A 135,184-nucleotide genomic window follows, 5' to 3' on the forward strand; every position below is an offset into this window, starting at 1 on the left:
TCCCGTCCCCCTGCGCATCCCGAAAGGAAATTCTCCTCGGGAAACGGAAAGGACCGTGTCGGCTGGTGCTTCTCCCGCGGCCTCCGGGTAGCTGTGCTCTCGGCGACTGGAAGGCCAAGGAAGCGGCTGTGACCCGTGTTCCTGGCTTGTTTCACGTCGCCCAAGACTGTTCTGGACGGACACCGTTTGGAGCCGTTTGCTAGTGTGCATGAAGGCTCAGAATGGGGCCTGCTCACCAAGGATGCTGTCCCGCGGTTAGCGTGTCCTCGGTGTGAGCCAGCCCCGCTGGACCACCGAACCTTCGGGCCCCGCGAGGTCCCCGGGAAAGCCAGCCCCGTGGGCACCGACCCACTCCCCGAGCCCAGCTGCCAGCGCCAGGTTACAAAGCTGGTCTCCCCGTCTAACTCCTTCCCTCACCAAAGCGATCTCCCCAGGACAGTTACTTTTCTCCATTTACCCCAGGCTCCGAAGAGCTCAAGGGGGCTCCTCAGCTCCCAGCGGAGACCTCAGGAAGCTCGTGGCAGCTGTGGCCAGCTAACAAGTGACCTGCTCCAGCCGGTGACCTTTGGAGGGCTGAGGGCGGGTGCACACGGCTGACATGAAGGGGGCTGCTGGGGCGCTGCCTGCACCCCCACAGGGGCCCAGAGCTCAGGCGGCGGCGCTGCAAGGTTCCCCTCTGGGACGCACTGAATGCCTGCGGTCTGCCCACCTGGGCTCGCTCCCGCTTGCCCTCCAGACAAGCACACGGCTTGGCTGTGTGATCCCGGAAACCTGTGTCACCCCGACTGGTCACGCCAAGCGTTAGTGTTCAGAAGTCAAGACAAAAGGACAGTCAGAGCCAGACGTGTACTGGTCACCACCGCTCGGTGGCTACTGGATACGTTTATTACTAAACTGCTCCAGCCGGCCACACCACCATGGGACAATGCACGTGCCGTAAAAGTTCTCTGTTCTGAGTACTTTGGCTCATTTTAAATAGCAGGATTTAAAAAATAAAAATGTACACAACGCTGGCTGTCAGATGTTGGGTCACCGTGGAAATCAGCTGAGCTGAAGGCTTAGAAACATAAAAGTACAGAAAATACTTCTCCTTCCTCCTTTCGGGCGTTGACTTGGTGGCTGTGGATGCGGGATGGGGCCGCGGCTGCCTTTGCCTAAAACAGCTGGATCATCGAGTCTCTTGATTTGCCGACACCAACCCATTTCACTGGAAGGGAAAGGGAGGCTCAGCCCCGGGTGTGGGGGCCGAGGGCAGGGTGGTGGCGGGGGCACGGGCACCCACCTGCCACTCCGATGTGATTCTCCACGAACCGGATGTAGTTCTGGGCCTGCGGGGGGAGGTCCTCCCACTTCCTGGCGCCCGTGGTGTCCGCCTTCCACCCAGGCAGTGTTTCATATTCGACTTCGACCTTCTGTAGTATCTCCTGGTTCGCTGGGGAGACAGAGGGGGGCGGGGGGGACCCATGTCCTGAAGACCTGGTGCCCATTCGGCAGGGGTGGGGGTAGCTGCTCGCCCTATTTGGCCAAGTGGCCCTGTTTGGTCTTCAGGGGGGTGGGTGAGGTGGTTCTGGGACATTGGCGTACCCCTTCCAGACCAGGGGACTCATCCACCCCGGACACGGATCTGCCAAGTGCTGGCTCAGCTGCGGAATTCCATGGACCCCACTGGGAAATTTTTTTTTTTTAACATTTAATTTATCCATTTATTTAGAGATCTCTCTCTCATGAGCATACGGAGCAAGGAGCAGAGAGAGAGAATCTCCTGCAGACCCTGCCCTGAGCACCGAGCCCGAGGCAGGGCACGATCTGCGGACCCGAGAGCATGACCCAAGCCAAAATCAAGAGTTGGACGCTTAACGGGCTGAGCCACCCAGGTCCACCCCCCTGGGAAATTCTGAAGGTCCTGAAGCGTGAAGGGATCTGTGTGTCCTGTTCCCAGGGCAAGGACCCTGCTGCAGCCGGGACTCCGTGGCTCCCAGTGGACGCCACCCATCCCTCACTGATGGAAGGCGCTGGGACAAGCGGTCCTACTGCCAGCGTCCTCACTGCGTGCTCCCTGGGCCCCGGATCCCGGGGGTCACACCACCCCCCTGCTGTGCCTTCTCAAAGGTCAGGGGTCAGCAGGGCCGGGGACACGGGTCGACAGGACACATGCAGGTCCTGCAGCCAAGCGGCACTGGTGGTTCTACGTGTGCACTCGGGGAGCATGAGCGCGGCCGCCCCATGGCCGTGGGTAGGAAGTGGCTGGGGCGGGCGTCGAGGTGCGTAAGGAACTGGGCCATCCAAGGAAACATGACCTGCGTGCTTTTAAAGAGGGGACGTGCGGTAGCCCACACCTGTCCAGGGAGCTTCCAGCGTGCCCCGGAGGTGGGCCTTGGTAGCACATAAGCGTCCCTGGGGCCTGGGGTTAGCAGGGGGCTGGCCTCCACCTGCCACCCCAGGTGTGTCTGTCCCTCTGAGCCCCTTCCCTGGGCTGCCCCACAGCCAGCCGGTCCCCACTCCACCCCCATGGGAGGGAAGAAGGGGGCTCCCCACAAGCACTCACTCTGCATACTTCCCGTGCAGACCGGTCCCTTCTCAGAAAAGCCACCGTACCCCGTACCCCGTACCTGGGAAATAGGGGATCCTCTTCCCGTTCAGCTTGTATGAGACGCCGACCTTCACCTCGTCCAGGGCATCCAGGATGTCCAGTTTCGTTAAGGCCAGCCTGTCCCCAACCAGCAGACGGCCACCCACTGGAGAAGCTGGGGGCGGGCTGGCCTTCTACCCTTGCGTCCCCCCTGCTGTTTACGGCCACCGGGAAATGCAGACAGCAGCCCCAGTGACAGGCAGGTGGAGGGGGCCCTCACCTCGGGTGCCCCCATGGGACCCTGCTCCCACCCCCCTGGCCCTGTGGGCCCTGCGATGGGGCTGCATTCAGCTCCTCTGTGGCCAGCACCCCCAGGGACACGCAGGGACTGTGTCCAGCCCCCGGTGGCAGCGACAGCGGCCGCCTCCGCCAGTTCTTCCTGGCACGGGCTCTGAGCCCAGGGCCTCATCCTGTCCTTCCTCCCGTCCAGGCCAGGCCTGAAAAGCCTCGCAGGTGGGTCTCTGTGCTGCCTGAGCCCGTGGGGGCGATGCCACCCTGTCCTCCGCTTTGCCGTGGCCTCCGCGCTCAGAGCGCAGCCTCTCTGGCACCTGCTCACGGTGTGGGGACAGTGTCTCCCTCCGGCCGCCCAGCGCCCAACCTGGGCAGACCTAAGGGAGGTCTTGGCAGTCGGGTCCGGCCAAGCCCAGCGACGTCCCACTTAGAGGGCGTCGTGTCCATGAGGACAGCTGCGCTGCGTAGGCCGTCACGCCAGGTTCCTCTCCCTCCCGCGATGGCCGGCGTTAACCTCCTGCAGGTGCCAGGACGCCCTCTGGCCGCCTGCTGTCGCCCTCCCCACAGGTGCTCAGGAGCAGATGGCAGGCCAGCTCCGATGTCACCCCCGTCGGCCCCACCGTGGCCCCCCCGCCACAGCCCGTGCTGGGAGGGCTGCTTACGCGGTAAAGCCGTTGACCATGTGAGCGTATCTGAGAATCATCAGGTCCAACCAGCCGCAGCGCCTCTTCCTGCCCGTGGTCACCCCCCACTCGTGGCCGCGGCTCTGCAGCAGGTCCCCGATTTCCTGCGTGACGGCGGCAGAGCAGCGAGGTCCACCGCGGCATGAGGGGGGGCCTGAGCCTGGCGTTTCTCTCTGTGCCTCCCCCTCCCCTCCTCCCCTCCTCCTCCTCCCTCCCCCCTCCCCCTTCCCTCCCCCTCTCCCTTCTCCTCTCTCCTCTCCTCCTCCTGCTGTCTAACCCTCTTCCCCCCCTTCCCTCTCCCTCTCCCCCCTGGGGACTGTTGGATGCTGTACCCCCTGACAAATCCTTCCTCGTGCCTGGCCTCCCCCGTCCCCACGTCCCTGGCAGGTGTGCCCTCAGCCGAGGCTCCCACTGGTGAGGCCGTGCTGACCAGCGGGGTCCCGTGTCCTTGAGCGCCTCCTCCTGGACACGTGGAGGACCCGGCCCTGGGGACTGCCGCCTCCTGCCTCCCGGCTATGGCCCATAGCCCGTGCAGGTACGTGAGGATGGGGGGGCCGGCCCCGTAGCTCAGCTTCAGGGGCAGGTGTGTGCTTGTTTCTGGGTGAGGCCCCGTCCCTGCCCCTGCTGCCCCTGCCCCGACAGCCACGGGGTGTTCTGGATGCGGCGCCCTTCCCTCCCCACGCCGGCCTCACAGTCCCCGCTCAGGACATGACCTTGGGCCCTTGCTGAGGAAAGGCGGCCAGCGGCACCCTGAGGGCTCCCCGAGCTGCCCGCATGGGGTGCTCTGAAGGGCTGGTCCCCGGGGCTTCCCGGGAGCTTCTGTGGCACGCGACCCGGCGGATGCCCGCCTCTGCCCTTGCCTGTGTCCCTGCTCTGCCCAGCACGGGGCCGGGCTCTGCCTCTGTGGCCCCTGCTGTGGCCCCGCCGGCGCTGGGGACTCACGTTGATCTGCTCGGTGGGGAAGGCGCCAATGCCCACGCGTGTGGTGTAGGCCTTCACCACGCCGTACACCTCGCCTATGTTCTGGGGGGGGATGCCCAGGCCCGTGCACACGCCGCCCACGGTGCAGTTGGATGACGTCACAAAGGGGTAGGTCCCTGCAAGACAGAGCCGTCAGGGGCGCCTGCCACCCCTGCAGAGCAGCCCGGCCCAGGGCTCCGGCTTGGCAGAGGGCAGCGTCTGGGTCGGCCTCCTGCACGTCCCCTCGGCGGGTCTCCAGGGCGAGTGACCCAAGGGACCCTCCCGGGGGAGTGACCTGTGTGGGCACCGTGCGTCGGGCCGCGGTGGCCCACGTAGGAGTCTGCAGGGGAATAGAGACAGAGGGTTGCCCCCGGCTCGGAGGGTGGGCGCTTCCCCTGCCTGTACGAGGTGGCCTTGGGGCTGGTGTGGCCGTGGGGTCAGGACGGGACGTGCTGAGGGCCCACAGCTCTGGCCGCTCCCCTCCCGTCTAGGCCAGCTCTGTCGCCTGCCCCCTCCCAGCTGAAGCATGAGGACGACGGGCAGCAGCGTGGCCCCGGAAGGCAGCCCCGGCAGGCAGCAGAGGGGGGATCGCGGGAGCAGCCGGGCCGGGCACCTACCGAAGTCAATATCAAGGAGGGCCGCGTTGGCACCTTCCACCAGGATTTTTTTTGGGGTGCCGTGGAGCGCCTCATACATAAAGTAGACACCGTCTCGGACCATGGGTCGGATCCGCTCTGCAAAGCCCTGTGGGGAGGCAGAGGAGGCTGCGGTGGGGCCAGGCCACGGCCCCCCACTCTGGGCCCTCCTGACGGCCGGACGCCCGGCACATTCCCTTCCCGCAAGGGGCCTGGCCTGCAAGCCTGTCCCGAGACCTGAGCCACCCCGGCCCCTCTGGGCGTCGTCTGTGACGCTCGCACCGGCCCCTCCTGCGGCCAAGGGCTGAGCTGCATCCCCCCGCCCCGATCTGTAGAAGTCCTGACCGCCCCCCCACCCCCCTGCACCTCAGAACGTGACTGTTTGGAGACAGGCCTTTATAACAAGGGGGTTACACTGAGGTCACTACGTGGGCCCCCATCCAGTGGCTGGCATCTTCACTGGCCTTGTTCACAGCGCCCGAGAGCCAGGAGCCCAGCTTTGGAAACTTCCGGAAGGGCTCTGAGCTCTCCTATCGTGGCCCTGACCCAGTGCTGCCCCTGTGTGAGTCAGCCAGGCCCCAGCCTCTTTCCCCAGCACATCCTGGGAAACATCCCCTGTGGGAAAGTGGGGGGCCTGAGGGTCCCCTGCCCCTGGGGAGGCACCCTCCTGCCCTCACTGGCATGAGCTTGCACAGGGGGCCTGTGGTTGCCAAGAGGGCCGGCCGCTCCATAGCAGTGCCCAGGACAGTGCACCCCCCGAGTGTTCCCTGGGCTGCTGTGCCCCCGCCATGCCCCCCGACACCATGCCATGCCCTCCTCCACCACGCCCCCTGCCTCCCCCCACATCCCTCCCTCCCCCACCACGCCAGCACCCCTATCTACCTTGAGCTTTTTGAGTTGCCCCTCGACGTCCACTTCCAGGCTGGGGAACATGGACTGGTGCTGGCGGGCCAGGTTCTTGAATCTGCGGGGGCGACAGTGACTGCGACCCCTCACCCCGCCTGGGTGACTGCGCCCTCAGCACTAGCCACGGTCCCCCCTGGGGCTGCGGCCGGCTCAGGTACCTGGTGGAAAATTCATCAAAGTCCGACAGGAGGTCGCAGACGCGGAGGCCCGTGCGGGCAGCTTTGGAGGAGTAGGCGGGTCCGATCCCCTTCCTGGTGGTGCCGATACTGCAAGACGGGGCGGCCGTGAGCCTGGGGGGGGTCTGGGGGGGCTGATATGCAAGACGGGGCTGGGAAGGAGCCGGTCGCTCAGGGCCCTGGGCTAGCACCCCACTGCCTGTTTGCACCCCTCGAAAATGAGGTTGAGCTGGAGGGGCCCTCCCGGGCAGTACCCCGGCAGTCTGGGGGTGCTGAGAGCCCACTGGCCCTTCCAGTGGCTGGCTGTCAGGGATCGGGGCCTGGGGCCCCCACAGGTGGTTGTGGGCCAGCCCTAACCCTGCCGTCATTTGGGACCTGGGGCTCTGAGACCTCCGGTCTGCGTCAGGCCCCCCTGCCCCTGGCCGGGCGGTGACGATGCTCTCTGCCCGCTGCTGCCTCCCGGGGGCTGGGTGTGCTGGCCATGCCCACCGTACCCACTGCCCGCCACCGCCCTGGCCCCGGGCTCAGGGAGTGGCCGCTCGGGACTGCCCCCGGCCGTCCTGTGGACGAGTGTGTGCGTACCTGTGTGCACAGGGTGTGAGTGCGTGCACACATGCGGCCAGTGAGAGTGTCACTTGATGGGGCAGGACGGCCACAGCCTCTCCCTGCCCTGGCGTGGAGAACCAGTCCCACGCACGTTCTCATGCATATCTTTGGAGGACAAAGGAATGGGCGTGGGTGCTGGTGGGGCCCTGGTGGCGCTGTGGCCCGTGTGTGTGCGTGTGTGTGTGTGTGTGTGTGTGTGTGGTCAGGCTGGGCTGGGATGCCCGCGGTCGTGCTGGCTTCGGGTGGACCCCGCTCCCCTCTGGGCACACCCCAGAGCTCCCAGACTGGAAAGCCACCGAGATACTCACTTCTTCCCCTCCTGGGCTTGCCGCTGCACTTCCTGCAGCCCGTCCACCGCCTGGTGAAAGTCAAACACTGCGCGGCCAGGCGAGGGGCCCCAGCGGGAGACAGACACAGGGTTACGGGGCTCCCCTGCGCTCGCCCGGGCCGCCCGGCCAAGTGGCCCCATTTGGAAGGGGACTAGAACCGCCTGTGCCCAGCGCAGTCTCACAGGGGACCGTGAGCCCTTGGGCCTGTTCTCCCTCTGCCGAGGGGACCGTGATCCCAACCCCCTGCCCGCTCTGAAGGTTCTGAGAAGGCCCCGTGGAGCTGCGTGGGCTCCGCAGGTGGCGGGCCACGGTGGGGGGGTCGCGCGGCAGGTGGTGGCACCCGGCCTGCACCCGGCCCGGGCGTGCTTACCGAGGTGGGCGCGGTCCGAGATGACCAGCCTCTTCTCCCAGTCCTTCAGACCTGCGGGCACGCGGCACGCGGTCAGCCGTCACGGCCAGAGGGCCAGGCTGGCCCCGCTCCCCGCCACCCCCGGGCAAGAGGTCGCCCCGGCTATCTCCCCCTGCAGAGGGCCCGGAGTCTCCCCCAGGCCGCCCCACCTCTCCCCGCGGGGCCTCTGTCCTGGCACGTCCCGGGCTCGTGTCCAGGCTCAGGCTCCCCATGGCTCCTCTCGCTCCTGCCCTGAGCGCTCGGGCCCCGAGGCCGAGGCCCGCTTCCCCCTCGGACCCCGTCAGGGCGTCAGGGCGGCTGCCTCTGCCTCTCAACGCCCTGGCCCGTGGCCTCGGCCACTGCCTGTCCCCAGGAGCCCCCAGGAGCCGCATCCTTCCCTGGAGGCGGGGCCGGCCCAGCGGTCCCCAGTCCTGGCCGGACATCAGGGTTTCCTGGGGAGCTTCATCAAATTCCAGGGCTTGCTGACTGTGAACCGCCTGGTGCCACACCTGTCCTGCGAGCTCCCGCAAACACTGAGCCCCACGGCCAGGGTCCGGGGCCTTGGGCTGCCCTGCTCTCCGCATCCTGGGCCAAGACCAGCTTTCTGCACAGCCAAAGCCCGCGGGAGGCGGGCGGGGCTTGGAGAGCTGGGGAAGGTGACCCCGCCCCTGCCTCCCAGGACCCACCCCAGGGGGGGCTCCCCAACACGCTGCTGGGGCCTCGCCCGGGCCAGGGAGCATGGGTGGGGACTCGGACCTACCTTTCTTCTCATTCTTTTCTGCTTCTTCGAACAAGCCTGGTAAGTGGACGACCACCCCGTTGCCTGCAACACAGCACAGGGGGGGCTGGAGCATATGGTGGCCGCCGGCCGCTTAGCTTCAAGGCCGCACGAAGCATGTGCCCCTCGCTCACAGCAGCCCTGTCCCCAGGCTGTGGGCGACCCAGGCCTCCAACCCGCGCGGGGACAGGTGAAGCACGGGGGCTCCAGCACACACTGGAACCCTGCTCAGCCTAAAAAGGAAGGAAATTCTGGCACCTGCCATGGCACGGATGGGCCTTGAGGACACGGTGCCGAGTGACAAGGCAGGTCACTGAAGGACACAGCCCTGTGTGACTCCACTCACAGGAGGTCCCTGGGGGAGTCGATGCACAGGGACAGGAAGCCGAGGATGCACCAGGGGGGTTAGTGTATAAAGGGGACGGAGCCTCAGGTTGGCGAGATGGAAGGTTCTGGAGACGACAGTGGTGGTGGGTGCAAAACAGTGTGAACCTGCTTCACGCCAGCGAGCTCTGTGCCCAGCAATGGCTAAGATGGCAAGTTTGTTGTGTGCTGTGTGTATTCATCACAACAGAGAGGGGGCCTGGTGAAGCATCTGCAGAGCCCGAGGCTGGAGGAGCGGGTGCGGACGCTGCGGTGGGAGGGCCTCGGGGCCTCCAGCAAACGGCTCGGGGGCACTTCCTGCAGTGGCCACAAGGCTCCAAGGCTGGATTGTGTTGCGTCCCATGGCACAGAGATTGTACGTTGGTGGGGCTGGTGCAGTTTACTTGCACAGCACGAAGATGGGAAGGCAGGAGAAACGCAGCCCCCAGCCCTTCCCGGGAGCCAGCCAGGGGCTCTGGGGAGCCGCGTCTTCTCTATCCACATTCACCAGAAGTGGGGTCCACGTACGTGCTTCACGCGGGCAGAGCCTGAGGCCCGAGAAGGACGGGGACGATAGCGTGGGGTCCAGGCCAGAGCGAAATGCTAGCCCTCTTCTCTTAGAGCGAAGGCAACCGGGCCGGGCCACCTGCTGCCTTCCCAGGAGGAGCCCCCGGCCCCCACCCCCGGCCCCGCCAAGCCTGCCGGTGGCACTGCCTGGGCCCGAGGAGACCAGACATGGGTCCAGGTGGGAGTGGCGCAGGCTGCAAGCCACACCGAGTACAAAAGGTCACCTAAATGCCACGGTGTCCTGAGATGACAGCGGGGCAGGCCCAGCGAATGTCGCAAGCGGAGCGTGAGTGCCAGCACGTTCGCCCCCTGCAGAGCACGCCGGTGGCCAAGCCGAGCCCCCTCGACGCTCCCTAGTGACCACCCAGCCTGGGCTCCGACACCGGGCGCAGCACCTCTCATCAAGCACGGCCTCTGGCCTCGTTTCCCACCACGTGGCCCTGGAGAAGGCTGGGTCAGAGTCCCCCCCGAGCCCCCCGCCCCCCCAGGGCACCGGCTGGGCCCCGAGGTGAACTCGCCCACGGCAGTGGGCCCGAGTCTGCACCCGGGTGGGGGAGGCTCTGGGCGCCCCCTCAGCTCGGCCTGTCCACACGCAGCTCCTCGGCCAACACTTGCCCCAAGTCCTCACCGGGCCCACACCCGCAGCTGCGGCCCCCACTTCCCCACCGGGGCGGGGCAGGGGCACAGGAGTCCCCAGCGTGGCCTTGCTGCGTCGTGGACGGGGCCAGAGGAAAGGTCCGGGACGCGGTGGGAGGCCAAACCAGCGGCCTGGCCGGGGTCGGGCGGTACTGGGGGCCGCCTGGGGGGGAGGCTCAGGCTAAGAGCTGACCTCAGGACAGGCGGTCAGGCCTGGTGGCCAGAGGGGGGTGGGGGGAGACAGAGCAAGAGACCCCACAGTCCTAGAGGCTGGGGGTGCTAGCCGGCCGGGCCTCCGCCCCTGCAGCAGGGGTCTGGCCACTGCTCGCACACACGCACCTGCTTGCTGCACCCCTGCGCGTACCCCTCCGCACGGCACACTTGCTCACGTCCTCACACCCACACCCCCGCACAGGTGTGCAGCCCTCGCGGTCACTCGCACGCCGCTCAGTGGGGCCTCCTGCCCTCTTTCCCTCTGGCCAGGCTGGAGGGCACCCAGGCCCACCCCGCCGACACACTCGGGACCCCGGGCTGGGGGGACTCACCGATGAAGGACACGGCCTTGGTGTTGATGATGCCGCTGGGCAACAGGTGGAAGTCGTACTCCCTGCCGTCCACCACTACGGTGTGGCCAGCGTTGTTGCCCCCCTGGGAACAGAAACCTGGCTGAGTGTGCAGGCACCTGCGGGCGTGGACCTCCTCTGGGCGGGCCTGCCCAGCCTCACCCTGGGCCAGCTCCAATCACGTCAGGAGCCACGTCGGGAGGCTTAGGGCAGTGGGTCTGTCCCCCGGGGCCCCAGGATGCTGTCCACGCGGTGGTTGGCTCTGACGGATGTCTGGGTACGCCAGGTTAGTGACCCCATCCACGGATGAGGAGTAGGGGCCTGACCGGGGGACTGGCTTGGAGGGGACCTGGCCTGGGCTGGTCCCACCGTCCCCACCCTGTACCCTGCCCGGGACCATCTCCTGGGCACACGCTGACGCCCCAAGGAGGCGGGCTGGGTACAGGTGGCACCTGCGAGCCGCTCCGGAGCTCCCTCCTCTGATGCAGGAATGAGGGCCAACCCTTCCAGGAAGCACAAGCCCAGGCCCCCCCCACCCGAGCTCCGTGGTGGCAGACAGTGGGTGAGGTGGCACCGTCGTCTGGGGTGGGGTGGGGTGAGGGACGGGGGCAGGCACTGGCCAGCAGGGCCCGCACCCCCAGTCCCCATAGCAGGGGCCGCTCCCTTGGGGCCCATGCCTCCCATCTAAAAATAGAAAGGAAAACACGGCTCTGAGTCCACCTGTGTTCTGGGGGACACCCTCCTGCTGCTGACGGCGGCTGGGCTGGGCTGGGGGCGGTGAGGGGAGCCCAGAAGGTCCAGCCGGGAGGGAGGCCCATCCCTCCACCCAGACAGCCCAGGTAGGGGGCTGGCCCGGCGCCTGGGGACAGTGAGACGCAGACGCCACAGACCCCAGGCCACGGGCTTTCCCTCCTGGGCCTCACATCACGCATCCGTAAATGAAGGCGAGGAGCTGGGGCCCTAACGCCCCACCCGGGCTCGCCCCGCGCTGTGCCAGCTGCCCAGACGGCCCTGCCAGGAGCCACTCCCGGGGGGGCCCACACACCCCGGCAGCCCGTGTTTGAGGTGCACGTGGACGGTGTGTGCGGCGTGGAGGGCCTCTCCCACGGACTCCCGGGGTCACTGCAGCGCGGGTGTGCCGCCCGACGGCCCCGCGGCACGACCGGGCCACCTCCCCCGGCGCCCCGTGGCCAGCAGGGCCGGGTTCCCTGGCACCTCCAGTGTTGCTGTCGGAAGTGACCACAGGCTCTGGGGGAAGGAATGACGGTGGACACGATGGACGCCCTGTGGGGGGCAGACGGGAAGGATGAAGGGGGCGGGGGGGCCTGGGAGCCAGGGGTTGGACTCGGGACTCAGGATGGAGGTGGCGCTGGGGGTGAGCCAGGTGGGCTGCTGCGGAGGGGGGCGGCTGGAGGGGAGCGAGAGGAAGACAGCAGGAGCTGATGGGGTGAGGCCACGGGGCGGGGGCAGCGGGCCCAGCCTCAGGCAGATGCCCCCCACGCTCCGCCCTGGTGCTGACGCCCCTCGCACGGGCATCCTACACGGCCACTGCCACCACCGTGGTGGTGGCGGGGGGCTGGGGCCGTGGTCTCCATCGGCTCACCCAGGACCTGGGTCCCTTCCCAGAGAAGGGAGGTGGCAGCGGGATCCGGGCCGGTGGGGACGCAGGCCCTCTGCCTCTGCAGACGCTCCCCCCACGGCCACTCCCCGCCTGCCGCAGCCCGGGCCAGCACCCCCCGCCCCGCGCTCTCCCCACGCCCAGTGCCAACGTCAGCTGGCCCGAGGGCACACACAGACGAGCACTGTCGGGCACAGCCGCACCTTTGTTGGGGGTAAACACGGGCACCTAGGAACAGGCAGGGGCCATCGTGGGCCAGTGGGCGTCAGATGACCCCGGGCAGCCCCAGGGTCCAGACGTCAGACCACGATCCACTCCCAGGGCCACGGGCCCGCCCCAGGATGCCGAGCCCGGGGCCTGCTGACCGCCAGGAGGGCTGTCCCAGCAGCTCTGCAGAGGCCCTGGGGGACCGTCCCAGAGAGACCCCGGTCTGCCCTCCCCCGGGTGGCAAGTTTGGGGCAGGAACACCCCCCTGCTGTCCTTAGGCTTTAGCCTGATTGCTAAGGGTCGTCTGCAGGCCCAAGGAGAGCCGGGCCAGGGGCTGGGGCTGGGGCTGGGGCTGGGGTCGCCGCTCGGCCAGCTCCCGCCCGGTGGGGAAAACCAGCTGGAGGGAGGAGCTTGTCCAGGGTCCCGGGGAGAGACGGGTGAGGACGTGTGGCTCAGCTCCAGACCCACTGCCCCTGCCCGACCCGCCCAGTCACTCATAGTCCCCCGTGGACGCCCCTGCCTGATGCCTCCCAGGACACAGGGTTCTGAGAAGGGGAACCTGGCCGGCTCTGACCCTTCCTGCCCCTGCAGGAGTCCAGTGGGCCCCCCTCCTTGGCACCAGGGGGTCGGCACCAGGCCTGGCAGGGAGCCCCCAGACACCCACAGGGCCTGTCACCAGAGTGGTGCCCATAGGCCGTTCAGTGCAGACACCCCCCAGCCCACCCCCCACATCTAGAGAGTGTGGCCTCTGCTGCCCTCCTTGGTACCTCGTCCCCACCAGGCCCCAAAACCTGGAGAACAGAGAGCCCCGAGAGCATCCTCCCTGCACCCCTTCTCTGCGCCCCTCAGCCCCACCCCACCGGGCCCCTGAGTCTCGTGCAGCGCATCTCCCGGGGCCACTCCCAGGCCCGAGGGACCAGCTCCTGCAGCCCCGCTGGGAGGCAGCAGCGCCCCGTGAAGGCCAGAGCTTCGGGCCCCACGTCTGCTCTGGCTCCGCAGGTGCAGGCCCTGGGAGCGGGAACAGGGTGGGCTCAGCTGGCTCAGAGAGGCTCCCACCTCCTGGGAGGCAACGGTGTGTGTGGGGCTGTGAGTGTGCACCGGGTGGGGGCGCTGCGAAGGGGCTCGGGGCTGCCCCTGGGGTGCCCACTCCCCCTCTGCACACCCGCGGCTCCGTGAGGCTCCCCCGTGAGCACATCCTGCATACACATACCCCTGCTCCCCAGCATCTGTCCCGTTCCGGCCCTCGTCCTGAGCACCCTGTCGTCTTGGATGGCCTTCTGCTGACCTCCGACCTGCCCCCACCCTCACTCAGCCAGCACCGCCGCCCTCCTGTTCTCTCTGAACCCCCCACGACACGGGTCTCCATGCTGCTCTGGACGGCTCCGTTGGCCACAGTGCCCCCTTAGCCTTGGTCCCCGGGGACGCACCAGCCTGGCTGGCTGTCCCGTGATGCAGCCCCCTGCCCCCCACCCCCATCCTGTCAGCTTTGAGGGGCCCAGACCTCTGAGCTCCAGACTCCCCGTCTCTCCAACATTGCTGATCTTGTGTCCCTGACAGCCCTGGCCCCATCCCTGCCAGCCTCCCCAGCCCAGCTCACTGGAGAGGGACCAGCTCGTCCACCTGTGTCCCATCATCCATCCCCAGCTCTGCTCCGACTGCCAGACAAGTGGACAAAGGGAGCAAGGAGGTGAGGAGGGGAGTGGGGAGCTTCCCTGAGGCCCTGGAGCCGCTCCCGGCCAGCCCTGCATGACGTTGGGGTCCAGCTGAGTCTGGGTCCTGGGCCTCAGGAGCAGCCGGTTTTATCAGGATCCTGTACGGCACACAGCAAGGAGCCGGCTCCCAGGGTGGAGACACCGGTGACCAACCCCTGGCCTCCTGCCCGTCAGGGTAAACCTGAAGTCCACCCACCTATGCAGCGCTTGACCTCGTCTCACTCACGCATCCAACCCAAACACAAAGTTGCCCTCTGCACAGTGAGGCACTGGGGCAGGTCGGGGGAGCCAGAGGTCGCGGGCTCCCGTGGGTATGTGGGTCTCACCTGCCCGGGGCGGATGTGCCCAAGGCCACAAGGGGCTGTGTAAGCCGGGAGACCCTCCCTCTAGACCCCCTGCTGCGTGACCAGTGCCATCACAGGGTGCAGACACGCAGGGCAGGCCTGCTTCTGGCAGCGACACCAGGCACTCCCGGCCCCGCTCCCCATGGAGGGCCCTGAGCAGTCTGGGGTTCAAGGTGATCCCCACCTGGGGAAAGAGTTCCCAGGACACCAACAAGCAGCAGGACGTGGAGGGGTGACCTGGCTGGCCCCCGCCCCTTCAGGATGGGGTGGTGGCATAGACTGCGGTGGAAACCGGGAGAAACCCACCACCGCACCCTGCATGGTGCCCGGTCACGCGTGAAGCCCCAGTGCCACTTACAGGCAGCTGGGACGGAGGGAATTTTAAACCTCTACCCTGGTGGTCCTGGGCAAAGTAACTTTGGAAACGGAGGAAGAGCTGGGCGTGAGCAGCTGGCCGCGGGGGCCTGGGGCCGACTCCAGGCCGGGGAGAGGGCCGAGCAGGGGAAGGACACCGGCCGACATGGAGAGTGAGCCCGGTGGAGGTGTGGGGACCCCACGGGGCACCCAATGCCATGCAAAGACAGTGCAGAGAACAGGGGGTGCCAGAGCCACTGGAGGCCAGCAGTGGTCCCCAGGGAGCCTGCACCCCAATCAGCAAAGGGAGGCCTTCACGGTCGTGCCCTGACCCCAGCGCCCCAGGGCAGCCCCACAGACCCAGGATACTCGGGGTGCACGAGGGGCTGCCAGGGTGCCACGGGGACGGCATCAGCCGTGGGACATGTGGGATCTGTGCAGTGAGAAGGGGAGGCTGTCCCAGCACCTGAAGAAGGAAACAGCAGGAGGGACCCAAGCCCGAGGCCAGGACGGTAGTGCTGACCACAGGCCCCACGTGATGGGCAGCAAAGAAGCCGGGACGGCTGTGGGGGTGCAGGTGGGTCTGGCCCCAGACCACGGACGTGTGCCGAGTCGGAGAAGGGGAGACACAGGCCCGCAGGCGGCGAGGGTCAGCAGAGGCAGAGGCGGAGTGGAGCCGGGCAGCTGTGGGGGATGGAGCTGCCACTCGGGACGGCCCCAGGCCCAACGACAGGCCAGGTGACCCTCTGGTCACTGGGGCTGGCCGGCTTCAGCCCTTCCAGGCAGCCACCCAGACGGGACTCGTGCCCACCGCAGGTGCCCTGCCGCCTGCTTCCCGGGGCCCCTTGCTCCCACGTGCCGCCCGGCTCCCAGGGTCAGGGCGGGTTTGGCTCCGTGCACCTGTGGCCATGACTGTGGGCGTCCTGCGCACACGCCTAGGTAAGAGGCAGCTGCAGCCTTCCCCAGGGCGAGGGCTGGGCCTCGTCTGCGGCCCGACGGCCCCAGGTCTCCGAGGACCCACACGCGCCGCCTCGTTCTCACTCCTCAACTGTTCCCTGCCTCAGCAGCGGGTCGGGCGGCCGGGGAGGGGGCCAAGGCGCTGCGGGCTCCTGGGGCGGCCCCCAGCTACCCCCTGTGAGTCAGCCGGGGCCCTGCAGGGGGACACGCATCTAATCTCGGTCTGAGTCAGGGGGGGTGAGGGGGCGCTGCCCCCCCGGCCCCCAGGTCAGCTGACGGCGCTCCAGCCTGCTCTGCGGCTGAGCAAGACTGCCCAGTGACAGATGGGGGACGGCGGGGCCTGGCCTGCTGGCCCAGGTGGCAGCGCAGGGAGGCCCCACTCCATGGGCAGGAGGGCCTGCAAAGCACCCCAGTCTCTTCAGGACGGAGACGGGCCACCGGTAGACTTGAGAGGCTCCCGGAGCCAGCAGGTCCCAGGGCGGGCGCTGGTACCACGTGCCCGGCCGCGGAGGGACAAGGGCCACCGGCCCACGCAGCAGGGCACCCCGAGGCCTCCCTGGAACCCGGAGGCTCTCCGGGGCCGGGGTGGGCATGCTGGCCTGGCCCGGGCGGAGGGGGTGTGTGGGGGTCTGTCCTGGTCCCAGGAAGCACCTTCCAGGAATGTGCTGTCTGCCTGGGGCAGGCGAGGCCAGACGGCAGCTGAGGCGTTCCCTGCGCCAAGCGCTGGGCCCAGGTCCTTCCCCGGGGGGTGTGCCCCAGCCCCAGCCCTCCTGGCAGGAGCTCGGGAATGAGGCCACAGACCGTGAGCAGCCAGGGGCGGGGGGGGGGGGGGGCCTTCCCCTTGGGGCAGCCCTCCTGGGCCTGGCTCTGAACCCCAGCCCGGCCGAAGCCTGCACCCACGCTGGCCCCTCTGTGCCCAGCTCTAAGTCTGCCCAGGCAGCAAGTGTGGCTCTGGGCCCTGGCGCGGGGGCAGGGGCCCCAAGGGAGCCCCGTGAGAGTGGCCTGCAGCTGGCAGGGGCCACCCTGGGCTCCTGGGGACACAGCCTGCGTCTGGCCTCCCCCGCGGTCACCCTGGCCAGCCGTCCCCGGCCCCTCCCGCTCCCCCGAGGCTGGCCAGGACCCTCCTGTCTGGGTCCCGGCCCACTGTCCTGCCCTTGCCTCTGCCTCCTCTTGGGCGGGCCCCGGGGGCCACCCCGTGGTCAGACCCAGACAGAGCGGGGAGGGAGGGCGTCTCAAACCAGCCAGGAGCTGGGGGGCACCCCGCCCCCAACCTTGGGCCGGTGTCACACCCCGGGCGCACCCCACCCCACCCCCTGAAGATCGGGTGTCCCCAGCTCAGCACAGGTATTTATAGCTCCTCCCTGGCCGCGGCCCGAGGGGTGGGGCTGGCGGGGAAGGCGGTCCGGGACCAGGGCGGGGGAGGGGAGCGTGTGCGGGCGGACGGAGGGTCGGCGTCCGGGCAGGGCGTCCAGGAAGGGGAGGCATCCAAGAGGCGTGTCCAGGTCGGGGCGGGAGGACAGGGAGGACAGGGTCCCCGGGCCGGGGGAGGAGGGGGCTCACGGGGGGCCCGCACCTGGCAGCGGCTGACGATGTCGGCGTCCGTGGCCAGCAGGTCCACCACCTTGCCTTTGCCCTCGTCCCCCCACTGCGCGCCCAGCACCACGGTCACCCGGGAGCCCGTCGCCGCCGCCTCCTGCTGCAGCCGCCCCCGCTTGACGCCGCCCGTGCCGGGGGGCCGGTCGTTGGAGGCGCGGGTCCCCGACATGTCGGTCTGGCTCCTCTGCTGCGCTGGGCCACAGGACGGCCCCGCAGCCACCACTAAAAGGAGCCGGCCCGGGGCAGGGGGCGGGCCGGGGGCGGGCCTGGCGGGCGCACTGGCGCCTCTCGGTGACCTCCAGGCCGCTGGGTCCCGCCCCCGCCCGCCCAGCCACCACGGGGCGCCGTGTGGGGCTGCGGGCACCTCCTTCTGGAGCTGGGGGCCCAAGGACAGACCGTGGGCCCCCAGACCCAGGCTTCTCCTGCGTGAGCGCTAACGGGGCACCTGTGCTGCCCTGCTCCCAGACCTGGGTCCCCACTCCACCGCGTCCCCATCAGGCCTAGGACCTCAGGGTTTTAGAAACTTGGGGGGGGGGCTCTCTCCAGGTCAGGAGTGCCACTTGTAAAAGGGGAGCGTGTCCTCACGCTCCACCTGGAGAGTCTGCATCCTTGGGCGCTCGGGGCCCGCACCTGCCCTGAGGTGACCCTGGGTCCCCTGGACTGATGCATGTGCTCTGGCCTCCAAGGAGAGAGGACAGCGTGTCCCCTCCCCCAACACACCACCCATTCTCTCAGGGGCTCAGCGTCCAGCACAGGCGTGCGGTGGCGGCAGCAACAGGAGCAGCCGGCAGGCTCCACCAGGCGGCGCAGCCTCTGGTCTGCAGGACCCAGAGCCCAGGGAGACGGGACGCGTGATGGCAGGGCCACCTGGCCCGGAGAGAGACAGCCAGGGATGCTCCCAGCCCCACGCGCCGGGGTCTCCAAGAGGCCCCACACCAGACCCCTTTCCTGGCCCGCCTACCAAGGGACTGGGCTTCCAGAGACCATTTGCGACAGTCTGCTGGGCGCCCGTGTTCCCACCATCTGCTCCACCCTCTGGCCCACCTGGAGCCCCGACACCCCGTGTGGACCCGGCTTGGGACATGGCCAGCCCCTCTGGGAGCAGGGGCCAGCCATGGAGCCCTGGGGCAGGAGCGCTCTATTAGCCCGTCTCCCCAGGGCCAGGAGCCAGTGCCCCTTCTCTCTGGGGGCTGGGGGACGGCATCTCAGGACAGAGGGACCTGCCGCCCAGCTGTTAACCTGTTGCCAGGGCTCAGAGCCGCTGGGCTCCGTGGGCGCCCGGGGGACCAGAAGCTCCCATGGAGGGAGAGTGGTCACACCGAGGTCACTCACAGACGGTCCCCGCAGAGGCCGGCGCTGCCAGCCGCCCCCCTCGGTCCTCCCGCTGGGGCCCTGGCTCTGATCCCTCCGGGTCCTGGGCCTTGTTCTCTCACATGGGGACACCAACAATTCCTTTCTCCCAGCACTGCGAGAGGGGGACGGGGGGACAAACACCACAATGCAAGCGACAAGTGGGGTGCGAGGGGCAGGCTTCACCTCCTTGCCTTCCTGGGTGGCAGCACCGGCCCCCACCCGCGGGAGGGGCTGAGCGGGGCCAGGAGGGCCGCCGGGACTCTGGGTCTGCATGCTCCGACGGCAGGCCAGGGTGAGCCCCGAGGGCTCGGGCGGCGGGAGCGAGCAGCGGGACAGAGCTGGAGCTCGGAAGCCTGCAGTGTGGACCGGGAAAAGGCAGGATTGTCGCGGCAGGGACCACCAACGTGGGAAGAAGGGCCGTTTGCTTGTTTCCAGAAGGCAGCTGAGGCTCCTGGATGCCCGTGGGGCCTGTGGAGGGGCGGGCGCCGAGCCGGAGTCCTGTCACATGCGGGTGTCTCCCTCTGCTGCAGGGGTGCGGGCTCGGGGCCCTTGGGGGGGGGAACCCGCAGGTCCCGCGGGATCTGCAGGGCCAAGGCCGGCCGGCAGGGGCGCAGCTCCCCTAGCCGGGGCCTATAAATAGCCCGGGGCCTGGGGGGAGTCCGGCTTTTCTATAAACAGCCCGTCCTGGCCCAGCAGCTGGGGCCCCGCCAGTCACACGGCCCGGCCTGAATTAGAACGGGCCCCCCTGCGGCGGCCTGTGCACCGTCATCCCCAGGGCAGTGGCAGTACAGGTCGCCGACCATGGGGGGCTCCTGCGTGACCTCTGGGCCCCCCGCTCCGGGGGCAGAGCGCACCCCAGGACCACAGGGCACGCGGTGGTCCCGACACAGCCCTCATGCGCACCTGCACGGCTGCCCGCGCCCGGAGCGCCAAATAGGGCCTGGCGGGGACGACACACCGGCCGCCGCTTTGTGGTCCTGTAAGAAGTTAAAACCTCAGCCTATGAGAAAGGAAAGCCCACGTCCACAGCAGTTTCACTCGGAAGCACCCCCGGGGTGGGGGGCCGGGGGCGTCACCCGAGGAGGCAGAGCCAGGCCGACCCGGACGGCCGGGTGTTACTCAGCCACGAAGAGGAATGGAGTGTCCACACGCGCTACCACACCGCGGATCTCGAAGACACGCTACGTGGGAGTCACCGGCACGTGGTGTGACCCTTTGCAGGAAACGTCCACAGAAAACCAATCTATGGGGCAGCCCGGGTGGCTCAGCGGTTTAGCGCCTGCCTTCGGCCCAGGGCGTGATCCTGGGGACCCGGGATCGAGTCCCACATCGGGCTCCCTGCATGGAGCCTGCTTCTCCCTCTGCCTATGTCTCTGCCTCTCTCTGTGTGTGTCTCTCATGAATAAATAAAATCTTAAAAAAAAAAAAAAAGGAAGCCAATGTATCGAAACAGAGAGCAGATTTGGGGGCCGGCAGAGGTAGCATGGGGAGTGACTGCTAAGCGGACTTTCAGGGGATGATGGAATATTCTAGAGTGGTCCATGGTGCTTGGATACCTCGTACATCTGAAGAGTCACTACCTATACACCAACGGGGGGTGAGCCTCCTGTAAGGGGTGTGCTCACCTCCCGCACTGGGGTCTGCTCAGCACCCGCTCGGCCCCGGGTGCTCTGTGAGGCAGGCAGCCCCCCCCACGCCCCCCCATACACGGCACTGCCTGCCCCCCGCACGTTCGCCAGCCGCTCTGAACGCCACGCAGCCACTCCCTGGGCCAGCTCTCCTTTATTGGTCTGAGCCTCTCCAGATGCCAGCCTTGGGCTACCTCTCAGCCCGGGGGGGGGGGGGGCTCATGGCCGGCTCCCCGGAGAAGGCGGCGGTGGCAGGGTGGGTCACTCCGTTGACAAGGTGGCCAGGCCCTGGCCGTGGCAGCGAGGGCGGACGCCCTGCTACCCCAGGGCTGGATGTACCGGGATGGGGGCCGACTCCGTGGGATCGCCCGCCGGTCTGCGGAGCAGGGGGGCCGTGGCCTGTTTGTGCGGATGCTGGCCAGCCCGCCCCTACCCAAGGCCCTAGGGTCCTCCCTCCCTCCCTCCCACGCACCCACGCACAACTCAGCTACCACAGAAGAGCAGAAGTGCATACGCAATCCTGTTTCAGTTAAAACCCGCTCTGCTCCGGCGCAGCTCAACAGGTGGAGGGGCAGAGCGGGAGCAGGGGCCGGGGGCTGGGGCCTGGGACCGGGCGGCGGCAGGGTCGGGGGCTCCCGTGGCTTTGTGGGGAGAGGACTCAAGGGCCGGTCTCCAGAAGCATCCGGGCCACTGGCTGGAGGCCTGTAAGCTGGCGCCCTGGGGACACGGCCCCTGCCCTGGGGACTCAGCCCCGCGGGCAGCGCTGCGGTGCATGCGGGTGCAGGCGCGGCCATCGGCATTCAGGGAGCAGACCGCGGGGCGCTGGGGCGTGCAGGCTGTCTAGGAGGGGCCGGGGCTGGGCCGGGCCTGTTGGGGTCCCAGCCACAATGCCCCAAGAAGCTCGGGGAGCCCCACGTCCCTGGAGGGTAAGGCACAGAGTTTTGGTTTCCCAGGGGCCCGGTTCCAGCCTGGCCCGGGGGAGCCCCACTCAGCAGCACATCCGGTGACGCAGTACTGGGGGGGCAGCCACGGGCACGCTCACTTGGCTTTGGGCTTAAGGCTGAGGCCTGCGGAGCGAGAGGAAAGGGCAGCGTTAGCAGGCGCGCGGGGCCAGGCTCCGGACGTCGTCGTCATCGTCGTCACCACCACTGCCCCATGGCCGCACTGGGTCCCCCTGCGTCCTCCCTGACCCCGGGCCCTTGCCCTCGGGCAGCAAGACCCTTCTAGGAGGAAGGTGCGGGGATGACCCCCAGCCAGCTGGCTCCTGTCCACCTGCACCTGCCCGGGCTGGATTCGAGGCCTGCTCTGTTCCCACCCCCCTGCCCCTCTCCTACCTCCCCATTCTCTCGCCCCCAGCTCAGCTCTCCCCCTCCCCCTGTTCTCTCCCCCTCAGCTCAGCTCTCCCCCTCCCCCTGTTCTCTCCCCCTCAGCTCAGCTCTCCCCCTCCCCCTATTCTCTCCCCCCAGCTCAGCTCTCCTCCCTCCCCCTTATTCTCTCCCTATTCTCCCCTGCTCTCTCCTCCACCCTAGCTCAACGTTCCCCCTCCCCTGTTTTCTCCCCCCTCCTCTCCCCGCCAGCTCAGCTCTCCCCCCTGTTCTCCCCCACAGCTCAGCTCTCCCCCCTCCCCCCGTTCTGTCCCCCCCAGCTCAGCTCTCCCCCCTCCCCCCTGTTCTCCCCCACAGCTCAGCTCTCCCCACTCCCCCCAGGCCCAGGCCACACCACCTCCCCTCATCAATCCCCACTGCTGCGTCTCCCCACAGCATCCTCAGCTGCATCCCGAGGAGCCCCTTACACTGGAGGCCTCCTGACTGGTCTTTTCCCAGCTCGGTCCTGAGGGCCAGAGCCCACCCCCACAGTTCCCTCCACCCGCAGCCCCCCCCAAGCCCCGTGGCCCAGGGCTCAGCTCTTTCCCCCATATGCCCCCTGTGGGTCTCAAGCAGGCACAAAGGTCACTCATCATCCAGAGCAGGGTTTTTGTCTGCACACCCCCCCCACCCCCCACCCTGCCACTGTGCCAGGATCCAGGGCAAGGCAGGGCCAGGTCACTGGCTGTGGGATAAATGGCCCGAGCGCCTCCTGAGGTGTCATGTGTGTGCAATTCCTGCCCCAACACAGTCCGGAACCCGTGGGTGGGGGCATGGGACCCACCCGAAGTGAACGTGCCTTCCACGGTTCCAGTGCACACGGGACAGAGGCTAGAGGTGTGGTCCCGGCTAGGATCTCAGTTCCCCAACCCACAAGGGGTGACAGGCCTGCCTGAGGACGCCTGCCTGGGCCCTGCTGGGGGAGGGGGAGGGGCGGGGAGAGCAGCCCCCTTCCTAGGAGGAGACCCCAGGTGGGCTCAGGGGCCAAAGGGCATGACGACGTCCCTGGCTTTGAACTCCTTCAGGGAAGTTCAGAGCAATGCAGCAAATGCTGACCGTCACTTTGCTACGTTTTGCTAGTTGTGGCTGCTTCAGGGTGAAGGGTACCTGGTGTTCACTATGATCTTACAAGTTCCCTGTCAGGTGTCAGGGTGAAGTTTTTCCAAAAAAAAAAAGTTGAGGCGATAAGGAGGCTGGGATTCCTTCCTCCTGCCCCCAGCTGCCGGGGTGGTGGGCCGGGGCAGGGGAGCGAGCGTGCAGCAGCAGACCCCGTGCCGGGGGACTGGGAGCCACCATCCCCCAGGGCTGATCCCTTTGGGAGCACAGACCCGTGCTGGGCACACGGATGGTTCACTGGGCAGCAGCCACATGTGGCTGCCGGCCCCCCAGACCCCCAGACCACACGGCCCAGCGTCCCCCACACCCACCCAGGACCAGCAGCTGGGCCCCGATCCCGGCTCCTAAGGGACCCACCAGTGCAAGTGTACGGCTGTGTTTTATGCTCAGAAAGTAACCCCAGAAGCAAACTCTGGAACTGAGGTTAAAGACTATACCCAGCAGCGCCCCCGACTTCACCCCTGCCCTTGCCTCCTCGGGGCACTGCTGGGTCCAGGGGGGTCAGCCCAGCGCGGTGGCACCCAGCCGGAAGCAGGTGGGTGGAGAACCAGGCGGCCCCCCAGAACGGGATCTGCGCTCCAGCAGCACGGTCCAGGACATAGTAGGGACCCCAGGCCTCCGTCTGCATCCGTGAGCCTCTCGGGCCACGTCAGGGGGCACTGATGGTCCTGCCCATACTTGGGGGGCCTGGGGGGCCTGGCACTGTTGCCCAGGACCTGCCTACAGACCCATTTGTGGTCCTGGCTGCCAGGGAGAGGGCTGGTGGCCTGCTTCTCCCTGGCAGCTGGCCCTGGGACTGTCCCTGTCCCTCAGTCCTCCCCGGGGGCTGGGAGTCAGGAAAGCCACAGGTCAGCCAGACTGCATGGGACAGGGGCAGCCTGTCCTGCTGGGCCTGGGAGGCCAAGCTGCCCCTGCCCTCTCCGACCCCACACCCAGCTCCCTGGAGGGCGCCCCAGGTGGTCTTGCCCGCCCCGCCCTCTCGAGGCCCGTCTGCCTGGCGCGCAGCTGAGGTCGCACCTTGCCACCGTGCAGACACCAGCTAAGCAAGGCTCCCGCCCTTGCAGAGAGGGAAGGGACGACAGAGGGCCAGGCGCGTCCCACCACCAGCGGCAGAGGAGGGCAGGGCTTGCTGACAGGCCCAGGCAGGCTGGAGGAAGCCAGGTTAGTGCCCGGGAGGGGCTGGGCGCGGCCCCTGCCTCTGCGGCCACCGTTAGTGCGCAGCGCCAGCTCGAGTACGTACCTTACTGAATCACACACGATCTTTTTGTTTTATTATCATCAGGGGCAGGGACAACCTCTGCTTTCAAATAAGAGAAATGCACTCAACGGCCTACTCCTAAACTACCCTGAACTCAGAGCTGGGGCCGGCGACCTGGCACTCGGGCTGCGTGGACGAGGAGCCAAACGCGGCTGGGCCTCAGGCAGCCCCTGGCTCCACGGCCCGGCTGCCACTCCCTGCTGGAGGCAGCGCAAAACGGGGGTTAGTGGCTTAGGGGCGTGGGGACGAGGCCAGCGGCCCCCCCCAGAGCTGCACCTCCCAGGTGCGTAAGGGTGGCCACCTCCTCTCCTGCAGGCCGTGGGCACGTCCCGGGAATCACCCGCTCTTGGGGGGCAGGGGAGGGAACGTCTGGCTGCAGCACGAGGCTCAGGGCCCCACCGTGGGACGGATGAGCCCCAACCACACACTAACGCCTCCCAGCAGGGCCCTGCTTTGAGGGGACAAGGAATGATGGGAGGGGAGCCCCGAGTTACCTTCCTGGCTCCTGGAGGGGCGCTTCTTCCTTCGCCTGCCCATCCGCTTCGAGGCCTGTCCCCGGGCGCTGGGGAGAGTGCCGGACCCCGAGGAGTCCGTGACTGCGTCCTCAGAGAACGACCTGTCCAGGGATGTGTCCAGCGCAGAGTCTGGGGCTGTGTCCTCCTGGTCCCCATCCCCGTCCCCGACAGGGCCTGTGGCGGGGGGGTCGGCGCTGCGGCCGCGGGCGGCTGCCTCCTGCGGGGCCCGGACGGTGCTGTCGGCCTCGGCCAGGCAGACGCCCCGAGGGACTGTGGGCTCTTCAGCGTCTTGGGCCCCGGAGGGCTTGTCACCCGAGATCCTGAGAGGCTTCAGGGCCTGGGCCCCTCCCAGCACCACTGGCCAGGCGCCCTGAGGAGGCGGGGGCCCCTGGGGGTCCTCGGGGCCCAGGAACTCGCTGGCATCGGTGTACCAGGAAGAGCGTCTCTCCTGGGGCCCGGGCCCGCCGTCCTCGGGTGCGTCCACGGCGGGCTGCGGGCTGGGGGCGACGGCGTCCGTGAGGTCCAAGCCCTGGGGATCGGAGGTGGGGCCGCCGACTCCCGCGGGGCCTCTGGCGGCCGCTGTGGACACAGGGCAGGACCGGCGTGGGCGGGCCCGGCTCCCAGGCCCCGACTCGGGGTGCGCCCCCGGGGGCTCCGTCCATCCCAGCCCCGCAGAGCCGCCTGGCCCGGGCCTTCCCGGGGGGGCTCCGGAGAGCGGGCCTCGGCGTCCAGGGTCTGCCCACGCGGGGCCTGCTTCCCCCGGGGCAGCCACGCAGCGCGCAGCACCCCTCCCGCAGGCCCGGGCCGGCCTCTCCCGCCACCGCAGCCCGGAGCCCCGGGGACCCGTGTCAGAGCCCCCCGCCCCCCAGCCCCACCTCTCGGGCAGCGCGGGAGGCGGGAGAGGGTCTCACCAGGCGCCCTGTCCCTCGGGGGGTCTGCGGCGGCCGCCTTGCTGCCCCCCTCCGCGTCCCCTCGGCCGCGGGCCGTCTTCCGCAGCTGGAAGCCCTTCCTGATGTCGGCCAGCAGGGCGTCGATGACACACACCTCCTCCTGCTTCCCGACGCCCCTCCTGACTGAGAGGCCCCAGAGACCCTCAGAGATGCCGCGGTCCCTGAGCCCACCCGGCTGACCCTGAAGGTGACCTGGAGGGCTGGGGGGCCACCGGAGCCTGGGGTCGGAGTCGGGGGAGCGGCCCACGCGCAGACCCGGCCCCGCGAGCCCCCCGACCCCGGCCTCCCGGGCCTGGCCTCACCAGGCTTCCCATCCTCGCCCCGCGGCCTCCGCGCCTCCTCCTCCGCCAGCTGCTGCTTCCTCCTCTCGGCCTTCGCCGCCTGCTCCTTCCGCTCCTTGTTCTCCTGCGAGGGGGACACACGGAGCCCGTGACCCCCAGCCCCCGAGGGACGGCCGGGCCTGGCGCCGCGGGGCCATTCCACCTGCAACGCCTGAGGTCGGCGAGGGGCTGCGGCCGGCCCACCTTCAGGGCGCGGATGAAGAGGTCGCGGAAAGTCTTCATGATGCCAAACGTGTCCTCCAGGGACAGCTGCTGGGCGTCCTCACACAGGTAACTGGCCAGCTCTAGCTTCTTCTGCTCGATGGCCTGGAACACCTCATCCAGCGCCTGGGAGGCCTTGATGATGGTCTGGGGGCGGGGGGGCACGGTCACAGCCCTGCGGGAGCCCCACAGTGGTGCCACCTGCCACCACGGGGATGGGGCCGGGCTGCAGGAGGGTGATGGCCACCTGCACGGCCCCCACAGGCAGCGGCATCTGGGTGGGACCAGGAGGTCTGGATACTGGGGTCCCTGGGATCAGGGAAGCCCCACACTTATAGGACCTACTCCGGAGACCGAGGACAGCAATGCTACCCTCCTGCAGCGCCCCAACCCTGGGGTGGTCTTCTCCCACGCTCACCTGGCCCTGCCTTGTTCACTAGCCTAGCCTGGCACAAACCCTGCGGGGCCCCCAAACCTCCAGATGTCATTGGGCACTGCCTCCCCCGGCCCAGACCCCCCACCCCGAGGTTGCCGGGCACTGCCTCCCCCGGCCCAGACCCCCCACCCCGAGATTGCTGGGCACTGCCTCCTCTGGCCCAGACCCCCACCCTGAGGTTGCTGGGCACTGCCTCCTCTGGCCCAGACCCCCTGAGGTTGCTGGGCACTGCCTCCTCTGGCCCAGACCCCCACCCCGAGGTTGCTGGGCACTGCCTCCCCCGGCCCAGACCCCCCACCCCGAGATTGCTGGGCACTGCCTCCTCTGGCCCAGACCCCCACCCCGAGGTTGCTGGGCACTGCCTTCCCTGGCCCAGACCCCCACCCCGAGGTTGCTGGGCACTGCCTTCCCTGGCCCAGACCCCCACCCCGAGGTTGCTGGGCACTGCCTTCCCTGGCCCAGACCCCCACCCCGAGGTTGCTGGGCACTGCCTTCCCTGGCCCAGACCCCCACCCCGAGGTCACCAGGCACTGCCTCCCCCGGCCCAGACCACCCCCCACAGGTCACCGGGCACTGCCTCTCCCAGCCCAGAACCCTGCTCGAGCTTGCCTGCAGGCGCTGGCTGTACTGCTCCTGCACCTCTGGAACAGAGGAGGACACCTTCCGCTCCATCTCCAGAAGCTTCTTCAGGTTGCTGCTGGACTCAGAACGGATGATCTCAAGATTGATCCTAAAACATATCCCAGAGCCAGGTGGGGTCAGGAATAGCTGATATCCGGTCTTGTGGGGCCCGTGGGTGTCCTCAGCCCGCACACCTATGGGGACAGTAGGGGACACTGGACTGCACCCCTGCAGGTCACCAGAAGCAGTCAGAGCTCTGGAGAGGGCCACGTGGTGCCAGTGACAGACAAGCCAGGACAATGACCCAGTGCTTCAGCCTGACTTTGGCTCTCAGGCCTGAGAACCCTCTGTAGCAGCATGTACCTGCAGTTGGAAGGTCCAGGCCACCCTCCCTGAGTTGCGCCCCCCCGGGCTCAGTGACCCCACGGACGCAGCCCCACCTGCCCCGGCCTGTTTCCCCATCTGTACAAGGGGAGTGGCACAGCCTTCCCCGTGGGCTGCTGTGAGGATCCACCTTGAACAGAGGCAGTGTTGGCCTAGCTCCTGGTGTGACTGTGACCAGGTCACACCCCATGTCTCCTGGGCCTCAGTGTCCACCCACGGTCTATCCCGAGGTGACAGTAAGCATTCTCTGGGGCAGGGGCTCCCGGGGGCCCAGGGTTGTGCTGCGGCCATGAGGCCCAGCCTGGCCCAGCCACCTCCCAGGCCAGGACCAGAGGGGGCGGGGCGGGGTACCTACCCTGCCGCCTGGGAGGGCTGCTCCAGGTCCTGCGGCAGCTGCAGGAGGTCCGGGTGGCTCTTCTCCGCCTCCTGCAACAGGACGTGTCCCCTGAGCGCTGCTGTGGCCACACCCTGGCCCAGGGATGCCCAAGCCTCAGGGGCCACCCTGAGGACCCACCTCCAACACGTGGTGCAGCAGCGTCACACGGCTCTGCTGGGACTTGGTCTCCGTGAGCTTCAGCAGTGTTTGGATCTTGAAGCCATCAGCGTCCCCCGTGTGGCTGCCCTGCGAGGGGCAGGGTGGGCAGTGAGTGCCATTGAGGCTTCGGGGGAGGGAAGTGGGGGGTGGGAAGCAGCAGGGGATGGGACGAGCTGGGGCGGGGCCCACTTACATAGTTGAGGAAGTTTCCAATTTTGAGGATCAGCTGGCAAAAGACGGGCAGCCGGTGGCTGTTGAGCAGGCCTGTGGGAGGGCGCCAGGGCTGAGGGAGGGGAGGGTGCTGCGGGTGTCTGAGGCTGTGGCCCGGGGGTCTCAGCGTTCTTCACTCCCCTCCCCTAGGCGCTTCCCCCAAACCCCCTCCGAGCTTGGTCCAGGGCTGGGCAGGGGGGCTGGAACCCCCTCCAGGTTCAGGGGCTCTGGAACCAGGTGTGCCACTCTTAGCACTCACTGACCCCTCACCACCCCGGGGGCAGACGACCCCTGCCCCTTCCTCTGGGTGACGCTGCTGAGAGCAGCCTTCCTGAAGGTCATGGCTGTGGCCTCCGGGGTTCTCAGCTAACCGCCCTTGGGGCTTCGGGGAGGGGAGATGGGAGCAGACGTGGGTCCCTGCCCTGGGGCTGTGGTATTTTCCTGCTCATCCCTCATTTGGAGAAGCGGTGAGCGTACGGTGTCCCGAGCACATATCTGTATGCACGCCTGTATCTGCGCACGCCCATGTGGCTGCGTATGCGTGTGCATGCGTGTGTATCTGCGCACATGCAGCCGCGTGTGTGCACCGTGTGCCTGTGGATGCGCACGTGAGTGCACGTGCTCGGTGTGTGTCTTAGAGCAGGGACACGTCTATGTGGGGGGAGGCCAGCAGCCACGGGCCCCCTCCCTGTCCTGAGGCCCCAGGCTTGCCCCCCACTCACTGTTGCAGGCAGCAAGTACCAGCTGGGCCTTGGGCTGCACCATGTCCAGCACGACGGCCGTGCCCTCGCACAGCAGCATGCACTCCACCCGCAGCTGGTAGCTGGGGACACAGCGGGACGTCAGTGGCTGGGCCCCCACCTGCTCTGGGCCCGCGGCTGGGGGCTGCTCACAGGCCGGGTCCTGGGCCGGGTCCCAGGGCGCACTCAGCAGGCCTGGGTGGGGCCCCGGAAGAGCACCAGGCAGGGCTGTGGCCTCCCAGCGGGGCGCCCCTCCCTGCCAGAGCTGCGGGTGTGTGAGCGCTGAGTGGAGCCCCCACGGAACAGGGTGCACGGCCCCAGTCTGTCCCCGGGTCTGGGCCCGCTCGCCCTGCCCCTTCCCCACCACGGGCCCCGGGGCCCAGGCCTGCCCGCTCACCAGGGAATGGCCAGCAGAAGGAGGTAGAACTGGTCGGCGTTGGCCAGCTTGGTCCGCTCCTCTGTGAAGGAGCGCAGGTTTTCAATCTGCGGGGAGGAGGCCACTCGTGGGGTTCCAGCTCCCAGCCCGTCCCAGGGAGCCCCCCACTGCCCGGCACCTGCATCTACCTGCTGTCACCACCGTCCCCTCATGTGCGGCATGACAGCTCCCGGTGTCTGCCCACTGAGGCCCCAGGCGGGCTGAGCTCCCAGCTCCCAGCTCCCCCGCTCCTGCCCTTGCCGGGGAGCCCCCGGGGCACTCACCCCCACTCACCTCGTGCTTCTCAGGAAGGAGCTTGAGGAGCTGCTTGAGAACTTCCACGTCGAATTTGCTGGTGTCCCCAGCCTGGATCATAGCAGCGACGTCCTCATTGGAGCTGCAGGAGAGGGGGCGCGGTGGGGGTGGGGGCAGAGGGACCCTGCGGTCGGGACTGCCCTCAGCCCAGGACCCCTCTGCTGCTCACACCCGTGAGGCTGCAGGGGCCCAGCTGCCGGGGGCACACAGGAACCAGGCTGGGGGCTGAGCACCACACTCCTAGTCTGCACCCTCTGCCTCCTCCTCCCAGGGGGCTGCTCAGGACCGGGGCACGCCGGCTCACGCATGCCCGAGAGCTGCAGGGAAGGACTCGGCGGCTGGGAGTCCCGCCCGCCTGGGGCCTCAGCTTCCCGGGGTGGGGGTGCGGGTGGGGGTGCGGGTGGCACGGCTGGTCTCCAGGGCCCGCCCCGCGAGGGGGTGTGTACTTCCCAGGAGCGGCCTGCAGAGGGCACCGTGGAGCCCAGGACGGCGGGGGCGGGGCCGGGGCGGGGCCAGGGCGGCGGGGCGGGGCCAGGACATAGGGGGCGGGGCCAGGGCCGAGGGGGCGGGGCCAGGGGCGGGGCCTAGCCCGGGCCGCTCACCACTTAAACTGCTTCAGGAAGATGTTGAGATGCAGGCTCTTCTTCGCGTCCAGAAACGTGACCTGGAAGACAGCCCGCAGGCGTTGGGACGTGCAGGGCGGCCAGGCCCCGGCCCCAGCCCGGCCCGGCCCCACCTCCTTGGGCTCCTTCCTGGCGGCAGCGGCCGCCGGCTCCTTGGCCTTGGCCTCGGGGAAGCAGAAGAGCCGCTCGATGCTGCAGAAGTCAGGCTCCAGCACCAGGGCGCCCGGGCAGCTCAGCGAGGCCCACATGGAGCTGTGCTCTGCGGACCAGGTGTCCCCGTCAGGCTCACGGCCACCCCGGGGCCCGAGAGCCCCCGGCCGCCGGCACCTGCGGCATGTGCAGGTGCCATCCAGGCCTTCCAGCAGCCCTGGCCGTGACCCGCTCCGAGCATCCGCACCCAGGGCCTGGGCAGCGCAGGGGGCGGCATCGGAGGCACACCTCGGCTTACAGCCGTGGGCACGGGGGCGGGCACAGGGTCTTCAGGCGTGACCTCTGACCTGTTCCCCCCAGGACCCAGGGCTACGTCGGGAGCAGGGACTGAACCGCCGCCCTGGCCGGTAGCAGGGGGACACAGACACACAGGGCCGGGCCCCTGCCCCCCGCGGAGCCTGGGGCGCCCTCACCTTGCGCCACGTTGGACGGCAGCTTCTGCCAGTTGAGCTTCTTCATGCGCACAGTGGGAGGGTTTACTCGCCGGTGGCTCGGGACCCAGGCAGAGCCCAGGCCCGGGTCCCTGTGGGGCACGATGATCTCCTCCTCGCCGCCACCCGCCGCAGAGGAGCCAGAGGTACCCGGCAGGGGTGGGGGTGGAGGGGCGCCCATGCCAGGCGGTGGGGGTGGGGGTGGGGGTGGGGGTGGGCACCCCGGGAGCGGCGGAGGTGGGGGAGGCTGGGCCCCACCAGAGACAGGCAGTGGGGGTGGTGGAGGGGGTGGGGGGGCTGGGGCCCCCAGGCCTGGCAGTGGGGGCGGTGGAGGGGGAGGGGGAGGAGGCCCTGCCCCCAAGCCAGGCAGTGGGGGTGCAGGGGGGATTGGGGTGGGCGCCTGCGGCTCCAGGCCCTTCGGCTCTGGGGCAGTCACGCTGCTTGTGCTCTGGACGTCGACCACGTGCCGGCTGGTGAGGTCCGCCTCGGGCTGCTGGTCCTCCACGCCCGGCTTCGGGGCGCCGCTGTTTTGGGGCACGCTGCCCCTCCGACTCTGGCCGAGGTCCGCCTGGACACTCTTGTGGGCCTTGTTCAGGGGACTTGGGCGTGGCCGCCCCTTGACAGCCAGGAGCCGCTCCACCATCTCCTCTAGGGTACACTCCTGGACTGTGGGGGGTCGGGGTGAGGGCCCAGGTCAGAGACGTGGGTGCGGGGCGGCGGAAAGGCCTGCTCACTGCCTCCCACAGCGCTCCCAGGGCCCCCGCGTGCCCCGCGCTCACCATCGCTGGCCAGGAGCACGGCCCGGTTCACCAGGCTCTCCAGAGCCTCCCAGAGCAGCTGGCTGGAGGGGAGGCCGGGCTCCAGGTAGAGCAGGCCCTGCAGCACGGACAGCAGCTGGGCGGAGGCCGGGGAGCAGCTCACCTGGGCGCGGCCGGAGAGCGGGGGTCAGCGGCCGTGCCCTTGCCGGGGCGGGCTGACAACAGTGGGCTTCCGAGGCCGGGACCGTCCCCGCTGTCGCCGTCCTGGGCCTGGTGAGGGGCCGGAGCCCGGGTTCCCTGACGGCCACGCTGCGGCCAGCTGGGGTTGGACAACTGTCCGTGCCGGGCGCTGCCCTGTGCTTGGAGGGACGCCGCCCAGCATCCCTGGTCTCTGCCCACCCGAAGCCAGCGGTACCCCTGCCCACCCCAGATGTCTCCAGGTGTCCCTGGACGCCCCCCGGGGACACGTGCCCCTGGCTCTGAGGGACAGGAGGTGCCGGCCAGGGAGGGCCAGCTGGACCAGACGCCGCCCCCCGGCCCCTGCAGCTCCCTGACGTGGCTCCCGATCTGGCCTCAGTGCTCCGGCCGCGGTGGGTCTGCCGGGGTCACGGCCTCTGACCCCGGCCGGGAGACAGGCCCCGGCTCACCTTGTGGAACACAGAAGCGAACACCTCCTGGTGGCTGTTCATGTTGACGCCGCCACAGACCCGCAGGAGCTCCTCCTCGTCCTCCGCCTTGGCCTCCTCGAAGGCCTCCAGCTGGATCAGCAGGTCGGCGTCCTCCAGGTCCCTGGGGTGGGGTGGGGGGCACAGGCTGAGGCTGTGCCCTACCAGCTGCCCCCCAACATGGCACACATGTGCAGACGATCCGGGCAGGGCTGTGCTGGGCACGTGGCCACTGTGGCCAGGACGGGCGTGGCTGGAGGTCACCAGCGCCCCAAGGCCCTTGAGAAGGGGAAGAGAAAGTTCTCACACCTGGGGGGGCACGCTGGCGGCTTCCCAGCATGCAGGGGTGCTGGGAGGGCAGCACCCACACCACATGGAGGGGTCCGCCCTGGCCTCTGTGAGGGGCAGGCCTTCCGGCCTGGGCAGTGGGAGCTGCAGCGCGCACAGGGCCCTGCACCTGCCGCTCACCTTGGCCTGGCCGGCGAACGGCGCCCCTGGCGGCAGGGCGGGCCCCTCTCGGCATCTAGCAACCTCACACCCAGGCTCCTCCTCTGGGCCCCCCACGGCCCAGCTGACCGCCCCCACCCAGGAGAGTGCACCTCATGGGGCCCAGGATGGGGTTTCGCGGCTACGTGGGCTCCCAGGCACCACCAAGTTTGAATTTCAGACAAACAGCAAATGATTTTTAGCATAAGTGTGTCCTATACGACATCTGGGATATACTTGCACTACAGGAGGGCTCTGCTGTCTACCTAACTCCCACTTAGCGGGGCGTCCTGTGTTGCACCTGGCAAGCCCGGTCCCTAGGGGCAGCTGCCAAGCCCCCGGTTCTGCGCAGTGACCCATCAGGCAAACCGTCGTCACTGGGACCTGGGCCCACAGGCTGGGCCCACTGGGGCTACTGCTGCACGTCCCCTCCTGCCCGTCTGGGGGTACTGCTTGGGACCCAAGGGCCTCAAGGTGAGCCTGGCTTTGGAGAACAGTGATGCCGACTCACCGTAGCCGCGTCAGAATGTCCAGCAGCTGCAACCCTGGGAAGGGACAGTGGGGTGAGTGGCCTCAGGGGCTGCTCTGGTCAGCTCCCACCCCGGGGCCGCTTGCACCTGCTCCTGCCTTCCCCTCTGCTCTTGCCCTGGGCTTACTGCCACCCCCAGGATACCCAGCCCAGGGGGCAGGAGGGGGACACTGCCATTCCTACAGGTACCAGCAACACTCTGGAGGGGACACGCGGTCGTACCCACTCAGTGGTCATTGCCACCCCTGGCAGGACAGCACTGGGGGGTCAGCGTCACATTGAGAGCCACCCCCAAAGGCCCCGAGTCCACCAAAGGGAGCAGGCGGGGGCAGCTTCCCAGAGACCTCCCCTGGGGTCCTGGAGGGGAGCGCGTGGGCCGGGTCAGCCAGGGGGCACCAGAGGCAGAAGCACAGCGGGGCCTCGGGGGGGCGTGGGCGGTCACCAGTGAACTCCCCGCGCAGCTGGGTGCGGGTGCGGAGGTCCTCAGGGCCCAGGATGATGGCATTGATCACACTGAGCAGGGTGACGACATAGGGCACGTTGTCGCTGTCAGAGAGCTCGTTCATGATGACGCTAAAGCGGTACTGCTGGTTGCACACCGTCTGCGGGGTGGGCAGGGGTCAGCGTGCGCCGCAGGCCCACCACGGCCCCAGGCGCCCCCGAGGCTCACCTTGTAGTGGTCTAGGGCGTCCAGGGTCAGCATGTGGCCCTCGGGTGAGTAGATGCACAAGGCAGCCAGCAGCTCGAACACCTGCTTCTTGACCATCACGTTGGACGTGTCCAGAGCTGTCAAGGGCAGGTGAGTCTCAGGGGGACCCTTCGATCCCAGGCCTGGGCTCCTCCTTCTTCTGTCCCCCCAACCCTGTGCCTGGCTGACCTGACTCACACTTCACCAGGAAGGGCAGGGCCTGCAGCTGGGCTCCAGGGGGTGCTCTGCACCAGCCCACTGGCCATGTCAGGGGCTGGCCTGGCCTCTAGGGTGGGCTGGCCTCTGGGGTGAGCTGGCCATGGGGGTGGGCTGGCCTCAGGTGGGCCTCAGGTAGCTGGCCTCCGGGGTGGGCTGGCCTCAGGTAGTTGGGCTCTGGGGGTGGGCTGGCCATGGGGGTGGGCTGGCCTCAGGTAGCTGGGCTCTGGGGGTGGGCTGGCCTTGGGGGTGGGCTGGCCTGGCCTCTAGGGTGGGCTGGCCTCAGGTGGGCTGGGCTCTGGGGTGAGCTGGCCATGGGGGTGGGCTGGCCTCAGGTGGGCTGGGCTCTGGGGTGGGCTGGCCTCGGGGGATGAGCTGGCCTGTGGGGGGTGGACTGGGCCTTGGGGTGGGCTGGCCTTGGGGTGGACTGGCCTCTGGTGGGCTGGCCTCTGGATGGACTGGCCTCAGGTGGGCTGGCCATGGGGGTGGGCTGGCCTGGCCTCGGGTGGGCTGACCTTGGGGTGGACTGGCCTCGGGGGTGAGCTAGCCTCAGGTGGGCTGGCCTCTGGTGTGGGTTGGCCTCAGGTGGGCTGGGCTCTGGGATGGGCTGGCCTCGGGTGGGGGGGGTGGACTGGGCCCTGGGGTGGGCTGGCCTCGGGGTGGGCTGGCCTCGGGGGGTGCTGACCTGCCTCTACTAGGGTACCAGAGAGGCAGGTGCCACAGGGAGGGGCTCAGAGGCGGGGGTCTCTTGGGCTGGGCCGCACTCAGAGTGGCCCCTGCTGGCCCTGGCCCCAAGGCCCACACTGGCACAGCTCCCCGGGCTGAGCTCCTGCCTCCCACCTCATCCCCTGAGCTGGGCAAGTTTTGGGGGTGTCCCTTATGGGCCTTGGTGAGAGGCCACAGAGGAGTCTACATGGGCACAGCCAGGCCCGGGCTGCATAGGACAGGCCGGAGGTAGCCTCTGCCTTGCTTACCCACACGGCACTCACCCACCCACGGGCCGACCCACCCGCGCTCCCCAACAGAGCACCAAGCATCCAGGAGATGCGGTTGCTGCCAGAGAGCGGCACAGCCTGGCAGGCAAGGGACGCACAGTGACCTCTGTTCACTCAGGGCCGCCTGAGGTCACTCCCACAGGTAGAAGACTGAGAGCAGCCTGGGGAGACTTCCTGGAGGAGGTGACCGTGAGTCAGAACTTAAGCAGTGAACAGGTGCACGAAGGCAGAGAGCAGCCTGAGCCAGAGTGGAGGCTGGGTGCTGGAAGGCGAAGCCCCCCGGGGGTGGGAGCAGGGCACGGGCAGAGTAGGGGTGTGGGGAAAGGGGGAAGAGGACGCCGCCAGCCGCCAGTGCTGGCCAGAACTGCAGGGCTGCGGGCCCGCGAAGCTCAAGGCGCTTGGGGCCAGGCGGAATGTAAGCGGGGCTCCTCAGGTGGACCCAGGTGAGCCTGGCTGCCAGGGCCTGGACCAGGGTGGCAGGTTCTGGGGCGGAGGGAGGGGTGTAGGCCGGAGAGGGGGGCAGGGTGAGGCGAGGCCAGGTGAGGCCAGAGAGCAGAGGGGGCAACCAGGTGCAGCGGCTGGAGGACCACGCTGAGCTGACCCGGAGGTCTTCTTCCTCCAGGAAGCCCTCCCTGCCTGGCCTGTGAGTCCTCTCCTGTGACCCCGGCCCTCCCTCGGCCCTCCCCGGCCCGGAGCCTCACCCTGACCGACCAAGGGGGCGTCCGCGCCAGCCCCCCCCCCCCCCCCCCCCCGGCGGCAGGCCGCGGCTCACCCAGGGACAGCTGGCGCACGTAGGCCTGGTTGCTCAGGATGTACTCGATGCCCTGCTGCGAGTTCATGACGGCGCGCACGCAGCTGATGCAGGTGAGCTGCAGCAGGGCGTCGGCGATGCGGGCCACCCCGCGGCCGGACAGGCGCGCCAGCGCCTCGAGCAGCAGGTCCAGGCCGCTCTGCTCCAGGAACTGCACCATCCAGCCGCCGTCGCTGCCCTCCAGCCGCTTGCGCAGGCCCGAGTAGTTGACCACAGAGGGCATCTGCAGCAGCCGGATGCACAGCTCGGGCTCCGCGCTCTCCAGGTTGGCCTCGGTGGGGTCCGAGTCCTGCGGCCCCAGCTTCTCCTTCAGCGCCGCCCACTTGCGCTGCGCACCTTCCTTCACCGACATCCTGCCGAACTGCAGGGCGGGGAGACGGGCGTGAGTCCCGGGTCGGGGTGGCGGGGGCGCCCCGCCGGTGGAGGGACCGGGAGAGGCCGGGGCGCCAGCGGGGGCAGTGTCCTCGGTGTCTGCCAACCCCCGCCGCACGGGGTGGCCCTGCTTCCGGCTCACCCCAGGCCTGCCCCGGGGGCGGGGGGGACGCTGTGCCCTGGTCCAGTCAGGGCCGCCACCGCCCACGGGCTTCCCCTGTGCCGGCCAGGCGCTCCTCCCCACCCCCGACGGCCGCCACAGCGGCCACCGCCCCCCTGTCCCCCCGGGGTGCTGGGAGCACCACTGACCCAGCGGTGACGGTGCAACAAAAGTGGTGTCTCTGGGGCTCCCTCCCTTATCTCGTCCCAGAGCACTTCCCCTGCCCAAGGGACCAGATAGGGACAACAGGGTGCGGCAGGTCCAGACCCTGGGCACTTCTGGGCTGCCCAGGCATCGGGCGCATGGCCGGGGAAGGGGCTGACCGGTGCCCACCCCGATCGCGAGCAAGGCCGGGCCCCGTGAGGAAGCAGCCCGGCCAGGCGGTGGCCTCTGGGGCCCTCAGCATCCCTCTGTGGGCCGGAGGACCGGGCGTCCCCCTAGGCCGAGCATGTGCAGCCTCAACAGGTGTGACCCCTACCCAGAATGCCCCCGAGCACAGGCCTCCCCAAGGAGGACAGGCCGGCTGAGCCTCTGTGCCCTCGCCACACCCACCGAGTGCCCCCCCCGCAGGGCCCTCGGCGGTGACGCTGTCCTCAGCCACAGCCCCTGGGGCCTGGCCTCACGGTCAGGGGCAGCCCAGGCTCTCCTGCAACCATGTATGGCTCGGGTCTCGTACTTACTGTGAGGGCAGCTCGGAGCTGCTGAGACGGCGCCCGAGAAGCAGAGCCCGGAGGACCACTGCCTCGTGCCCGGGGCCCGGCCCGCCACCAGCTCCCCGGCACCCCAGCACCCCCAGATTACAGGAGAGAAAGGGCCGTGGCACCTACAGCAGCCAGGCCACAAGCCCCCCCCCCAGCGCTGGGAAGCGCAGAACGGAGCCAGCCTGGACCCCAGTCAGGGGGAGGCTGTCCAGTCCGGCCCCCCTCTTGGGGCTGCCCGGCCCGCCAAGTTAGGGGGCGCCTCTGAGTGCGGACAAGAGCCCAGGTGCCCATCGCTGGCCCGGCCCGGGGTCCCCAGCGCCCAAGGTCGGCTCTCCTGGAGGCCCCGCACCCCCTGTGCCTTGGGGAGCTCTTGGGTATCGTCCGGGCTCCCCCTACCCCAGGCATGCGATGCCCTGGCACTCCAGCAGCCCCTCCTCTGTTCGCAGTAGGTGCAGGCCAGGAGCCCAGCCCCCCACCCAGCCCCCCGGGGAGGCGGCCTGGCTCAGTAGGCTGCGGGTCCTGGGAGGGCCCCACTGTCCTCACCGGGACCTCCGGGAGCACCCGGAGAGGCAGTGGGTGTGGGCGTCGCTGCAGCGGCATGCGGGGTGCCCGTCAGCCCTCCCTGTAACCCCATGGCCTCCCCTGTCCCCCTCAGGCCTTAACCCTCTCGCCCCCTGCCCCACCGCCCACTCACCCAGATGCGCAAGACCTTCCGGCTGCCTCTGCCCACCCATTCCAGGCCCTGCCTCGGGCTGCCCGGCGCGCTGTCCTGGCTTCTCATCACCGCTGACCGCTGAGCCGCCCGGCTGCCAGCGGTGGCTCCGCACAGGGACGCTGCCCGGGGAGAGGGCCGCTCCCACCAGCATGAAGAGCACAGCGGAGGGGCCTCTGCTCACGCTGCCACCCGCCGTGGGTGCTGCCGCTTAAAGACGCAGCCAGGACTGACCCTGCCCTCCCCGCCCCGCCCCCGCCCCACTGGCCCAAGTCCCTGTTGCCTTGGCACAGGCTGAGCAGCTGGAACTAGAACTCTCCCAGGCCGGGCCCCCAGCATCCTCCGGGCCTTCTCTGGCCAAGAGCCCCAGGGGTCCCTGGCTGCAGAAGACAAGCTCCGGGCACAGCGTGCGTGGGCTAGAGCGCCCCGACCTGACACTGCCAGGTCCTCTCTGCGCACCCCAGCCCCCGGGGCCACGGGCTCACTGCCCCGGGAGACCCCTGCAGGGGCCCCCTCGGTGCACTGGGGGCTGGGACCAGGGCAGGCGGAGACCAGCCCCCTCCAGCTGCTCGTCCGCCAGGGATCCTGCGCCCTGACTCTCCCAAGCTGGTCACGCCCCTCCTTGTACACATTGCACACGTGCACATAACCACGCACGTGCGCGTGAACACACATCATGTAACACGTACACACGGACGTGACCGCCTCACACACGCACATGGCGTCACACGTGCACCACAGGATGCACAGAGGCACCACGTGCGCACCGCACGCCCGCGAACGACACCGTGTGACCGCAGGAACAATCCCCGCGCTCGGGACGGGACAAGCCAGCCGGCGCCCCCTCCCGCGGCCTGCAGTCGCTGCCAAAGGCAAGTGCTGGTGCCCGATCCAAGCGGCTCCGCGCGGGATAAACAGCCCTTGCCTGTTCCCATGGGGGGGCGTTTGAACGTTCCTGCCAGGAGCCCCAGAGGGAATCAGGGAGAACAGCGTGGGGAACAAGCCTTCCCGGCGACACCCGGGACCCGCGTGGGAGGCAGGAGCCAGACTCCTGGGCTTGCTTGTGCTCGCGGGGAAGTCACGCTGCCCTGGGCTCCCCGGAGGCAAAGGGACAGCAGCTGTGGGTTCCCAGTGGACGAACGGGACCCGGGAGCAGGCAGTGAGCACCCAGGAGCACCCCGGGCTGTTGTAATACGGTCCACGGGCGACCGGCCCGGCCCTCCCGGGGCCAGAGCCCCAGGCTGCAGGCCAGGCCCGGCGCCCAGACAGGGCGCGGTGGCAGGGACCCTCCCAGAGCCAGCCAGACTGGGGCGGGCCGCAAGTTCAGGAATGTGACCTCGGGGCTCCCCACCCCACGCCGGGGCGGGGCCGGCCTGCCAGGGGCGGGGCCTGTGCAGGATTCCGCATTTCCAGAGCCTTTTTTGCAGTGGGCACCACCTGCTGAAGAGCACGGACTGTCTCCCAGGGTCCGAGTATCCGGAGTCTCAGACCCTACCCCGACCCTGGGGCAGCTTCAGCACCCCCCACGTGCCCCGCAGGCAGACCGTGCCTCCCCCTGCACCTGTGGAACTCGGATGGGCAGGGGCTCTGCAGACGAAGATGCTGGGGCTCGGACATGAGTGGCACGTCCGTCCCCGATGCTGCTCAGCGGTCAATCTTTTCTGCACTAAAGTGGGGCTCCCGCTGCAGGGGGTCATGCCTCCCCCCACCAGAACTCTCCGGGGTCAGCCCACTGGCTGGGGTGTGCTGCTGGCCCATGCTCAGCCAGCCCACGTCGGGGCTGCCCCGAGGACCGGAGGAGACCCGCCGCTGGTCACCCATCTGCTTCCTGCCCACGCGCGGCTGGCCCCGCACAGCAGCACCGGCCGCTCCATCCGGGCACCACACGCCCAGGCAGCTGTGCTGTGCTGACTCATGGGAAACCGCCGCCCCTGCCTGGCAGTGCTCTGAGTGTATTCACGGGGGGACGGGGGGCACAGGGGCACGGGCGAAGCTGCCCCCCCCACCCCGACCTCAGAGTCCAACCTCTGCTATGCAGGTGGAGAAACAGCCAGAGAGGGAGCACGCGACCTGGGCATGGCTGCTGGGCGGCCCCGGCCTGGGTCCCCTGGGCTCTGAACCGTGTGGTGGGGTGCAGACGCCCACACTAAGTGCCACCGCTCGGCTCCGGCGAGGAAGGGCTTTGGCCTTCTCCTAGACCCCCGCGAGGGCTGCTGGGGGGCCTGGGGCCCAGGGGTGGGAGTGAGGCGTCGGGAAGGCACAGGCTGGGGACCTGGGCCCCCGGAGGGGGGTGGGCTGCTGTGGGGAGGCGGCTTCCCAGTGGCCCTGCCAGCATCGCACAGGGGCTGGGGTGCTTCTGGGCCCAGAGCCAGCGAGGGCGCGGGGGCGGGGTGCAAAGAGGGAGCTTGTCTTCCTAGGGGAAGGCGGGTAAAATGGCAGGAGCGGGGTTCCGGGGCTGCCACACTGTATTTTTAGCTCCAAATTTTTCCACTGCCTGGCAACCCTTGTATTGTATTTCCAGCAGCAATTCCCTGGAGCTCAGGGGCAGCCGGGGCCCTGCGTGACTGGGGGAAGCCCCTGGAGCCGAGTCCTCCTCTGGCTCCCCAGCCCCGGCTCCCCTGGGCGTCCAGGGCTCGCACCACCTTCCCCACCAGGCCGTTAGCCCTCAAAGGACTTGCCCGCCGTGGGCGCCTCCCAGGTCGGGGTGCTGTGCACAGTGGGCCTTGGGTAAGGACCAACCACCCAGTGCCTCCCCGCCACCCACTCACCCACAGGCACGGAGCACAGGGCCTCGGCCGAGGGCGCTGTCCTGGTTACCTAGGGGTACCCAGCCCCCTGCTGCCTGCCGTCGCAGGTCCCAGGACGGCCAGCAGGGCCTGTGTGTCCGGAGGCCTCACCTGGCCCCGCACCCCCACCCCGTGGAGGAGGCCGGCCAGGCCACTGCGGCATCGGGCAGCAAACAGAGGGGCTGCCTGGGGGCGGGGGGCATCAAGACTTCCACAGCAGCGCTGAATTAAAAACAGAGACGGGAAGTAGGACACGGCGCCGTACCGCGTGGGACTTCAGCCATGCAGCGACATGCCACGCAGGACACATGCCCGGATGCTGGCAGAAGTTGCATCTGGGGTGAATGTGGTCGCTTTTATCATTAGAAAGAGAGAAAGAGCACAGAGACAGAAAAGGCCCACCGTCCCTGGGGGACCTGGGCTCGGGTGGGGGAGCCGGCCACCAGCCCTGGGCGCCGGGGGGCAGGGCAGAGCGGGCGCTGGGCCCCCTCCTGCAGCGACGGGGAGTGGAGGGGGTCTGGGCCGGTGGGTGCTGAGCGCCGGGAGGCCAGGCCTGGGCTTGAGCCACTGGTCCCAGGGTCCGGGGGCGGGTGGGGTGATGGCAGACCTGGGGCGCCCGCACGGCCTGTCTGGTCCTCCACGGTCCCACCCTCCCGGCTTAGGAGGAGAAGCGGCGGAGGGGGCTGCCCTGGTGAGGTGAGGAGGACACACCTGGGCAAACAGGAACCCCCCGCCCCAGGGCATATCCCGGGCTGGGCGCTGCGGGCTGCACCTCCCGGGAGGGCTGGGGGTGGCCTGGGACGCCAGGCTTGCTGACGGGGAGGACAGGAAGGGCGGCGGCGCCCACGCCAGGAAGCTGAGCTTTCGCTTCCACCTGCTGCGGCCCGGCCTCCGCCTCCCTGCCGCCGAGGGGCACGGCCCGTGGGCCTCCCTGGGGGTCTGGGGGCATCCGCAGGGTTCGGGTCCTGAGTCTGGCGGCCGGGGGTGGGGAGGAGCCGCCCGCCCTACGCACAGGAGAGTGGCAGGGGTGGCTGAGCCAGTCGCAGCGGATGCTTGAGGGGAGCGATGGGTGCAGACCTGCGGTTGGGTGTGGGGCAGCGCGAGGAAGGTGGTGGGGCGGCGGCTGAATCGGGGGCTGCTCTACCGCAGGCACCTGGCCGCGGCTTCCACCCGCAGGGCCTCCAGTGGCCGCGGAAGACCTCGGGCTGGCCGCCCCAATCCCTCCTCCCCGGGTTCCGGCCCCCAGATCAGAGGCAGCGCAGAGACACCTCCTCCGGGAGGCCCTCGGGTGTCCCTCTGTGTCTCCCTCCGTGTCTCCCTGCTGCCCTGGGGGGAGGCCTCTCGGGCCGGGGAGGACCCTGATGCCTGCTCGCCTAGGCCTCAGGCTTTGGGGTGAGGCTGAAGTCCGCCCACTGCCTGCCCCAGCAGTCCCTGCCCCTGGCCCCAGGCCCACGTCCCAGCTGGAGGCCGGCGGGTGAACAAAGCAGTGGATTGAGGGGGGGAGGGGCCGCCCGGCCGTGCCAGGGGCCATGGGGGGCAGGGGGCAGGGCACAGCTCAGGTTCCGGGTGACATCAGGCTCTGCCGCTGGCTGGCTCTGTCCCCGGGACTTCCCAGGGCCCGGGTTCCAGTCCCCAAGTGGGGATGAGCTGCTCAGCGCCAGCCCGACCCATCCACGGAGCGCCATCGGTCAACTGGGCCCTGGAAATGCCAGCAAGTGCTGTGCCCACTGCCCCCCGTCCCCTGCGCCGGCCGCCGCGCGTCCTCCTCCTCAGCCAGGCTGCCGGGGGCCCACACTGAGCTGGGACGCAGGCCCGCTCCGTCCCTGGACCCCCTGGCTCGGGCAGCCTGGCCTGCCAGGTGAGCAAGACCCCGGCGTGCAGCAGGGGACGCCCCGAGCCATTCCTGGCCAGTTGCCTCCGCCAGGCCCATCGAGGACCTGGTTTTCTCATCTGTGGGGTGGCCAGGACGTTCTCCAGGGGTGCACCTGCCAGCTACAGGGCCTGCCTGGCCTGCAGGGTCCCTCCCGGGCTGCGCCCCCACCCCCACAGCAGGCTGGGAGCACCAGGCAGGGCCCTAGGTGCCTCCAAGAGGGCAGGAGCCCATCTGGGCACGTGGGGCTCCTGTTCTTCGGCGCTCACGTCTGCACACGTGGGAAGGTAGACACGGACGGGCAGGGGGGGCGGGCATGCCCTCCCCACCTCTGGGGGGGTGAAGAGCAGACGCCGGCCTCCCTGCTGTTGCGTGCAGGCGGCCGAGCCAAGCCGTACTTGGGAGCAGAAGTGGGGACCCGGGTGGCGGGGGAAGCAGGCTGCACACTGAGGCCACACCCAGGGCCCGAGAGGACCTAGGACCAGGCGCAGATGGGGAGACCGAGGTCCTCTGGCATAGCTGGCCAGCCCACGCGGGCATCCACACCCACGTCCACCAGCACTCAGCAGGGCCGAGGTGGAGCTCAGAGACCCCTGCCCCACCGGCTGCGTGTGTGCGTGAGTGTGCGTGAGCGAGTGTGTAGGGCAGGCTGGGCGCGGGCCCGGTGCAGGGAAGCCATCACCCAGGGCTGCGTGTGTGTCCGGAACTGGCCTCCTCCGCCCTGACCCACTGCGCCCTGGGCTAGCCTCGAAGTTCAGGCCTCAGTGGGTCTGCCTCCACCTCCCCAAGTGTTTCCCGACTGGTCTCCCACCCACGGAGGGCTCCAGCCCGCAGCCCTCAGCAGCCCTGGCCCCTCACCCTGCTCAGTCGGCCCGGGCCACCCGTGTGGGAGCAGGGGGCCCCGGTCCACCCTCCCACCTCCCAGCCCCTCTTCTGGCTCGGGCCCAGCTCACGGGAAGGGGGGCGGTGGAGGGTGCTGCAGCAGCACACGGGTGGGAGGGGACCCCGACCTGGGCGCCACCAGTGGTGGAGAACTGCAGGCATGAGGTGGGGCTGGGTGGGAGCGTGGCCATGAGGGGGGCGGGCAGGAGACGGCATCCTGTCCTCAGGTGGCCCCAGGGGAGGGGCCTCTGTGGTCTCGTCATCTGGGCACCCGTGACCTCTGTGACCACCCCGCACTGCCGGAAGGGCCGCCGGCCCAGGGGTCCAGCTCAGCAGGCCTATGGCAGCCGCCGGGTGTCCCGGTGCCTGCCCCCTCCCCTGTTTGGAGCCCCGGGGGTGCTCCCAGGCCTGGACCACGTTCTCCTATTCCCAGAGTGGTCCAGCGCTGTGACCCCGAGGGTCCTGTGATGGTGCCGAGCGACACAGGGACAGCCTCGGTCGCCACGTGCTCCCCTGGGGCCACCAGTGCTCACCCTGACCCCCGTACGCCGGCCCTCTGGGCCACCAGAGCAGTGAGGGGAGCATCGAAGCAGATGCACACAGTAGGGGCTTTATAAATGCATCCTGCCAAAAAGGCACCACTACAACCCAGCAGCTCTGTGCCTCAGTTTCCTCTTCCTGAAACAGATGATGACCATAGGACCCAGGCCTGGCTGGGTAGGCGCCAGGGTTGGAAGCCGTGGGGCGGGAAGGTGTGACAGGCCGGCTCAGTCCTTCGCTCCTCTGCACACGGACCCTGCTCAGGACGCCGCTCAGGAGGCACGAGAGCCCGCGCACCCACCCACTCCCTTCCTTGAGCACCCCTCGGGAGGACAGGCAGCAGCGGCCCCTCCTGGGAGGACAGGCCCCCGCCCCCCTCCCTGCCTGGCTGGCACCATGAGAGCTTCCCTCCAGCTCAGAGTTACCTCTGCGGACGGGGTAGACGGGGCAGCTGTGTGGACAGACCCCACACCAGCTCAGGACCCTCCCGACTAGGGTGAGGCTGGTAGGCGGCCACGTGTCAGAGCCTGCTCTCACACCTCCAGTGATGGGGGGCTCATCCCCTCACATGCACTCCTTCCTCCCCAGTGGGTTGAAACCAGCGTCCTGGTCTCGGACGTCCAGGGGCCCCCAGGCGTGGCGGCTCTGTCTGGGGACAGCCCCGAAGAGACCAGCTCCTGCCTGGCCTCAACCTTCCAGTCCTGGCCTCTCTCCCCTAAACTCACTCCTGTTCACTGTCCCGAAATAGAGGCGGACGTGCCTTTCCCAATCCACTGTGTCCACTGGGCCTTGACCCATGCAACTACTAGACACCTGCTGTATGCAAGCCCACAGTGCGGGAGGGAGCCAGGCAGCCGAGTCAGGCCAAATCCCTCTGACTGGGGGGGGCTCTGTTTTCCGGTTCCTCCTCTGGGTGCCCCGGAGAGCCCTCCGCCCCAGTGCAGAGCCGGGCGGCGCCCCCCGCACCCACAGCAGCGCCCCTCCCCAGCCCTAGGAACCCGCTAACTTTTCCAGCCTGGAAAATCACTGCACTTTGATGAAAGGCGAACAGGGTGTACGTGAGGTTAGGAGCGCCCGGGGGCCGGCATGTGAGGTGTGTGCAATTAGCTCCGACAGCTGTCAGCACCTCCACAAAATGGGGGGGCTTCACCTGAGAGTTAACTCTGCAGTTAAGCAGCAGAACCCCGGCAGAGAGGCTGCCTGGATGCATCCCAGCAGGGCCGCCCCCCCGTCCCCTTGGTCCCCCCCAGCAGGGCCCGCTGCGCGCATGGGCCGTGACCACCCGTCCATGAGCCCCGAGCTCCTGGGCCGAGAGGAGGATGGGGCCGGGGCAGCGGTCAGCGGGGGGCTATTGCCCCGACTTGGCTTTTTAAATCGAGAGTTGATGCCGTCCTGGTGAGGGAGTGCGAGGCCCCGGACCCCAGACCCGGCACCCTCTCCCCGCAGGCCCCCTGCCCCCGGCAGCCCTGTGGCGGGGCTTTGAGGCATTTGCTCTGGGTGTCTTCCCTGCCATGCCTGAACCCTGTCCCCATCATTCAGGTGCAGATGGGGAAACTGAGGCCCAGAGCAGGCAAGCGTCCTGCCCAGGTCCCACTGCCTGGGGAAGCAGGGGGTGGGGCTGGTGGGAAGAAGGGAAGTTCCCAACTCCAGCTCCCCCGAGGGTGTGTGTGCCGGACCCAGGCAGGGCCACCGCCCTCTCGGCCACAGTGACTCCTGCATGGCCAGCCAGGACAGGGCACTAACGCCGCGGTCACCAACGGACCCGGGCCCTGCAGCCCCTGAGCTCCCCAGGAACAGCTGGAGGCTGATGCAGGCACCGCGGGTAACCCCCCTTCCTCCCTGAGGTCATGCTCATCCCGGGTCCCTCCTCGGGAAGCGGGTTCCGGGGTGGGGGCGCACACAGCAGCCTCCAGCCCCACCCGGGGACCCCGGGGCAGCGATGGGGGCCGCGCCCGGCCCCGCGGACACCACCACGGACACCAGGGCGCGGGCGGGACCGGCCGCCGACCCGGAGCCGAAGTTTATTTCCCAACTGTGGCTGATCCGCGGTCGGGAGGTGGAGGCGGCGGCCGCGGGGACGCGGGATCCAGCCCCCACCGGGCGGGGCGCGGGCCAGGGCGCGCGGGCGGCGTCTGCGCGCGGGTGGGCGCCCGGGGAGGGGGGTCCCGGGGAGGGGCGACCGGGGGGGGCCGCGGCCAGCACGCACCCCGCGCCGCCCCGGCCTCCCCGGGCCCAGAGCCCCGCGCTGGGACTCAGTTTCCCCGGCGGCTCCTGCGGGCGCGGAGGCGTGGACTCACCGGGCGGGGCGCGGCGCTCGCTGGGGTCGGGCCGGGCCGCGGCTGCCGGGCCCGGGGCTCCGCTGGGCTCGGGCTGGGCGCGCTGCGGGCCGGGCTGGGCTCCCGCTCCCTCCGCGGGGCGCGCGGAAGAGGAGGGGCCGCCCCGCCCGCCGGCGGCCACGTGGGGAGCGGGCGCGGCCCGGGGCGGGGCCGGGGGGGTCCGGGGCTCCCCGGCCCCGCCCGCGCCCTGCGGCTCTGGCCCCCGGCGGCGGGGGTGGCGGTGCTGGAGCCGGGGAGCGGGGCCGCCCCAGACCTCCCCGTGGCCGCCCGGCCCCGCCCGCCCCCCCCCGCACCCCTGCAGCGAGCTGACCGCCCAGCCACAGGGCTCCGGGCAGGGGCCCCTGCAGACGCGCACCTGCCGCCCCCACCTCCGAGCACCCCTGTGGGAGACCCGCTCTTCCCCGCCCCTGATGGAGAGCACCGCCCCCCCCAGCCCCCTCCAACCCGCGGCCGCCCACCGGCCTCCGCCTCCGGGAGCCCCCGTGTGCTCCGCCCGGGCGCCCCCTCCTCTTGCCCTGCCTCATCAGGCCCTGGACACCTGGACGGCGACCCCGACCTGGCCCGCGGTGGGTGGGCCCGCCCTCAGCAGGCTCAGAAACCTGGCTGAGTCGCTAGGGAGAGGCGGCCCCCAGCCCTGGAAGTCCCTTCTGATATCTGACCCTCATTGGAGCTCACAGGGAGCCGATGGCCCCAGGCCTGCGGGCTGGGGGGGGGGCGCAGGTGCGTCAGGGGCAGGTGGGGGCAGAGCCCTGGCGCCCGGCCGGAGCTCGCTCAGTGTGAGTCAGGCCGGGACTTGCTTGAACTGCCAGGTCCCACCTGTGAAGGAGAAGGACGCAGCCTCTAAAGCTCGTAATTAGGGCAAAAGAAGATGTGGACAGAGCAGCCCTGTCCCTGGTCTTGCCTGACAAGCCTTTCCCGAGACCTGCGGTGCTCAGCCCCCCGGGAGGCAGGCGGGGTGGGGAGGACTTACCGCAGGAGGGCACGGTGGGCAGAGGGCAGGGCACCGGTGCAGGTGCCAGGGCCGGGCCCACGGGCTTTCTCAGGCTCACTCCTGCTTCTGCCCAGGACCGCGTGCCCGTCGGGTGGGGACAAGGGCTGGCCTGTAAATGCCCGCTCCCAGGGGCGTGTGCACCCCTGCTCAGCCCAGGAAGCCGTCTTGGGTCCGCCCCCGTGCAGGGGTGGCTCCTGGCAACAGGCCATTGCCAGATGAGGGCCCCTGAGTACCCAGGGGAGCCAGCCAGGAAAGGTGCCTGCCGACTCTTGGACCCTCTCCAGCCGGGAGACTCGGGGATGTGATGGCCACCCCTGGATGGGGACCCAGGGATTCCTGGAATGCAGCGAGTCCTTGCACCGGCAAGTGTGCCTCTGCCTGGAAGGCTGACCAGGCCCCTCCTCCCCACCCCCTGCACCTCTCCCTGCCCCTCTGAGCTTTGGGGCTTCCTCGGGGAAGCCTCCCCGCCCTCCCCGGAGCGGGGTGTCAGGCCTCTCCATGCTCTCCTGGATCCAGAGCCCGATGCCTGGCTCTGGAGGCGCCTGGAAGTGGGGTAAGACACGGGCCGGCTGACTCATTGCCACCCCGAGCCGGCGCCTGGCGGCTACCGGCTGTGGTCACTGGGTGTGCCTGTTGACCTCGTGGATGGAAGAAGGCAGTGGAGGAAAGAGCGACCTTCTAGCCTTGAGCCTGGGCTGGGAGGATGGCCTAGCCGGGAGCCCGGAGCTGAGCAGCTTCTCTGCACCCCTCACCCCTGCTCTCACCCCCGGAGCCTGGGGCGTGCGCAGAAATCCGGAGCCTCACCTAGAGACTGGAGCGGAGGCCTGACCTGGCCTCGGTCTGCGTCACAGCCAACGTGCCGGCCCTTCTGAGGCCCACTCAGCCGTCGGGTCCCCTGCCCCGATGGAGCAGAGGGACTTTGCAAGGCAGACTCCTGCCCAGGGCTCTCCCCGCTGCACCTGCCTGGTGCAGGTGGGCCCCAGGACAGGGGGGGTCATGCCCCCACCCACCCCCGAGGCCTGAGTCGGTCACCGCAGGCCAACGGGTAACCGGCCAGCAGGCTGAAGAAGGCAGGGATGTGTCCGTGTGCGGTGGGCGGCCGAGGCCCGGGGTCGGGCAGGCTGTGGCTGCGGGCACTGGCCTCAGGATGGCTTTCCCCTGGCCTTGGGCTCCGACCCACCAGGCCTCAGCCTAGCCTTGGGACATATAAGGGCCCCCTCAATCCTGCTCCCCACTTCTTTTAGTGCCTCTGGCCCCCAGGCATGCCCCCGTCCAGGCCCCATTCCGCCCTGGTTTCCTGTCCCACCTCAGAAACTTCCTGCAGCCACACCGTCCAGCACACTGATGATGGACGTTCTCTCTGGAAGCTGTGTCTACCCGGCGGCCCTTCCTGGGGCTGGGTCTGCTTTTGGAGCTGGGGGTGCCCCCGTGTGCACTCCCAGCTCTGGATACCCGGATGCCTGAGGCCAAGAAACACGCTGGAGCTCTAACCCGTGGTCAACTGACTAACACGGGGGCCGGAGTTCGTGTGCCACCTGAGCCTGACGCTGCGGGAGCACGCGCCCCCTGCACACGCTCGGGCATAGCACGGCCCCGCCGCCCCGGGCCTGCACAGAGCTGGCCGCCACCCCTTGTCAGGAAGCAGAATTCGGAGGTTGGGATGAGCAGGCTTTGGTTCTGCCAGCGTGAGCTCTGCTGGGAGCAGGAAGGCAGGCGTGGGCATTTCTCAGAGAGCAGTCTCCCGGCCTGACATGTGACGCGGAGGTGAAAGCCAGGACAGCCCTGAGTGTGGGGGGTGGACGCCCAAGGGCCCAGAGACCCCGAGCAGCAGCCTGGCCCTCGGTTTCATTTCCCTGCACAGGCACCCGAGTGCTTTTTATTGCTTTCATTTTGAAACCTGCTTCCTTAGTGGGATGCCCTGAGATGACCTCTGACACTGCCACAGGATGGAGTCAGCAAAGGCATGCCAACCCACCCACCCCCGTCCAGCCGCCCAGCCGCCCACCCACCCACCTGTCTACCCCCACACCCTCCCACCCTTCCTCTCACCCACCATCTGTCCATCTCCCCACCCACCCACCCCACACACACTCCCAAACACCCACCCACCTGTCCACCCACCTGTCCATCTGCTCGTTATGCACCCATCCATCCACCCGCCCTTCCATTCATCTCCGCGTCCACTCGTCCACCCACCCACGCACCCACCCGCCCGCCCACCCGTCCATCCAGCCATCCACTTCAGGGCTCATTCTACCTGGTGAGTGAGAAGCTGGGTACCCAGTGCTGCCACAGAGCAGCTGTGACACCTCGGGCAGCCACTCTGCATCTGTGCTTGCTCATAAGGACACAGCACCTCTGAGCACCTCCAAACGGGGGAGCTGCAGTGGGGGGTGGCTGTGGGCCCGTCTCTCCCTCAGCACCCACTCACAGCAGCCTCTCGGAGTTTCCCAGCTCAAGCTGCAGGGAGCCCCCGGGTGCCTGCCTGTTGTGCCTGGTGGCAGGAGGTCGGCGTGGGTCGGGGCCTACCTCTGGTGGAGGATCGGGGTCCAGGAGGTGGGACCAGACAGCGACTCCCAGGAGGGACAGTGGCCGGGCAGGTCAGTGGAGGTTTGGGCCAGGCAGTGGCCTCTCCCCTCTTCGTTTGAACACCCACGCACACTCATAGGACACGCTCGTGGTTCGCAGAGCCTGTATCTGCGAGCTCGTCCACTGCTTAACACGCATCTGGACCCTTAAAACCACAGCCATTTGGGAGCATGCCCAGGTGGCAACGACTTTGAGTCCCCCAGGGGCAGGCCCCCAGCGGAGGTCCAAGGAGGCGACGCCCTGCCTCCTGGTTTCTTTCTTTCTTTCTTTCTTTCTTTCTTTCTTTCTTTCTTTCTTTCTTTTTTTTTTATGATAGTCACAGAGAGAGAGAGAGAGAGAGAGAGAGGCAGAGACACAGGCAGAGGGAGAAGCAGGCTCCATGCACCGGGAGCCCGATGTGGGACTCAATCCTGGGTCTCCAGGATCGCGCCCTGGGCCAAAGGCAGGCGCCAAACCGCTGCGCCACCCAGGGATCCCCCTGCCTCCTGGTTTCATTCCACCCCGTGAGTGGGGGTCCTTCTCGGGCCTATCCTGTAACGCGTTTTCCGCATTTTTGTCCTTTTGTTGGAGATTTCGCTGTTGAAATGGCTGTCCAGTGTGGGGACGCGCCTCCCGAGCACACACCTGCGGGGGGAGACTTCCGTCAGGTGCCGGGTACCAAGCGGCGGCCCGGAGCTCAGAGGGAGCCCGTGAGCGCGTACGGATGACCCTTGGCTGGCGGGTCTGCTTAGACGGGGGCTGTTGAGTAGATCCGGCCGGTGCGTGAATGTACTTTCCTTACGATTTTCCCGTAACGTGTTCCCTTCTCCGGCTTCCTGCGAGAACACAGCGGATGATCCACGTAGCACACAAAACACGTATGAACTGGCAGTTTATGTTACCAGTGAAGTTTTGGGGGAGTTAAGAGCTGCATGGGGGATTTTTGACCGCGTGGGGCTTAGCACAGGTCCAGGGGTCAACTCTACACTAAATAAGGTGTTTGTAGCCAGAAACACACACGGAACCGGGTTGTGTGTTGATCGGCCAGTGAAATGTTGGCCAGAGGCTGGTGGACCCTGACCCTGCGTCCCCTAGGAGCAAATTCGGCGTTCGTGGTGACCGGGGACAACCACCACCAAGGCCCAGGCTGCTGAGACTGTGCGGACGGCACCTGCTCCTTCACTGTCCTCTGCACCCGCAGGCCAAGGACGCTGGCGTGTTGGAGCTGGCCAGTGTCCGGGTCTGTGGTCCCTCTGTCCCCAGCCTGCTTCCCTCCGGCCCCTCTCTGAGCTGGACAGGCCAGTGATCCCTGGGTGTCAGGCAGTTAGTTGGTGGCCTGCCCTGAGGGCCGGGGTGCCCAGGGTCATGGCTGGAGATGCAGCCTGCCAAGCAGGGAGCAGCCCGGGGCTTCCGCAGACCCCCAGGGGGACAGGCTGCCCCTTGCCTCCCCTTCTCTTGGTGGCCACAGCTGCCTCCGAAGGTGTACACGGACAAGCGGTTTTCTCCGTGGTTCTGCACAGATAGGTCAGTGTGATGGGGGCAGAGAGCAGCTGAGCCCTGACTGGTTTGTATACTGGGGGGCTGTGCCCCTTTGTCCAAAGAAAGGCTTCTGCAGTCGATGAGGGGGCACCCCTGGGATGAACAGCCTCGGTCCTGGGAACTGGGGAAGGGAGTCATTGGGGGCGCACCAGATGGAGTCCCCCCGGGGGGTTCCTTAGGGCTTCGAGGGTGAGGAGGGCCTGAGGCCCACTGTGCCCCCAGCCCAGGGTCTGCTGTTGCACATCAAGGGTGGGTCTTCTCCCTCTAGAGAGGCAGGGCTGGGGCGGGGACAGGGGACGGGGCTCAGGGCCAAGGGCGTCCAGGCGGGGGGTCGATGGGTCCGACTCTCCCTGGCGTTCTTGGAGAGTCGGGAACCCGGTCGGGAACCGGGTCGGGAATCCCTCGCTGGTGGTTTCTGGCTCCTGGACCATGTTCCTTGGAGACACGGCGCCACGCCCGGGCGTCTCAGGTCTCCACCAAAGTTCCAGGGACGAAGCCTGCTGACAGAGGCACTGATGAACGGAGTCGCGGCTGGTGGCCCAGCGCCCCCTCACTGGGGCCCAGCCCCTGGCCTTCACCCTGCCCCGGGGACCCCAGCGTCCCAGAGTAACCCGAGTTGGGGTCTGGCCTCCGTTTTGCCCCTGTCGTCCCTGAAGTGGGCGCTGAGCCTCTTCGCCTTTACAGAAGAGCATCCACTTGTGCACCTCCGCGGTCCATGGAGAGCGTTGACAGACTCACAACAAGGTGGGGACCCGGTGGTGCGCCCCGCTGGCCTGCTCCGCCCTCAAAGCCGGCCAAAGGGGATCCCAGGGGGGCCCAGCGGTTTAGCGCTGCCTTCAGCCCAGGGTGTGATCCTGGAGACCCGGGATCGAGTCCCACGGAGTCCCATGGAGCCTGCTTCTCCCTCTGCCTGTGTCTTTGCCTCTCTCTGTGTGTCTCTCGTGAATAAATAAATAAAATCTTCAGAAAAAAAACAAAAAGGCCAGCCCAGGTCTCTGCTCCCAGCCCCTCCTGGGCCTCCCCGCCCCTCGTGCGCCCCCCGCCCCAGTGCCCAGTGGGCCCGTTCGTATCCTGCACAGCTGCTGACGTTTAGGAGTTGCAGATAACCAGAAAGTTCAAGCCCAAATGTGGTCGTTCCGCAGACACTGGTCACGCCAGTCGCTAGCCTGAGACCTCTGTGCAGGGTGCTGGCTCTGCGGGGTGGCCCCGCCCCTCCCTCTGGCGCTCCCAGGCCCTCCCTCCAGGGAAACTCTCTGCTCCTCCCCACCAGTGGGCCCTGCTCTCCCGCTGAACTTTGACCTCTCTCTTAGGCACCACATGGCTTGTGTGTGATTAGCCTGTGGTGTCCTGGCCAGGTGTGGCCCAGGGGGTGCACCTCTGAGCGAGCTCCCCCGCCCCAGCTCTACAGGGATGCCTCAGCATGAACCCCGGGCTGGCCCACCAGGCTCTCCCCTTTGGGCCCCCCTACCCCCTGGGTGGCACCCTTCTTTCCTTTCATGCATCGATTCCTTATGACTTTGGCCATATATATTTTTTAATTCATTGATGAGAGACACAGAAAGAGGCAGAGACACAGGCCGAAGGAGAAGCAGGCTCCCTGCGGGGAGCCCGATGCGGGACTCGATCCCCGGACCCCGGGATCACGCCCTGAGCCAAAGGCAGACACTCAACTGCTGAGCCACCGGGGGGTCCCAGTTTGGTCATATTTTAAAACTGAACTGGAAATCCAGCTCTAATTCGATGAGCAGAGCGGTGGCAGGGCTCGGCCGCTGGCGGGTGGTCACTCGACTGTGTGCACGGCCGCGCCCTTTGCCAGGCGGGGCAGCTGTGTTGTGGGAGCGCCCGCCAGGGCCCTTCTAGAGTCGGTCCCCAGACCCACCAGCCCCTCTGGGAGCGACCAGCGCACGTGGAGGCCACGGAGGCGAGGGACAAGTGTGGCGCCAGACTTTCTGCCCATGGCTGTCACGAGGATGTCCTTTGTCTTTTTCCCATTTTAAATCGTGTCCGTTGTTTATGTACTGAGCACAGATGCATCATAGGATCCCGATTCAAAGCTGTGCAAGGGGGACGGCGAGGGGCCCCCTCCCTGCCTTAGCTTCTCGGGAGCCCTTCACACCCCTCCCGCGGGAGCCAGAGCTATTTCTTTGCACGGTCCAGGCTGTGAACAGCCCCAGCGCCTGGTCCCCACCCCACACCCCCCAGCGTTTGCTCCTCAGGCACTGGACCCGGCCGGGGAGGGCGCCCAGGGAGGTTTGCTGAGTGAGTGCGTCAGCCTGAGCTCAGTTTCCAGTGGGTGGGGGCCCCGTGGGTGGGCTGCGGTCCGAGTGAGCCCAGAAAGCAGCTCCTGCATCCTCCAGCCAGACCCCACCTGGCCGAGGGCAGGCCCTCTCTCGGGCCCACCTCCCACACGATGGGTTTGTGTGTCTACATTTCCCGCAGGAAGAGCTCCAGGGCTCCAGCACCCCAGCGGGGTTGTGGCTGGTTCGGTCCCGGCCAGGGGACCCTGCTGACCCCAGCCAGCAGAGCCTGGACTCTTCTCTCCCCCTCCCCCCTTGTGCCAGGGAAGAGGCGGCCAAGTCCTTCTCCCAAAGCTGCTGATTCAGGCCTGAATCATCACGCGCTTCCCTGGAGTGGCTGCCTGTGGGGGGAGTGGCCCGGAGGGGGCTGGGCGGGCTGGGCGTGGGGGGGGCAGGGGCCGTCTGACCACCTCCCCAGTGGCCCTGTGCAGGCAGGGGGTGAAGCTGTGAGCCACATTCCACAGGCGGGCCTGGTGGGGCCTGCCAGGCCTGGCGAGGGTCCCCTGGAGGTCAGTTATGCCCTGGGGACAGTGGGCCGTGTGGCCCAATGGTCGGCCCCAGGCCCAGATCCTGGCTCTGTGCTTGTCTGCTGCCAAGTCCTGGGCAGGCACCCCGCCTGCTTGGAGCCGGAGGGCCCCCTTGGTGCCCCAGTGGAGGTTCGGGTCCCACCGGGGCTGCCCCGAGGGTCGAGTAGTGTGAGTTGTGCGAACCCCTCTGAGCAGTGGCCTCCACTGTGTGCGAAGATGAGAGCCGGGCTGTAGATGCAGGGGTGGGAGGTGAGGCCCAGGGGTAAGCAGCCCTTCGGTGCCCCGGGGGGACAGCCGGCCACTGTAGGCTGGGGGCTGAGGGGCAGGGCTGGGGGGTCAGGAGGGCTCCTCCGGACAAGCCGCGGAGCAGGGCAAGGAGGGCAGGAGAAGGGGTAGAGTGGGCTTGACCCAGGATGGGGGACAGCCCCGGGGTCGGGGGGAAGCCGGGAACAGGGCCAGGCTGGCAGGAGCTGGTCGCAGCAGCCAGGAATGCAAGTGTGAGTGTGAGTGCACGTGTGTGACTGTGCATCAGAAGTCAGCTTCCGGTTTCTGCCGCTGGGAGCACGGGCCACCCCTGGGCCGTCTGTCGGTTAGGCCGTGGGAGACGTGGGTGCCCGACAGAGAAGCCAGCCAGGCTCCCCCGTATTTGCTGCGGACGAGGTGAGCTGAGGCCGGTGGGGCACGCGGTGCTGTGAACGCTGGGGAAGCTCAGGAGCCCTTCCTGACCACCGCGCTGCCTCCCTCTGGGGCCTCAGCTCTGCTCTGCGGGGACCCCAAGAGAAAGACGGACAGCAGGATCTCTCCGGGGGTGGCTGGGCGCCCCGCAGCCCTTGGCCGGGCCCGCCAGGCCTGGGACCTGGGAGCCTGGCTGTGCCCCTGGCCCTCTGGGCGGCTGGCCCAGGGCCTGGCCTCGTGGTTCGCCTGGTCGTGTGGATGTGGGTCAGTGGCCACGGCTCCAGAATGTGCGGTGGGCAGCCCAGTGGCAGAGTGTGGGAGGAGCCCCAGGCCCCACCTGGGGGGGGTGCTCAGAGCAGCAGGTGTTACCACCTGTCGACAGATGGGCGCCCCGTGTCCCAGGGGCTAAGAGCTCGTTTGAGGCCACACGGAGGGCAGGAGCCATGGCCCGGCTCGAAGCTCACATGGGGGGTCCCCCGCTGGAGCAAGGCTCCACCCCGGAGAAAAGCAGCCGTTCAGCACCGCAGCCCCCTCCACCCACGGCCCCCCACTCCTCCTCTCCCCTTCACCTGGTAGGAGGCCAGGGAGCTTTGGTTATTCCGAGGACCTGCAGGCCCACAGGAGGAAGCCAGGAGGGCGCTAGAGTCTGCGTGGGGGTCAGGGCCTTTGGGAGCCCCTGCTGGGACTTCCCTGGCCGGAAGGTGCCCCTCGGTCAGGCAGAAGGGGCCCCGGGCCTGGTTCGAGCGGGTGTGCTGCCGAGGGAGCTCCCTGGGGTGGCCCAGGGTCTAGGGTCCTGGACAGCCCCAGTCCCCGGCCCCGGAGGCTCCCTGAACTCAGTGTCTGCAGCAGTCCTGGTGTGGGGGGAGGGGCGGGACGAGAGGGGGTGGGCGTGGGGTGCCTGCCGCTCTCTCGGGGGCGGGGCGGGGGGCTCTCACGCGGCCCTCTGACAGGTGTGCATGCAAGTGTGTGCCCGTGTGTGCCCTGGTCCTGGGGCGGCTCCGCGGCAAGGCCAGGCAGGAGGGGGAGAGGAAGGGAAGCTGGGGAGGCAGAGAGGAGCTGGTGGGGGCCCCCCCGAAGGGCCCTTGGGGACTCCCGGGGGAGGACTGGGGGGGGGAGCAGCTCTGGGCTGAGGGGCCTGGTGATCCCGGGTGGGTCTGCACTGCTGGGCTCGGGCTCACACTTTCCCGGGAGGAGGCTGGTCTGTCTGGTTCCTGCAGCATTCCACACTGACTCCGCATCTCCTTCTGGAAACTTCTCTAGTTCTTCTCCCTGAGGACTTCCTCCTAGCCCTCCCCTCCCCCTCTGCTCGGCCCTTTCCCAGTGTCCCTGAGAACCAGGGCTCAGCCGGAGCTGCCCAGCCCTTGCCCCTCCCTGGACACCAAGGGGGAGCCCAGAACACAGGGTCCTCCCTGCTGCTCAGGGGTGCTGAAGTCAGCAGGTGGGCAGGAAGTGAGGGGCTTTGGAGGGGTCTCCCCTAGGGCCGAGGGCGTGCAGCTGGGGCCGCCTGGGGTCAGCCCAGGCTGGGGAACCGGCAGCCCTTCTTCGGCCAGGCCTGGGAAGGGGGTGTCCTGGCCCCTCCGGCCCCTCCGCCAAGCGTTGTCCCCGGGGACTGGGGACTGGCGGGGCAGGTGGGGGGAGGGGGCTCCCAGGCGGGGGAGGGCAGGCTGCGGCTGCTGTGTGGGGCTGAGGAAGCAGCTGCGGTCTGAGTCATCCTCCGGAAAACGAAGGAGGCCGCTTCCATCACCATCTGTCTCCTTGGGAAGAGGAGGAGGAGGAAAGGGTGGAGGGCTGGGGGGGAGGAGGGGCTGCGTCTCACCTTAGGCCTTTCCTACCCGGTCCCTGGGCCTGACTGCGGTGGGCATGTGGGGGGGGGGGTCTTTCCCAAAGCAGCTCTCACTTCAGCCCCCACAGGGCCCTTGAATCAAGGGGTGGAGGTGGGGGGGTCCCATGCTCTGCACAGCCAAGCAGGCTATAGCAGGGGCTCCTGCCAAGGGGCTTCTCAGGATTCCCCCTAGGGACTCCCCCAGTTCAGGGACCCCAGAACCTGCAAGCCGGTCCTGAGCTTAGCACAGCACGGGGATCAAGTACCAAACCCCTCCCCCAAGCCTTGTAGTGGCCCAGATGTGCCCTGGGGCTCTGGGAACCTTGGCACCCCCACGCGGGCAGCTCTGGGCGGGCCTGGGAGACCAGCTGCCACCCCGGGAAGAACCCTGCGGGGGCTCTGACAGGGCTCGGCCCTTCCCCTGTCCCCCACCTTCCTGGTCCCCACGGCATGGGGGGGTGCTCCCTCTGGCTGGGGCCACCCCCCAGGCTGGCCTGCCTCCCGGCTCCTCTGGAGTTGTTAGTTTCCATCGCGTTACGTGCAGATGGGACAACTGAGGCCCCAGAGCGAAGGGGGTCCTGGACCCCTAGTCTCAGCGAGGATCTCCCCCAGGCTGCAAACCTGGAGCTGGGCCATGTCCGTGGGTTCCGGAGTGTGGAATATGGGGCATATCCCAGCAGGGCCATGTGCTCGGATGAAGGCTCGTGCAAACACTAACTGCTGGGAGCTGGCCGGCTGCCCTCCCGCATGCCCCCCCCGAGCCAACGAGCGGGTGTGCTCCCTGCCCCTCCTCCGGCTTCCTACACGCCTGCTTTGCCTCTCTGGGTTTCAGGCTTCTTGGGGCCGGCGGGGCAGGGGTGTTCATCGCGCACTGCTCCTGACCTGTCAGAGCCAGCAGGAAGCCACCGGATGGTGGGGGACGGCGCCCTGGCCCCTGGTGCTGGTGGGGGTGCCCACAGGGGTACGCCCAGTCCTGGTAAGGGCCAGCCCCGCGACCGGGTTCTGGTTCAGAGATGTGGAAGTGGGCAGGGGTCTTTTGGTTGCAAGAAACCCAACCCGATGGAGGCCAGGAGAGAAAGAGGGATGGTCCCACCAAAGTCTCCTCTTCCCGGCGCCTGTCTCAGCGTCGGCGTCAGCTTTGTCTCTCCCTCCCCGCCGCCCTGCTCTGGCCAAGCCTGCCTATAGCTCACTGCCTACGGCTCATTGCCTGGGGCCCTTGCAGGAAGGGCCATGCTGGTCATGAGGGACCCCACCCCCGGGAGAATTCTGAGGACGACCCCCACCCTCGGACATTCTCAGCCCACATTCTGGGGGCGAGGAGTGTGGGCTGCTTTCTACAAGGCCTCGGGTCAACAAGGGGGCGGCTCTCCAAAAGAGGAGGGCCGGTGAGTAAGACGTCTGCAGGGGCTGTGGGCCCGACTGGGAAGAACCCCCTCTCTACAGATGGAGGTGGCCTCCCTGGAAAGATGTGGCTCCCAGGGCTCAGGACCCCAGGTGGGAGAGGCCTATCCACCTGGACTGGACATCCGCACTGAGGAAGCCTCTGGAGGGCTGCCGGGAGAGGCTGGCAAGCTTGGCTTTGGCCACAGGGGTGGTCAGCTATCTGGCAGCGGCTCCTTGGTGCTGGGTATTGAGAGGTCACCTTTTATGTGAAATCAGGAAGAGGCTGAAGACTTCGAAGCCGGTAGTCAGGTTCCCTCCTTCCCATGTCAGGCTTCCTCTTGCCCGGGGCACAGCAGAGCATTTGCATTTTATAGATACAGAGTCTGAGCAGATTAACCCCGAGGTGGTAAGATGTGTCTGAGCTGGGGGTTTCCTGTCAGCAGGCACTTCTTTTGCTTTGCCCTGGCTCTGTCATGGGATACTTAAGGCTGCTTGGTGTTAAAACCATTACAGTATCCGGTATCCACCCACCCATCCATCCATCCATCCATCCATGCACCCACCCACCCACTCATTCATCCATCCATCCATCCATCCATCCACTCATCTATCCAACCATTTACCTACCTACCCACCATCCTTTTACCCATCCATCCACTCATGGATCCATCCACCAACTTACCACCTACCATTTATCCATCTACTCATCCATCCAGCCATCCACCTACCCAACCACCATCTACCCATTCAGCCATTCATTCATCGACCCACCCACCCACCATGCATCCATCCATCTATCCACTACCCATCCATCCATCCATCCATCCATCATTTGCCTACCCACCCACTCATCCATCCATCTATCCAGCCACTCATCTATTCAACCATCTACCTACCCACCCACCATCCATTCATCCATCCATCCATCCACCAACCTACCCACCCATCATTCATCTATCCATCCATCTGCGTACCCACCCACCATCCACTTATCCATCCATGCACTCATCCATCCATCCACCCGCCCACCTACCCACCATCCATCCAATATTTATTGAGAGCCTACTGTGTATTGGGCGCAGGGTTGGTACTTGTTCAACCAGGTAAGCAAAGGCACAGCAACACCCTTGAATTGTGTTGCCAAATTTGGCAAATAACAATACAGGACAAAAAAAAAAAAAACAATACAGGACATCCAGTTAAATTTGAATTTCAGATGAACAATGAATCTGGTTTTGATATAAGTATATAACTGTGTCCCACATATTACACGGGACATGCTTAGGCTGAAACTTGTTGTTTGTCTGAGACTCAGATTTAGCCGGGCATTCTGTGTTATCTGGTAGCCCTGCCCTGGTCGGCTCATGAAACAATGGGGTGATAACACACGTCCGCATTCCACGCGAAGGATCTAACTTAATCCTTTTCAAAATCTATGAACTTGGGGATATTATGTCCATTTTAAAATTGTGAATACAGAGGCTCAGAGAGGTTAAGAGAGTTGCCCAGTGGGTGATGGCTAAGCCAGAAACACAAAAGAGATGTTTTGGGGTTTTTTGAAAAGTATTTGTTACTAAAATATCAAGCCAGGCAAAAAGAAGTTACAAAAAGAGTCTGTGGAAGTCTTTTTTTTTTTTTTTTTTTGTGGAAGTCATTTTAAATCTGACCACCATTGTTCAGTGGCTGAGCTTTATTCCAGACATCGTGCTTTGCAAATACAATGTAGAGTGAAGGAGGTTGGAAGTCACTGAAACGGAGAAGGGATAATCCTGGATGCTTTACCCTAAAATCAAACATCAAATTTGTCTCATTTGGATTTAAACAGAAGGAATTGCTGAATTTCAGGGAAATGTCTTATGACCACAAAGGAGCCTGGTTCTCAGATCGTCTCCCTAGACTGGAAGGCACGGACACGAGAGCGCGCAGGGACGGCGGTCCTGTGTCTGCCGCCGTGGTGGGCGCCCACTGAGCCCGCATGGACGCGGGCCCGGCACTGTCCCCGGCTTCCTCCTCTGCTTCCCGAATGCGCGGCACCTGTGGTTCCTCCCGGGACAGGGTCACCGAAGTGGAGCATCTGATGGCACCACCTGAACCGCGCTGTGACCAATGTGCCGAGGGAGGAGCCCGTCCCCCCACCCTGCCCCTGAGCTCCCCTCATTTCCCCTCCTGCCCGCACCCCTACCCAAGGATACCCAAGTGCTATTCGCCCCGTTTGTCTCCTGGGCTTTGGTCTTCCTACAAGGGGGACCTCCAGCGTGAGCTCCCCGGCGTCTGCTTGCTCAGTCCAGCACGAGGTCCGGGGGCTCCTGTGTCGTCTGCGCCATCCCAGTGGGCGGCCGGCCCCCCATGTATTCACCGGTGTTGCCGCTGACGGAGAGGCCTCCAGCTTTTGGCCTCTGCGTTGCCCTGAGCGCTCTAGTACGTGTTGTGGGACACGCGTGTGCCCGTTTCTGCTGCGTGACTCTTAGCTGTGTGTCTGCGTACGTTTAGCTTTAACAGATCGCGCCAAACACGTTTGCCAAAGCGGTTGGTTGTGCCAGCGTTCGCTGTCCCGGAGACGTGCGAGAGCTCCGGTTAATCCACATCTTCAGGGATCCCCGGGTGGCGCAGCGGTTTGGCGCCTGCCTTGGGCCCAGGGCGCGATCCTGGAGACCCGGGATCGAGTCCCACGTCGGGCTCCCTGCATGGAGCCTGCTTCTCCCTCTGCCTGTGTCTCTGCCTCTCCCTCTCTCTGTATGACTATCATAAATAAATAAGTAAAAAATTAATTTAAAAAAATCCACATCTTTACCAATAATTGGAAGGTTTTGTCTTCGTGTTGACCCTTCACGAAGGGTTTGTGGTATGACCCTGTGATTTTTTTTTAAGATTTTATTTATTCCTGAGAGACACACAGAGAGAGGCAGAGACACAGGTAGGGGGAGAAGCAGGCTCCATGCAGGGAGCCCGACGCGGGACTCGATCCCGGGACCCCCAGGATCACACCCTGAGCAGAAGGCAGATGCTCAACCCCTGAGCCCCCCAGGCGTCCCTCATGCCGTGATTTTAATCTGCATTTTCCTCCTGGTTGGTGAAATGAGCGCCTTTTTACATGTTTACTGACTGTGGACGCTCCTACTTTGTGGTGTCGGCTGCCCGTTTCCCTGTGGAGTTGATCTTTCTCCGTCGGTTTGCAGGAGTTCCTCACGTATTTGTACGTCCTGGACGGAGGTCCTCGATGCTTTGCTGCAATCTGTATTGCATATGCCCCCGGCTGTGACGCGCATAGTTTTACTGGTGTTTTAAACTCCGCGAGGTGCCACAGGCACTGTCGTGCGCTGTATCTTTGCTTGAATTTGTCCACAAACGTCATCGTTTCAGGACTTCTTCACCTTTTCCTACATTTTCACGCCTACACCCGGCTCCTTTGCCTCTGGCGTTTGGTCTGGTAGTCCTCTGAGCGCAGGGCCGGGGAGATGATGGACCCTGTTTGTCTCACCTTCTCCTCGGAACGGTGTTTTGGGCTGACCTTTCCCCCCCGCCTGCACCCCGAGGAGCTCCTCCTCGTCTCCCGGCTTCTCCTGGGTGTCAGTCACATTTCCTGCACTTTGCACGTCTAGTGATGTGGGGCTGTGTCCTGCACATCGTGGCTGCTATGTTGCGGGGGCTTGGGGCTCTGTGGGGTTCTCTTTCAGAGCATTCTTCTTTTTTTTTTTTTTTGATGTTGTTGTTTGTTTATTGAGGGGTTAACTGAACGGGACTCAAGCTGTAAACACTGCCCCTCTGTGTAAAATCTCTGTGCTGTGAGCTGAGCTGCTTAGAATCTGTCCCGTGCAAACAGAGCTCACAGAGCAGCCAGGGGCTTGAGCGGAATTCATCAGGGAGGATTCCAGGCTCCCTTTCTGGGGTCGCCCCTCACTTTCCATCTGCTGTGGTTACCCCAACTCCGTCCTCTGGTTCTTGAAGCCAGCAGGACCTGGGCTCCCTCAGGGTTTTGGCCTGCCCTTAGGTGTAGAGGCACATCGTGGGACACTGACCCAGCCAGTCCCGTCTCCTGAGCACCTGAGCACGACAGTCTCTGTCTGGTTGTGGCTGCTCTCCATGCTGTTGGACAGTTGTCTCTGTGTCCAGCAATCGTGGACTTTTCTGCACCAGAGCTGGTCCAATTGGAGCCACTTGGCCATTGAGCAATGCTGGGGCAGTTAGGACAGAGGAGGGCTGGGTCCCAGGCCCAGTCGGGGTGGACCGGGGCAGGATGGGGGCGTCACTTGGTGAGACTCGCTCTTGCTCTGGGTAGCCTTGGTTCGGGGGCTGTTCTCATCAGAGATTTAACCAGGAGCCTGGGTTAAAGCCCAGCCTCCTGCTGGACACAGCACCAACATCTCACAAGTGTTTTGGGGTGGGTGGGACCAACGGTGTGTCCGAGGACCCTGAAGCCTCTAGTTTTGTCACTGTTACCCCGTGGGTGTGGGAAGGTTCTCTGGGTTCTCTTTCTGTCATTGGGGCTCCCTGCCTGGGCCCCGCCCTGTCCTCGGCCTCGTGCCTGTAACCCACAAACACTCCTGGTGAGCAGGATGCCCGCGATCATTGGCTGAGTGGGCTCTCCCCTCTGGGGATGGGTCTCCACGGCCCCACTGCTCTCTGAGACTCAGCCGTGAGGCTCTAGTGTGCGTGGCCCCTCTTATCGCCATCAGGAGTGACACCTTCCACGGGGGACCCACCCATTCCTGCCCCTTCAGGCCCAGCACCGTCAGCCTTCCCAGGTAATAAAGATCAGATGAGAGGCAGGACCAGAAAGTCTGTTGAAATCACCGTTTTCCATATGACATTGAACAACAAGAAAAAGCCCAAACTTTTAAAACATGAGCACCTTTTGCCCCAGTGATACCAATCCTGGGACTTACTGCAAGATGATGATTTATTTTTTTATTTCTTAAAGATTTTTGTTTATTTATTCCTGAGAGAGAGAGACGCAGAGACACAGGCAGAGGGAGAAGCAGGCTCCATGCAGGGAGCCCGACGTGGGACTCGATCCCGGGCCTCCAGGATCGCGCCCTGGGCCGAAGGCAGAGATCCCAAGATGATGATTTAGAATGTGTGTGAAGAATGAGCTCCAGGGGATCCCTGGGTGGCTCAGTGGTTTAGCACCTGCCTTTGGCCCAGGGTGTGATCTCCAGGTCCCAGGATCGAGTCCCACGCCGGGCTCCCTGCATGGAGCCTGCTTCTCCCTCTGCCTGTGTCTCTGCCTCTCACTCTGTGTCTATCATGAATAAATAAATAAAAATCTTAAAAAAAAAAAAAAAAAGAACGAGCTCCAGGAGGTTGATAGCAGTGCTGTTTACAATGTTGAAAGGAAAACCCTAGAAAGAATGATTTCCCCACAGGAGGTTAAGAAAACATTTGGGTTTTTCAAAGGGTATTAAGTCACATGGTTGTTAAAAATATTGCAGCAGGGGCACCTGGGTGACTCAGCAGTTGAGCGCCTGCCTTTGGCCCAGGGCGTGATCCCCGAGTCCCGGGATCGAGTCCCACGTCGGGCTCCCTGCGTGGAGCCTGCTTCTCCCTCTGCCTGGGTCTCTGCCTCTCTCGGTGTCTCTCATAAATAAATAAATAAATAAAATCTTAAAAAAAAAACACATTGCGGCACATTTGGCGGAAATGGGATCATGTTCTGTGGTTGATGGAAGTCAGCAAAACCCAAAGCAGAGGTGTTGACGGCGTCTGTGTCCACATCACACTCTGAGTATTCGCTACCTTTCGGTTGTTCCTATTCTCTGACTTTCTAAGAGAATGACTATTTTTTGGGCCGTGTTTTGAGGTACAACGTATGTGCAGTAAAATGCATCCGCGCAGGTGTGCAGCTTGGCGAGCTCTGACAGCAGCGCGACCCACGCCCAGAACAGGATGGGGAGAATTTCTCCTTCAGGGAGCTCCCCGCCTCCTGCTGGTCCCGGGGTTTGGGGCCAACACACCAATCCGCGGACCGTGTTTCGAGCTAGAAGTCGGCCGCCGTCCCGCGTGGCGGGCCAGGGTCATGGAGGCCGGGCCGGGGGGGACGCCCCACAGGTGCCGAGGAGGGACCCGGGCTGCCAGTCCTGCAGCTGTGAGTCCCGGTCACCTGGCCCGAGGCACAGAAGGCCTTTGTCCTAACTGGGCTGTCACCTGCCCTGCGACCTACTACGGGAGGGAGGGAGAACGGGCCGCATTCCAGGGTGAGGACTCGAGGTCCTCCCTTCTCGGCCGCGCACCTGTCAACCATTCTCAGGATGGAGCTGGGCCTCAGCGGCTGTGGGGTGACACCTCTAACCAGCGGCCCAGGCAGTGGCGGGCGAGGGTGGGGCCCAGTGACGCGGGGCCCGGGGAGGAGCTTGTTCACTTCTGGAAGCTGAGGCTCAAGATCGCAGCGCCGCAGGGCCGGTTCCGGGGACCAGGGCCTCCGTGACTGGCAGAGGCCGCCTCCCTGCGGGGCCGCCCAGGGCGAGCGAGACCCGGGCCTTGTCCTCTTACAGGGGCACCAGCCCAGTTGGGTCAGGACCTCACGACCTCACTTAACCTTTGTCACCACCAACACCACCCCACCTGGCCTGTCCCCAGGTCTAGTCACCCTGGAATTAGGACTTCAACAGGGCAGTTTTGGGGGTGACACAATTCAGCCCCCAGCAACAGCTACCCCGCCTGGTGCTCCCCACCCTCCTCGTCACTTCCTCCCCAGGTGGCCCCAGGTCCGCCCTCCTGGGCTCCTGGCTCCACTCCAGGAATGCCCCGGCTTCTTTCCTCCTGCACCAGCGGGACCTGGGTGGGGGGCTCGGCAGGGAGGGGCCCAGTCCTGGGCCCGGGGACGTGGGGACGTAAGGCATGCGAGCCGCTGGAGGACTGGAAAGCAGCACGCCTGCCCAGCACGATGCTTACTCCTCTGGTCAAAGAGAAATCAAACCCTTCCTGTGAAGCTCCTGGGCTCTAGTTCTTTATGGAGCCTGGTGAATAACTGGGCCTTCTTGACTGAGAGAGCGCCCCTCCCTGGCCTGGATTCCTGCCCAGCTCGCAAAGCCCCTGGAGAAGATGGTGAAGAGAGTGTGTGTGTGTGTGTGTGTGTGTGTGTGTGTGTGTGCACATGTGCCCTGGGAGAGGGTGGTCCCAGCCTCCCCAGTCCCCTGCCCAGGCCCTGCCCAGAGATGAAGGAGTGACCTCATTCAGGTGTGGGCACGTCTCCCAGCGCCCCTGGAACAGCCCCCACTCTCCGAGACGAAGACCTCATCACAGTGACTTTCAGGTGGCAGAGAGGGGAGCAGAGCTTTTCGGGGGGCTGGCTTCCCACCAGGGCACCTCCAGGGCCTGTTTTCTCGGTCCTGTCCCCGTTGGTGGCTACACGAGCTCTTCCCCATTCAACCTGGGGAAGCCACAGGTGCAGGCAAGGTTGGATTTAGGGAACTAGAAAAACCAAACAAGACCCCGGTGGGAAAGCCCGGGCACTGAGATTGTCCTGACGGGAGTGGGGTGTCGTGGGAGGAGAGGGCCTGCAGGGAGGCAGGAAGGGGACACTAGGAGGTGGGGGGTTGGCCCCCAGGGGAGGCTGCAGGGGTGGCGCACCTGCTGGGATGAGGGGTTGTTGAGAACAGGAGGATGGCTGCCCTGGCACCCACCTCCCCCCTCGGCCTCCACGCTGGGTGGGCGAGTGATCAGCAGTTGCGGAGCCCTTGGTGGGGGGGGCAGGTTGAAGGTGAAGCTCTGACGGTGGGGGGGCTTGCTAAGGGCACTTCTGGCGGGATGTGCTTCTGATGCCAGGCCTTCGCTCACCTCCGTCCCACACTCTCCCCCTGGAGCCAGCCTCAGATTGATGGGGGAGCGAAGGCAGGCTGACGACACGGCACAGGAGGGGGTCCCCCCCACCCCGCAGGTGCTCCTGCTTGCCCTGAGGCTAGGGGAATGGTCAGAGACCACAGCCCAGCAGGACAGGAGCCTCCCTCAGTGCACCAGTGTCTTAGGGGTTTACAAGGAAAAACACTCTTATCAATAGCCGATAGCCGAACTTCCTGGAGCCCTAACATCACCCTCCCCTCCATGGTGATGTGGGAAAACAAAGGTGGAAGGGAATGTCAATAAAATAAAATTTCCTTATGACCTGCAGCCCATTGACAAACACAGGAGGCAGGCCTAGTAGAACATTCCTCCAGGAAGCTCCCCACTGTCTCAGTGTTAATGCTTTACTAGAGGGAAAACCACCCGAGCCTGCCAAAGGCCAGGCCCCAGGATCCTGAGAGTCCTCTTTAGCATATCAAAGACCTCCTGGACACCTCCCTCTGTCCTGATCTCTCCCAACTCCTAAGTATGTAATCAGCCACCTCACAGCCAGTCCTGCAGCTATTCCTGCCCAGGGTCGTCCCAGTACTTTAATAAAACCACCTTTTTGCACCAAAGACATCTCAAGAATTCTTTCTTGGCCATCGGCTCTGGACCTCACCCACATTCCAAAATGACATCAAGGCCCTGCAGGCTGGGGGCATCAGAATGCCGGATTTCAGGTTGTACGACAAAGCTGTGGTCATCAAGACAGTGTGGTCCTGGCACAAAAGCAGACACATAGATCAATGGAACAGAATAGAGAACCCAGAAGTGGACCCTCAACTCTATGGTCAACTAATATTCGACAGAGCAGGAAAGACTCTCCACTGGAGAAAGGACAGTGTCTTCAATAAATGGTGCTGGGAACACTGGACAGCCACGCGCAGAGGAGTGAAACCGGACCATTCTCTCACACCAGACACAAAGACTAGTGGGATTAGTGGGACTTCATCAAGATAAGAACCTTCTGCACAGCAAAGGATACAGTCAACAAACCTAAAAGACAACCTCCAGAATGGGAGAAGCTATTTGCAGATGACTAATCAGATGAAGGGCCAGTATCCAAGATCTATAAAGAACTTATTAAGCTCAACAGCAAAGAAACAAACAATCCAATCATGAACTGGGCAAAAGACATGAAGAGAAATCTCACAGAGGAAGCCATGGACATGGCCAACATGCACATGAGAAAATGCTCCGCATCACTGGCCATGGGGGAAATACAAATCAAAACCACAATGAGATCCCACCTCACACCAGTGAGAATGGGGAACATTAACAAGGCAGGAAACCACAAATGTTGGAGAGGATGCGGAGAAAGGGGAACCCTCTTACACTGTTGGTGGGAATGTGACCTGGTGCAGCCACTCTGGGAAACTGTGTGGAGGTTCCTCAAAGAGTTAAAAATAGACCTGCCCTACGACCCAGCAATTGCACTGCTGGGGATTTACCCCAAAGATTCAGATGCAGTGAAACGCCGGGACACCTGCCCCCCGATGTTTCTAGCAGCAATGGCCACAATAGCCAAACTGTGGAGGAGCCTCGGTGTCCATCGAAAGATGATGGATAAGAAGATGTGGTCTATGTATACAATGGAATATTCCTCAGCCATTAGAAACGACAAATACCCACCATCTGACAAATACCCACCATCTGCTTCGACGTGGATGGACCTGGAGGGTATTATGCTGAGTGAAATAACTCAATCGGAGAAGGACAAACAGTGTATGTTCTCATTCATTTGGGGAATATAAATAATAGTGAAAGGGAATATAAGGGAAGGGAAAAGAAATGTTGGGAAATATCAGGAAGGGAGACAGAACATAAAGACTCCTAACTCTGGGAAACGAACAAGGGGTGGTGGAAGGGGAGGTGGGCGGGGGTGGGGGTGACTGGGTGACGGGCACTGAGGGGGGCACTTGACGGGATGAGCACCGGGTTAGTTATGCTGTATGTTGGCAAATCGAATGAAAAAAAAAAAAAAAAAAGAGGCCCTGCAGGTTAAGGCTCCGTCCCACAAGACTGCCCCTCCCACCCTCAAGATGCCAATGGCCAGTTGTCACCTGTGCTTCTGACCAACTGGCTGAGGTCGGAGATTTCAGGGACCCCCTCTGTGGGTTCGATTAATTTGCTCACAGAAGCTGGAGAAACATTTTACTTACTAGATCACCGGTTTATTACAGATGCTATGACCCAGGAGCAGCCGACTGAAGAGGTGCGGAGGGCGAGGGAAGGGAAGGGGCGGGCCTTCGTCAGGCCCCTGAGCTCAGGGCTCTCCCGGAACCTCCAAGACTTCAACCACCAGGAGCTCCCCGACCCCACCTCATCCTTTTCAGCTTCTTATGGAGGCTTCCTTGCACAGCTGTGATTGACTAAATCATTGGCCATTGGTGATTGATACAACCCCCCCCATCCCCACCCATTGCCCCTCCCAGAGGTCAGGGGTGGGACTCCTGAGCAAGCAGTCCCAACCTAGGGGCTTTCCAACATCACCTCATTATCATACAAAAGACAACCTAAGGGCTCTCAGCACTTAGAAAATCCCCGGGGTTTTTAGGAACCCTGTGCCAGAAGTCAGGTGAGAGCACCTGTCATCACCAGGTGGGGACGTGACCTGTCCTCTTCGGACTCTGAGGAAATACCACCAGGCTGGGCAGCTCACAGGAGCCAGAGCCAGAACCAGGGCCAGAGCCAGAGCCAGGACCAGAGCCAGGACCAGAGCCAGGACCAGAGCCAGGACCAGGGCCAGGACCAGAGCCAGGACCAGAGCCAGGACCAGGGCCAGGACCAGGGCCAGGACCAGAGCCAGGACCAGGGCCAGGACCAGAGCCAGGACCAGGGCCAGGACCAGATCCAGAACTGGAACTAGAGCCGGAACCAGGGCCAGAGCCAGCAGCAGAGCCAGGACCAGAGCCAGGGCCAGAGCCAGGACCAGGTCCAGGACCACATCCAGAACCGGAACCAGAGCCGGAACCAGAGCCAGAGCCAGGACCAGGACCAGGGCCAGGACCAGATCCAGAACTGGAACCAGAGCCGGAACCAGAGCCAGAGCCAGGACCAGAAGACACTTCCTCAGGCCAGAGTAGCCGGAGGCGCTGGACCAGAGCCGGGGGAAGGAGGACAGCTACTTCTAACCGCGGCCTGTGAAGCACCATCCCGGGAGCAGACGGCCTGAGCATGTAAACAAGCAAGAAGACATAAAATCAAAATACAGCAAATGGGTTAGATCTATTTAAGTAGGTGCAGGAGAACATTATTGATAAGAAGGAAGAAGGGGCGCCTGGGTGGCTCAGTGGGTTAGGTGTCTGACTTCGGCTCAGGTCAGGATCCTGGGGTCCTAGGAAGGAGCCCAGAGTCTGGCTGCCTGTTTAGCGGGGAGTCTGCTCTTCCTTTGTTCCTTCTCCCTGCGTGTGCTCTTTCATACTTTCTCTCAAATAAAAAAATAAAAATCTTAAAAAAAAAAGAGCAAGAAAAAAATAATAAGAAAAGGGACCTAGTGGAAACATTAGGTTTGATAAGCATGACCATAGATGAGAAATAGCAGGACGGGGACAGCTGGACCAGGGGCAAGTTGTGAGGGCAGAGGGAGCACCGGAGGGGCAGGAGGAAACCACAGCGAGATGAGGCTGGAGATGCAGAAGAGAAGCTGAAAGACGCAGAGGACAAAGTGGAGGTGGCCCTGGACACAGGAGCCCCCAAAGGCAGGGGAAGGTGCCAGTGCCCTGAGCCCTGGCTGTGCGGGGGGCCAGGAGGGCGCCACACTCACAGGGGGGAGTACCAGGGTTGCAGTCAGGCCCCCAGAGCTCTCAGCGGGGATAGAATCCACCTGGGAAGTGTGGGGTCAGCAGAGTCCAGGAAAACCCTCTGGACAGCAGCGGGGGGGCAGAGGGGCAGGTGCCACGGGGAACAGGCCAGAGGATCTGTGCAAGTCGGCACAGGAGCTGGACTTCACCCTAGAGGGAGCAGGAGAGATGAGTTACAGTCGGATGCTGTACAGAGACGCTGGAAGGAAGAGAGCGGAGTGTAGCGTCCCTGCGGGCAAGGGGGCGCCCAGGCAGAGGCCCACGAACCCCTCCCCGTGTCAGGTACTGGAGGCTGCACAACAGAGCACCCCAGCACTCAGTGGTGCAAAACACACCCACCAGTTGCTTTCTGACACACCCTGCGAGCTTGGGCTTGGCTTTCACTTGGGCTCAGGGGTTGCTTGGGTTACTGTCATCTGAAGGTGCGACTGGGGCTCTGGGTTGGCTTCCACAGAGACAGATTCACATGGTGAGCAAGCCGTGTCCCCTGTGCACCCCTCCCCGTGCGCCCCTCCCCGTGCACCCCTCCCCGTGCGCCCCTCCCCGTGCGCCCCTCCCCGTGTGCGCCTCCCCATGTGTGCTCCTTGTGTGCCCCTTCCCGTGCCTGCCTCCCCTGTGCCTGCCTTCCTCGTGCACCACCCTGTGTGTCCCCCTATGCGCCCCTCCCCTGTGCGTGCCTTCCCGTGCGGCCCTCCTGTTCGCCTCCCCATGTGTGCCCGATGCTTGAGCATCCTCACCACGTGGTGGCTGACTCCCCCAGTGCAAATGCTCCAGGACATCAAGGTGGAGGCTGGAATCCCATTTATGACCTCACCCCAGAAATCAACATTGCGACGTCCCCTGCTGCCGCTGTGAGCCCCGTGAGCATGATGTGATGTGGCTGGGAGCACACAGGGGCAGGAGTGCTGGCGCCAAGGACACCCAGGCCCTCTTGGAGGTTGGCTATCGCTTCAAAACAAGCTTAGAGACAGTCAGATATGACCCATATCAGAATTAGAGAAAAACTGAAAATTATTTTGGAAATGCAGATGAAAGCAGAGGCGATACACATAAACAGAGGTAAATATTTTGAGAAAGAGAAAAGGAAGGTACGGACACGTGGAAAGATTTCGAGAGAACGTGCCAAATACGGAGAAGGCGTAAAGACCTGGTGGATGTTTCTCGGAGAGAAGGTACAGGGGTCACTAGCACAGAAACACACGATCAGCACTTGGGAAGGGCCAGTGCGAACTGCAGGGAGGGGTCACTTCAGGCCCACGAGGATGGTCACACTGAGAGTGGTGAGCAGCCGAGCTGGCGAGGGGGTGAGGCTGGACCCTCGGGCACCGTGATGGGGACGGAGGGGACTGGACCCACGGGACTGTGCTGCGGCCTCCTGGGTAAACAGGCTGGCAGTTCCTCAAACTGTGAAACATGGAGCTTCCGAGTGGCCGGCACTTGCGCCCTTTGGCACACACCAAGAGAACAGAGAGAATCGAAGCTCTGTCCGCACAAGAACTTGTCCGTGACCCTTAATAGCATCACGTACAACAACCGAAAGGAGAAGCAGCCCAGACACGCGTCACGCGATAACAAAATGCGGGGTGTCCCTATAATGATGTTCAGCTGTAACCAGGACTGAAGCGTGACTCGGGGACAGGAGCGGAAGTTAGAAACAGCGCTAGTGGGCGCCTGCGTGGCGGAGTCGCCCAGCCTCTGGCTCTTGCTTTCAGCTCAGGTCATGACCTCAGGGTCGAGGGATGGAGCCCGCATGGGACTCTGTGCCCGGTGGGGAGTCTGCTTGAGATCCCCTCTTCCTCTCCCTCTGCTCCTTCCCCCTTGTGAACTCGCGCTCTCTCTGAGTCTCTCTCAAATCGATAAATAAAATCTTTTAAAAGAAAGAGTCAAAAAAAAAGCCCGCTACGCTAGCTGTGAGAAGCCAGTCCAGCAAGGCCGCGAACTGTACGGCCCATTTATGGGAAAAGTCCAGAGTAGGGGAGTCTGTAGACTCAGATGGAGCATTTGGGTGGCCAGGACCTGGGACTGCTGAGGGGTGTGAGGTTTCTTTCGGTTCGGGGGCGATGAAATGTCCTGAGAGCGGATGGTGGCTACGACTCGGTCGCACAACTTTGCAGATACGCTGGACACCACTGCACTGTGCAGCTGAAACGGGTGACTTTTGTAATATGCAAATTGCGTGTGCACCAAGGTGTTTACACAAGAAAGAAAAGGAGCCAAGAGCCATGGAACAGGACTTCCTGGGGAAAAGCCCAAAGCGCTGGCACAGAGCAGACGCGGAGTCAAGATCCAAGACAGCTTCCCCGGAGCCAACACCTCGGAAGCTTATATATTGAAAGGACGCGTCACGGACTCGGGGAAACTGACCCCGGATGACTAATCCTGAGACGTAGTTTTGTAAAGTGATTAAATCCTGGGACTCTTAGGCCTTAAAACACGTAAGGAAAAGTGTGGAAAACAGGCGCGCAGGTGGATGGGACCGCGACACATGCGGGCGGAGGACACCGCGCCCGCGGGGCCAGGGACCCGCAGGCTCTGGGGCCGAAAGGACTCCTCGCAGACGAGGAGGGCAGACGGGGCTGGGGCTGCCCGCGGCGACTTAGGTCGCTGACCGAGTCACCATCCCCGCCGGGCTGCTGCTCTCCCGGAGGTGGCGGGAGGTGGTGTCTGCCGGAGGCCGTGCAGGTGCACGCGCCCAGGGGTGCTCCCAAGCTCGAGGTCCTGGGACCACCGGGAGAGGCCTCTGGGGACAGGGAAGTCGCCTCCTCAAGGTCCTCAAGGTCAACCCCTGAAGACCGCTGAGGGGGGCCTTGGCTCCATGGGGGTTGCACGCGGGGCCTGCCCTGTGGGGTCCGGCCTGCTCAGGGGACCAACAGCCTGTCGTTGCTGCCAGCGGCGGCCAGCAGTGCTGCTGCCTGCCGGGCGGTGTCCCCGGCTAGTGGAGGGGAGGGCAGGGCGGGAAATGTCCTGTCCTGCGCCCCTACTGCCTACTGCGTGCTGGCACCACGAGGACACTCAGAAGGCACCAGGCGGGAGCCAGTCACACCCCTGCTTTGCAGGAGGAGACCTGAGGCTCCAGGAGGGGCTGGGCCTTGGGAGCCAGGAGGTGAGCGCCCTGGAGGCCAGACCTACCACGTGGAGGAAAGGATGGTCCTCAGGTGTCCCCTGCCCTGGCCTGAGCACCCACACCAGCTGACGGCCATGGCTGCACCCACCCAGCCTTGGACCCCCTGTGTGCCCTCCTTGTTCTGGTCTTTGAGGCTGAGGCTCCGTCTGCCAGCCTGACGTGGGAGGGACGGGGCGCCCAAGGGGACTCGGGCTGTGCCAAGCACACCCTTGCAGGCCGTGTCCACGGGCAGGTCACGCAGCTCTCGGCTGGCCAGTCAGGACCGGCGCTGGGTGACCGCTGGGCCCGGGTCCTCCCTCCACCACGTGGGGCAGCCCAGGATCCCCGAGGGTGCCCGGCACCACCTTCCCTGGAGCTCGGGCGCAGGTGCTGGGGGACCCCAGCTGCGAGGAGCCCTCACCGGTGCCAGAGCCCCATGACATCATCACGTCCCCGTCCATCTGCCGAGGGTGGGGGCCAGCGAAGGGGGCGGTCAGTGCCTCCAGCCAAGCCCCTCAAGGAGCGGATGGGCAGCTGGCGGGGAGGGGGGCTGAGCTAGGACCCTCCACCGCCCCCTCTGCCACCTCACCTCGGCAGGCCTGGGAGCCCCCGCGCCCACCCCTGTCCGTTTGGGGGCGAGGCGCGCCCTCTGGTGTCGACAGGCGGCACCACCCTCCGTTGTCTTGGCTGACGGGTGGTCCAGCTTGGGGCGGGGGCGGGGCGGGTCAGAGGGCCCAGCGGTGGCGGGGGGCACGCAGGTTGGGGAGTGAGGTCCAGTGCCCTGACTTGCAGGGGCGCCTGCGATGGAGGGGCCGCTTCTCCCCGCCCTCCCCTGCCTTTGTGCAGGCGGGTGACGCCACCCCTGGGCCGCTGGCCTGCAGGCAGCTGGCTGCCCCCGCCTCTGAGGATGCAAACGTGCTGCTGTGCCTGCGGGATCAAAGCGCCTCCTGTCCCCCAGGGTGCTGAGGTGGACACAGGTGCTCAGAGATGACGTCTTTGGAACCCCAAGTAGGGGAAGTTGGGCTCTGGACACTATCTCTCCCTTCCTTCCTTCCTCCCTCTCTCTCTCTCTTTTCTTTCTTTCTTTCTTTCTTTCTTTCTTTCTTTCTTTCTTTCTTTTCTTTTTCTTTTTCTTTTTCTTTCTTCTTTCTTTCTTTCTTTCTTTCTTTCTTTCTTTCTTTCTTTCTTTCTTTCTTTCTTTCTTTCTCTTTCTTTTCTATTTATTTATTCATGAGAGACATGCAGAGAGACGCAGAGACAGAGGCAGAGGGGAAGCAGGTCCCTGCGGGGAGCCCGATGCAGGACTCGATCCCAGGACCCTGGGGTCATGCCCTGAGCCTAAGGCAGGTGCTCCACCGCTGAGCCACCCAGGGGCCCCAAGGACACTATCTTTTTCACAATCAGTAATATCTGGAGTGGAAACAGGGATTACGTGGGACCCCCCCCCCCCCTGGTTTCCTCCAGCGATGCATTTCCAATCCCAGTATCCATTTGCTGCCGAAAATCTTATCAAAAAGTATAACATAAATCATTTCTCAGGGGTTTTGTGAGCTAACAGCTGTAAAAATAAATCCGGAGAGAACAAAGGGCCTTCCAAAGTGCAGGAGGAAAAGCGACGCTGCGGGTCACACAGGTACTTTAACCGCGGGGTTGGTGACGGTGACCGCAGGCCTTCCGGGCGCCACGCATCACGTTAGGCGACAGTCCGCGGGCAGAGCGCGCTGCTAGTACAGGTGACGTTGTCCTTCTTGTGTCGATGACGGTGGGCATCGGGAGAGCTGGGTCGTGTGGATATATGGAGGAGGTCCAAGGCGACGTGGGTGAAACCCAAACATGCTGACGGAAGATGCGGTGGAGTCGCTGCTGCGTGACCGCGCTGCGCCGGGTTCTAGGACAGCTGGCCAGAGATCCATCAGCATTTGCACCTGCAGGTGCGGATGGAATGTTCTGGAGTGACAGTGCTGCTCTGTGTCTTGGCCGGGGTGGCTCACACGGCGTCTGCTTTGGTTAGAATCCTCCGTAGGGGAACTGGGACGCTTGGGGGCTCAGCGGGTGAGCATCTGCCTTCAGTGTGACCCTGGGGTCCCGGGATTGAGTCCCGTGTCAGGCTCCCTGCATGGAGCTGCTTCTCCCTCTGCCTGTGTCTCTGCCTCTCTCTCTCTCTCACTCAGTGTCTCTTGTGAATAAATAAATAAAATCTTAAAAAAAAAAAGAATCCACGGTAGGTACCCTAGGATGACGGTCACCCCCTCCCCGCCCGCGTGCCCGAGCCTCCGCACCCCCGAGCTGCTGTCTGTCGGATTTCCCGGGTCTGGACATTTCATATGAACAGGATCTCATGGCAGGTGGCCCTTTGTGACTGGCTTCTGCCCCTGAGCGTCGTGCTTTCGAGGGAGGGTGCCCTGGTCCCTTCGGCGGCTGAGTAATGCGCACGCCAGCACACATCTTTCCTCAAAAGAAAAAGGAACCGTAAACAAATCCCCAAGTCTAGTTAGTGAAGCATCTGTCTGCTGAGGAGCGCCCGGAGGGTGGGCAGGTGCCTGCAGCTTGTTTGGGAATGTGTTCCACCGTGAGGCAGCTGAGGGGGGAGCTGGGGGGAGAGATCCGGGCACGCGGGCGGCCCACCCGGCGGGGAGGGCGTGGGGTGCCCGCCTGCTGCGTGGGGCAGTGTTTGAAGGGTCCTGGGGAAGGAGCCCTGCGCTGCAGGCACAGGCCGGCTGTCCCCCCACATCCCCGGCCTCGAGGACCTGCTGCCTGGGCCCTGGTTCCCCCGTGAGGGTGGACGGTGACGTGGCCGGACACTCGGGCCGTGGAGACCTGGCGTGACCCCCAGCACGTGGAGCGCGGTTTCGAAGTCATGTGCTCGCGGTGAAAACCCAGACGGCACGGCAACAAGTGTCACTCAAATGTCGCACAAGGGCAGGGGGCTGGGGTGGAGGGCGGGGGGCCGGGGCCTGGCTGTGGATCTCGTGTTCCTTCCACGTCCAGCCTCGTGAGGGAGAGCGTAGCCTCACACTTTACCTCTGCCGGAAGTGCTTGCGGCCGCACCGCGGTCTGTAGCACCAGAGTCCTCGACACGAAGCTCATCAGCCTCTGGGATCCCACAGTTCCTTGCCCCTGCAACTCGAAGACCTCGGATTCGCGTGGGCACGAGTCATGGCAGCCGAGCTGTCCAGGGCGGTGTCTGTGGATGCTTCAGGGGCTTTAACCTCAGGTCACAGGTGCGTGGTTCCCCCCACCCCCGCAGCAGCAGCAGCACTGCCCAATGCACGTGCAGGACCCCCAGGTGCACGCGCAGGACCCCCAGGTACACGCGCAGGACCCCCGGGTACATGTGCAGGACCACTTGGTGCATGCTCAGGACTCCCAGGTGCATGCACAGGACCCCTGGGTGCAGGTGCAAGACCACCAGGTGCACGTGTTGGACCCCCAGGTGCATGCTCAGGACCTCCAGGTGCACATGCAGGTCCCTCAGGTGCACACACAGGATCCCCAGGTGCACACCCAGAACCCCCAGGTGCACACACCCAGGACCCCCGGGTACATGCACAGGACCCCCAGGTGCACATGCAGGATCCCAGGGTTCATGCATAGGACTCCCAGGTGCACACTCAGGATCTCTAGGTGCATACGCAGAGCCCCTGGGTGCACACACAGGACCCCCGTGTGCACGCGCAGGACCCCCAGGTGCAGGTGTAGAACCCCCAGGTGCATGTCAGGACCCCCGGGTGCACGCTGCCGGTCCAGGAGGCCGGGAGGTTAGCACCTTCACACCCACATCTGTGCTGTTGGCCTCGGGCTTTGCTGCGCCGGTCAGGGACCACTGCCGGTGTCACCTCCCCTTTGGGGAACCCACGGAGACTTTCTGGGGGTTCCCTCACCTGCGCTTCTTTGTTTGGCATTGAAAGGAACGCAGTCTTTGTTGAATGCCGAGTCCTGCACACCTACTAACTCGCCTTCTGTGACTCTCCTCTTTCCTTCACTCATTTCCTCTGGCACCTGCTGCGCAAGGTACGTCGGCTTCCCGCCGAGACGCCATCCGGGCAGATTCTCCTTGGCTTTCTGGCGGCTTTTCTCCATATGCTCGGGAGCAGAAGGTTAATAACTGTGATGTGGGCTCCGTGGACGTGTCAGTCTGGCTCCGCTGGGGCTTGCGATGCTCTCTGCCAACCCTGGAACCTCATTTCCAAATCTGACTTCCTGCGAGGCTGCGGGGCTCTGCTCCGGAGGGGTTCCGGGGGACGGAATCGACCATCCCAGACCGGACCAGTGGACGGAAACACGAAGACCAGGAAGCAACGGGGCACAGAGGGATGGCTGAGCCGACGTGGGGGGTCCCCTGGCCCCTCCCGGGAGCTGCGGGGCGGGCAGAGAGGTAGGCTCACGGCTCACAGGTCATCAGCCGGGACTCCTTCTTGGGCTGGGACTCTTGATGTGACGACCGGGGTGCTCGCTGCGGCCGAGCCAGGTGGCACGTGTCCCCCCTGAGATGGCACAGGCCGCCGTGGGCTGGGCCTTGGGGGCCTCCAGAGCACGCGGTATCTGCTGGGGTGGCTCTGACGTCGTGATGGGGGATCTGTGGGCCGTAGCCATGATGTTCAGCTTTGCCTCCGCGTCACTCAGGGGTCACAGGCTCGGGGATGAGATGCCAGGAGCTCAGAAGCTGTGAGGCTGATCCCCAGGTGTGTTCTGGGATGGACGCCGGGCCGGTTACCTGTGATGGTTAGCTCGTGTGTGACCGGGCTCCGGGGTCAGTGGGATTCTGGGCATGTCTATGCAGGTGCTTCTGGATGAGATTAACATCTGAACTGGCGGATGGAGGGAAGCCCGGGCCTCCCCACGTGGGTGGGCCTCACCCAATCAGTCGAAGGGCCTGAACACGCCCTCTGCCTGCCTGTCTTCCTTCTGGGACCTCCGTCTTCTCCTGCTTTTGCACTTGGACTCACACCGGGACTTCACCGTCGGCTCCCCCGGTCGTCAGGCCTTCCGACCTGGACTGGAACTCGCTCTTGGCTCTCCTGGTGTCCAGCTTGCGGACTGCCGGCCTCGGACCTGTCCTCCTCTGTAACTGCGGGTAAGTCACTCTGCACACACACACCCCGTATTGGAGAACCCTCCAGAGAACTACTTCTACTCTACCTACACGCGCCACTTGCATTCTGACCCGCTGGTCCCCCTCAGCTTGTCTTCCCGTTCTTTTTTTTTAACTTTTTATTTATTTATTTATTTTTTGAGACGCACGGCCTGGTGCGCGGCACCGGACCCCGTCCCTCTTGAGAAGGACCTCGTGACGGCGTGTGTGCAGGTGCAGGGCACGGCTGCTCAGTCACAAGGGTCCCGGGGGCTTCCGCCTCCCGAGAGGCCGACGCCCCCCGGGACTCGGCAGCGGGTGGAGGACGTTCTTTATCCAAATACGCTGTCCTTAGTTCATCGAGTACTTTTGCCCTGAAATCCTACCTTGTCTGATAACGATACCGCCGCTGGTTCTGCCTTCCTTTAACAACAACAACAACAACAAAACCCCTTCACCTGGTACATCTCGCTCCTCGGAATGGTTTCAAGCTGTGTCATTTTGTGTTGGGTGTGTCTCTTGTGAACACCACAGCAGGACTTAAAAAATGATCCATGTTGAGAGCTTTTGTTTGTTTTAAAGATTTTATGTATTTATTAGAGAGAGAGGGAGAGAGCGAGCGCAGCAGCAGGGGGAGGGGCAGAGGGAGAGGGAGAAGCAGAGCGCCCGATGCGGGGTTTGATCCCAGGACCCCGGGATCGCGCCCTGAGCCAGAGGCAGGCGCTTAGACTGACTGAGCCACCCAGGCGCCCCGAGAGCTTTTGTCTTTTCCCCGGGAGCTCCCCGCACGGACGCTGATGGCACCAGCCGTAGGCGGGTATCTGATCCCAGCCCGTGGCTCCGCGGGCCTCGCCGGTGGCCCCCGACACTGCGGCGAGCGCCCCGCGATGCGTCCCCTCCTGGCGACCATCCTGCAGCCACAGGTTCCTATTCCCAGCTTGGAGAAATGAAGTGAGTTCCCAGGGTCACAGGGCGGGTGAGGGGTAGAGTCGGGACAGACCCCGGCCTGGCAGGGAGTTCGGCATCCCCAGTGTATTTAACTCGTGGTCAGCCCTACATTTTTTTTTTTTAAAGATTTTATTTATTTATTCATGAGAGACACAGAGAGAGAGAGAGGCAGAGACACAGGCAGAGGGAGAAGCAGGCTCCATGCAGGGACCCTGACGTGGGACTCGATCCCAGGACCCGGGGGTCACGAGCTGAGCCAAAGGCAGGCGCTCAACCGCTCAGCCACCCAGGTGCCACCCCCCTCTTTAAAAAGACGTTTTATGGCTTCTTTGTTCATCATGATTTCTTGATTTTCATTTCTCCCCCCACCCCCTTTCTTCAGTTTACACCTCGTCTTTGCTGCTGCACGCACCTGACCGCTTCCTTTTCCCGGAGAGGGTCCAGGGGGCTCGTTTCTCTCCGCATATCGGACAACACGCTTCCCCTTCACGTCTGAACGGTGAGCGCTTGGCCACGGAGCTCCGGGGCCCCAGAGCCTCCCCCGAGAGCTGTCACCGTCTCTGAAGGAGACACCTACGCCCACCTGACGTCCGGCACGTCACAGGCCACCTGCCTGTTCCCAGCGGCAGCTTGTCTTTTTCAACTCTGGAGTTGAGAGTTGTCACCCGCACGTGTGGGGTATGTGACCTTTTGTTTCTTTTAATTGTTCTTCCTGCCTGATGTTCTGTGGTTTGCGACCAGGCCTTTGGTTGGCCGAGCAAGACCTTAAGTCTTTGTTCAGATCAGAAAAATGTTCTGATCTAAAAAATTAAAACATTTATTTTAAATGTGTAATTTTAAAAATAAGACATTTTAAAGTGTAAAACGTATTTTATTTTATTTTTTTAAAGATTTTATTTATTCATGAGAGACAGAGAGAGAGAGAGGCAGAGACACAGGCAGAGGGAGAAGCAGGCTCCATGCACCGGGAGCCCGATGTGGGATTCGATCCCGGGTCTCCAGGATCGCACCCTGGGCCAAAGGCAGGTGCCAAACCACTGCGCCACCCAGGGATCCCTGGATTTTATTTTAAAACGAAATAATACATAAGTGGGGCACCTGGGTGGCTCAGTTGATAGTGTCTGCCTTTGGCTCAGGTCATGATCTCAGGGTCCTGGGATCGAGCCCCGAGTCGGGCTCCTGCTCAGCAGAGAGTCTGCCTCTCTCTGTCCCTCGGCCTCCCCCCCCCCACTTTGTGCTCTCTCCCTCTGTCTCAAATGAATAAAGTTTTTTAAAAAACTATATGTAAGGTGAGCAACATGATGACCCGATGTGTGTAACCCAGGAAGTGATGACTGTGGTTGAGCTCCTCACGCTGTCATGTCGAGGGCACCTGAAGTCTCCTCTTCTAGAATATTCCCAGTACTCAGCACAGGCCCATTAAGTGTAGTCACCAAGCTGTAAAATGAGCTCGGGACGGAATCATGCTACAAGGAAAACTGGTTTTAACAACCTTTCTTCCCTATTTCTTGGTCTCGTCTTCCCCATTTTGTCCTCCTAGCGCGTCTATTGCACAGCTGCTGGACCTTCTCTTGCTGTAGCTTATCTTACTCTTTCCGGAACAGTTTGCCCAGCGACAGGAAATAAGCCTCGAGTGTAAGTGGCCTTAGCCATATGGACACGTGCCATACTACCTCGTGGACACCCGCCACTTATTTACGAAGAAGCCGAAGGACGGTGGCCCCAGCGTGGGTTCAGTGGCTTGTATCCGTGGCTTTTGTATCCTTCTGCCCTGCCATCCTGTGTGTAGACTTGTTGCCTCTTGGTCACAAAGTGGCTGCAGGTCCACGCACACTGTGTTTGAAGGCAGGAAGCAGGGGACGCCCGTGAGGTGTAGAAGATTCCTTGGGAGCCTTACGTCTTTCATGGGAGAGGAAAGCTCTCGGCCAGGGGCCCCTCGGCAGATGTCCGCACGTCACGTGGCAACCGTTGCTTCCAGAGAGACTGGGGAAATGAACTGCTGGCGCTCTTAGGCTCTAGAGTGGGAGGTGGGCAGGGAGAAAGGAACTGGTGACCGTGGGGACAGCGCCTGCAGCCCGTCTCCGCGCTGCCCTCTGTTTGTATTAGTAAGTAAAGGACCAGATCGGTCAGAATTTATTGCTAACGGCATCACGGGTGCGGCTGCCGCGTGGGCTCCCTCCGGCCCTCCCAGAATCATGGCCTGGCCCTGGGGCAGCAAACAGGATCAGGGGCCCGGCAGGTGCACGTAGTTGTCGCTGCCTGTAAGCACAGGGCCTGGGCCCGAAGCGAGGCCTGCCTGGTGCGCCCGCGGCCCCCTCTGTGCCCGGAACCTGGCTGCCCACAGCACGTGCTCCTGTGTCCCGCGGCCCTCGTGTCCTGTCTCACTGGACGGGGCGCAGGACCTCTGGCCTCCCCAGGGCCCTCCCCTGCTGGAGGAAGCGACTTAGCTCTAAAACCAAAGCTAGTGGAACCTAGGTGAAGGGACGGGAACGCGGTTCCAGGCAGGGAACAGCAAGTCAGGAAGCTCTGAGGCCAGAGATGCGCCTGCTTCCAGGAGCCTTCAGAGGGGAGGAGGGGACAGTAGGCTGCCAGGCCGGGCCAGGCGGCCTTGCTGTCTCTCTGGAGACCTGGGAGGCTCAGGTGAGCTTTGAGCAGGGTGGTGCCGGGGTCAGGTTGGCATTTGAGGGGACCTCTGTCACGGTGTGTGCTGCAGGAGCGGCAGGTGTGCGGCAGGGCGGATCCGGGGGACCGGCTGGTGGGTGCAGCAGGGATGCAGCCGTGGAGTCAGAGTGCAGGGATGAGAGGGACAAGGCAGGCCTGATGCTGACCCCTTCCCGGAGACGGGAAGACCCTGGGAAGACCCGCCGTCTCCTGGCGCCTCTCCCTCCCAGGCACTGGTGGCCCAAGGGAGAGGGGCTGGATGCAGGGGTGGGGTGGACCCAGGGGCCAGGGCCGGGGTGGGGCGCTGCGGTCCGGCCTGCATCTACGTGCAAGTCCACAGACCAGGTGCCCCGGGGCCTCAAGGTCCCTCCCGTGGTGACAGTCCCCAGGGCCTGGCCCCCTGGGGATGATGCAGGCGCCTGGGGGGCAGTGACCCCCTGGACTAGGGGGCAGGGGGGCAGGGGGGGGAGCGGAGGGGGCTGGTGGGCGCGGTCCCTGCAGGCATCCCGGGCAGCGGGAGGGGGTCCTGAGCAGGGGCGGCTGCCTGGGGTCCCGTCCGGGTCAGCACCCCCCCCCCACCCCGCCCCACCCCTGCTCTCCATCTCTCCCGCGGGAGGCCGCGCCCACACTGGCCGCGCGAGGGCGCCCGAGCTCCACCCGCCGCCCCGGCCTCCGGGACCCCCCCTCCGCCGCTTCCAGCCGCTAAAACGGGCTCTCGGGGCGCTCCTGGGTCACGCGGGGCGGGGGTGTGGGGGGGGAGGGGTGACGGCCCGGCCCGCCCTGCCCTCGGAGGGGGCCTGTGGGGCGGAGCACAGTCCCCGCGGGGGGAGCGGGCGCACAGGCCTGGAGGGCTTCCTGGGGGAGGCTGGCGAGGAGCTGGGGGCGGGGCTGGGGTGCAGGGTACAGGGTGCAGTGGGGCCTCGCCCGGGGGGCCCGGGGCTGGGGAGCCGCAGGCAGAGCTGGGCAGGCGGGCGGGCACCCTCGCCCCTCGTTAGTATTTATTCAGCCCTCGCCCCGTCATTCAGGAGCCTCCTAAATATTAATTTTCAATTAAACATTTACAGGAAGGAGGCTCCTCCTCCCCCTGCAGGAACCTGTTTGAAGCTGGGGCTGGTGGTGGGTGTGGGCAGTGGGGTCTGCAGGGAGGCCCGGAGCAGAGGCCTGCCCTGCCCTGCCCTGACCTCGGGGTGGTCCCTGCTGACCACTCGCCAGGTCCCGCCGGTCAGGGCTCGGGTGTCCGGCTGCAAAGTCAACATGGTGAGCCACGGCCCGGAGAGCCCCATCAGTCACGTAGGCACCAGGAAGGGTCACTTGGCAGAGAAGGCAGGTGAGGGTCTGCAGGAGCGGCTAAGTAGGCTGACCCCAGGCCCAGGCTGGCGGTGACCTCCCGTGGGCCTGCCGCAGACCCCAGGGGACAGTGGCAGGGCTCTCCAGGCTGCCCTGCGGCCTCCTCCACTCTGGGCTATCATTTTTGCAGCTGTGGGTTGGGTGGGGGGGTCGGTGGTGGTCCTCCAGCAGCCTGGGCACACGTGTCCTTGTCTGTGTCCCTCCTGAGCCCCAGGGTGACCCTGTCCACAGGCAGGGGAGGGGCGTGGTGCGTGTTCACCTGCGGCCGGGCTGCAGGGCCCTGCCTAGGGTTCCCCGGGGCAGGCCCAGGCTGCCCTAACCATCGGGGCCCTGTAATAAGTCTGGGGGCTGAGGACCGCCGGGCCTGCCCTTCTGCGTGGCTGAGGGTTCCTGGGGGTGTCCCCGGGCCCTGGCTCTCAAGTGTGATGCCACCTGACGCCCGGCACAGCGAAGGGTCCCCTCTGCCCGCGTCCTTGCAGACCCTGCACCGGGGAGGGGACGGAGTGGTGGCCCCCGTGTGCACCGGGATTTCTCCGCTCGCCTGGCGAGCCGCTGGCGGGCCTGTGTCCGTGGGCTGCTGGGCTCCTTCCCCACACGCGGGCCACCCCCGCGGCTCCGCTCACACTTCCTTTTACATTTTCTGCCTCCGGTCCATCTGGCGCCAGCTTTTTATAGGGCGTGATGTGGGAACCCAGCTGCACCTCCCGGGAACGCGCTGCCCCCCGGCTCCGCACCCGCGCTGCCTTTCTGAGTCCGCGTGTCCCCGGCCTGCTGGGGCAGCTGGCTCTGTCGTCGCCGTGATTCGCGTGTGGTCCTCCCGGCTCTCCCGTACCGCGCGGGGGCAGCCCGCCTCTTGTCTCCGCTCCCTCTGCAGTCAGCACCCGGCTCCAAGGCCTTGGTCCTCCCTCGGGGACTTCACAACGGGGTTTCCAAGTTTCTTGAAAAGGCCTCTGCTGCGACTGCGATCTGTGTGGTGTTCACCTAGAGGGCGGCCTGGGGACAGCTGTCCGCGCTGAGTCACGTGCGGTGGGCGGTGGCGCGGCGTCCCTGCTGATATTGTCCCTGGCTGCTCGGTGGCCTCGGGGCTGCCGTGAGCGCCGTCCCATTTTCCGGGCACAGAGTCACGCTCTCGATTTCTGTGGGTTCGTCTCCTAAGTCCCGATAGCTCCAGCAGTTGGTTGATCCGGCTGCTGCCACCAGGACGGTCCCATCAGTGCGCGGTGGCCGCTTCTCGGTCTTGCCCTCCAGTCCCTGCACCCATACTTCGTGGTGGGGGTGCTCAGGCGCTTCCGCACTTCTTGTGCGACGGGGGACACCCTGACTCACTGCAGCCCTTGAGGAGATCGGGTCTGGGATTTCTCTCTTAAGTCTGATACTTCAAGAGGATTTTTTTTTTTTGGAAATAGTTTTTATCAAGTGAAGGCTACTCCGGGAGTTTTCAGAAATTATAAACAGGGGTCCCTTCCTGCGTCTGCAGACACTCCCTGGGGGAGCTTTGCCCTTCTGGGCCCCTTAGGGGACCCCGTGAGCCGCAGCAACGGTCGGATGCAGCGCCGGCCGCCCTCCGGGCCGCGCTGTGGCCGTGGGGACCCACGTTTGCGGGAGGCCATCGCTGCTAAGGCCCACGGTCATTTCACGTACCTCTAGGAGGGAAAACACGCCGCCGAGACAGCTCTGACGTAGAGCTTCAGCGCGGGGACGTTCTGTTTCGTGTTCCCCCGAGGGCCCCTCAGGCGTCTGGCATCACAGCGTGTCCCCACGGCGCACTCGGTGCCCACGGAAACATGACAATTAAAGCAAAATAGAGGAGCCGGGCTGTCCCGACGTGCCCTCACTCTCAGGAAGGACTCCTCCGCGTCACTCCGGGACTTGACTCATCCCTGTTCTTGGTTTCTGCACAGAGCTGTCCCCCGTGCCATCAGGAGCGTGGGCAGCGCGGCACCGAGGCTCCGGGTTTCCTTCCCGGCTGCTGTCGCCCATCTGGACCCTTGATGCTGGCGCTTCCCTCCTCCTTCCAGAGCGCTTCAGGGGAAGGCGTCCGGGTGCACTTCTTCCTCAGATGGCCTTTCCGTGTCTTGTGGACAGAAGGCTCGGGCTGTCCCGGCCGCGGGGCACGTGCAGGGGGACTGCCAGGGATGGGCAGCCGCTGTGTCGGGGGGGGGGGGCGCAGAGTGTCCTGAGTCCTGTCCCACCCCAGCTGGGGTACTGAGCTCCGTTCTGTACTGACCCCCTGCAGGTGGCACAGACCCCACTGGGTGCAGGGCAGGGGCCCACCCCAGACACTCGCCGCGTGTTAGGGACACTGAGCCACTGCTCCTCTGACTCTCTGGCTGCAAACCCGGGGTTCCCGTGCTCCCCCCCAGGGCCCCCCACCGCCTGGTTCAGTAATTCCGTGGACAGACTCACAGACCTCATGATGGAAGTGTTGACAGAAAGGGCGGCCTGAACGCCTGTGGCCTCTCTCTGTGGACTCCAGGACGTCACCCCCCGGCACACTCATGGGCACCCAGCCTTTCTCGGGGTCTGATTACGTGGGCATGACGATTGGACGGCTGGCCGAGCTGTCCCAGCCCTCCCTCAGGGCCGCGCTCTGCCCGCGTGGTCTCCGGGTGGAGACCCACCCCTCCCACGAGCTCCGGTGTGGTCCGGGGTCTCCTGAATAACAAGGACCCCCTGCCCGCGGGGACTCCGGGGCCCGACCACCACCGGCAGACGAACTCTTGGTGATCTGTGCAGCCGCCTCATGGATGTGGGAGCGAGGGAGCGGGGATGGCCCCGCGGGGACGTGGGGGGAGGTGGAGGCACGCCGTTGGGGTCTGGTGACGGCCCTTCGTTCAGGGCCCCAGGGCTGTTCAAGGCCCAGTGAGAGAATCGGTGTCCTTTCCTGTCCTGTGCTGGTGGGCGAGCTCGCACGGGGAGCTGGGCACCCAAGCTGCATCGGGGTGCGGGGTGGGGGCCGTGTGGAGCGGGGAGCGGTCCTGGGTGACTGGCCGTGACGTGTGTCGGACCGAGTGTGCCCCAGAATCACCGGTGCGAGGGGGGCCCCGGCTCTGTGTGCGCTGTCCTGTGGGCAGGTCATCTCACAGGCCCCGAGTGGGGGGCGCCTGGGTCCCTGAGCGACCCCCAGGCCCCGTGCGTTCAGCAGAAGCAGGGTGCGTGGTGCAGGTGCAAGGGAACCAGCGTGAGTTGGCTCCTGGGTGAGTCACACGCGGAGACCACACCAGGGCAGTGGTCGCACGAGGGAAACTTGATTTGCAGCAAGTAAGGAGGTCACGGGCAGAAACTTCTGAAGCCGTGACTCCGAGCAAGGGGGGGTGGATGCCTCGTATTTAGGGTGAGGAAGCGTATCCAGAAAGGGGAGCCTCGTCATCGCATGTGGAGGTGGCGTGAAGTCGTGCGCGCGCCTTGACGAAACACGCCTCTCCGTCCAGTGCCTGTTGTGTACGCGAGGCCTGTGCTCCCCCTTCGGCAGGGACTTGGGTGTTGTAAGGAGGGAAAGGTAAGTGTGGTCACTGCGTGGGTCAGTCCACGCACCTGCACAGCCGGAGGCGGGGCTTGAGCTCACGCTGCGCCGGGCCGCCTGGGCGCCGTCCTGCCTGAGGGGCCGCGCCGTCCTGTCCTTGCCCGAGTCAGGACATGGGCTGGGAAGAGCTCCAGGAAGAACGTGGGGTGAAGGTGGGCGGGTACAAGCAGGTGGGCGGTCAGGCTCAGGTCCTGGGGTCTGGCTGGTGGCCCCGAAGCTGGGCGCCCCGGGGAGGCACCTGCACACTCTTTCTCTTCCCTGGAGAGGGAATTTCTACAGGGAAGCCTGGGCCTGTGTCCGCGGTGTGATCCGGTGCCCGTGGCGAGGCAACAGGTGGCCTGAACGTTTGCGTCCCCAGATTCACACGTGGAGGCCCTGCTGCCCGTGCGATGCTGTTGGGGGTGGGCCCTGGGGGGGGTCAGGGTTAGATGGGCCTGGAGGTGGGGCCCCTACGTGGGGTCCGTGCCCTCGTATGGGGGAGACAGGGGTCTGCGTGCCCGTGGCCCTCAGACCTGCAGCCTGCAGAGCTGCCAGAAGGAATGTCCGCGTTTAGGCGCCTGGCCTGTCGTGTTAGGGCAGCTGGAGCGGACTGAGGCGAGGCCCTTCTCGTCCCTGTGCCCTCTCCATCCTCCTCTCCCCGGATTCCCCAACCATCCAGGATCTGCCTCTGGGCCGGGCACATCCCACTGTGGGGGCAGGCCTCTGCTGTCCCCCTGCCCTGGGCCCTGGTCACCCCAGATCACAGCCCTCGCCCCCTGCCTCCCTCCTCAACAGGAGCTGTCAGAGCAGGCTCTGAGCTCAGGCCTGGAGGCTCCCACTGGCCGCTCAGCAGCTTTGTGCCCGGAGTCTCACCAGGGAGGGCTCTGCTGCCCCCGCCATAGGCCTAGGTGTGTGGGGGCAGTGGCAAGGATGGCGCTGGGCTGCACCCCAGGTCTCTGGCTGGACTGGGCACGGAGTCCTGAAGCCCTCCTGAGGCAACGGCAGCAGGTGCCCGGTGGAGGGAGATGCCTGTGGAGCAGGTCAGCCTCCCTCAGCTGGGGCCACTTGGTGTCTAGGGCTGCCTGAGTATCCCCCGTGCTCTGCAGAGGGCCAGCATCAGGGCAGCTGGGTGAGTGAATGGATGGAAGGTGGGGTGAGGGATGGGGGATGGAAGGGTGGAGGGAGAGAGCAATGCAGGGAAGGAGGGGTGGAAGGATGCCGGGATGGATAGAGGGTAAGGTGACGGAGGGGTAGAGAGATAGAGGGATGGAAGGGAGGGGGAATGGAGCGAGGAGGGTGGAGGTGGAGGGTAGAGAGGTAGAGTGTGCAAGGGTGGAGAGAGGAGGCTGGAGGAATGGAGACGGAGTGGAGGAGGTAGGGCGGGGGTGTAGGGTGGAGGAGTGGAGAGTGGAGGGTGGAGCATGGAGGGGTCAAGGGTAGAGGGTGCTCCACGTATATAACATTAACTCACCCCTAAAATAAGAGGCGGTCGGTCCGACAGCCCAGGGTGCGACAGCGGCCCTGGTTGTCCCGTGGGCAGGGCAGGAGGCTCAGAGGCGGGGTGCTCCGCGGCCCCACAACCAAGGGGTGGGCCTCACAAATGGCCTCAATGGGGCCTGAGTGGGAGCTGGCTGGGCAGTGGCATCCCCAGAAGGCAGCAGCCAGGGTGGGCGGATGGGGACCCCCTGTGGGGGGGCCGGGCTCGCTCCCTGCAGGCACCAATTGGCTCATGGGGAAAGCCCCCCCAGCTGGCAGGGTGCCCCCTGGAGCCTGCTGCCTCCTCCAGCGGTGCCTCCCTCCACGTGCAGATCCCGGGGTGCACGGACCTGTGCATGTGCGCTCCTTCCTGCCGGGGGTGGGGGGCCCAGGCCACCAGCTGTCCCGCTGGGTCTGTGCGCCCACCCTGCTTCCCTGCCACACCCCCAGGGCTGGGTGGGGGGGTCCCACAGAGGCACGGGGAGACAGGGGCTGGGGTGACGGATGCTAGGGGCTGAATTGGGTTCCCCAGGATTCTCTGGAAGCCTGACTGCCAGCGTGGCTGTATTTGGAGAGGGGTAAGTTGAGGCTGAGGGAGGTCAGCAGGGCGCGGCCTGGGTCCACTCAGCTCACAGGAGGGTCCGGGCGGGCGCTCAGTCCTGGCTGCGGTTGGCTGGATGGCGTGAGAGGAAGGGAGGCCCCCACCCGGTCCCCACCCTCCCGCAGGCCCAGGCCGGGCACCCCAGCGTGGCTCCGTGGCTCGCCGTGCGTGGGGTCTCCGAGCCGGCCCTGCTCGGCCGTCTCCCTCTGTGGGGCTGCCGTGGAGACCTCAGGCCAGGCGCGCCCTGGGGCGGACCGCGGGGGTGCGGCCACCCTACTCCCGCGGGGCCCCACGGGACGGGCAGATGGATGTTGCCTGTTAGAGGCATTTCCTCAGTGCCAGTGTCCCGCGCGCCCGACCTGGCCGCCGGGAGGAAGACGGGTGGGCCCGAATGTGTCGAGGACCAGGTGGAGGATTTAAGTGCCCAGCGAGTGACAGCAGGTGCACGGCGGGCCACTGAGGGGCCGACAGCTCAGGCCGCGTCTCCTGCCCCGGCAGGGGGTCAAAGGTGACAGCCGGTGGCCCCCTTAACCGTATCCTCGGCTCACTCTTCAAATGGGGATGCGTGTTTTTTTTTTTTTTTCTCCTTAAATTGCTCGGTCGGCAGCGTGTGTGCTCGCTTCCTCCATGCTCTGCGCCGTCGGAGGTCTCAGGTTGAGGCCGGAGCCGGACGAGCTTATCATACGTTCCTTTATTTTATTTTATTATTTTTAAAATATTTTATTTATTTATTCATGAGAGACACAGAGACGGACACAGGCAGAGGGAGAAGCAGACTCCATGCAGGGAGCCCGACGTGGGACTCGATCCCGGGACCCCGGGATCACGCCCTGCGCTGAAGGCGGCGCTAAACCGCTGAGCCACCCGGGGATCCCCAATATGTTCCTTTATTTGTTTATTTTGTGCGGCAAGAAATCTGCGGCTCCACCAACATTATCAGCACATTCTCTGCTTTTCTTCCAGAAGTTTTGCAGCTTTGCTGTTCACCTTCCGGTCTTTGATCCATCTGGAGTTCAGTGTGCGCGGCTGTGGGAATCGGAACCGGCCCTCGCCACGTGGAGGGCACGTGCTCCTGCACCATTTGTTAAACACCCCGCGGTTGATCGCGCTCGGGACCGCACTGGCCGCGGCTGCGTGTGTGGCCGTTCCGAATCGAACTCATTAACGTTGAATAAAATGCAAAACTCAGCTCCGCAGTCCGGTTGGACCGGTCCTATTTCTAAGGCTCCATGGTCGCACGTGACGGGCAAACAATTAGAAAAATGAGCGAGGGACACCCGGGTGGCTCAGCGGTTGGGCATCTGCCTTCAGCCCGGGGCCTGATCCTGGAGTCCCGGGATCGAGTCCCGCGTCGAGCTCTCTGCATGGAGCCTGCTTCTCCCTCTGCCTGTGTCTCCACCTCTCTCTGTGTCTCTCATGAATAAATAAATAAAATCTTAAAAAAGAAAAGAAAAGAAAAATGAGCGAGGACAGGACAGATGGGAGGAGCCGGGAAGCGGCTTACTGGCGCGGGCGCTCGGGGACCTCTGCAGCTGGAGGCCGCGCTCGGGAATGCCCAGACCGCAGGGGGCGGAGAAACCCACGGTCACACACCCCACAGCCTCCAAAGGCTTCAACCTCCAGGAGGGACGCGTGGGGAGAGGGAAGGCCTGGATGCGCACCGTGACCGCCCGCCGGGAACCGTGTGAGGCGCCGCTGGAACCGCCACACGGAGCAGCCGCTGGGCGGACCGAGCAGAAGGCAGGTGCTGGGGTGTGTGTCCCTTGGAGTCTTCGTTTCTGAGTCCTGTGCCCCCGCCCGCACCCCGCGGGGAAGGACTCTCGGGAGCTGGTGCCCGGCGTCCTCACACTTCACCCCGCGCGCCTTTGCGCTCGGCTGCGCTCGCTCTGCATCCTCTCACCGCGGGGGTCATGGCCCTGAGCACAACCAGACCCTCCTGCCAAGTCACCACAACCCGGGGTGGCCCTGGGGACCCCGACCTGGGAGCCCCGGTTAGAGCGCGTCAGATCCATCCTCCTCTCCTTCCAGACGCTTCCACGGTGCAAACGCCTTTCCTTTCCTCCGGCCTGTACCCTGGGCGGCTCCTCGAGCCTCTGCCTGCCCGACAGCGGTCTCCTCTCGCCGCGTCCGCGCGCCTGCTGCATCTGTCCACTGATGTCGAGGTTTTTAATTTTCATAGTTCTTGGCTAATATTTTAATGATTCATACACGTATTCATTAAATGATTGACACCAGTGCTGTAATTCATATTTTATAAATACCGCATGTCCCTGTCAGCCTAAACGCCTGAGTTCTTATTTCTCCACTTTAGCCAATCCTCTTGGCACGGGGGCTCGTCGCAGTTGTCTCACGGGGTCTTCGGAGCGCCTCTGTGTTTCGGGATTGTTCTGTTCTTTCTCTTCCCGGCTCTTTCTCCAAGACGCCCCGGTTCCTTCTATTGATTCTTAATTCACTTATTCGTATTTGGGCGTGCGAGCCATTCACGTGGTCCTCAAGGTCGGCAGCACCCCGGGGCAGGCTTGCTGGGGGGCGCGTCCCCGGGCCGAGCCCCGGGCTCGTCGTTCTCCTCCCCGACCCTGCCAAGCCCCGTGGGGAGCAACCTCCCGCCCTCCTGACTTCCTTCCGTGCCTCTGTTCGCACAGATGAGCAGATCCACGTAGTTCCGGGGAATTTCCTGTTTCCCGCTGACGCAGAAGGTAGCCCGACAGGTGCTCTTCTGCTCTGTGCTTTTACGACTTGCACCCGTCCCCTGGAGGTCCCGCTGCAGCCCCGGGCTCCTCGGAGCCCTCACCCCTCTTTATGAGCTGCGCGCCCCCACGGTGACTCATATTTGTCCCGCTGCTGGCTGGGGGTGCGCCCGTGGACCCCGCAGCCGCCAGCATGGGTGCAGCCAGTAGCTGTGTGCAGGTGTATTGGGGGTGGATCCCTGGACATGGGGTGCTGGGCGGGAAGGGGAGTGCATGGTTCCCTGAGATAACCCCCCCGGGGAACCCTCCAGCAGGACCCGCTTGGCGCCCCACAGCCGCACAGCGCAGGCCGTGGTCACGCCTTCCGGTTTCATCTCTCTGAAGTGCTGTCTCGTGTTCTTGTTTTTATTGTGGTAAAATCCACGTAATATTTACGATCTTTTTTAAAAAATATTTTGTTTATTTATTCATGAGAAACAGAGAGAGAGGCAGAGACCCAGGCAGGAGGAGAAGCAGGTCACATGCAGGGGCGCCCGTTGCAGGACTCGATCCCGGGTCCCCAGGACCATGCCCTGGACCAAAGGCGGCGCAAAGCGGCCGAGGCCCCCAGGCTGCCCAGGAGTTACGATCTTAACCACTTTTAAGTGCCGCGCTCGGGGGCTTCGTGAAGCACACTCACGCTGTCCTGCAGCCGCCACCACCGTCGGCCTCCAGAACCTTCTCTCCTTCCCCGACCTGAACCCTCCCAGCCTCCGGCGCCCCCCGTCTATTTTCTGCCGCCGTGGACATGACCCAATCCGGGGCCCTCGCGTCAGCGGAATCACACAGTCCTTGTCCCCGCGCCGGGCTTACGCCACTGAGCAGCGCGTCCTCCTGAGTCCTCCTGAGTCCTCCCGAGTCCTCCCGCAGTGGCCCGTGTCCGCAGGTCCTGCCTCTCTGAATCCGAGGATCCGATTCTATTTTAGTGTGTGTTGTCTCGTGACCTGCGTTCGAACTCAGCGGTTGGAGACGCCTGTGTGAGGTTGAGCATCGGGCCAAGTTCACTTCTTTTTGGGGGGTTGTCTGTTCACGTCTTCGCTCCATTTCCTAGCGGGTTGCTTTCCTTCCCCCTGCAATTCTAAAGATTGTGAATAGGTGAGGAATATTAACCTTTGCCTATGAAATGACTTGTAAATGTGTATATCGGGACCCCCGGGTGGCTCAGCGGTTGAGCGTCTGCCTTCGGCCCAAGGTGGATCCTGGAGTCCCGGGATCGAGTCCTGCATCGGGCTCCCCGCATGGAGCCTGCTTCTCCCTCTGCCTGTGTCTCTGCCTCTCTCTCGGTGTCTCTCATGAATAAATAAATAAATAAATAAATAAATAAATAAATAAATAAATCTTTAAAAAATAAATATATATACTTTTATACCCGTTTGTCAGTCATCTCTTGACTTTAGAGTGTGTTTTGCATGTAAATTTATTGGCCTTTTATTGCATCTGGAATGTGAGTCGTAGTTAGGAATCCTTTCCCTGCACCACAGTTACAAGGATTCACCCCACGTCCTTCCTGCACTGGGATGGGTTGAGTCTTTGGATCCCTGCACCGTCTCGACCTCGGTCGTGTGTGTGGTGTGAGGTAAGGATCCTATTATGTTTCCCACGTGGCTGCCCAGTTGCCTCAGTGCCTCTCCGCACCTCAGTGCCTCAGACAAAAAAATCTGTCTTTTAGAACAAACTGCAGAGCTTCCAGGGTGTCTACACCATTTTACCTCCCCGCCAGCAATGCGTGTGTGAGGAATGCAGTTTCTCGGCATCATTGTCAGCATTTGGTGTCATCAGAATTTTTAATTTAGCTATTTTGATGGGAATACGGTGGGGCTTTGACTTGCGTTTTCCTAACTACTGGTTGTACTGACCATCTTTCATGTTTAGCTACCATCCGCATATCTTCTTCAGTGAACTGTCTATGTCTTTTGCCCGTTTTCTAGTAGGACCATTATTATTATTTTACTGCTTAGTTTTGACAGTTTTCTTTTCCTTTTTTTTTTTTTTTTTTTTTTTTTTACAAATTCTAGATATAAGCTTATAGACAAATATAGGGTTGCCTGTATTTTCTTCCTGTCTGCAATTTGTCTTATCATCCTCTTAACTGGGTCTTTTGCAGAGAAAAAGGCTTAAATTTTGATGAAGTCCAATTTATCATTTTTTTTGACAGTTTCTTTTAAAGTGAAGAATGCCCTTACCGTGGCCCAACAATTGCACTCTTTGGCTTTTATGTCAGAGACGAACACTTAAGTTCATGCAAAAATCTGTCCATGAATGCTCACAGCCGCCTTGTTTGTAATAACCCCAAATTAGGGGCGACCCAAATGCTCTTCAGAGGGTGAACGGTTTAACAAACTAGTTCACCCCCACCAGGGAGTACTGCTCAGTAATAAAAGGAAACAAGCTACTGATATACATAATAGCTTGGAATCAGGCTGAGTGAAATTCTCAGAAGGTTGCCTACTGTATGAATCCATTTATAGAGCATTTTGGGGTCATGCAGCAGGAGACACAGGGAACAGACTAGTGGTTGTCGGGGGTTAGGGTCTGGAGGTAGAAGGGGTTGGGGGGCTGTAGAGTGAGGAAGCTGGTGGAAGCCCTCTGCAATTTGATCGTGGCGGTGGGTGGGCTTGTGCGTGGAACATGTTAGGACATGCACAGATCTGCCACACACATGCACACGCACGCACGTGCACACACAGCCCATCTCAGTCCTGTGATCTGAGCTGTCATCTTTCTGATACACTAAATTTTCATATATGCACGTGATTCCTTCTGCACTTCCACTCCATTCCACAAGCAGCTTTATATAGTACATTTGAAGCTCGGGTAGAGACACTCTTGCCAGTGTTTTCCTGGCACTGTTTGTATATACATATATTTTTTTTCCCATATGAACTTCAATATTAACTTGTCTTGCTCTATAAATAACCTTGTTGGGATTTTTTTGAGATTCCAATGAACTTATAAATCAACTGAAAGGGAACTGATGTCTTTGTGGTGAGGCATTTTATCCAAGAACTGGGGATGTCTTTCCACTAGTTTAAGTCTTTCAGGAGCATTTTAAAGTTCCCTTCATGTAGGTTTTGCACATTTTTTTTTTTTTTTTGCTGAGTTTTTCCCTAAGTACTTAATCTTCTTTTTTTTTTTTAGACTTATTTATTTATTCATGAGAGACACAGAGAAGGAGAGGCAGAGACACAGGCAGAGAGAGAAGCAGGCTCCCTGTGGAGAACCCAATGTGGGACTTGATCCAGATTCCAGGATCACGCCCTGAGCCAAAGGCAGATGCTCAACCCCTGAGCCACCCAGGCATCCCTAGTTAATCTTCTTTATTGCTACGTAATTGGGGTTTTCTGTCCTATTACATCCTCTAACTGGTTGTGTTTTGTATACACGAAGGCTATGGGTTTCTGTATGTTAATTCTGTATCCTGTCACCTTACTGGAATACTCTCCTGTCTGAGATTAGTTTTACCATGTGTTCTTCAGAAGTGTTAAAAAAAAATATGGTATATCATCTGTACATTGACATAGTTTTACTTCTTTTCTAATCCTTATGCTTCAATCTGATTTTTCTTGTCTAATTGCATTGGCTAATACCACTGGTACAATACTGAACAGCAGCAGAGATACTGGACATCCTCGCATTGTTCCTAATCTTAGAGGATATTCCTTACTGTTTCTGCATTGAGAGAGATACAGGCTTCAGGACCAGGGTTGTGTATAGATGTCTTCACCTGGAGTCTTCTCTCCGACTCAGTGCACAGTGTGTATGCTGTGGTATACATTTTTCTTAATACTGAATCAACTTTGCACACCTGGAGAAACTTCACTTGGCTGTGGTGCATTATTTTCTTTGTGTGGTATTGCATTGTTTATTAATACTTTCCTTAGCACTTTTGCATATTTGTAAGTGTGACCACTCTGTAGTTTCCATTTCTTAAAAATATTTTATTTATTTATTTATTCATGAGAAATGAATAAATAGACAGAGAGAGAGAGAGAGAGAGAGAGAGGCAGAGACACAGGCAGAGGGAGAAGCAGGCTCCACGCAGGGAGCCCTATGTGGGACTCGATCCTGGGACTCCAGGATCAAGCCCTGGGCTGGAGGCAGGCGCTCAACCACTGAGCCACCCAGGCATCCTTATAGTTTCCATTTTTCATACTCTCTGTATAAGATTGAGGTTTCAATGTTACCCTTCCATGTTTTCCTTATTTTTCAGTAATCTGGATCAATTTATGAGACACTGGAACTATATATTTGGTCTTTGAAAAATTGGTAGCAGTTTCCTGCGAAACCATCTGGGTCTGGGGCATTTCACGTAGGGAAGTTCTCAATTTCTTCTCCTGGAATTATTCTGTTTGTTTCGTATCTCCAGCTGGGTCGATTTTGGAAATAGGTATTTCTCTAGGAACTTATCTCTTTAATCACATGTATTGGTTTCCTAGGATCTCTAACAAAGTGCTACAAACCAGGGGGGGAGCTTAAAACAATGGAAACTGGGATCCCTGGGTGGTTCAGTGGTTGAGCGTCTGCCTTCCGCTCAGGGCGTGATCCCGGAGTCCTGGGATCTACTCCTGCACGAGACTCCCTGCGGGGAGCCTGCTTCTCCCTCTGCCTGTGTCTCTGCCTCTCTCTGTGTGTCTCCTATGAATAAATCAATAAGGAAAATCTGTAAAAAACCAAAACAATGGAAACTTGTTGTCTCAGTCTGGAGTCTGGAGTCTGAAACAAGATGTCAACCAGACTGCGCTCCCTCTGAAACCTGTATGGAATCCTTCCTTGCCTCTTCCCAGCTTCTGGTGTTGCTGGCGACCTTTGGCATTCCTTGGCTTGTGGATGCATCACTCTCATCTCTGCCTATTTTCACGTGGCATCTTCCTACTATGTGTGCGTGCCTCAAATTCCCCTATTTTTACCAAAACAGCAGTCATATTAGATTAGGGGCTCCATCTCACCAAGCAGTGTTGAGGGGACCACAACTTAACCAATTTTACTGACAACAATTCAGATTTCCAAATAAGGTCACCATCTGAGACACTGGGGGTTAGGGCCTCAACATATCTTTTTTTGGGACAGGGGACACAATTTAACCCATAATATCAGTGTTTTCAAATTTATTTGCAGAGATGTCTGCAAACCAATCCCACGACTTTAAGCTTTCTTTTTGTCCAATGGTTGCTTTTCTTGTCATTTCTCATTTTGTGTACTCGAGCTTTCTCCTTTTTCATGATCAGGTTAGTTAGCAGTTTGCCTATTTTGTTAATTAAAAAAAATTAGGCTTTTGATTTATTAATTAGGTCGAGTGCTTTTCTGTTCCTCTACCTCATTAATTTCTACTTTTATCTTTATTATTTCATTCCTTGAGCTTTCTTTTGGTTTACTTGGGGTTCTATTTCTAGTTGCATGAGCTGGGAATTTTATTGCTTTTTTTAAAAAAATTCTTTCATGTTTATTGATAAAAGTGTTCACAGTTCTGAATTTTCTTTGATCACTGCTTTAAGTATATCCCATGGAGCCAATACTACATATCTTCCCTGTCATCATTTTTTTTTAAGTAAGTGATTTCAGTGTGCATTTCTACTTTCACCCAAGAATTGTTTTACAGATTAAAAAAAAATTGTTGCCCCCAATTTTTCATTTTGTCAATAGTTTCTAGTTTTATTATATGATGACCACAGACTGTTGATTGCAATAGTTCTACTTTATGGAACTTACTAATTTTTAGTGACTTAATAGATGATCTGTTTTTGTGAATGCTTCGTGAATGCTCGAGCAGGGGCATCTGGGATCCTCCAGGTTTAAAGCTGTGTGTGTGCAAATATTAGCTAAATCCACAAGCTCTGCCTACTGGTCGTGCCGGTAGCTCTTCTATATCCTTACGTGTCGCTCAAAGCTCCCCTCCAGGAGGAGCGTATAGCTCGGCGGGGAGAGCACAGGTGGCTGATGCCCTCTAGCCAGAAGCACCTTCGAGACCACCTTGCTCCTTGTGGGGAGGTCCAGCACCGGGCCGGCTTTGCCCCATGTGCAGGCGTTCAAACCTCCCACGGGCTGCTGGCGACCGTGTCTGACGCGCTTCTCCCAGTCGGAGGCTATTCCTGACCCATCCTGTGTCCTCACCTTTATCCCTGACGGGTGTCCCCCATAAGGCTCCTGTGGTCCCGAGTTCCCCTCCTGCCTTTGCAGGCCCTGCCCCGTCACGTGCCTTCTAGTTCACTTGGTCCGTCCTGCTGTGGGCGTGAGGTGGCCCCGTCTCGGTGGTCGGCGGTGGTCGGCGGTGGTCGGCGGTGGTCGGCGTGCTTCTGCGCCTCCTCCTGAGCGCTGAGTTTTCGTCTCATAAAGGTGGTTGCTGTGTTATTTGTTCCACGACTTTTTCACTTTTGTTGAGGATTGTGTCTTTTTTTTTGTGTTAAAACGTCCTTCTTTGTCATGGTTAGTGATTTTGGTCTTTAATTCTACTTTGGTGTCCCGGGACCACTGCCCTCTTTCTGGGGGCTTCTGTTTGCCTGACATGCCTTTATTCAGTCCTGCTCATTGTAGCTTTTTGACTCACTTCATTTTATGTGTGTCTCTTGTTCACAGCTTGTAGCTGGGTGCTGCTTGTGAGCGAAATTGAAATCTTTTTCTTTTCTTTTTTATTTATTTATTTTTTTTTATTTTTATTTTTTTTTCTTTTCTTTTTTTTTTTTTTTCTTTTCTTTTTTAAAGATTTTATTTATTTATTCATAAGAGACACAGAGAGAAGCAGAGACACAGGCAGAGGGAGAAGCAAGCGCCTTGCCTGGAGCCCGACGCGGGACTCGATCCCAGGACCGCGCCCTGCGCCAAAGGCAGACACTCAACTGCTGAGCCACCCGGGCGTCTCGACATCTTTTTATTTTAATAGACAAGTCAAGCCCATTAATTGTTTTGATTTTTAAAGATTATTTATTTGAAAGAGACAGAGCGAGAGCAGGAGCAGGGGGGAGGGGCAGAGGCAGAGGGAGAACTCGATCCCAGGACCCCGGGATCATGACCTGAGCCGCAGGCAGACACTCAACTGACAGAGCCACCCAGGCGCCTCCCACTAACATTTACAATATGACTTATGGGCAGCCCGGGTGGCTCGGCGGTTTAGCGTGATCCTGGGGTCCTGGGATCGAGTCCCTGCGTGGAGCCTGCTTCTCCCTCTGCTTGTGTCTCTGCCTCTCTCTCTCTCTCTCTGTCTCTGTCTCTGTCTCTGTCTCTCATGAATAAATAAATAAAATCTTAAAAAAATATATGACTTATATGTTTGGTGTTATTCTTGATAATTATATGCATGCGGTAACATTTGCTATGTGATGTGCGTTCTTTGCTCTTTTGTTTTTGTTGTTTTTCTTAAAATATTTGTATTTTTTTTTAAAGATTTTATTTATTTATTCATGAGAGACACACAGAGAGAAGCAGAGACACAGGCAGAGGGAGAAGCAGGCTCCATGCAGGGAGCCCGATGCAGGACTCCAGGATCACGGCCTGGGCTGAAGGCAGGCACCAAACCGCTGAGCCACCCAGGGATCCCTGTATTTTTATTCTTATGATTTTCTCTGTTCTTGTACTTTTTAAATGCTCCTATTTCTGTTTTGTTTTTTTATCCCCCTATTTTTTCATTTGCCACTGCACCCTTGGGTTGCTGATTTTTAATGGTAACTGACACCCGCCGACTGCCTTTCCCTCTGCTGTTTCCCAAGCGCCCCGTTCCCGCTGTGTCCCAGCCCAGACAGGAGTAGGCTACTTCCCGGCCTCCTCCCCACATTCATCCTTTTGCAAAATCTTTCCCTGTCAATTTTTCAGATGGATGCGATGTTGTTTTAGGAAGAACGTGGGTGAGGTGGTTAGTGGTGGGCGAGGTCCGGAGCTGAATTCCTGAGATGTGTCCTTGGTGCAAAATGGTGTTTTATTAAAACCCGAGCACGGGACCGTGGGCAGGAAGAGCTGCTGCTCGGGGCCTGTGGGGGTGGGGGGCTACGTACCTGGTTGTTGGGAGAGGTCAGGACAGCGGGAGGTGGCCAAGCGGAGTTGGTACCCTGACCAGGACTCTGCGGACCCCGGGGGCCTGGCCACCGCCCAGCTAAGGTGTTTTCGCCCCCTGCTAGCAGGGGATTCACGGTAAGACAGTTGGGAACTTCCTTCCCGAAGTCCGACTCTAGATAATACTGTTTTTCCTTGTAAACCCCTAAGACCCTGGGGCCCCGAGGGGGGCTCCTGTCCTGCTGTGGTCTGGACCATTCCCCTAGCCTCAGGGCGGGCAGGAGCGCCTGCGGGGTGGGGGCCCCGAGCCGTGTCCTCAGCCTGCCGCCGTCGCTGCCCCATCACAGGAAGTTGACCTTCTGGTGGATCCCTCAGGAAGGGCTCGTGGTTCGGGACTCCCCGAGCTCCTGTGTGCGTGGACGTGTTCTCTGGGCACTTGGAGGACACCGTGGACACCAGTCCCTTCTGTGTCTCTGCTTGTTTCCCTCATCCTGAGAGCAAGCACAGGGGGTCCGGGTTGGAGGAGGACCCGCCGTGACTCACCCACGGAAGGCCTCCGCGTTGGTCCCTATGACCCGTGTCCACGCGGGCATCGTGGGGGGAAAGCCCCGTGAAACGGGAGCTCCGCATCCCTAGAGGGGTCTCAGGGCTCACATAGGATCTGCTGTCCAGACCTGGCCAGGGGGATCCTTCCCGGGCAAACACATTCTCCGCAGGAGAGGACGGGGCCCCCTGTGCTCAGCCCTCTGGGATGTGGGGCAGGCGCCTGGGCCTTCTCCCCTCCCACGGCACAGGGGCCGGGTGTGGGATCCCCTGTCCTGGGTCTTCACGGTCTCGGACTCCCAGGCTGCTGGCTTTCAGGCCCCTCCGCTCGGGCTTCCAGGGACTGCTGCTCAGAGAGCCACAGTGTCGCAGGAACACACACACTTCCTCTCCCGAAATAGCGAACGCTCCATCGCGACTTCCTCTCGCTGACATTCTGGGGCTGTTGCCGCACTGTCGCTTTGCTGTTATCTTCGAGACCTCGGGCCGGTTCCTCTGCTCCTAGTTGTGTTTGCTTTATCTTGGAAACATCTGAGCTTCCTTGGGGGATGTGATGTCTCAGGTTGGTCATTTCAGGGTACCGACCCCAGATGTCCTCGGGGATACGGACTTGAGCACGTCATCCGTGGGGCGTGCTCCTTCTCCACCCCCCGGCTCTTTTTTTTTTTTTTAAATGTTTTCTAAATCTTTTTTTTTTTTTTTTAATTTTTATTTATTTATGATAGTCACAGAGAGAGAGAGAGAGAGGCAGAGACACAGGCAGAGGGAGAAGCAGGCTCCATGCACCGGGAGCCCGACGTGGGATTTGATCCCGGGTCTCCAAGATCGTGCCCCGGGCCAAAGGCAAGCGCCAAACCACTGCGCCACCCAGGGATCCCCCCCCCCCCCCGGCTCTTTATATTGCCCTCATTGTCTCTTTTTTCATTCTCTTGGGTGCTCCCCAACTTTCTTCTAAGGCCACTTGTGCATTTATTTTAGAGCGAGCATGCGTGAGAGCGAGGTGGGGAGAGCAGAGGGAGGGGGACGGAGAGTCCGAAGCCGACTTCCTGTTAAGCAGAGACCTAGGAGGCTTGGTCCCCCAACCCTGAGAGTCAGATGCGCCCCTGACGGTGGCCCCCCTCAGCCCAGGTGCCCTGGCCCCCTCCCCCCTTTGAAACTTTAAGTCTGTGCCTTCTTGGGTCTCTTGAAACCCGGGTGCACTGCAGACGGACCCTTCCTCCCCGACCTGTGTGGAGGGTCCTCCGGCCACAGCCGTCCTCTGGGAGGATCTGAGTTCGGTTTGGAGCAGGGGCTCACGGTCTCGTGTTGGTCGCTGCTGTTGCTGGCGTGGCCAACATGCCCCTTATCAGGTGTGTCGGTTTTCACATGCTGTTTTCTCTTTTTTAAAAGATTTTATTTATTTATTCATGAAAGACACAGAGAGAGAGGCAGAGACGCAGGCAGAGGGAGAAGCAAGCTCCCTGCAGGGAATCTGATGTGGAACTCGATCCCAGGACCCCGGGGTCACGCCCTGGGCCGAAGGCAGATGCTCCACCGCTGAGCCGCCCGGGCGCCCCTCACATGCTGGTTTTGGTGGTGACTTAGAAGAGACGTAACTTCTTTCCGACGTTGCTGTGGCTTCGGGCGGTTTACAGGCCCCTCTCGATGGGGTCGCCAAGGCTGCTTTCCTCAAGTGGCTCTACTTTCTGGTGGGAGTGGGAGGGACCGTGTGTCCTCTAAATCTGTGGTTCCTTCTTTTTTAACGGGACCTGAAACTTACCCCTTTTACCCCTCTTGCCCCCGCCACCTAGTCCCTGAGGGCACACCCGCCTTCTTTCCTGCTCCGCGGGGCTTCGAAGCTTTGCCCTTCAGAGACCCCGAGCTAGGTTGCACGGGACCCGCATGCAGGGTTGGTGCGCTGAGGGCCCGGGACGTGAGACCAGCGCTCGTGCCCCGCGGCTGCAGCCCTGCACGCCCACCCCGCGCCCTCATGTTCCCTCATCCCCGAAATCAGTGATTATTCCTGGGCTGCCCTTACTCTCTGCAAAGCGTGTGAGCAGCCGCCCGCTGGGATGTCCCCCCTTTCCTCTGTTCCTTCCTCACGTGCAGTGGTGTTGAAGCCCGGCGTTCCTTGGGGTCCCATCGCGCCCGGGAGTGGCTTTCGCGTGGTTTTGTTTGTTCTCCTCCTTGTTCTGCGTGGATTCTGGCGGCCGGGCGGCGGGGGACGCGGGCCCAGGCGGCTTCCGTTCTCTCTGGTGCCCAGAAATCTGTGCAACTCTGAGTGATTCTTTTTTTTTTTTTAATTTTATTTATTTATTCATGAGAGGCACAGGGAGAGAGAGAGGCAGAGACACAGGCAGAGGGAGAAGCAGGCTCCATGCAGGGAGCCCGACGTGGGACTCGATCCCGGGACTCTAGGATCATGCCCTGGGCTGAAGGCAGGTGCCAAACTGCTGAGCCACCCGGGCTGCCCGACTGTGAGTGATCTTAAGGCCTTTCTCATGTGCCGAACAATCAGTCCATTTTATTTTCTGGGATTATTCATCTTGCTCGTGCATTTTCCTCCTTTGGCTGCAGGCCCTTCTCTTACTGATGCTCAAAAGTCTTTCCAGGACGGAGGCTCGAGGCACGCAGGCCCTCCCCGGGTTGGCAGGCTGCTACTGAGCTTGCTGATGGAGGCGCTGTTGTCAGCTCTGAGGCAGGGAGTGTGGCTGGGCCTATATGCGCATCCGGGACCCAAGGGATTTGAGAACAGGGCTTTTGGGAGCTGAAGGCGGACTCTTGGCTGTCTTCCTAGGGCGCTGCGGGAGCGCGGGGGCTCGCAGGGACACAGAGGAAGAAAGTCTGAGCAGCGAGTGCCGTGGGGGGGCCCCTCGCCCGCGGTTCTTCAGATAAAAGGAGGGTGGTGACAAATGTAAATGTGAACGCATAATCTGTGCAGCTTTGCAGAATGTGGGGCCATTTGCATAAATATTGTTTGCAAAAAGCAATTAGCGGTTCATTTACATGCAGCGAAGTAGCAATTTGCACTTTTTTCAGGACAATTTCTTTGCCTGTGTGCACAAATTTGATGCCTTGCAACTGGCCTTCTAATAGTAGGGCATGGTGCTGTTTTATTTTTGGTCCTTCTATTGGTTTCCTGAGATAATAAAATTTTTCATTTTAAAAAGGAAGTGCCGAATGAAAGCAGAAGTTCTCCACACTTGCATCCCCTGCCCTCATCCCTTTACTCGCCCCCTCACTCCCACCCAGAGCCAGATGTTCCCCAGTTGGAGACTGCTCCCACATCTCTCCTGTGAGGGCCGACAGGGATAGGGGGAGGGGGTCATCTGGACCCCAGCTCAAGGGGGAGAGCCCTCCCTGGGTTGTGGGGCACTTGGGGTGCAGATATCTGGGCAGATGTACCACCGGCCTGTCCTTCCCTGGTGAGCACCTACTCCTTCTGACTGTACTCAAGCTTCCACACCTGTGCAAACTGTTTTCTTGACTTCCTTTTTTTTTTAGAAAAAATTTTATTTATTTATTCATGAGAGACACAGAGAGGGAGAGACACAGGCTGAGGGAGAAGCAGGCTCCCTGCGGGGAGCCTGATGTGGGACTCGATCCCACAACCCTGGGATCTTGACCTGAGCTGAAGGCAGATGCTCAACTGCTGAGCAGCCACCCAGGCGTCCTTATTTTCTTGACTTCTTCAATCGGTGCACGTATGTAAGTGACCTGTCTCACCTGCACAGTGACGGGGGCCCCTGTTCCCAGCAGGGAGGCTGGATCCGCCTGAACCGGGAGCATCAACGGTGGGGGCTTAGTTCAAAGAGGCCGGGCATGTGCTGGCATCTGGCAGCCCAGGGGGTGCAGAGCCCCCACACCCAGCCCGTAGCAAGGAACGCCACCCAGGCCTGGCCTGCCCGCCCTGCTCTTACTGAGGAAAGACACAGTGAAGCTGAGTCTTAGCCTAAGCGTTAGCCTTCCTTTTCTGAAAGAAAAATACTTTGCCCTGGATGCTATTAAAAATGGCAAAGAAGGCAGACTTTATTGAAGACTATTGCAGTAGAGGGGACAGCGGGCTTGACTCCGGGTAGGGTCAGACAGTGACAGGCGGGCACCGGAGCCAGTGGGCAGCGGACAGCGGATGAGGGGAGCATTAACAGGAGAAGGGGGCCCTGATTGGCCATGAAAGGTGGGGGGTTCTTGAGAAACTGGCTTAGCAGGATTCTTGGCTAAAACTAGACTATGGAGGCCTAGGTGGCTCAGCAGTCGAGCATCTGCCTTTGACTCAGGGTGTGATCCTGGGTCCTGGGATCAAGTCTTGCATCGGGCTCCCCACAGGGAGCCTGTTTCTCCTTCTGCCTGTGTCTTTGCCTCTGTCTCTGTGTATCTCTCATGAATCAATACATAAAATCTTAAAAAAAAAAAAAAACCCTGGACTCGGCTGGCTGAGGAGGAGGCTGACTGAAGTTTGATCAGGGACCATAGCTTGTGGCAAACAAATACAGCAGGTGCCCTCCCCGGGGAAACGCCACCGCAAAGCTGGGGTCAAAGCCAGGCAGGCATCGCCCAGTTTCCAGGAAAGTCTGCACAGTGAGAGATGTGAGGCTGCGAGGAGAGAAAGCCAATCAGAACCGAAGGATCCTGCAGGAAGGACGCTAGGGGGTGACTGGCACCCGTGACAGGTGTGAGACAGCCAAGCATTTCAGAGACACGAGGAGAGGTCTAGAAATTAAAAAACCCCAGCAACCATGAGAACAGGTCAAATATGTCTCCACAGAGGGGCTCATGGACGATGGCCACGGCGTGGGGAAGGAATGAGCTGGGAGCGGCACGCAGGGACGGCCGAGGCGTGAGGACAGAGCCAGCGTCCCTGCACCTGTGTGCTGGGATTCCGGGAGGACACTGTAGAGGGACGTGGGGGCCACAGTCCAAGCAGCTTTATGGGCTTTTCCAGGGCAAAACGCAGGCGTCTGCCCTGCCAGGTGCCAAGCAGGATAAATACAAACAAGCAAACGCCACACTTGCTCCCTGACCCATCAGAGCACAACGTGGATCATCCCCGATACGGAGGAAATCTCAACGGCTTCTGACACTGAATGGGTGGCGAGGGGCCAGGGGCCACACTGATGCCGGTTCTTCTCAGTGTTGGGGGTGACACATGAGGACAACAGGATGATCTTCCCAGTTCAGAGGTGAAATTCTCAGACAACCTGTTATTCACGTGTGAACAGAAAATGAAGATGTTTAGCTCCCACGGTCCACCGACTCTGAAGGAACCGCTGGAAGGTGTTCCCTGGGAGGAAGACAGGGAGCCCAGGGGCTGAGGGTGACAGCCGTCGTCACCGTGACCTGCTGAGTGCCGTCTGTGGGCTGCTTGCGTCATCTTTAGCGCAGCGCTGCAGGTGGGGCGCCACAGGGACGGGAGCGAACGTGCATGTACGGATTGTGCAAAATGCTTCACGACCTGCACCTACCATCCCGGGTGGGGGCAACACACTGGGACCTGCCTGATGCTCGACACTGTCGGCAGAACTGGAGCTTAAGTCTGTTTGGTGAATCTGTGGGCAGCCAAGAGCAGACTGGAATGAGGAATAAGTGTTTCAAAGCCACTTAAACAAAAGATGGAATAAGATAAACCTCTTCTCAAAAATAAGGTGGAAAAGGGGAAAGGCAAACAAAATAGAAAATATGGAGTAAGATTTTATTTTATCAGAGGCCGTAACACATGCGAATGGGTTAGGCCAACATGTCAAAAGGTAGACTTTCAGATCGAACAGAAATAAAGAACAAGTTGTAACTAAAACTTAGGAAAAGCGTGAGTAAGTAAGCCGGGACGTGAAAGCCTAAAGCACTGAAGACGTTCTAACAAAAATGCCAGCACAAAGTCGGCAGGCCTCGTCATGTTTACATCATGCAAAATAAAGTTCAAGGCAAAATCTTTAAAAGGGACGAAAGGGGGAGTATTTCCTCTTGGCAAGTAGGACAACTCATGAAGAATCCTGGAGGGTTGGGGATCCCTGGGTGGCTCAGCGGTTTAGCGCCTGTCTTTGACCGAGGGCGTGATCCTGGAGTCCCGGGATCGAGTCCCATGTCGGGCTCCCGGCATGGAGCCTGTCTCTGCCTCTGCCTGTGTCTCTGCCTCTCTCTCTCTCTCTCTCTATGTCTATCATAAAAAAAAAAAAAAAAAAAAAAAAAGAATCCTGGAGGGTCATCAACAAGCAGAGTGTGAAGCAAAGGGAAATACGTAAATCTGTAGTCATGGTAGGAGAGCCCCCCTCGACCCACCCGTGGAACCCAAGAGGCAAACAGACTGTAAAAGTGTTATCAAGAGAAAAATGGATAGACGGAAGTCATTTATCAAAATTGAAGGCAGATTATGATTTTTTAACTGAAGAAGCTAGAAAAAGAATAAGCTCAGAGAAGTGAAGTGTTAGCATGAGGGCATCCCTAGAGCCACAGAAGCAGACCCAGCATCCTTGTTGGCTGTGCCCTTCCTGGCATGGTGGAGGGAGACAGAGGGCCCCCCAAGTCCCCATTTGGGGTTCATGCACTTCCAGTCTCCTGGGCAGATGGATACTATCGATACTATTGCAAGATGCAGGCACCACCTCCTTTAGCCCGAGCTCAGTGTTATGCCAGTGAGCTCAGTCCCTGTCTGAGTCCATGCTCTGCAAGATGCCGTCTGAAGACACTTTCCCACGTGGGATTCCTGACCAGCAGCCAACACCCATTGCTGATTGGTGTCTGGTGTTCTCGTCCTGCCGACGGTCACCCGGTCTCGTCCGGGTGTGTAGTAAATTGACACTCTGGTTTACTAGGTCAGTCATCTGAATCTGGTTAGAGTGTGGTTACTGGGTCCACTCATAGGCCCATAAGTAATGCGTTTCTGAGCTGGCAGTGTTGAAGTCCACACCCGAAAATAGCAAACTCAAAAGACTGTGAATATCATTAGAACCAAAATGTAGCTGCAAAGATTTTTTTCCTCATTCTTAATCTCTAATCTCTCCACCCAGATGTCCATCCACCTGCCTATTCACACATCTATCCACTCATCCATCCCTACTGCTTTTTTAAAAATTTTATTTTATGATTGTCACAGAGAGAGAGAGAGAGAGGCAGAGACACAGGCAGAGGGAGAAGCAGGCTCCATGCACCGGGATCCTGACATGGGATTCAACCCCGGGTCTCCAGGATCGCGCCCTGGGCCAAAGGCAGGCACCAAACCGCTGCGCCACCCAGGGATCCCCCTACTGCTTTTTCAATACATTTATTCATCCTTCATCCTTTCTGCCATTCTCCCATCCACCTGTTATCCATCCATCTATCCATCCATCCATCCATCCATCCAGTCATCCATCCATCCATCCATCCATCCATCCATCCATCCAGTCATCCATCCATCCATCCATCCATCCATCCATCCATCCATCCATCCAATCATCCAACCAACCAATCAGTCTTCCATCCATCCATCCATCCATCCATCCATCCATCCATCCAGTCATCCATCCATCCATCCATCCATCCATCCATCCATCCATCCAGTCATCCATCCATCCATCCATCCATCCATCCATCCATCCATCCAGTCATCCATCCATCCATCCATCCAATCATCCAACCAACCAATCAGTCTTCCATCCATCCATCCATCCATCCATCCATCCATCCATCCAGTCATCCATCCATCCATCCAATCATCCAACCAACCAATCAGTCTTCCATCCATCCATCCATCCATCCATCCATCCATCCATCCATCCATCCTACTGCTCTTTCAATACATTCGTTCACCCTTTATCCTTCTTGTCATTCTCCCATCCACCTGCCATTCATCTAACCATCCAACCGTCCATCCATGAACCCATCCATCCACTCATTCATGCATGCATGCATCCATCATCCATTCATTCACCCATCATCCATCTATTTATCCATCATCCACTGACCAATCCAACCACCCTCTGATCCATTTGTCAAACCACTCTACTGATGCATCAGTTAATTTTTTCATCCATGTATCTCCCCATCCCTCCAACCATCCTCCACCCATCCACTCTCTCAGCAGCCCACCCTTTGTTTGGCAGCTGTTGGTCAGTTTTTCCCTCAGCCTAGTCCTGTTGCTCTTGGTCACTTCATGGGTGTTGTTCCCAAGAGGATCTTTCCCCTGGCTTCCAAATCCTCCTGCCCACAGAGATCAAAGCCTGGCTTCTTTTTCCCAGGAACTCGACCTGGGGGCGGTCTCAGGAAGCAGATGCTAACACAGGATTTTGGCGGGACCAACCACTGCTGGGTTGGTTGGCAGTGCCTCCTGTCTTGGTGCTAGTGGAGAGGTGACAGCCCGGGCCACGTCAGGGACACCTCCACTGTGATGTCTGGGGTGGGGCACCAGGGGAAGGAAATGCACTTGCTGCTGCCCCATATTGGGAGCTTGACAGGTGGAGGGAGGCGGTAAGTGCGGAAGTGTGGGATCAGATGCTGGCGTGGGGGCAGGTGCTGCCGGAGAAACACGACTCACCTCCATTTAAGGCCAAGTGTGACAGCAGAGGGCCTCGTTGGCACGAGTGGAAGGCAGAAACAGCCAGGTCCAGACCCCGGCCTGGATTCTTGACCGAGGAGGTTACAGGGTTCTCAAGTTTGGCAAGTCCACCCCGCCAGCATTCCATTCTGTAGCAGCTCTGCTTTGGAGGGGAAGCAGTCATTCCCGAGCATCCATGGAACACTGCCCTCTTCCCAGGCTCCTGGCTGAGGTCAAGGCCCTGTCCCAGGGCAGCTGCTTCTGTGACTGGTCAGCATGTGGCTGTGGTGGCCTCATTTGGAGATAAAGATAATCTTCACAGAGGTGATCAAGTCAAAATGAGGTCACGACAAAACGCTGTGGTGGCCCGAGGCATGCAGGGCCAGCGGAGGCCAGCCCCGAGATTGCATGTTGACCCTCACCCCATCTGGACTTTGTACTTTCTGTTCCCAGCTGCTGGTCACAGCGCCCCTCCCAGAAGCCCTCCCTGCAAGGGCCGGGCTCAGACTGCTTCCCAGGGAGCCAGACCTGGGCACAAGCTCAGAAATCACAGCCCCCAGGTCCTCATAATCCCAGGGCCCACGGAAGTGGCCCGTTCCCCCTTCCCATTCTGGGTTAAAGTCAAGTACTCCCTTGGGGATCAGTATCCTGGGGCTGCCCAAACAAACCCCCCAACACTCAAACAACAGACATTTACTCACTCCCATTTCTGGAGGCTGCATGTCTGAGGTTAGGGTGTGGGCAGGACTGGTTCTTTCTGAGGCTTCGAGAGAGACTCTTGCAGGATCTCATAAATTCCGGAGTTCGCCGCATCTTTGGTGACCCCTCACCTGTGTGCTCTTTGCATGTGGATCTGTCTGCAATCCCTCTTTTTGATAAGGACACCAGTCATGGTTGGTTAGGGCCCACCCCGCAACCTCGTTTTGCCTTGATCACCTCTGTGAAGATTATCCTTATCTCTAAATGAGGTCACATTTTTAGGTACCCGGGGTTAGGACTTCAACATATCTTCTTTTGGTTCAATCCTTAGCATCTTGCTTGAGGGTGACACAGGGATCCCTGTCCCCCGAGAGAACACAACTTCTGGGAAGGGGTCTGCTAGACTCCCCTGCCGGCAATGGGACCAATGACATGGTAAGTCACAGTCAACTGCTGCTGGGAGGGGAGTGAGCATGCCCTGAGGGACCTTCAGGACCTAAAGAACACGCACCTGCATGAGATGGGTGATCAGCCCGGTGTCCCCAGAGGACAGACAGCTTGCTGTCCACTCCAAACTCCAGAGCATCAAGGGAGTGAGTAGTGGATGAGACCCAGAGCAGCCCCTTGGACACATGGAGTCATGATCCCTCGCTGGAAAGGTCCCATTTCCAGACCTGAGCCAGGCTACAGACCCAGAACCCACTGGCTGAAGGACCAGCTGAAGTTCAGGACGAAAGGCCAGCCGCGCTGAGGCACATGTTTGGGGGCTGACCCCCTATGCTTCCCTGAGAGGATCTCAGACATTGCTCAGACACCTTCACGGGGGAACGGGAGATGCCCACTTGTTTCAAGGATGGTTTGGTACAGGGTATGAGTCGAAATCAATCCCCAGGGCATCTGGGTGGCTCAGTTGTTGAGCATCTGCCTTTGGTTCAGGTCCTGATCCCGGGGTTCTGGGACGGAGTCCCACACTGGGCTCCCTGCAGGGAGCCTGCTTCTCTCTCTGCCTCTGTCTGAGTCTAATGAATAAATGAATAAAATCTTAAAAAAAAAAAAAGAAAGAAAATCAATCCCCAGGGGGCACAGGGTCACCTTGGCCTCCTGGCTGTACTAGGTGCCCAGGTAATAAACAGAGCTTTGGGCTCATGATGGGTCACGTGTTGTCATTTACTGGGTTCTCGAATGTTTAAATAGTTGGAAATGTATACACTCGGCTGGAAGAGTCTGTACTTTGTTTCCCCTGAGGGAAAGGCCAGTCAAAGCTTCTGGAAGTACCCCCATACAAAACCGATCTCCAATCCTGGAGGGAGTGGCAGAGATGAGAATCATTTTGAAGACCTAGAGGGTGTAGGGGGTGGTCCCCACCATCGCCATCTGAGTCAGCAGCCTGGCACCTGCATGAGCCGATGTGTTCTACGGGGTGACAGTGGGCCCCCCCCCCAAACACAAGCAAGCAGGAGTCTGAACCACAGCCTCCTTTCTAGATCTGCTGTCTTTGCAGAGCAGAATAATGTGTCCCTCCAGTACACGACATTCAGCCGTTGATCTGGCAAATGTCATTCCCATCCCACCAGAAGCGGTTTGCTTTTGTGTGGGAGGAACGACAGTGTTCACTCAGTCTCGCCCCAGGGCTGTGCTAACTCTCTTGTCCTCTGTCATAATGTAGCTCAAAGGACGGAACCATCTGGACACACTTCCTACTGTCACAGCGGCCCACTGTGTCAGTGACATCATGCTAATCTGACTTGAAGGAACAAGAAGTGGCAAGTATGTTGGAGGCCTCGTTAAGGCGCGTGAGCTCTGCAGGGCTCAGGAGCCCACCGCACTGGCACCTGCTTAGGAGTTCAGTGGTCCATAGCGTGCTGGGACGTCCTCTGTGAAGGAAAGAACAGATTACTGCATCCTGCACCTGCCATCACCAAGGAGGAGGGAGTGCGGTACTTGGAGGCCTCTTGGGGTTCTGAGCTCGCTTACTCCACATGTGAGCATCCTGAGTGACACGGAGGGAAGGCTGCCGTCTCTGATCGGGTCACAGAGCCGGAAAAGACCCTGTAGAAATGCTAAGTATGGTACGCGCATCCCTTGGGACATACACAGGGGCCGAGCTTCTGCCTGTGGTGTTAGAGGCATTTATGGTGGGAAAGATGCGTGTGGGGTTCATGATAAAGCCCAACAGGATCGTCACAATGCAGACGCTCAGGTTCCAGAGCAAGGCCCTGCGTCTACAGAGGAGAATTGGATCCACTTATGCTACAGCTCCTGGCTTGCTGCTGGCTCTGGAGGAGGCGGAGGGCCTAACTGCGAGACATTAGTTGACCACACAGCCAGAATCGACCGACACGACCGGGATTGTCCCTGACCCACCGCATCATAATAGAGTCATGCCCACCCAGCAGCCGTCCACTGTCCACCAGAACAGAGACACGGCACATCTACATCAGGAACGGTCACAGCAAAAAGTCACAGCGGGGATCCCTGGGTGGCGCAGCGGTTTGGCGCCTGCCTTTGGCCCAGGGCGCGATCCTGGAGACCCGGGATCGAATCCCACGTCGGGCTCCCGGTGCATGGAGCCTGCTTCTCCCTCTGCCTGTGTCTCAGCCTCTCTCTCTCTCTCTCTCTCTCTCTCTCTCTGTGACTATCATGAATAAATAAAATCTTAAAAAAAAAAAAAAAAAGTCACAGCGGAGCCGCAGGAGCAGGAGTCTGCTGGACTTAACCTGAGAACACTTACGAGGGGAAAGGTCTGTGGGACAAAGTAGAGCCCCACCTCTGCTTCCGGCCCTGAAGGCAGAGGTGAGAGGAAATCTTCCCAAAGAGCAGAGCTTTGGAGAAGCTGTTCCCAAACTGGGGGAACTTACTATCTGCCGCAGGTGGATCTGGCCCCGAGGGCTGTAGGGGATGCGGGGTGTGTTGGTTACAGCCCCTCAGGACAGAGCTACTTACTCCTCCAGCTGCCAGAAGTGTTGCCTGCTGCCTGCCCAGAGCCACGACTCTCTAGAAATTGCCTTCTGCCAAAGGAAGCTGCCTCACCCAGGATAATTCATCCTCTCCAGGGCGGCACCCCTTGACTGGAAAATGGGGGACAATAGATGTTGCCTCAGCTTGGGGCATCTCCAAGCGACCATCTGACTCTCAGAGCTTCCCACGGTGGTAGCTGAGCCTCCGTTACAGCTTCTCCCTGCACCCAGCTCTGTATCTGGCTTCGCCGCGGGTGTTGCTGCGCGTACATTTCGGAGTCTCCGAGTCTATTAGGGAACTCAACCTAACATGTCAGAGAACGGGCGTTGAGTTTTGTATGTTTATCTTATATCTAGTCATTGTACAATATTGCAAATTTGAATTTTTTTGTATTGTGTGTGGGGGGTTTTTTTTTTTTTTTGAGATTTTATTTATTTATATGAGAGCAAGAGAACACAAGCAGGGGGAGCCGGAGCAGGAGAGGGAGAAGCAGGCTCCCCGTTGAGCAGGGCTCAATGTGGGGCTTCATCCCAGGACCCTGGGGTCATGACCCAAGCCGATGGCAGATGCTTAACTGACTGAGCCACCCAGGTGCCCCTTGAGTGTTCAAGTATATGATCATATTATCCCCCAATAAAAGTGTTTTGCCTCTTTGTTTCTATACATATAGTGTATATTTAAATTTATTGACTTGTTTCATTAGGTAGAATTGCCAAATAAATGGTCAGTTGTAATATTGAAAATGCTCATCTCATCTCTTTTCCTGATTTGAACTTTGATATCTTTTTAAGGTGGCCTTTATCATATTCAGGTAATTTTCTTCCTGGCTTCCACAGTTTTTTTTTTTTTTTAATGATTGGCCATTCAATTGTATGAAATGCCTTTTAGGTATCTGTTGAAAGAGAGAGGCAGAGACACAGGCAGAGGGAGAAACAGGCTCCCTGCCGTGAACCTGACATGGGACTTGATTCTGGGATCCCGCCCTGGCCCGAAAGTGGCGCTAAACCGCTGAGCCACCCGGGCTGCCCTACTAGTGCATGTTTTTGATTATCCTTCTACATTGAGTTGTATCCAACATGCCAATATTTTAAACTTCTTTCTTTCTTTCTTTCTTTCTTTCTTTCTTTCTTTCTTTCTTTCTTTCTTTCTTTCTTTCTTTCTTCTTTTTAAGATTTTGTTTTTATTTATTTATGAGAAACACAGAGAGAGAGAGAAAACAAGAGCAGCAGAGGGAGAAGCAGGCTCCGTGCAGGGAGCCTGACATGGGACTCAATCCTGGGTCTCCAGGATCAGGTCCTGGGCTGAAGGCGGTGCTAAACCGCTAGGCCACACAGGCTGCCCTCTTGCTACTTTCTTTGTCTCATTCTTCTAATGAGGCATTAGCATTAATGTAATGCTGACTTTTACAAAATGAATTGTGGAGTTTTCTGCCTTTTTTTTTTTTTTAATGGACCAGAGGTATTTCAATAACAAGGGAATTCCCTTGACTTTTGAAAGTTAAATAGAACTCATATTTAAAAATGTCAGGGTCGGGATCCCTGGGTGGTGCAGTGGTTTAGCGCCTGCCTTTGGCCCAGGGCGCGATCCTGGAGACCCGGGATCGAATCCCACGTCGGGCTTCCGGTGCATGGAGCCTGCTTCTCCCTCTGCCTGTGTCTCTGCCTCTCTCTCTCTCTGTGTGACTATCATAAATAAATAAAAAATTAAATTATAAAAATGTCAGGGTCAGGGCAGCCTGGGTGGCTTGGCGGTTTGGCACTGCCTTCAGCCCAGGGCCTGATTCTGGAGACCAGGATCGAGTCCCACGTCAGGCTCCCTGCATGGAGTCTGCTTCTCCCTCTGCCCGTGTCTCTGCCTCTCTCTATCTGTGTCTCTCATGAATAAATAAATAAAATCTTAAAAAAAAAAAGTCAGGGTAAAAAAAAATGTCAGGGTCTTGTGCCTTTTAAAATGGTAGAAATTTAATAATCTTTCCAGTTTATTCTGTAGTTTTCCTATTGGCCGCTTCCTTCTTCATTGGCATGGTCTCTTTAGTTTTGGCCAAACCCTCAAATTTAACACCCCCAGATATGTTCAAACTTGTCAGCCTCCGGGATAATGGATGGATGGGATGTTCACTCTTGCCCAAATTGTCTATGGGTGTATGGATGCTGAATTTCCTAGGAGGGCTTCCTTTGGTTGAATTGGGGTACTCAATAATAGCAGAAACTGAGCGAATTCTCCAAGAAAGGGTTGCTGTCACAGACCTATGGGTGGTCTGCGGTGTATGCTTTGAAGTGACTGCAAACTGAAGGTGCAACTTCACAGGAGACTTATTACGATGGCAGCAAGCATAAGAAAAGATGTTCAAGCTCATGATGATAAGGAGAATCCAAGTTTACAATCAATGAGATATTGTCTCCCATGGAAGACTGATAGAATTTTAAAACAACCAATATTTCTCAGTTTCAGAGAAGGTGTCCATGACATGGATATAAGATTAGATTTGTGGAGCATATTTGGAGACCAGTTTGGCAATTTCTGTCAACACTTCACATGTGCATACCCTATGACGCAGCAATTCCTCTTCTAAGAATTTCCTTTATAAGAAATACCTGCACAAGCATCTATGCATAAGGATGTCCACTCAGCAGTATTCAAAATAGCAGATATTGAAAAATTAAACATCCATTCAAAGAGGAATAGTTCAGCAATGGTGGAATCATCATTATTATGGAATGTTATGCAGTTATTAAGGAAACTAAAATAGGGCAGCCCAGGTGGCTCAGCGGTTTAGTGCCGCCTTCCCCGGGGCGTGATCCTGGGGACCCGGGATCGAGTCCTGCATCAGACTCCCTGTGTGAAGTCTGCTTCTTCCTCTGCTTGTGTTTCTGCCTCTTTCTCTCTTTCTGTGTGTCTCTCATGAATAAATAAATAAAATCTTAAAAAAAAAGAAACTAAAATAGATCTGAATTATAGACAGGGGATAACAGCCATGACGTATTGCTAAATACAAGAATCAACCTGCAGGATGGGAGTATAGTATGAAGCATTTGTGTAAATGGTGTATGTGTGTGTGGTTAGGCACTTAGCAAAATGTCTAGAAATGTGGTTACCCCAGATAGTTGGCAGGGTGGTGTGGGAGAATGAGAAGGACACTTTTATCTTTTTATTTAATTTATATCTATACTGCTTGACTTAAAAAAAAAGAGCATGTATTGCTTTGGCAATAAAACAAAAAGGTTTTTTAGTGCTTGCAGCAAAATGCTGATGTAATTTTAAACCAGTTGGCAATTTCTTTTGGAAGGAGCAATACTAGAGCTTCTGCACTGGGAATTGGACTAAACTGTGACTTGGTCTTAAGGGAACTAGACAAGGCATTAATTCTATTAATTAATGCATCAGCAGATTCCATCTCAGCAAAGGCTTGTCTTAATGAGGTGCTCGGGGCATCCATTATTTATCTTACAAATATCAACTCAGGGCCCTACTTGTGTCAGGCAGTATAACAGATGTACCCTCTGAGGGCGCGGTGCTGGAGAAGCGCAAATAGCTCCCAGACTGCTCCCTCTTCCCTGCGCCCACCCCGACCTCTCCGACCTCTCCGCAGATGACCTCCCCAGTCCTGTTGACCCCACCTCCTCCACGCTCCAGGACCCCTGCGGAAGAATCTTAGCGGCCTGGACTGCAGCCTCACCCCCGCGCAGCGCTGTGGGCATGTTGGACAGGGCCCTCCTGGACCCCTCGGCCTCCGGTCCTTCAGGCGCACGGGGGACTGGGGACAGAGGCAGCCCGTGGGAGGCCCGCACAGGTAGCTCCTGGTACCTTAGCGGCGGAGGCGGGGCTCCAAACGCCGGCCTGGCCACCCTCCCGTCCGCGCCTGCGTCCCCACCGCGCGCCTCCTCGGCTGCATCCCTCCCCAGGCGCGCACCCCGCGCCCTGCCCCCGCCCGCCCTCCGGGAGCTGTCCGCGGTGCTGACCGCAGGCGCCGCCCGCGCTCGGCCGCTGCGCACGCGTCCCGGGCGGGGTGCGCGCAGGACCCGCCGGCGCTTCCACTGCGCAGCCTCCCGCGCGGCCCCGGCCCCGCGCCCCGGCCCCATCCCCGCGCCCCGAGCCCCAGCCCCGCGCCCCGAGCCCCAGCCTCGGCCCCAGCCCCGCGCCCTGCGCCCCAGCCCCGGCCCCAGCCCCGCGCCCCGAGCCCCAGCCCCGCGCCCCGAGCCCCAGCCTCGGCCCCAGCCCCGCGCCCCGGCCCCAGCCCCGGCCCCATCCCCGCGCCCCAGCCCCGCGCCCCGGCCTCATCCCCGCGCCCCAGCCCCAGCCTCGGCCCCATCCTCGCGCCCCAGCCCCAGCCTCGGCCCCATCCCCGCGCCCCAGCCCCAGCCCCGGCCCCATCCCCGCGCCCCAGCCTCGGCCCCATCCCCGCGCCCCGTCCCCGGCCCCAGCCCCGGCCCGCCCCGGCCCGGCCAGCCATGGCGCTCAACAATTTCCTCTTCGCGCAGTGCGTGTGCTACTTCCTGGCCTTCCTGTTCAGCTTCGTGGTGGTGGTGCCGCTGTCCGAGAACGGCCACGACTTCCGCGGCCGCTGCCTGCTGTTCACCGAGGGCATGTGGCTGAGCGCCAACCTGACGGTGCAGGAGCGCGAGCGCTTCACGGTGCAGGAGTGGGGCCCGCCGGCCGCCTGCCGCTTCAGCCTCCTGGCCAGCCTCCTGTCCCTGCTGCTCGCCGCCGCGCACGCCTGGCGCACGCTCTTCTTCCTCTGCAAGGGACACGAGGGGTAAGTCGGGGCCTGGGGCCCTTCCCAGCCCGCGGAGCCCCCAGCCGTCCTCCCCGCCCCGGAGGAGCAGGACGCCCTCCCTCTTCCACCCGGGAGCTGCAGGCCCCCAGCATATCAACCCTGGGTGCTCAGCGCCTCCGTGCACGCTGCCCTTTGCGCGCAACCTGGGGACCTTGAGGGTCGCCTGCGCTCCGGACAAGGCCACTACTTGCATCACCTCCCTCCTCCCGAGAGCAAATGTTGCATCGTCATCTCTGAGCCGACCTGGGCCCTCCCTGGGCCCTCCCTGGCCTGCTGACTCAGGCCTACTCCAGGTGCAGGGGAGGGATGGGCCAGGCAGGTGGCTGACAAGGCAAACTGGGGAGTCCTCTCCTCATCCCCACCCCCATCCTCCTGGGAAGGATGAGGATGGTGAGGCCACAGGCTCGGCTGAGGATGCACGATAGGGAGCAGCAAGCAGGTCCAGGAGGCCTCCCTCCTCCCGGCCTCTTGGCCTTTCCTGCCCTGGCACAGTTCTTGAGAGTGGGATGTGGTTCCCCTGGGGGCCTCAGCCTGTAGCATTCTATGGCCTCCACCCCTGGGACCCCTTGTAGACCCACCACAACCTCTCCTGCCCCTCGCCTGCCTCACATCTGCAGGGGAAATCTAGCCTTCTCCCAGACCCCACCCTGCCCTGGCCCCATCCATCAACCACTGGCAGTTTTTAGGGACTTTTCTCTTCTTTTGGGGACATGAGAGATAAGCTATTGCTCTGAGGGTCTCTGTGGGTAGGAGGTCAGGTGGGGACTCCCCAGAGCCCTCAGCTTGGCTTGGGCCTGGACAGAGGGGCCAGAGAGGAGTGACAGGGGTGGCAAGGTGAAGAGGATGGGACAGCCTACTGTGGGGACTGGAACACCCAGCGGAGGGGAGGTCCAGCAGCCCACGTGTGTGAGTTTCCCGGGCTGCTCTAGCAAAGTGCCGTAAGCTGGGGCTTAAAACAATTTATTCAGCCACAGTTCTGGAGGCCAGAAGAAAAAAATCAAGGTGTTGGCAGGGTGGGTTCCCTCTGGAGGGAGAATCCTTACTAGGCCAGCTGCTGGTAGCGGCCTACAACCCTTGACATCCCTCCGCGTGGGGCTCTGTCACTTCTATCACCGTCTCTGTTTTCATGGCCTCTTCTCTGTTTCTTTCCCTCTACTTATAAAGACACCAGTCGTTGGATTTAGGGCCCACCCTAAATCCAGTGTGACCTATCCTGAGATCTTTAGCTGAATGCACCTGCAAAGACCTCAAGCCCAACTAGGGTCACACACACTGGTAGTGGGGTGAGGCCTCGGACGCATGTTGTCGGGGGTGCAGTTCAGTAGCCTACAGTATGGTTCTGGACTGAAGTTCTGCGGGAAGCCACATGTCAGCCTGGGGTGCCTCCAGGTGCTGTGGGGCTGGGGCTCTGCACAGGGTGAGCCCAGGCCAGTCAGGGCGCCATTCTGCCTCCCTTAGGCCTCCTCCTTACACAACTTGCTGGATGGCTGGTGTCCCCGGGAGGCATCTGAGATGTCATCTGCACGCATGTTGCCAAGCCTGGGTGTCACCTAGTCAGTGTCTCTGTGCAGATGGGGACAGGGAGACATCTCTGGGTATGAGACAGGGTCTGAGGAAAAGGATGAACGGTCAGCAGGGTAGGGTAGCTGAGGTCCCTTCAGTCCTGGAAGCTGCCTGAGGCCAGTGGGCACAGGCTATGGGGGGAGCATGGTTTGACCATCAGCTCATGCCCACTGTTCCACCTTGTCCCTATAAGACAAATGGCCTCAAGAGACCCCATCTTACAGCTGTATGATGACACTCCCCTGATTTGCTGCCCAATTTGTGGGGAATGGGCAGTCCTGCATGACCAGGATTCCTTTCTTGAAGGCTCTGGGGCTCTTAGCTCTGTCTTTCTCATGCCCAGTCTCTGGGGGGTGTTTTGGGGCTCTGGAATCTCGCATTGGTCTGAGCCACAGAGGCTGGGCCATACCTAGAGAGCTGCTTATAGGTCCTCACCAGCTAGACATTGGAACACCTCGAGGCCACCTGTCATGTAGGGACAGGGTGCACTGGGCAGCCAGCCAGCTGTGGCCTCCATCGAAGTGCCAAGCCTTCATCCTGGTCTGGTGGTGGGACTGGGTCACAGCTCCCCTGGTTATCCAGGAGTGTCCCTCCACCTGAGGGGCCCTGAGCTGGATGAACCCAAGGCAGGTGTACACCTCATTTCTCTCTGGGTGCTCAGGGCTGAGCTTGAGAGTCATGGGGGGGGATGTGTGTATGTGAGGTCTGCTGCCTCACAGCACCCCTGCCACCCCCAGGCCTGAGATCTGCAGATCCCCAGTCTGGCTGAGGGGTCAACCCTGCAGGCTGGCTGTCTCAGCACGTCCTGGACCCCCAGAAAGGTTGGGCCTGCCTTGTGCAGCCACAGGCAGGATGGGAACCTGGAGAAGCCAGTCCCAGCTCCGCTGTTGGTCAGGCCACACGGAGCAGGCCAGGCAGGCAGGAGGCTGGGCAGGCCATTGGAGTGAGCTCGTGGGATGGCGAGGGCCCCAGGTGTCCAGCCCATTGGGACGTCAGTCCTGCCGCCAGACTTGGAGCTCTAGAGGGCCCTACCTGCTTAGGGCCAGCGTGCACACTGCTCTTGCGTTGGCTGCTGTGACTGCGGAGACCCGCCAGGAGCCCTGCCCTTCATCTGGGAGGGGCTCACGGCCGGGTCCCCAGGGCCTGGGTAAGACCCTGTCTGTGGTCCCCTCCCTCCTCCTGTGGGGTGTGTCCCTGGGCCAAGTGGGGGCCCGGACAGTTGTGCCCAGGAGCGTGCAGGGCCAAGGGGTTGGGGCGGCTTTTGCAGGAGGCTTCATCCCGGTGACTGAAGGAATCTGTGGCACCTGTGGCTTCCTGGGGTGCTTGCTGGTGGGGGGGCACCGGGGTGACCTGAGGGTGGTCACAGGCCTGGGGTCCTGGGGCAGCTTTGCCTGAGCAGAAGCCCTTGGAGAGTGCAGGTGGCAGCAGTTTATGATTGACGGCTGGGGAGCGCTGGGTCAAAACAACCCATCTGCCGGCCCACACTTGTCCCCAGCCTGCAAATCGCTCCCAGGGCTTCCCGGGACCGGGATAGCTGTCACCATGGAGACGGCACATCCGGCGGCACCCTGAGAGGCTGGAGAGAGATGGCGTTAACCCTGTGTGTGCCGGCCTTCCTGGTTTACTATTTTTTTTGGCCACTGCCCTGTGGGTCCTTGGGGAGTGGGCAGGGGGGTGCATTGTGCATTCTGGGGGCCTGGGTGACACACTCAATTCTTCAAAACTCTGTGAAGCCCAGGCAGGTTCCACGGAAACAGACCAGGAATGGACTTGGGGAGTGGGAGGAGGCTGTTGGGGGGATGACCTCAGCCCCCACCGCCACTGTCTTATAGGATGGGCTGCCACCTTCCTGTCGTGGCGGGAGAACCCTACATCCTACCTGTTTAATAGGGATATGGCTGTAGTCTCCAGACAGACAGGTTTCCTGGCTCTCCGAGGTTCTATTGTAAACCCCCTGAGGGCGGGAGGGGGCAGGTCTCAGAATGGAGGTGCGGGGTTCCCTGGGGGTGGCCACGCAGGGACCGACAAGCTGCCGGCGTGCCTCTCTAGAGTTCAGTACAGAGCGTGGAGGATGCCAGGGAGCAGGATTTGAGGTGGGGTTGCCTGCCCGGCATGTCCCCTGCACCCTGGCCCTCCTTCCCTCTAGGAAGGCCTGTTCACCCAGGATGTTGGGGACCTGCTGGGCAGGATGCCTGGCGGGACATGCAAGGCTGTGGGCAGGTGGAGGGCACCCAGGGAACTGGCTGTCCCGGCGATCTGGCCTTCTGTGCTCTGCCTGGGGAAGCTCGGTCCTGGTCCCCCCGGGACCACTCCATTCTCCTTGGTTGGAGTCAAGTGGCCATTTAAAGTCCGGGGGGAGGGACGCCTGGGTGACTCAGCGGTTGGGCGCCTGCCTTCGGCTCAGGGTGTGACCCCGGGGTCCTGGGATCGAGTCCCACATCGGGCTCCCTGCGTGGGGCCTGCTTCTCCCTCTGCCTGTGTCTCGGCCTCTCTCTCTGTCTCTCAGGAATAAATAAAATCTTAAAACAAAAATAAAGTCGGGGTGTAGGCTCTGGGTAACCTCTGCTTTCCTTGGAGCATTAGCTCCTGGGAGTGGACTCCCAGAGCCCGCAGGGGGCACAGCTGGGCCCCAGCCACAGTCTCCAGGTATCTGGTTGCCCGGCCTGCTCCCCCGCTTCCGTGTCCTGTGGCCGCAGGCCCAGCCCCGTGCGCACAGCTCCAGGCAGGCCAGGTCAGGGTTGTGGGGTGGGTGGAGGCCTGTCCTGGGGAGGGAGCGTGTGCTCAGGAGCCAGCACCCTGGCGGTTATTGCCCGGGGTCCCTTGCCCACGTAAGCTCCCTCAGTTTCCACAATGACCCAGTGGGGGGCTCTTGACACCCAATTTACAAAGGGAGAAATTGGGGCTTGGACAGCGACTTGCTGAGGTCACACAGCTGGCCAAGAGGCGGGCGGATTTGACACCCTGCTGTGCCTGGACCTCCTCGGAGCTGGGGCGGCCAGAACCTACCCCTCTTTATAACTATTTATAACCCCCTGACCTCTTATTGGCTTTGCAGGGCCCAGTAGATTTTCGCAGTTTAGGCTTGTCCATCGGGGTCCCAGCTAGAAAGAGATGGCTCGCCCACGTGAGGGGAACCTGAGGAGAGCGGTTGGCAGAGACGAGCATGTGGGCCAGCCGTGGGCCCTGCAATGGCCCTGTCACCTCCTCTGGCCGCAGGGTCCACATGGGGAGGGTTATGTGGATGAGGCCCCCTGGAGAGGCGTGCTGACCTTTGGTAGGGGGACAGCAAGTGGGGCGCCCGCCGGCAGGGCCCTGGGGATGAGCACCTCCCACCTCTCCTTATACCCCAGGCCCCTGCTGGGCCCCCACTGGCTGAGCTCAACCCAATCCAGGGAGAGAGGTCACTGCATGGTCTACTTGGGGCAGCCCCTCTGGCGGAGATGGAGGGGTGAGGATCTGCAGAGTGTGGGGCCCTCGGGTAATCTGCTGTGGGCAGGGGGCCTGGAGCCCACCCACAAACACCGATCAACTCAGGCAGCACAGATAAGTTCGGGCAGCAAACATGTGCGCCCTCGACACTGAGCTGTCTTGAGGGTGGCCCCAGTCAGCTCAGGTGGGGGCCTAGGCCGGGTGCTGAGCGCGCTGGCACGGGGTGGTCACCTTTGCCGCCTCTGGTCGAGGCCCCCGGGCGTCCTTGTGAGTGAGAGTACGAACACGCTGGCTGGCCCCACTCTCCTGCCCTTTTGTTTTGTTTTTTTTTTTTTAAAGACATGATTTTTTTAAAAATTTTTATTTATTTATGATAATCACAGAGAGAGAGAGAGAGGCAGAGACACAGGCGGAGGAAGAAGCAGGCCCCATGCACCGGGAGCCCAATGTGGGATTCAATCCCGGGTCTCCAGGATCGCGCCCTGGGCCAAAGGCAGGCGCCAAACCGCTGCGCCACCCAGGGATCCCTCTCCTGCCCTTTTGGGTGTGATTCTGGAATTGCAGCCTGGTCCCCTCCTGCCTCCCGTTCATGCCCCCAGCCCCTCCTGCCCCTGCGCCTGTGCAGCAGCGTGGCCTGCTGGCGCCTGCTTCCACCTGGGTGCCGCTGATCTCGGTTTATCGCCTGCCCGTGGCTGGGAGGCCTCCGGGGCCGGGACTGGGGCATGGTTCATGGTTATTTCCCTGTCCTCAGGGCCCAGCACGGGGGGGGCGGATGCTCGGAGAGTGCTTGGCGAGTGAACAGGTGGACAAGGACCAGTGCGTGGATCTGTGCTTCGCGCCGGCCGCAGTTCCGGCCCCTGACAGCAGCCGCACTGCTTTCCTGGCTGGTGTGATCGTGCCCCTCAGACCTGATGGGTTGATGGCAAAGATGTCCACTGCGGCGAGGGTGGCCGGTGCTGCCGCCCCTCCCGAGGACGCCCTCGGGTCCCCCCGCACGCACCCAGGCTCAGCCAGGCCTGACCGAGGCTCCCGTGCAGGACTCTGAGTCTCCAGGGGATGATTCGGAGATGGCGGGTGGTGGGGTGGGCTCGTGTGTTGTGACCCCAGGCCCCGTGCCGCCAGAGGGCAAACACTGGTGTCCGTGTAGGCACCCGGGTCCGTGTGGACCTGCCTGTCCTCTTGGCCCTGCCTCCGGTGCTCTCCACACCCCCACCCCATCACAGCTGGGCCTTTTAGATGAGAGCAGGGTCACACCACAAGGCCGTGACGCAGGTCCAGGCCAGCAGTGTTGGTGACCATGTGGGCACAGGGCCTCAGGGCAGCCAGGTGGGGCAATGGCCTGGAAAGGGTGTCCTGCTTTTCAGCTTGTGCTGGTCCTAACGTGCTGGAAGCAAACACCACTGGGTTGGGATCTTGGCTCTGCTTCCTCTGTAGGGCAGGGTTGACATGCGCTTCCACTCCAGGCCTTGGGGAGGCTGGGATGGGGCTTCGAGGTGCGGGACAGCAAGGCAGGGGAAGGTGGCCCCGGTGGTCCCGTATGGCCCATTACCCCATCCAGCCCAGGCCCGAGCTGTCTCCTGGCCCTGCTGGGCTGTTGTGGGGACCCCGGGGTGGTGGCGCACGGTGACTGTCCTCTCCTGTCCTCTGCCGAAGCTCCTTCCTCTATGCCTTCCTGAACCTCCTGGTCAGTGCTTCCGTGGTCTTCCTCGTCTTCATCGCCAGCACCATCGTGAGCGTGGGCTTCACCATGTGGTGTGACGCCATCACTGAGAAGGGCACCGTGCCCCACAGGTGGGCCTGGGCCCTGCCCCACCCCTGCTACCCCCAGACGACGTCCTGGTGCAATAAATACATCCTAAAAAAAGAAACATAAATGGATTATGGGGGAGCCTTATACTACAGTATAAAACCCATAAGTTTTCCCTTAATATTTTTGTTATTTCCTCATGAAAACCAGTGCAGTAGAGGCCACCCCCTGCCTTCTCTGTGGCAAATATAGGAGAATCCCGTTGGAGCCCGAGGTTTCCTGCCTGGGCCCCCACCTGTGCACACCCGGCCAGAGCCTTTCCTGGACCTGCCTCCTTCATGTCAATGCCCCTTCACAAGAGAAGAGGGCCTGGCACACCCGGGGTGGACCCGGGCTGGGGGACGGAGGCCCAGTGCGCTCTGATGTGGCCACACAGCAAGGCCCAGGGACCCCACTCTGGGCTGCCTGCAGAGGGGCCTGGGGAGTGCTGAGCCGGGTTTGCTGCTGGAGGGTTGGCAGGCAGCGATAGCAACGGGAGAGGAGCGTGAGCAGCCCCTTTTGGGCCGGAGGGGGTCAGGGATGAGGCCTTTGGGGCCAGGACAGCTGCGTCACTGTTTGGGGGTGCTGCGTGCGGCTCCCTGTGCTCCATGTCCGTGTCACCTGCCACCCCACGTCTTGCTGTTTCAGCTGTGAAGAGCTCCAGGACATCAATTTGGAGCTAAACGTGGACAACTCTGCCTTCTACGACCAGTTTGCCATCGCCCAGGTAGGCGGGGCTGCTAGGTAGGCGGGGCCCTTCTGGTGGGGGCTTCCAGGTGGGCGGGGCCATTCTGGTGGGCGGGGCTTCCAGGCAGGTGGGGCCAATCTAGTGGGAGGGGCTTCCAGGTGGGCGGGGCCATTCTGGTGGGGGGCTTCCAGGTGGGCGGAGCCATTCCGATAGGAGGGGCTTCCAGTGGGCGGAGCCATTCTGGTGGGAGGGGAGCTGCTAGGTGGGCGTGGCTGTTCTGGTGGGAGGGGCTTCCAGGTGGGCGGGGCCATTCTGATAGGGGGCTTCCAGTGGGCGGAGCCATTCTGGTGGGAGGGGAGCTGCCAGGTGGGCGTGGCTGTTCTGGTGGGAGGGGCTTCCAGGTGGGCGGGGCCATTCTGATTGGAGGGGCTTCCAGTGGGCGGAGCCATTCTGGTGGGGGGAGCTGCCAGGTGGGCGTGGCTGTTCTGGTGGGAGGGGCTTCCAGGTGGGCGGGGCCGTTCTGGTGGGAGGGGCTTCCAGTGGGCGGGGCGTTCCGGTGGGAGGGGCTTCCAGGTGTGTGAGGCCGTTCTGGTGGGGGGCTGCCTGGTGCTCGGTGAGGCATGCACTTTGGGGAGGGGTCCATTCCTCTGGACGTTCACTGGGCGCGCAGCCCTCCCCCAGGGGAGGTTGAGGATGGGGCCAGGCAGAGGAGATAGAGCTGAGTGAGCCGTATAGCCTGGAAGGCTTCCCGGAAGGGGATGGGAGTCTGGATCTCCGAGACTGAAGCAGGGGGTCTTGCAGGTGGCAGTGGAGAGGGGGTGAGGCAGGGGCATCCTGGGAGAGCGGGCACCTGAGCTCGCTGCAGGAGTGAGGTCCGGGGGCTCAGGCAGTGGCTGCAGGCCAGGTGGAAAGGAAATGAGGCATCAGATCCTGGATCTGTAGCGCCGGGTCGGGAGCTTGGTGCCAGGTGGGCACCCTCCGAAAATGCTGGGGCGCTCGTGGGTATTCCCGGGCCGGGGAAGCTGATGCGGTGTCTGAGGAGGGGCATAGGGGTCCAGCCTGTGATGTGGGGGGACAGCCTGTGTAAGCTGCATGCCCTGCCCTCCGGTACATCTCTGGGGACCCCGCGGGCTGGGATGCAGGAGCGTCAGGGTTTGTTAGTGGTCAGTGAGGGTCTGTTTCTCAAATCTGCATCTGTGTCCAGGCAGATGACGCTGGTGACGGGTGCCTGGGTGGGACTGGCTCCTTCCAGCGCTGAGCAGGGCTCCCTGGCATCCAGGTCCATTACCGGACCCCAGACCCGCCTCTCAGGGCTCACGGTGGCCAGTGGCTGGTCTGAGGACCCTTCCTTCAGGGGAGGAGCCTCTAGGGGTTGGACATCCAGTGGGTCCGAAGGTTCTTTGCTGAGAGGAGCTGAAACTGCCAGAGACACCTGCACGAACATTTATGGAGACCGCTTCAGCCTCATTTACACCAATTAGATTAGGAAGGCGTGAGCTGAGGCTGGTGACAAGTAACCCCCAAGGAGAATCTGCTTGATGTGGCTCAGGCCTGGTTCTGATTGAATTGTTTCTCCTTCAGTGTTTGGTGACGGCAGCTAAAGGTCGCTTTGCCCTAGCGGTGGGGGAGGCCGTGTTTGGACGGGCTCTCTGCGGAGCCGGGGCCGGAGTCCCCCCGAGCGTCGCGCAGCTTGGGGTTCAGAGGGCTGGCCGCCACGAACAGGAGGGGTGGTGGTGCGAGGCAGGAGGCGAGGCGGACCCCGGAGCTCGCCCCGGTCCTGTCCCTGAAGCGGTCGCGCCTTTGCCCGGGCAGGCGGGTGGGCGCACCGGGCGGTGGATGGCGGGTCCGGCCGGCCTCCTGACCCTGCCTCTGCCCTCTGCGTAGTTCGGCCTCTGGGCCTCGTGGCTGGCCTGGCTGGCCATCACCATCCTGGCTTTCCTGAAAGTCTACCACAACTACCGCCAGGAGGACCTGCTAGACAACCTGGTCCATGAGAAGGAGCTGCTGCTGGCCAGGCCGACCCCCCGCGCGTCCTTCCAGGAGGAGAAGAGCGCTGTCATCTAGGTGTGGCCAGGGGAGCCCGGCCCTGGATGCCCCCTCGCCCCGCCCAGGGCCCTCGGGCCAACCCCGGGGACGGTCTGCCTGGCCCTGCCTGCCCCTTGCCTTGCATGTCGCCCCTCGGCTCTGTGCGACGTGAGCGACCCCACTCATCCAAGCACCCCATTCCCGCCCTGAGTGTGGTGGTGAGTGGGGCGGGCGCCAGCCCTCACACGGGGACACACAGAGACCGCGGGACCTCCTCCGGGCTTCCCGCACACGCAGCGCACCTGTCCAGGGGGCACGGGCTGGGCGAGCCTCGGTGCGGGGAGCGCCCACCCCCTTGGATGCCTCTGGCCGCAGGGCTTGCAGCTCGTGCCTCAGCCGGATGCCGTCTCTACACTGGCTTGCCCGATTCTGTGGCAGCAGCCGTGTCCCCAGGGTGACCCCAGCCCGCGATGGCCGCACGCCACTCTTGTCCCTTGCTCCTGAGCAGCGCGTGGGAGCAGGGGCCCACTGCAGGAACGAGCTCTCTGCCCTGTGTCTCGACCTCCTGGCTCTGCACTTCCCCCACCACCTCCGCAGGGCCGAGTGCCCGGGTGGCTGGGCCTGGGTCTCGGCATCACAGGGCCAGTCAGGTGGTGGCCGGGTGGCCATCCTGGGAAGCGGCTGTGCTGCCAGAGCTGGGAGCCCGCACCCCGTGCCACAGGACTTGCTGGGGGAGCCACGTGTGCCCCTGCCTGGGAGGAACCTGGGCCCCAGCGTGTGTCTCACAGTGTAGGGGGGTGGGGGGTGGGGACGTGGGCTGGGGCTGTCCTACCTCCTAGGGAGGGAGGGACGAGGCAGGTGCCACGGCGCTGTCTGTATGTGCGTGTGAGGGTGTGTGTGATGTGTGTGTGCGTGCGTGTGGGTCTGCACGGGGAGGGTGTGTGAGCCTCTGAATGTGCTAACTGCACACACGAGTGCAGCTCTTTGTGAGTGCCTGTGTACGGGTGTGAGTGCATGTGCACCTACGCACGCACACGTACAAGTGTGGGAGCGAGCTGTGTGAGCATGCATGTCCACGGGTGAGTGTGAGCATGAGTGCGCATGAGACGTGAGTGCATGTGAGCGTGCGCATGCTTACGTTTGTGAGCCTGAGCGGAAATGTGTGTGCAATGTGAGTATGAGTGTGTATGTGTGAGTGTGTGTGCAGCGGAAGGTGTGAGCAGAGCTCTGTATCCCCACCCACGGGGGTGCCCCAGTGCCCCTGGCACCCCAACGAGGGGATGCCTTCCCATCTGATGTGTGCACAGCACCGAGGCCCCCAGAGGGCACAACCCCATCCACACATCATCCGGAGGGGGAGCTGGGGTAGGGAACTGGGACCAGAGCTCAGTGGTGAGCGACCTGGGGCTGCTTGGCTATCGGCCCCCCCTCACAGGGCTCCCCGACTTCTGCATCTGCACACAGTCCTCCGAGTACTGTCCAGGAGCGGGGCCCCCTGCCCCGGGCTCAGTGAGCCATTCTGCTTTCCCCGGGCTGACCCTCCTGCGGCTCCCACCCTCCAGGGAAGGAGAGACCCGGCGGCCCACGTCCATGCCTCGTGCTGCTGGAGGCCGGTTTGGTCTCCCAGATGGGGGCACAGGATGTCCGGAGGCCACGGGGGTCTGGACTGAGGCGCTGAGTAGGGCAGGCACTGGGCCAGGCAAGGGGGCCCGCAGGTCGCCTGTACGGATGCTGCTCGGCTGGTGCCTGACCGTGGAGGAGATCGGGGCGCGAGGATGAGGCTCCTGGTGTCTCGGAGGCCCTCGGCCGAGGACGCCAGGCAGAGCCGCTGGGTCCTTGCGGGACTTGTTTTGGCATAACTGAGGCGCCCAGCAGATCGGGTCTCACCCCAGCCCTCATGCACAGACTGTGGGGACCCTCCAGTCCCCGAGAGCTCCGGTCTGTTCCCACCGGCCAGGCCCCGGGAAGGAGGAGCAGGGGCAGGACGTGGGCTTCTGGAGCCGAGGGTCCACGGCAGCCTGGGGTCTGCCCTGGCAGCTGCCACTCATGGGTTGTTCGGAGCCGGCCTGGGGCAGCCCCTCGCTCAGGCTGGCAGGGACGTCACCTACGTGTCACTTGCAGAGCGGGGTGGTCACTGGCACAGGCCTGTCCCAGGCCGGGGGTACCCGGCACCTCCCGACGTCCATTCCCGGGGGGCTGCCGGGAAGGGACAGCTGAGCCCCTGGATGGGTAGTGGGACTGAGCTGTGTGCCTTGCAGCGGGCGGGGGACGGGGGCCCCGGGGCAGGACAGGAAAGGCAGGGGCCCGCCCCAGGCTTCCTGAGAGCGCCACGGATCGCTTCTGGGGTGCCTTGCTTCTCCCAGCTGGGGGGCCGCGCGGCTTTAATTCTGCTGAGGAAACCGACAGTAGCGAGTCTTCCCCTTAAATGTGTGTTTGTCAAAGTCAAAATAAACGCAGAGGTCCTGAGCCCGGGTGTGGCCTCGGGCGCCGCCCCCCCACGTCCCCGCCCCCCCTCGCCTCCCCGCTTCTAGGTTTCCTCCGTTTCTGAGATTTGAAAACCTGCCCGCGTGTGTTCCCGTGGCTTCAGGGGCTGGCCGGGGTTAGGGGCCTTCCCGTGGCGGGGCCCTCCCCTGTGCACGTGTCCTGGGGGCTCCATTCTCGCCCGGCCCGTCTCGGCTGCCCCAGGTGTGAGGACGGACGTCTCGGGGTCCTGGCGCACCTGCTGAGCAGCGTCTCCCCGAAGCCGTGGCTCATAGTCTTGCAGACCCTCCAGAGCTGCGGTGTCGTTGCAGAGACGGGGCAGTGGCGGGGCTTCCCCCGGTCGGGACCGGGCTGGACGGGGCCGAGCCTGAGGCCTGGGCCTGCCCCACGGTTTGGGCACGTGACCCAACCTCTCCGAGCCTGTTTCCCCACCTGGAACAGGGGACAGTAACCTGCCTGTCCTCTTCGGGGGGTGGGGTGAGACGAGGTGGGGTCCTGCGGGGACGTCTGGGCAGGTGCTGGAGGTGGCAGTCACCACCGTGGTCACGCTGGAACCAGCTGGTGACCCTGGAGGGTCTGCGAGGGCGGGGACCTGGACGCCCCTCATGGCCCCCTGAAGGCTGCCGCTCCTGGAGGCGGGCCCCTCCTCTCCACTGGGCTCCCCAAACCCCGAGCCCTGGAAAGCACCTCCCCAGCCCCGAGGCCCAGAAGGACAGGCTCCCTCTGTGCCCCCACCTCTACTTTAGCTGAGGCAGCGGACTCCCCATATCCGCCCTTGGGGTAAGAACGCCCGGACCAGTAAGAGAGGTGGCAGCGTGTGCTTTAATAGAAAATCAGTGTGTCCCCACTGAGGTCGAGGGGACAGGCGCTCAGGGCATAAGCCCCTGGAGGGGGCGGGACTGGCCGTCCCGTGGGCACTTGTCTGAAGGTCGCTGGGCGGGATGGTGTCTTCCTGGCAGTCCCTCCCGCTGTCTGACCGTGGGCCTCCCCACTTTGTTCAGGGGTCCCCCTCCACGCAGGGTCTGCAGTTTGTCACCACATGCCTCCCCATGGCCTTACAACGCCGGTGGGGGCACGCTGTCTGCCTACGGTCATGGGACCCAGAGGGCCTGCAGCTGGTGTGCGGCGCAGCCCGGGGTCCGGGCGCAGACGACCGTGTTCTGAAGGTGGCGGGGTCCGGGCAGAGCCAGGTCCCTCTCAGCCACTGCCTGGTGGACAGCTGAGGAGGAGGGGGGCAGCACATTTCCCCACCGGGGCATGAGGGGGTCCCGGAGGCCTTGGGGTGCAGGGGAGGGGCCAGAGCTGGGCTCAGAGCCTGGCACCCCAATACCACCTACAAGAGGAGATGCCAGGCCCTGCCCTGCGTGCAGCTTCAGGAGGGGGGGGCACCACCCCAACAGCCGGACCCGTCTGTCTCCACGGGGTTCCGAGGTCCAGGTCCCGCAAGCCCGGAGCAGCAAAGGCCACTTTCATCTCCGAGGGGTCCCACAGGTACAGGCTCCATGTCCCTGTCTTCAGGAGGCTCCGCGTGGCCACATCCAGGCCCCACCCAAGGATATGGAGGAGGGTGCCCACGGGGGTGAGGGAGGGTCTGGGGGGCCCCCGGAGGGGCTGAAGCAGGTGTGTAATTCTAATAAAACTTCACGGGGGACCCCGACAGGTGCAACAAGAGGGGCTCTGAGTGGAGGGGGTGGGGCCCTCTGGAAGCCCCCAGACCTGACCTGGGCTCTCGCCCTCCTGCCCTGCACACGGGAAGCCCTGGGGTGGGGGGCGGCCGTCACAGCTGCAGCAGGCAGTGCCAGCAGCTCAGGGCTGTATGCCTCAGGCGCAGGGCGAGGACGAGGAGCCGGGCCCGGAGGTCCTCCAGGGCCAGCGCCACCGGCTGGGCCCGGCCGCAGTATAGACCGAGCACCAGCACCAGCAGGACGCACACGGACAGCCGCAGGAACAGGGAGCCACGTGGGGGCCGGGGCCGGCTGGGCGCTGCGGGGAGGGGCACCCGGGTGAGCCCCCTCCCGCGGGGCTGGGGGGTGGCTCCAGGGAGAGCGAGGCTCACCCTGGTGGGGGGCACCTTCGGGGTGGGTCCTTGGGGTGCCCCCTGTGGTCCCCATGCGGCCCGGAGCACCCCCATCCCTGCCTGGGGCCTCTGCGGGTGTCAGGTGGCTTCCTGGCCAAAGAGCCCCCCGTTGGCTCTGCCCCGGCAGCCTCCCTTGGGGACGGAGTAACGGGGAGTGACCCCAGAGGGTCTGCCTATGGAGTGTGTCAGGGACCCTGGCGGAGGGAGTGACCTTGTCAGGGTGGGGAAGGGGGGGCGGCTGGAGCCACAGGGGCGTGTATGGGGAGGGTGCTGGGCACGGCGTGGGGGCGGGGGCGAGGGTTCACACTCACCCTTGGTGGTGGTGCCAGGCTCCCTGCTGGCGATGTCTGGGAACGAGAGCCACAAGTGGGCTTGGGCAGGGAGGGCCCCTGGCCTGGGGGTGCACAGGGGGGCGCACGGGGGCGCACGCACCCTCAGCCTGCACGGTGCCCTCGGGACCCCACAAAGCACCCTGGGACGGGCCAACTCAGATACACCTGCCCCACCTGGTTCGCAAGTGGGCAGCCCAGGGTCTGGCAGGCCCGCATCCCGCCTAGCGCCACCCAGCCCTGCCAGGGGTCCAGCCCCACGGCTTCGGGTTCAGGCTGCCAGAACTCGGGGATCCCAAGAGGCGCTGCTGTCAGAGCCTGTGGGAGCTGGCAGGACCCTCCCTCCCATCCACAGTGCCCTGGGGGGCCGCGCACCCCGCCACCTGGGCCCCCTGCCCCGCCTGCGGTCTGTGCCTCTCGGGCTGCTGGGAAGCTCCCGGGGGAGTGCAGGGCTGTGTGTGGGGGGCAGCGCTGAGCCGGGAGGGACGAGCAGGTGTGAGCAGCCTAGGGATCGGCGGCCGCGGGGAGAGGGGTTGAGGCCCGGACTGGACCTTTAGGGCAGGCCATCCAGGGAGACCCTAACAGGTGCCGGGCCTGAGTTTTACCCATAACTCGGCAGGTGTCAGGAGTGCCCGGCTAGGTGCGCAGAATCTAAGATGCCCCGTGAGCCCCACCCCTCCGTGTCCTCAGCTCTGTCGTCCCCTCCCCGTAGTGCGGGGGCCTGTGACTTGCTGCTTCCCCGCAGAATAAGGCAAAGCAGAAGATGCAAACCCCAATCAGCTGACTTTGAGTCAATCAAAGGGTCTCCAGGTTATCTGGGGTGGGCCTGCCCTAATCAGGCAAGCTGCCTAGAACCGGCGGTCTGCGAGTTCTGCAGCAGCTCTGTGTGCTTGGAAGAGGGCCCCAGGCCTCGGCTGAGAGGCGGCCCGGCCCGCACCAGACGCAGCCCCGCGGGACCTGAGCAGACGACCGGCTACACCGTGCCTACACCCCTGCCCACGGGGTCGCTGTGATAATAAATGGGGGTTGCTCGGAGCTTCTAAATCTGTGCTAATTTGTTACGTGGCGTAGCTAGAGGTTACAGGGGCCGGTCCCATGGGAAAGGCCAGAGCAGGAGCCAAGGGGCCAGGGGAGGAGAAGGCAGGTGGCCTGAGGGGCTCCGGGGCAGGGGGACCCCCAGGACCTGCGGCGGGGGCTGGGAGAATCTGGGAGGGGGCAGTGAAGGATGCAGGTGTGGGAGGAGCCGAGGGGCAGTGCTGGGGGGAAGAGTGGGTGGGCGCCGGGGGCCCTGCCCACCGGCCTTCCCTCGATCGACAGGGATTTGGGCAGCTCTGGATTCGCTGTTTCCTGCCAGTGGCTGTCGTGTTGACCGTTACTGTGTCCAGACTGACCCACCGGCCCGGGTATTATTGGGGTTATGTCTGTGAGACAGGACGGGTGGCTGCGGGCCGTCCGGGTGGCCTTCTGGGGTCCTGGGACGCATGTCCCCCTGCCCCACCTGGCCCCGGGTCTGCTCCCCGGGTTCCCTTCTTACAGTGCACGGCCACCTCCAGGGGTTCCCGGAACCGCACCCGCCTCGAGGTCCTCTGTGGCTCCACGCCGCGGCGCTCTGTCCGGCTCCGCCTCAGGATGGACGGGGGGCACCTCCTGTCGCCCTCCTGGGGCGGGGGTGGGAGGCAGAGGGAAGCGGGCCGAGGTGAGCCCCCAGGGGCTGGAGATGAGGCGCCCCGGCCAGGATCCCCACCGCCGCCTCTGGGTTTATGCAGAGCGACGCCTGTGGGGGGCCCGACGGGCAGGGGGTGTGGAGACCCCGTGGACCTGCCCCACCCGCAGCACCAGCCTGGCAGGGTGACCCTGGGGCTGCTCCCGAGTGCCCGGGGCTGGAACAGAGCCGCTGGGGCCGTCACAACCGGACGGCAGTGTTCGTGGTGCCGCGGCTGTGGTCAGTGGCCGCACGGGCCTGTGTCTCCCGCCCAGGCTGTGCCCCCACCCACGGTGTCCGTGATAATGATGGTGAGGGTGACGGTAACTGTGACTCTCCACCGAGGCCATCTTCACGTCCGAGCCGCCTGCACAGAACCTCACCGAATCCCAGCACCCGGGGCCCCTGGCTCTCCTCTGGGCCTGGGTGCGGGGGGCAGGTGGGCCTGAGCCGGGCCATCCGAGGTCAGGGCCTGGCTTGTGCCCCACAGTGGGCCTCTGTCACTCACCACGGACAAGGCGGGGATCTGAACCTGAGACCCAGGCTGGGGAGGGACGGAGCCTGGACACAGGGGCCTGCCCAGGGGCTGCCCTCCCACCCACGCTGGAATGTGCAGTTACCAGGCCGCTCTGAGCCTCAGCGTCCCCGTCTGTAAAATGGGGACAACAGGCTGTTCTGAGTGTGAGTACACCCATGTGGAACGGCTCCTGGCTGGGAGGCCTTGCTGCTGGCCTCCTGGGGGGCCGGAGACCCACCGAGTCCTGGGGTGGGCCCTGCTCACGGCTGCCCCTCCCCCTGGCTGGGACACCTGCGCCTGTGGCCTGCTCTGGCTGGGCGGTGAGCACACATGCTAGGTGGGGACTCAGGTCTGAAGTCGGGCCCCCCTTTGGCCTGGCCTGGGCCCTTCCCAGCTGTACCCTCACAGGATGTCCTGGCCGTCCTGTCTCCACCCCCCACCCCCCCTCCCCCGGCTGCAAGGCGACCTGCGACCTTGCTAGGGCAGCATCCAGACTTGTTGCTGCCCTGTTCCAGAGCACCCCCCTCCTGCCCCCTCTGCCTTGCCCGCCCACGCTCTCCCAGGGGCTCAGACTTCCTGGGCCACCCTCCCTGCGGTCTCACTCGCTGTACCCCCGCCCTGGGCCCTGGCTTTGCACCTTTGAGTGTACCGTCTCCCTCCCCTCCCAGGGCCCTTGCACCCTCTCTGTGAGACCAAACCGGCCCAGGGCCACCAGCCACCAGCCACGAGCCCGCAGCTCCCCACCTGGTGATTCCCTCTCCCGGGGTTCCTGGGGCCGTGCTGCTCAGGGAAGAACAGGGACCATGCGTCCTGCCTCTGCTCCCCTTTCCCTGCCCCCAGTGGGCACCCAGATCGCCGACCCTGGTGCACTTGGCTTTGGGACCCCAGGGTGGAGGCTTGTGCAGACCCCTGCCTCACCCTCCCCGCCCTGGGCATCGGCGAGCCCGGAGCGGCCTCTCCATTCGTCCTGGTCTGATGTCGCGTCTCTGGCCGGGAGTCGGGGCTCAAGGCTCGCCCTGCAGTCCTCATTTATTGGAACATGGTCCTAAGAGAAGCGGAGATGGTATGTGTTGTTGGGGCAGCCTGGTCGGAGGAGAGGGAGGGAGAATTCTCCAGTCGGGCCTGTCCCCGAGGAGACGCGCTGTCCTCCTCCCAGCACGGAGCCCCCTGCACCTCCCCGGCGGCCAGTGTCCCTGTCATCAGCTTTCGGGGCTGCCGTCTTAAGGCACGACCACCACTCAGGAAGTGTGTGTTATGTCACTCGCAGTGTTTTGAGGCCATGATGGGGAGACCCCGGGGTGGGAGGGAGGGGGTCCCGGGCCGGGCCTTGCTGGGGCGCCCCTGGGGCTTGCCCGGACTCTCTGATCTCCGTCTCTCCATCTCCATCCAGTCCTGTGCCACGCTTGCCTCGATTACTTAGTGGGTGTGAGGTGGCCCCTCCCCACTTCCGCCCATGGGCCCGTGATTGCTCACCCCCTTCAGTGTCCACGTGGGGACACTGAGGCTGGGGCTTCCCCTCTGCCCCTCCCCCTGGATAATGAGAGGACTTGGCGGGGGGCATGGGGGCCACCTCCCCCTCCTATCCCCAGTCCCAGGCTCCTCCCGGACTCTCTGCTCTGGGGTCCTCGGGGACATCCCTGCTCCCACCCACTGTACATGGTGAATGTTTGGGTTTTGTGAGGAGCGTCCTGCTCGTATCCTCCAAGGATGTCCACCCCCCGCCCAGGGCTGAGCAGGGCTGCTGGGGAGGCTCCCTCAGTGTCCTCAGCATGGTGCCGTCAGGGTCCCCCAGGGGGCGGGCTGCCCTGAGGAGTGAGCAGGGCCCCCCCCCATGCAGTCTCCCCCGGGGCATGTGACAGGACAGGGTGGCTGCAGCCCTCGGACCCCGCAGGCGTCCACATT

General features: G+C 62.6%; 5 protein-coding genes across 14 annotated transcripts in view; 2 read left to right on the forward strand and 3 right to left on the reverse strand.

Moving 5' to 3' along the window:
* Window positions 1–847: 847 nt before the first annotated feature.
* Window positions 848–17,456, reverse strand: ADSS1 (adenylosuccinate synthase 1). Its single transcript, XM_041758293.1, has 13 exons — window positions 17,216–17,456; window positions 10,433–10,535; window positions 8,304–8,366; window positions 7,526–7,576; window positions 7,135–7,201; window positions 6,203–6,310; window positions 6,021–6,102; window positions 5,121–5,247; window positions 4,486–4,640; window positions 3,523–3,647; window positions 2,610–2,707; window positions 1,283–1,432; window positions 848–1,207 (listed from the first exon to the last, which is right to left on the reverse strand). Exons 1-13 carry the CDS (start codon window positions 17,405–17,407, stop codon window positions 1,155–1,157), a joined length of 1,374 nt encoding a protein of 457 aa, XP_041614227.1. The 5' UTR covers window positions 17,408–17,456; the 3' UTR covers window positions 848–1,154.
* Window positions 10,460–18,737, forward strand: LOC121492948 (proline-rich protein 2-like). 2 transcript variants are annotated; one of them, XM_041758295.1, is made up of 3 exons: window positions 10,460–10,736; window positions 13,833–13,962; window positions 17,974–18,737. In XM_041758295.1, the coding sequence occupies exons 1-3, from the start codon at window positions 10,689–10,691 to the stop codon at window positions 18,381–18,383; spliced, it is 588 nt and encodes a 195-aa protein (XP_041614229.1). In that variant the 5' UTR covers window positions 10,460–10,688; the 3' UTR covers window positions 18,384–18,737. The 2 variants fall into 2 exon arrangements, 1 of the variants encoding a protein (XP_041614229.1); XR_005988351.1 differs by having other exon boundaries at window positions 10,460–16,986.
* A 1,989-nt stretch (window positions 18,738–20,726) lies between these two features.
* INF2 (inverted formin 2) lies at window positions 20,727–47,842 on the reverse strand. Of its 5 annotated transcripts, none has more exons than XM_041758291.1 (23): window positions 47,362–47,842; window positions 35,994–36,393; window positions 33,993–34,108; window positions 33,765–33,924; window positions 33,305–33,338; window positions 32,290–32,431; window positions 31,664–31,805; window positions 30,867–31,550; window positions 30,357–30,502; window positions 30,223–30,284; window positions 29,600–29,702; window positions 29,288–29,373; window positions 28,873–28,973; window positions 28,134–28,204; window positions 27,920–28,027; window positions 27,761–27,831; window positions 27,010–27,130; window positions 25,947–26,111; window positions 25,725–25,827; window positions 25,384–25,545; window positions 24,452–25,051; window positions 23,940–23,999; window positions 20,727–21,286 (listed from the first exon to the last, which is right to left on the reverse strand). In XM_041758291.1, exons 2-22 carry the CDS (start codon window positions 36,382–36,384, stop codon window positions 23,941–23,943), a joined length of 3,627 nt encoding a protein of 1,208 aa, XP_041614225.1. In that variant the 5' UTR covers window positions 36,385–36,393; window positions 47,362–47,842; the 3' UTR covers window positions 20,727–21,286; window position 23,940. The 5 variants fall into 5 exon arrangements, with proteins under 5 accessions (XP_041614225.1, XP_041614222.1, XP_041614223.1 ...); XM_041758288.1 differs by lacking the exon at window positions 47,362–47,842 and adding an exon at window positions 37,960–38,204; XM_041758289.1 differs by lacking the exon at window positions 47,362–47,842 and adding an exon at window positions 37,960–38,203 and having other exon boundaries at window positions 23,940–23,996.
* Window positions 47,843–116,321: 68,479 nt separating this feature from the next.
* Window positions 116,322–128,642, forward strand: TMEM179 (transmembrane protein 179). The gene is made up of 4 exons (XM_041759976.1): window positions 116,322–116,664; window positions 123,331–123,468; window positions 124,112–124,190; window positions 126,036–128,642. The coding sequence occupies exons 1-4, from the start codon at window positions 116,360–116,362 to the stop codon at window positions 126,213–126,215; spliced, it is 702 nt and encodes a 233-aa protein (XP_041615910.1). The 5' UTR covers window positions 116,322–116,359; the 3' UTR covers window positions 126,216–128,642.
* An 817-nt stretch (window positions 128,643–129,459) lies between these two features.
* The window catches only part of C6H14orf180 (chromosome 6 C14orf180 homolog), a 9,782-nt gene continuing 4,057 nt past the window's right edge, over window positions 129,460–135,184 (reverse strand). Inside the window, exons 2-5 of one of the 5 annotated variants that reach the window (XM_041759971.1) lie at window positions 134,201–134,327; window positions 132,598–132,721; window positions 131,046–131,081; window positions 129,460–130,640 (exon numbers count right to left, since the gene is read on the reverse strand). In XM_041759971.1, coding sequence (XP_041615905.1) covers window positions 130,172–130,640; window positions 131,046–131,081; window positions 132,598–132,721; window positions 134,201–134,327 — 756 coding nt within the window. In that variant the 3' untranslated portion in view covers window positions 129,460–130,171. The remainder of the gene's footprint in view (window positions 130,641–131,045; window positions 131,082–132,597; window positions 132,722–134,200; window positions 134,328–135,184) is intronic. The other 4 variants (XM_041759974.1, XM_041759973.1, XM_041759972.1 and 1 more) reach the window with 4 other exon arrangements.

Source organism: Vulpes lagopus, chromosome 6 (genome assembly GCF_018345385.1).
Source record: "Vulpes lagopus strain Blue_001 chromosome 6, ASM1834538v1, whole genome shotgun sequence".
In the NCBI taxonomy this organism is placed as follows: Eukaryota; Metazoa; Chordata; class Mammalia; order Carnivora; family Canidae; genus Vulpes; species Vulpes lagopus.

Excerpts from the sequence above, each read along its gene's own strand:
- ADSS1 (XM_041758293.1), bottom strand. The coding sequence starts at position 17,407 with ATGTCGGGGACCCGCGCCTCCAACGACCGGCCCCCCGGCACGGGCGGC. Across the intron at positions 3,648-4,485 it reads TCCCCACCGAGCAGATCAAC|GAAATCGGGGACCTGCTGCA; the intron begins GTGAGTCCCCAG and ends GCCGTCACGCAG. Across the intron at positions 1,208-1,282 it reads GAATCACATCGGAGTGGCAG|TGAAATGGGTTGGTGTCGGC; the intron begins GTGGGTGCCCGT and ends TTTCCCTTCCAG.
- INF2 (XM_041758288.1), bottom strand. The coding sequence starts at position 38,046 with ATGAGAAGCCAGGACAGCGCGCCGGGCAGCCCGAGGCAGGGCCTGGAA. Across the intron at positions 32,432-33,304 it reads GACATTCTGACGCGGCTACG|GGACCTGGAGGACGCCGACC; the intron begins GTGAGTCGGCAT and ends ACCCCACCCCAG. Across the intron at positions 31,806-32,289 it reads TCGCTTCTGTGTTCCACAAG|GTGAGCTGCTCCCCGGCCTC; the intron begins GTGAGCCGGGGC and ends GGCCGCGCCCAG.
- LOC121492948 (XM_041758295.1), top strand. The coding sequence starts at position 10,689 with ATGCTGTCCACGCGGTGGTTGGCTCTGACGGATGTCTGGGTACGCCAG. Across the intron at positions 10,737-13,832 it reads CGGATGTCTGGGTACGCCAG|CCCTGGCCCCATCCCTGCCA; the intron begins GTTAGTGACCCC and ends TGTCCCTGACAG. Across the intron at positions 13,963-17,973 it reads TGGACAAAGGGAGCAAGGAG|GGGCTCAGCGTCCAGCACAG; the intron begins GTGAGGAGGGGA and ends CCATTCTCTCAG.
- TMEM179 (XM_041759976.1), top strand. The coding sequence starts at position 116,360 with ATGGCGCTCAACAATTTCCTCTTCGCGCAGTGCGTGTGCTACTTCCTG. Across the intron at positions 123,469-124,111 it reads AAGGGCACCGTGCCCCACAG|CTGTGAAGAGCTCCAGGACA; the intron begins GTGGGCCTGGGC and ends TTGCTGTTTCAG. Across the intron at positions 124,191-126,035 it reads ACCAGTTTGCCATCGCCCAG|TTCGGCCTCTGGGCCTCGTG; the intron begins GTAGGCGGGGCT and ends CCCTCTGCGTAG.